This window comes from Talpa europaea, assembly GCF_964194135.1.
Source record: "Talpa europaea genome assembly, chromosome: 14".
NCBI classification, from domain to species: Eukaryota; Metazoa; Chordata; class Mammalia; order Eulipotyphla; family Talpidae; genus Talpa; species Talpa europaea.
Window position 1 is genome coordinate 4,530,760 of NC_140082.1, and position 133,740 is coordinate 4,664,499.

General features: G+C 46.4%; 4 protein-coding genes across 4 annotated transcripts; 1 reads left to right on the top strand and 3 right to left on the bottom strand.

Annotated features, from left to right (window-relative positions):
* Positions 1–355: 355 nt before the first annotated feature.
* LOC311183905 (P2X purinoceptor 4-like) lies at positions 356–10,028 on the bottom strand (the record flags this gene model as incomplete). The annotated part of the gene is made up of 9 exons (XM_084253592.1): positions 356–581; positions 2,503–2,639; positions 2,732–2,873; positions 2,961–3,041; positions 5,446–5,542; positions 5,974–6,046; positions 6,130–6,201; positions 7,074–7,221; positions 9,895–10,028. The coding sequence occupies 9 exons, from the start codon at positions 10,026–10,028 to the stop codon at positions 356–358; spliced, it is 1,110 nt and encodes a 369-aa protein (XP_084109718.1).
* An 11,470-nt stretch (positions 10,029–21,498) lies between these two features.
* On the bottom strand, positions 21,499–33,329 carry LOC311183512 (P2X purinoceptor 4-like; the record flags this gene model as incomplete). Its single annotated transcript, XM_084253014.1, has 9 exons — positions 33,087–33,329; positions 30,310–30,457; positions 27,897–27,968; positions 27,741–27,813; positions 27,183–27,279; positions 24,690–24,770; positions 24,457–24,598; positions 24,223–24,359; positions 21,499–21,724 (listed from the first exon to the last, which is right to left on the bottom strand). Exons 1-9 carry the CDS (start codon positions 33,218–33,220, stop codon positions 21,499–21,501), a joined length of 1,110 nt encoding a protein of 369 aa, XP_084109140.1. The 5' UTR covers positions 33,221–33,329.
* Positions 33,330–55,728: 22,399 nt separating this feature from the next.
* On the bottom strand, positions 55,729–112,106 carry P2RX7 (purinergic receptor P2X 7; the record flags this gene model as incomplete). The annotated part of the gene is made up of 13 exons (XM_084253183.1): positions 55,729–56,247; positions 68,388–68,489; positions 70,471–70,620; positions 71,026–71,091; positions 72,619–72,709; positions 80,124–80,257; positions 81,876–82,005; positions 82,615–82,695; positions 87,174–87,273; positions 88,305–88,377; positions 90,889–90,957; positions 92,054–92,219; positions 111,982–112,106. The coding sequence occupies 13 exons, from the start codon at positions 112,104–112,106 to the stop codon at positions 55,729–55,731; spliced, it is 1,806 nt and encodes a 601-aa protein (XP_084109309.1).
* Positions 112,107–129,996: 17,890 nt separating this feature from the next.
* Positions 129,997–130,702, top strand: LOC311183906 (ubiquitin-ribosomal protein eL40 fusion protein). Its single transcript, XM_084253593.1, has one exon. It carries the CDS (start codon positions 130,018–130,020, stop codon positions 130,402–130,404), a length of 387 nt encoding a protein of 128 aa, XP_084109719.1. The 5' UTR covers positions 129,997–130,017; the 3' UTR covers positions 130,405–130,702.
* The last annotated feature ends 3,038 nt before the right edge of the window (positions 130,703–133,740 follow it).

Consider the following 133,740-nt stretch of genomic DNA (forward strand, 5'->3'; position numbering starts at 1 on the left):
CCTACCTGCTCATAGTCCTCCACATATTTGTATTTCTTCTCCCGATAGTAGTACTTTTTCTTCATGCAGTAGAGGACGATGATGTCACACAGCACCGTCGCCTAAATTCAGCACAGGGGAGAAAAGGAGCAGGCTGTGTCCACCCCATCACCAGGGCCCTTCCGGGGAGCAGGCCAGGCCCCGAGGGCCGGGGTTTGGGGATGGAGGCCCAGGGAGACATGTGTAGAGGGTCGAGTCTAGAAAGTGTCACAGGGTGAACACCTCGCTGTGCTCCCCTCAGCCAGGGGGCCCCAAGTCACTCACCACCCCTAAGAGCGCCACGCCGGAGCCAATGTTGATCATGGTAGGGATGATGTCAAATTTCCCAGCCTGCAATGGCAGGAGAAAAGGAAAAAGAGCAGCAATGGCGGTGGCAGAAAGCAGATGGAGGAGGGTCCGGGGCCCCTGCCAGCCCAGAGGAGGGCCAGCGCGTCTGCGGCCGGGCTACCTTTCCAAACACGATGATGTCAAAGCGGATGCCGTAGGCCTTGGTGAGTGTGCGGTGCTCAGTGCCTGTCAGGTCCTTGTAGTACTTGGCAAACCTGGGGGCGGCACAGGGCAGAGTGAGCAGGGGCCGGGCCTCCCCTCAGGTCCTGTGCCAGGGGTGCTGGCGCAGAGCTCCAAGCTCCAAGGCTTGAGCAGAGTCGCACGGCTAAGCTCGGCCCTGCTTGCTGAGCAGATCACAGGAGCACCTGGGGGCCCTCTCTTTGCTGATGTGGGTGACAAAAGTGCAGGAAGGCTGGAGTGCTGGCAGCAGGGCCCAGGCAGAGCTGCCCCCTCACGGTCACCACCACCTGCACCTCTAATGTGGGAGCCACTTGCTCTGAAAGTCCTTCCTGACACGGCCCAGCCAGTTGCCTCCCAAAGAGACCCTGGCCACTAACAGAGAAAGTGGTGGCCAGCTGCTTGGGGTGCCGTGCCGGCCACAAGCCAGAGGCCACACTAGACAGAGAGCCGCAGTTCCGCCCAAATGAACAGACGAGTGTGGTGGAGCCGCCCGCGGGAAGGGTCCTGACCCTGAACGAGGTGGGCGCTGCCACCTGCTGCCACATGAAGGACCCCGAGTGGAAGAGGCCGGAGACCAAGGCCATGCACGGAGGATTCTGCTCACATGGCAGAGCAGGGACAGGTCCAAGGGACAGAAAGTGGGCTGGGGGTGGCTTAGGGCTGAGGGAGATGGGTGGGTGACAGCCAAGGGGCGGAGCCTGCAGTGACTGGTAACAACTAGGGTCAGGTTTCATGTTCTAGTTGGGAGCTGGAAGGGCAGAGAACCTTATCTCAGGAGCCACTGCCAAGGAAGGCTGGCCGGGAGGGGGCGGGAGGACCTCTAAGCCACTATACCACTAGGCCCATGTTTTTCGGGGGACCCACTAGAACCATAACCCTCACATCCCGGTCTGTCTGGCTGATGCTTTCCAAGCCAAGGGTGAACCTGGTGCTGGTGGAGGTGCAGGTGATTTGTGTTCTCCTGAGTGGCCCATCGGCTTTTCTGTGCTTGGGGGTTCCAATCAGGGGGCTCTCCAAGAACTACATAACAGCAGAGTGGAGCCACCACTGATTCCCTTCCTGGGAAAAGAATCCAAATACCTGCCCAGCTTCCTGCCTTAAGCCAGACGCAGAAATGGAGACATTTCCGCGGCACCCACGAGCCTTTGATTCCCCTCAGCACCACCAGAGGGAGACAAGCAACCAACAGCACAGGGGCTCAGTGGTGCCCACAGAGCCTGTGACAGTCACAGCAGTGGCACAGGAAAATGTTGTTGGCCACAGATTTGCGGCTTGTAGTAAGCAGGACATGTGACTCAGGACCCCTCTCATCAGACCAGCTGCAGTGGGCTAACTCCTCCTGGATGCCTGACTGATCCCCCACCTGTGTGACCCAAGGGTGTTTGCAGATGTGATTAATGAAGGTAAGATCCAGCTGGGGAGGATGGAGAGAGAGGACACAGGGAAGGCAAAGCAGAGACAAAGGGAGGGACTAGGGGGGACTCCTTGGAGCTCAGAACAGTGAAGATGCCTGCCGGGGCCACCAGAAGCCAGAAGGGGCCGAGAAAGGGCCTTGAAATCTGGGCTTCTGGCCTCTAGAACTGTGAGAGTAGATGGGAAATGAATTAACAGCACTTTCAGCTGGGGATACCAGTGACTGTACTTTCTGTGGCTGAAACTTGTACCCTAGTGCCCTGGAAATTCCTGGGCATATGCTCAGCCTTGGAGCACATGTTGGTCGGAGCCCAAGACAGGGGAACTGGAGGGTTACAGGTGAGCCGAGGTCCTGCTGAGGCTGGCTCTCCTGGGCTCTGCACAAGTCCAGCATGGCTCTCGGGCCAGAAGCCATGGTGCAAGGTCTTTCTGGGAGCACTAGGTGGAGGGAGGGTGAGAGAGGCCTCTGGTGGGCATGGATGCTCCCACACTGCAGGGACCTGTCACCCCCCCAACACCTGAGACACCCAAGCTCATACCCACCTGAAGTTGTAGCCGGGAGACACGTTGTGGCTGAGGTCCCGGGTGTCCAGGCGGCGGAAGGAGTACTGGGGCAGGCAGAGGGAGGCGGCTCGGTCCAGGTTGCAGGCCCAGTTGATCTGGATGCCAATGATGCCTCCCTGCAGGTGGCGGGCACAGACAGCAAGCTCCCTCAGCGCCTGCTCTGGGAGGAGAGGCGTAGGCAGGCCGGCTCGAGAAGGGGCGCGCCTACCTCCACGGCCATGTCCTGGAAGCTGTGGCCCGCAGACTCTACTATTTTGCCAAGGCGGAATATGGGGCAGAAGGGATCTGTAACCGCATCGTACGTGCACGACTTGAGGTAGGTGGTGGTGACGTTGGGCAGGATATTTCTCCTAAAATCGGGAGAAGAGAATTGGAGTGAGGAGAACGTCAAAGAGCAGTCAGACCTGGGGGTACATAAACGGCGGGTCACCACTTACTTGCTGAAATTAAACTTGGGGTACCAGATGTTGTTCTTAACCAAAATAGTGAAGTTTTCTGCAGCCTTGAGGAATGCAGGCCTGAAAAAAAATAACGCCAGTGTCCATGAAAACACAAAGCTATGCATACTCACTTAGGCCCGTAATATTTTTCAAAAGCATCCACACAAGTGTCATTTTGTCCAGAAAAAGTGAAATTTTTCTAGCATTTTCTACTCTCCTCTGTATAAATACTAGGTCAAGAAGGAGACTGCACAAGACTTCTGGTTTCTTCTTTCCTCGGAAGCCAGGGCCTCTGGCCCGCGGCAGTGGGAATTGAAGACCCTGAGTTGGGGTCTTGCTGGTGGCTTCCCTGGCTGCCTCTCAGCTGTGGGTTCAGGGGAAATGAGCAACAGATCTGGTTTTACAAGTCAAAGCAAAAGTGAATTCACCTCCTGGCTGGAGCCTGACCTCATCTCAAAAGTACACAAAAAGCACGTGTCTGCTGGCTCAGGGCCTGTTCTCCAAGAGCCACGTCAGCTGCTGGCTGAGAGTCTGCGCTGAATCTGTCTCCAAGGAGACCTCACTTCTTTGGTGGCTCTCAGCAGGACAATCCAGCACTGTCAGCTGAGCCCTCTGTTGGGGAGGCCTCCCCTGATCCTGGCTGATTCTCTGAAGTTATAAATAATAGCAATAGTCTCCCACCTGGAAGCGAGGCCAGTGACAAGGCCGCACAGTGAGGGCAGGGAGCTTATAAGGGCTTCACCTGTACTTCTCTCGGGGCTTCAGATTCTCTTAGCCCTGTCCCTGGGGCTTGCAAGCTTTTGTCATTCCCTGTACCAGAACCTGGAAAGGCTCCACATCTGTGAGTCTCATATCCAAGATTTTTAATATTAACTCACCTTAAAAAAATGAAGTGAAATTCACAGAACATGAAATGAGCCATTTTAAGGTGAACAATTCAGCAGTGTCCAGTACATTCACAAGTCTGCACCACTGTCACCTCTATCTATTTCTATCATAGTCTCATCCCTCCAAAAGGAAACTATAAACCAGTAAGCAGTTACTATCCTTCCTACTCTTCAGCTCTTGAAACCACTGATTTCCTTTGTTTCTATGAATTAGTTCTGGATATGTCATATGAGTGTATATCCATCATACAAAGTTGGCAATCATGCTATGTGGTCTATTGTTTTGCTTCTCTCACTCAGCATCATGTTTTCCAGATTCCTGCTTATTGCAGCCTGGATCAGAAGGTAATTAATTTTCATGGCTGAATAATATTCCCCAATCTGGAATTTTAGATATTAGATATATTGGGTGTACCACATACTTGTTTATCTGTCCCTCTGCCCAAGGACATTTGGGTTAATTCTACCTTTTTGGATCAACTTACATTTTTGACAACGCTTTTGAAGTGAAACTTTCCATTTCAACAATAAAAATGATCATTTGCACAAGTTAGAGGCCATTGTTCAAATCAGTACAGATCAAAACAATGATACCATAAGTGTGGTTAATGCTACTGTCTGTCCCATGTGCAAATGTGGGTATTTTCTTTGTGGAAAATGAAAATCAACAACTGATAAAAAGGTATTAAGGACACTTCAAACCAGGATTTCCTCTTTGGTATCAGTGAAGGGGTTGAATAGAACAACACGGGGAGTGTTTTTCTTAGCATGTGACTGGATGCCATTTTGGGTTTATAAACCAAGATCATCTTACACAGAATTAGATCAGCAGCAGCCAATGAAAACATATCGTGAGACACAAGCCAAACTGTAAGTTTTCTAGTGACCACATTAGCAAATAAGAACACACTGGTGAATCATACTTTTGTCTAACTCAGTATACCTAAAATATTACTTCAAAGTGTAAACAACAAAGTATTACTAATGAGTTAGTACATATTCTTTCCTGCATGATCAGCCTTTGGAATCTGGAGTGTATTTTGCACAGATTATTCTGGTTCCAGCCACATTCTGAGTGATGGACAGCCCCACACGTCCAGTGTCTCCTCTGCTGGAGAGCACATTTCTAGAACATTCACCCATAAGATGCTAGTGCCCTCAGTAACTAATAAATCACTGTTTCTCAGCCGTTTCTTCTGTCACTGTGCACCCAGCATGAGGTGGAGGCTAGGAGGTTGTCCTCTGGACCCCAGATCCAGCCATGGTGCCCACGTGCTGTGGTTAGTAGAACAAGAAATGGCCTGGATTCTGTGTATATGTGTGTGTGTGTACGCATGTATGTAAGGCACTGAGAACTGTTTCCTGTCAGTTATACTTACAATGGACAGAGTCCAAGCCTAGAAGTAAGTCATGTACACTCATATTATGAGGATGGACACTGAGGCCTCCCCTCCACTTGGTCAAGAACTGTCACCCCAGGGTAGCCTGATCCCAAAGACACCCAGCACACAGAACCAGCACATTTTGCCTTGACTGCCCTCTCCCCCTAAGCCCACCCACTTCACAGGCCTAAAACCAGAGTTTTTAGAGCTCACCTTGGCACCTCCAAGTAATCTTCAACCGGGCACCAGGCTGCTACCTCACATGTCTTCAGGGTTTTGTTGAACTGCACGCATCTGCCCGTCTGGACCCCTAAAGGGACAAGCGGGATCCTGATCCATGGTGGGGGTCTCTATTTTCTATTTTAACAGTTCGGAGCCCCACCTCAGATGAGGAATTTTTAGCTCTCCAAACTCTGAGATTTATGTCTGGAATTTGGAGTTCAAGGGAATGGTTGGCCTAGTCTAGCCTCATCTCTGCTTCGCCAGTTGCAGGAGCTAGAGTGATGCTACAGTGCAGCTGAAGATCTGGGGTGATATCCAGGGTGCAGAAGACAGGTGAATGTTGAGAAGGACCCTAATAAGGGCACCTGGCTCACTCAGAGTCAACTGAAGGCACTGGGGAGTTTGGGGACTTTTTCATCCTGGAATTTCTCTATGGAGGAGCCCCACCAGGGTGGTGATCTGGTATGGGGGTGCTCTCCCCAGGCTGTGTCTACTGTGCGGACACAGCTGTGCTCATACCGTTGCTGTGGGTGCCTGCAGAGCTGGCGGTACAGTTGGCATCTGATTCACACACAGTGGTCTTATCTGGAATCTGAGAATAGAAAAACGAGTGAAAAGTGCTCCAGTGGCCTGGGCCCCACACATGGGCGACAGGGGCGGATAGGGCGCGCCTACCTCAGGACAGAGGCCCTGGGTCTGGTTCGTGGTGATGATCATGTTGGTCATGATGAAGAGGGAGTTTTCCTCCTGCAGAGCAGGCAGAGAGGAGAGAGTGAGCTGCTGTGTTACCGTCAGAGGCATGGAGAGCTGGGCATTCACCTGAGAGGTCACTACCTTTCACTTCTCCCACACGCCATGCAGAAAACAATTAAAAAAACTGATCTGATGGTCTCCTGTTCTCTCTTGTGAGAGTCCATATCCTAATGGAAAACAGGGACTCAAACAAATACTTGTATACATGTGTTCACAGAAGCATTCTCCACAATAAACCAGAGATTTGCCTTGTGGATTTACAAAAATAACAAAATGTGGAAGTGTGAAATTCCCACTGGATTTTTTCCTTGGATTTGAGAATTGTGTTTTCACCATTCTGCTTGAGATGAAGATGTCCACATGGAACTACCTGTGGTTAAGCCAGCAGATTTTAGAGTTGAGGAAACAGTTGATTGAATGTTATCTGTTAGACCGTAAGCCACAAAAGGACCCATGAGCCTGGTTCTTGGCTAACGCCATTAGTCCAGGCACTGACGTTAGAATTGGATGTTAGTTAGGGCCTCCCTGGTGGCGCAGGTGGTCGAGCACCACACTGTAAAGCTGTGCGCAGCCTCTGCAGCGCAGGTTCGATCCAGGTGAGAATCCCACATGGCGCAGCAAACCTGTCCTGTCTCTCCCACTGCTCCCCTCAGCAGTGTATTTCAGTCTGCCTGTTCTGTTCCCTGCTCTGTCTCTGGTGAATCCTCTCTCCCTCCCGCGCATCCAGCCTGTACCCTGGTTCTTGTATAAATAAATAAATCTAAAAAAAAAAAAAAACTGGATGCTAGTTAACCAGGTGTGCAGTCAGCACTGGCAAGGAGCTCACCGTCCTCGGTGCTGGACGGAAGTCGTGGTGGGAGACGTACCTGAGCTGGAATCACATAATCGGCCACATCCCAGATCCGGAATCCCAGGGTAGAAGTGTTGGTGACAGCCACGCCCTTGGCTTTGGTAGTAACTGAGCTGACCACAGAGTCCGTTTCCTGGTAGCCTTTCTCCCACACAAACACCCACCTACAACATAAAACAGGCTGCTTACATTTCCTCTGGGATTCAGTGCCTCTGAATGGAGGCTGGGGAGCCTCTGAAGCCAGGGGCTGATAGGACCGTGTTTACTATTCTAATTATGTGACTTTGCGAAAGCTGCTTCATGCTCAGGGCTCCATTTCCACGGAAAAACAGAGATAATAGCACATAAACCGCAGTGTGTTGTGTAGGAAATGCAAGAGATGATGCCAGGAAAGTAGTGATTAGCATAAGGGAAATGTTCAACAAATACCATCATCAGTTTTAGATATTTGAGCACTTTCAATGCATTATGACCTGCAGAATCACCGAGAGATAATAAAAGTTATCTCTGCAGTGCTTATACATGGAAAGACTGATCTAAGCTCTTAGTAGTAAATAATTTAATCCATACCACTCTGTAAGGCAGTTGTTAGTCTCCATTTTACAGAGCAGGAAACAGAGACACAGAGAGGTGAAGTCACTTGCCCAAGATCACACAGCTCATGAGTGGAGACTCAGGACTTGAACTCAGGCCATTTCCCTCTAAGCCTCTGTGCTTGCCCTCTAGTCTACAATCTGTCTAGAAAGGAGAATCCTTGCCTTCAAGTGGCTTTTTAGGGCAGTTTCTTATCTTTCTCTGGGAATTCAGGTCACTTGTATGTTTCTCTGTGAAGTGGGGACCCTCCTGCCAGTCTGAATAATGAAAAATCTAAAGGCATTAGGGCACAGTGGTGAGGACATGGCGCCCAGACTGGAACCCAAGGAGTCCATGGAGACACGTCCATGTCTCATCTCCACCATGCACTGAGTAGTAGAAGCTCTGTCAAGTTGCTGACCTTCTCTGTGCCTCAGTTCCTTCCAGGACTTCACAGGATTGTGGTGAGGTTAAGTGAGTTAACACATGTCAAATGCTGAGAACAATGTTTGAAGTCGCCATCAGTAGGCTGAAATTGTCCATGATGGGAGTATTTATACTCTGGAAATTGACCAGCAGGATAAATCAGTAACTATTACTGTTCTTTCTTCTAGAATCAAGAAATATTGGCATCCCTGTCACCGCCTCATAAGCCCTAGATGTCGAGACTTCAGAATTTCACTGGTTTTGGTTACTTATGGATGGGCTCATCTGGCCTGAGCAGTCTCCAAGTCCACTGCCCATCTTAGGAAGCAACTGGGTTTTCCCTAAAAAAAGTCCTGTGTATTTAGAGTTTCTAGGAATTTAGCTGTGCTGTAGGCTTCCATCTAATTCTGGTGGAGGCACAGGAGCTTAGGGCAGGAATTTCTTTTAGAAACTCATTCCATGATCCAATTCATCTTAGTGAAATACGATGTTTTAGCATGGTGACCCACAGCACTCCTTCCTAAAAAAGAGACTCAACATGCAATTTTCTAATTCTGTTATCACTCACTTGATAATGGTCTTAACATTCAGGGGTGTATCACTGTATTTTGGGGGGAATTGGTGGTGCTGGTGGTACTTAATGAGACTTCGTGAGTATATATGTGGAAGGCCATTTCAGCCAATACTGTCAGTCCTTACTGCTGCTGGTTTGACAGGTGTTAGAAGACAAATCTGTGTGTTCATGCAAATCCCCTTGGGCAATGTTAAGTGACTGCAAATCGCACCCCAGGCTGGGAGATCTGTTACTTTTCAACAGTTCCTCTGTTGAGATGTTCAATAACATCTTGGTCCCCAAGGGAAACACTTGGTCCCCAAGCTTTGTTGCACACCTCAGTTTCCTGGGAAGATGATCAAACTCTATGAGTTAAGTCAGAAGGCCTGGGGAGGGAAGACAGCAACTGGTATTTTTGAAAGATTCCCAAAATGTTCTACTGTGTACTTTGGGGACCACACCATGACAGATAATATCTGTCACCTCAGTCACTGTAGACACCACTCCCCGTGTGGACCCTTGAAAGTGGAACCAGTGGGCATGGTAATTTCCCCATCTTCTCTCAAGTTTTATTCAAAATTAAAGGGTGTGTTAAGATGAAGCACTTGGTGAGACACAGCACTTGGTGAGGGCTGAAGGTGGCAGGGCACACAGAAGCCTAAGAGGGCATCATGAGGAATGATGAGGTCAAGGGTGGCTCCTATACAAACCCCCCAGAGCCCATCAAGAAAAAATGTGAACTTCAAATGGGTTTATGACCCTGTGACCTCTCTACTCTCTTGGGTTACCACATGGTGCTAAGGGACAGCAACAGAAGGATGCCAGAGTCTAAGAGACACCAAGCAGAAACCCCAAACCTCGGTTTCCGTGAGCCAATCATAATGGCAAGTGAAGAGCAAAGACTGAGATGTTTAGGGTAAAGCTCGTCCCCCAATCACCCAATTCAAAAGGCATTACAGAGCAATTCGGAAGGACAAGAAGCAGGACAGGCGAGGAGGCAGGGCCAGTGTTGACTTAAAACGGGTCAAAGCAGGCTGTGCCCCGGGGGCCTAGAGCGCAGCGAGGGGCGTGTCACCGCCTTACTGCCGCCTGGAAGGTGCCTGCAAGCTCACCTGTGACCCAGGTGGGTCACCTGCCTCACGCCGCGGTCCCCTCACCAGAGTGGAGGGCTCCCCGGGGCTGACCGTTGCCTTAGGCCAAAACGGGCAGGAGTTACGCCGGCCCCTGACCGCGTGGGGTCACCCTCGGCGCCGGGACCCCACGGGACGGCGCTGGCCGCGCTCACCCGATGACGTAGGCCAGGATGAGCAGCTGCACCGCGCGGTTCATCAGCCCCACTTTCCGGCTGCGGATGAGCACGATGCGCGGCGTGTCGTACTCGAACAGGAAGGCGCTCAGCGCCGCGCAGCAGCGCGCCATGGCCGCGTCCTCCCCAGTCGCCGCGGCCTCCACGCCCTGGGCGGTCCAGACGCCCCGCGGCCTGCGCCCGTCCCGGAGCCCCGCCCCGGAGGCGCGGCCAGCTCGCCCGCCGCCCTGTTGGCCCGGGCCGCCCACCCCGTAGCCTTGTTGCTCCGCAATCCCTGGACCCCCCCCGCCCCCACCACGCCGCCCCAGCTAGGCCCCGCCCCCAGAAAGCCCCGCGCCCACCCGAGGCCCCGTCGCTCACCGCCCCGCCCCGTCCCTGACCCCTTCCCTGGCCCGCCCCGCCCCACGCCGTAGCCCCGCCCGGCCCCGCCCCCGGCCCCCGGCCCGCGCGTCGCCCTCGGTCGGCGAGGGCTTGAGGCGGGCGGAGCTGCCCTCAGGGCCCGGGGCCGGCCCAGCGCGTGACCGCCCCCTCGGGTATGCGGGAAGCCTCGCGGGCGAGGTGCCGCGACAAGTTCCAAAGGGCCGGGGAGGAGGAGCTAGCCCCTCGGCGGGGTGCTCTGAGGGAAGCTTGCCGCCCCAAGGAGTGAGGGACCGACCCCTTCAGGAGGGCCGGGAGGAAGTGCGGTCCTCCTCAGAGAGGCGTGCGAGTGGCCCCCTCAGCGGGAGCACGGCCCAGGAGCGCCCCCCTCAGGTGGGCGAGTGAGCCTTCGGGGACCCGGGTCTCCCCAGCAGAGAGGCCCTCCCTGGGAATGAGCTGCCCGCTCGGGGAGGCCCAGGTCCCCTGGAGGGTCTCGGGGTCGCACTGACGGGGTCTCCTCAGAGCAGCCCCTCTGGAGTGGACACTTGTGCCGGCTCTGAGGGCACTGGCGGGGTGGACACCCGCCGCTTCTGTTTCTGCCACAAAAACTTAACTGTCCGGTCACCGGGGAGCCCCGGGCTGAAGCCTCACTCCCTCCACACCCCCTTGGAGCTGCCCAGGCCTCGGCCCTGCTCTGTTCGCGGGGTCGCTCCGTGGCAGGTTGGGGCGGCCGCAGCCAGGACCGGAGAGGGGCTTGTGTCCATCCCTTCCGCTGAGACCGTTTTTATCGCACCTTTAGGGAGCACTGGAGAGAGGAGGGAAAGTGGAGGAAACACCCAGTTCCACGACTTGAACATAATTTTCCACCTTTATTTACTCCCTTCAGGTATGTACAGAATTTTTCCTTGTCATTATTTCCTAAATAGTAAATACAGCATAACTAGTGACAGCATTTCAATTGCAGCAGGTATTAGAAATAGCCTGGAGATGACTTAAAGTGTATGGGGGATATGAGTAGGTTACATAGGTGAGGGGGCCGCGGCGTGAGGCAGGTGACCCACCTGGGTCACAGGTGAGCTTGCAGGCACCTTCCAGGCGGCAGTAAGGCGGTGACACGCCCCTCGCTGCACTCTAGGCCCCCAGGGCACAGCCTGCTTTGATCCGTTTTAAGTCAAAACTAGTCCTGCCTCCTCGCCTGTCCTGCTTCTTGTCCTTCCGAATTGCTCTGTAATGCCTTTTGAATTGGGTGATTGGGGGATGAGCTTTACCCTAAACATCTCAGTCTTTGCTCTTCACTTCCCATTATGATTGGCTCACGGGGATATGAGTAGGTTACATAGGTGACTACGTCATTATTTTTTTGAAGATTTATTTATTTATTTATACAAGCACTGGGTACAGTCAGAAGCGCGGGGGGTGAGAGAATTCACCAGAGTCAGAGCGGGGAGCAGAACAGGCAGACTGATGAAATACACTGCTGAGGGGAGCAGCAGGCAGCTGGAGAGGTTGCGTGACATGTGGGACCCTCACCCGGTGGCGGCTGGGGATCAAACCGGCGCTGCAGAGGCTGCGGGCAGCTTTGCAACCCAGTGCTCAATCACTGCGCCACTGGGGAGGTCCGACTACGTCATTTCTAAGAGGGAATTGAACATTGAGGATTTTGCTAATTTGTCGGGTAGTCTCGAACCAATCCCCTCAGGGCTACACATCGTGTTTTTGTTTTTGTTTTTTTTTTAGATTTATTTATTTATGCATACGAGAACTAGGGTACAGGCCAGAGGTGCTGGGAGTAAGACAATTCACCACAGACAGAGGGGGGAGCAGAACAGGCAGATCCACTGAAATATACTGTTGAGGGGAGCAGTGGGGAGACAGGAGAGGTCTGCTGTGCCCTGTGGGTCAGCTCCCTGGCCAGGATTGACTGGATTGACTCAGTGGCTGGACATAGCTTGATAGCTGTGTCTTTAACCTGTGTGCCACCAGGGAGGCCCAGGGCAACACAACTTAACTGTATTCAGTTGTGTATATATTGTTGTACCTTTGACCTAGTGTAGTCAGTTACTGAGCACGATTGGGAATTTAGTTTCCAATGAAAAAGGGTTTTCATGAACGCTGCCAAGACTATTCAATGAGTAAAAAGTAGTCTTTCCAACAAATGGTGTTGTGGCAACTGCATATCCACATGCAAAAGGATGCGTGCAGCTGGCCTCTGCCTCAATCAAACACCTAAATGTAAGATCTAAAACTACAAGACTCAGTTGCAAAATGCAGATGTAAATCTCTGTGACCTAGGGTTAGGTGATGGGTTTTTTAAGATCGAATGCTCCGGCTGTTAAAAAAATAGAAGGGCCTCCCTGGTGGCGCAAGGGGTTAAGACGCAACCTATGAAGTTATCTGCAGCCTCTGCAGCACAAGTTCGATCCCCGGCCAGCCAGGGAGCAACCCACATGGTGCAGCAGTTTGTTTTTTGTTTTTTGTCTCCTGACTTGCCCGCTGCTCACCAGTGTATTTCAGTCAATCCACCTATTCTGTTCCCTACTCTGGTGAATTCTCTCACCCCCCGCACCTCTGACCTGTACCCAGTTCTTGTATGCAGAAATAAATAAATCTTTTTTAAAAATAAAAATAAAATTAAAAAATAGAAAAAAATTGATTTTCTCAAAATTAAAAACTTTTGGGGTGTTACAGAGCAAGAGGAGCAGGGTAAGAGGGAGCTCTGTGTTCCTGGAGGTCTCTGAGACAGCATCTATGGAAAAAGAAGAGAAAGTGACTAGTCCAGAGAAAGCTGAAAAAAAACTGAAAAGCAGGGCATCCTCATCCGAGACAAAACCTCAGGTTCAGATTTCTGAAGAAAATCATTGCAGAAAAGGCAGAAATATTTTGCTGCAGGGTCTTACAACATGGCTAAAGCATAATGAAGAACAAGCAACTTCCTGCCGTGCCGCCCCCCCCATAAGACAGGGGTCCCTACCCACGTGAACTGCCACAGAAATCAATCCTTGTTGCTAGCAAGCTGACTGATTGATTAAAAAAGCCGAAATGCACAATCTTTCCATTCCTATTATTTCTCCTTAATATTTGTTTCTATTTTTTCACATTTATCAGTCATATGAGAGTGACATGAAGCGGTGGTGTTTGCTTCCACTGTAAGGGAATGTATACGTGTACGTTTTTGATTAGTGTGACAGTGCTCACAGAGGAACGTGTTGGGGCAACATAAAGCAAGCTACTTGAAAATAATTGTCAGTATTTCCTAACTCCTGCTATAGGATGGGTTCCAACAAGCAGGTTTCACAATTTTAATGTTTTGTCTTTTTTTTAATTCATCTCAACTAAAACTTTGTGTGCTACTCTTACTATAACTTCTATTGTATTGATTTCTTCAGTATTTTTCTTTTGGATTTTGTAAAACTGAAATTTAAGACCACAAGCTGGTTGAGAGCTCACATATTTCTGCTGAGTTTGTACTTCCTGGATCTGCTCCCTCGTTCACCTTTGCCCTTCAGATATAGCTATAATCTTAGCCTAGACAGTAATTTTCACCCTTAAGCTAGCAGGCTTCTGAAACTCGGAATTGAAAAGACTTTGGCTTTTATGCTCAGTTTCAAGAGATGACAAACATACTGTCACCCAGTAATGTTCACGTTAAAACAAATGTTTGTATGACCGTAGCAAATTAGAAAGAGGTAAGGGGCACAGCTGGAGGCCACAAATACTGAGAGCAGCAATAAACTAATTAATAGCCCATAAAAAAAAATATGTCCCTATGAAAAAGATGGTGGGAGGCAGAACCATGCCCAGTGCCCAAGAATAGCCACATCCTAGTTCCAGAAACTGTGTATATAATATTTTATAATGTACCGTACATATTAAAAAGGACCTCGCATATACAGTGAAGTAAAAGATTTTGAGATGAATGACTTGGAAGGGAAAGGATAGAGAATAAAAAGGCCACAGGTGACAGAAGCACAGGTCAGAATGAAGAGTTAATTGGTGGGAGGAGGGGCGATGTAAGCCAAGGAATGAAGCTAGAAAATACCCGCAGGAGGAACACAGTCCTGCCAACCCCTTGAATTTAGCAGTCAAGACCCCATTTGGATCTGATGTTCAGCACTATGAGATTAAAGAAAGGTGTTGTCTTAAACCACTGCTTGTGGCAAATCGTTACAGCAACAGGAAACAAATACCCTCACTGCATAGAAACATTATCGACATTAAATTGTTCATACAGATGAAGCTACTAAGAATATCATTTACTCTTTTTAGTTTTTAATTGTGGAACAGTTTATTTTTCTTGGTGTACATTTTTTTTTAAAAGATTTATGGGGGGGGGTGCAATTGTATGGGGAATATAACCAAAATGAAAATGCATACATTGTGCAAAGATGAATAATGATGCAAGAATTATATAAAATAAAATATTAAAAAAAGATTTATTTATGTATACATGAAATGCGGTTCAAGCCAGAGGTGTGGGGGGTGAGGGGATTCATCAGAGACAGAGTGGGAAACAGAACAGGCAGAGTGACTGAAATACACTGCTGAGGGGAGCAGCGGGTGAGACAGGAGAGGTCTGCTGGCCACTCTCCCCTGCCAGCCCCGGCATCATAGAACTCCTGTTGCAGAGGCAAGGCCTTCCTCATCCATTCATCTAGAAACTTCCAGACAGCTTCATAGGTTGCGTTTTAACCCCTTCTGCCACCAGGGAGGCCCTCAGTGTACATTCTTTAAAATACACAAAGATACAATTGAATTACAAATGTAGACTTAGCTACCTGGCAAGGGACTGGGATTTGTTGAAGGAGACCAGAGTGAGCTCCATTAGGTAAATGGTTATTCCTCCACAGAATAATTTTTACAAGCAGGGAAAATAAAATCTCACCCAAATAAAACAAGAGATATTTAAAAAGTTCAGGATCATTTATGTGAATTTACATTTACCCCATCAAAATAACATGGAAATTAAAGATTCTTAACAGAGTAGAAATGTTTGCCTCATTCGATTTTTTTAAAAAATTATTTATTTTTATTTATGCATATGAGAATTGAGTGCAGGCCAGATGTGCAGGGGATGAGAGATTCACCAGACAGAGTGGTGAACAGAACAGGTGGATCTACTGAAACACACTGCTGAGGGGAGCAGCGGACAAGAGAGTGGGGGTCTCGCCATGTGGGTCAGCTCCCTGGCCGGGGATTGAACTCATGCTGCAGTGGCTGCTGATAGCTTCATAGCACTGACTTTAACCCCTGTGCCACCAGGGAGGCCCTCATTTGATATTCTTAAGGACATTGTTTTGTGGTAGCCTGATGGGGATCTTGTTTAAAGGTAGAAAAACATGTGACTCTGATAAGTAATAGACCAGAGACCAAGGCTGCAAACTGGATGGTAATTACTTGGGTTTCTGCTTTCAGGGCCTTAGTGCCATGGGAAGTGTGTTCAAAAGGCAAATTTCCGGGCCTCATAGCCAATAGGTAGTTTCAGAAGGGCCTGAGATATTTCTGGAAGTCTGTTTTTCCAGGAAGGTACCAGGTAGTTCTGAGGCAGGGGTTAGTGGGCCACACTCTGAGAAATGCCAGGCCCTAAACAAGGATTTTTACACATTGAATAATCCCCTTTGCCGGGCCTCCCCTGGTGGTGCAGCAGTTGAGCGCTGGGTTGCGAGGCTGCCCACAGCCTCTGCCGCACCAATTCAATCCCCGGCCACCGGTGTGGGTCCCACCAAAAAAAAAAAAAAAAAAAATAGCACAAATAATCCCCTTTGCCCCCGACCAAGATACATCCAAGTGCCTACCCCTGTGCCTGTGAAAGTGACCTTGTTTGGAGGGAGGCTCTTTGCAGATGTGATTAAGGATCTCAAGATGAGCTCATCTGGATTGAGAGTGGACCTTAAATGCAAAATGCTGCGATGTGATCAACTTTTCTTCAACTTCCTGTATTTTAGTTTAATTTTTGATCCCTCCTTTAACCGGCAATCCTCTTCTCTTTTGTGTGGCTGTTTGAAATAACTTGTCCAACTACATGTCAGATCTCGACAATTTATTTTTTTTTTTAAATATTTATTTATTTATACAAGCACTGGATACAGTCAGAAGCGCAGGAGGGTGGGGAACAGAGCCAGAGCGGGGAACAGAACAGGCAGACGACAGAAATACACTGCTGAGGGGAGCAGCGGGCACGGCAAGAGAGGTCTGCACGCCATGTGGGACCCTCGCCAGCGGCCAGGGATCGAACCGGCGCTGCAGAGGCTGCAGGCAGCTTCGCAGCCCAGCGCTGAACCACTGCGCCACCAAGGGAGGCCCCTCGACAATTTATTTTTGGCCAAAGATTTCTTCTGGTGCTCGCTGCAGACAACAAATGCACTTTGTTCTAAAAGAATATCAACCTCAGTTCTCCTGAAAGTTCAGCTCTCTCCAGAAGTCATGTTCTTAGCTCAGCGATGCAGGGGACACTGGCTAAGACCCAGTTGGTACCTTACCCTGCTTCTGCTGATGCTGAAAAAGCAGCCTGCAAGGGTGCCCAGGGGAGCACTGATCTTGTCCTCTCTTATGCTGATGGCCATAAGCCTATTTGGTAGAGCAGCAGGGAATGATCAAAATGTTATAAACTGGGAGCTGATCTCAGGGCTCTGGGTGAAACTCCACTGACACAGAGGAGACAAAAAGCCTTTTATGTCTTGCCGTCAGCTGGCCTTTAGTCAAGGGTCTCAAACTCAGATGCCCGTAGAGGCCAGACAGAAATGAGTGGTACTAAGGTGTGGTGGGGACAGTGGCAAACAAACACAAAAACCCAAAGCACATGCCCTTTCTAAAGGGAACCCCTGGCACTGTAGCCCAGTGCTTCTGTGAGGGAGATAACCCAGAGCTGGCAAATGGTTTGGTTTTTTCCAAATGGATTTACAATCTTTTCATACAAAGTAGGAAATCCAGAATTTATGTAGATCTCAACTTTTGAAACATTATGCAGGCCAAAAACAAATAAAAATTAGAACCCAGTTGAGGGCTACCTGCTAATCTATGATGCTTCTTTAAATAACATTGAATGGACCTTGAGTAGACCTCTCTCTAGAAATTGGTATGAATGCTAGCTCTGTATGTGTGTGTGTGTGTGTGTGCATGGGCGCACCTGCCTTCTAATGTGCAGGGATTACATAGACACTTTATATTATTCATTTCTCCAGGAAACAAAGAACCCAAATGTAGCAACAAAATACAGTCAGGTAAAACATCTGAGAAGAAATGTAGTTGGGAGGCTGGATGATACAGTCTAGACCAGCACTTCTCAAAATGTAGTGTGTGTCTGAGTTTCTTGGGAATCTCATTAAGATACAGATTTTTATGCAGCCTGAGGTTCCACATCACAGCAAACTTCCTTCACATCATTTATTACCTGAAATGGCCTTGTTGGATTCATTATACAATATAAGAATATAATAACAGGCACAAGTCCTCAGAGTTCCCTTCAAAGAATTTAAACGAGTGCTCTATATGACCTTTACCTCATAAAGATCTAGAACATTCCATGATCTCAGAAAACTCTCTTGTGCTCCTTTCCAGTTAGTTCCTACTCTCCTCCCTGCCCCCACCTCCCTGCCCCCACCTCCCCGCCCAGCAGCCACTGTTCTCCTTTTCCACCACAGATAAGTGTTGCCTGTTCTTGCTCTTCACACACACAGCATCTCAATCTGTGCTGCTTTGGGTTGGCCTCTGCAGTCAGCATCCCATCCGTGGAACGCATCTATGTTGTTGCCTGTACCAGTATTCTGTCCCTTCTTTACCAACTAGGTCGTGGTTTAGTATATAACACCATTTATTTCTCCCTTCACCTATGGTTGCAGCCTGGGTGGTTTCCAGGGTTTGGCTTGTATGAATAGTGCTGCCTTAGCATCTGTGCACAAATCTGCATGTGGACATGTGTTTCCTTTCTCTAGGTCATGGGGTAGGTGTCTATTTAACTTGATGAGAAACTTCCAGACAGCTCTCAATGTGGTTGAACCACGGTGCCCTCCCATCAGGACAGTTCCAGTTGCTACCCTTCTTTTCCACATGCCAGTCTTGAAATTTCATTCTACTGGCTGTGTGGTGATACCTCACTGTAGCTTAAATCTGCATTTCTCTGATGACTAACAATATTGACTTGTCAAAGTTTTTTTTTTTCCATTTACTTAGAGGTTTGTCTTCTACATAGTACTTAAAGTACACTAACATTTTTGTCCTGCTAGAGTAAATGGTAAATAGTAACTTTTTCTATTTTTGTTTACCAGTATACCCACTGGCACCACAAATTTTTTTTTCTCAATATATAGTTGATGAATTAATGAGGAAGGCCAATATGAATTTCCTGCCAGCTTGATAGGCAAACTGCCTAACAATTATACTTGGGACCTACTTGGTGACTCTTTCTGAAAAGGGAACAGCATAAGCCTACTTGGTATCTGGAACCAAGTAGGTTCCAGACCTGCCATAACTACAGTCACAGAAACCTGCTTGGCTCCCACAGGCAATCATAGGTCTTAGAAGGGTCAAGTGTGTACTGGGCAGATATGTAGGAAAAGGTTGAGTAAATGATTCAGACATAAGACATACTGTGGAAACTGAGTTAGGATGGCACCACCAACAAGAGTCAGGAGCAGAGGAGTAAGATGTGCAGAGGTCAAAGCAAGAACAGATCAGTACCAAACCAGTAGCCACCAGCTTAAGAGTGAAAGCAAACCAGAATACTAGAGAATTCATAGGGTTGAAGTCAGAAGCCAGAAGCAAACACAAGGCATCACAAAGAACTTAAAAGCAAGACAAGATTGCAGGTGAGGAAGCAACAAGACTCAAGGCATCAGGGGTCTCTAAGAGGCTCTTGCCAAAAAGGACTTGCAATCAAGATGGCAGGCTGGGCTAGTCCAGGAAACCAACCACTTCCACCAGCACTGCCCACCCCGCACACAAAGGACTGCAAAATAAAACAAAAAGTTCAGTCAATGTATTACTGACTTCAAAACAAGGGAAGCATTTTCTAGGTGGTCAAGATGATTAATGAGTCAGGACTGAAGCCATGTGACTCCTAGGAGTGGCCAAACCAGATCTGTATCTGAGGAACTAGAGTTTGAACACAAACTCCCTTCTGGAGAAGGGAGCTGAGGCTGCAGAAGCCTGAAGTCACAAGGGAGCAGGGATGACTTAGGGAGTGAAGACTCCAGTGTCCAGGAATTAGACTAGACACTGGTTCCTAATTGGCTGACATCATACATTCCTGGCAGGCTATGATATTACATCACCTCACAGGGCTGTCTCCATCTCTCCTTTTGCACACCATTTGTACAAGACCATTTGGCTGAAGCCCCCTAACAGATATTCCAAAGTCCCACAAAGAGAAACTCCAAGTTACTATGGATACTAGGTTGGCATGAAAGGCCAGTAAAATGGTCAAAAGGAGTAGGGTCCATAGCTAAGAACAGACCTCACCAAAGCTATAGCACATGGGTTTGTACTCACATAGCTCAAGTCTGGTCAGCATTGGAGTTCCCCTGGCCAGCCCACTCACTGAGCCTAACTCCAGGCTTTCACAGATTGTCATAAGTTCTTGACTATTAGCCAGACTTTCCTTGCTCTCCTGTTGACAGCACTGAGGTAGGAAATGTTGGTGGCCTCCCAGGGTAAAGAACCCTGATGGAGGTGGTCTTGCTGCCCTGCTTGCTTTTTCTAACTAGTACTTTGCTTGCCCTCCTGCCCTTGCTTAAATGTTGGGCTCCACACCTCTGGGAGAAGATGGGTTTTGGTTACTTTGCAATAAGGACTTGCAGCAATTCAAGTCACTTGTCCTGAGTCATCGTCCCAGCCTGTCTGTGCAGACTCAGGCCTGGCCTAGGGGCTCCCCCAGGGAGGGTGTGCAGGTGGCTCCTCCTGTGTTTACACAACTACATCCAGCATTGTAGTTTTCCAAGCCCTAGACCTTCCACATGTGAGGTGCCACACAGGACCCAGGCTGTGGAGGCAGGTGGCTTGGTGGTGGCCCTCATTAGTGAATTTGTTTAACAAAGAAACACTAAGAAAGGTATGGAAAGAATCCCCATCCCCATGGAAAGTATAAGCTGAGGCAGTAATAACAAAAAGCATTGGAGCTACTGCTCTTCTAGCACATGAAGGACTGCACATTCTGAGGGGGCAGAGAGGGCAGCCAACCGGGAACGCTGGCCTGGAGAAAGCGTGGGCTCTGCAGCCACACAGCATCCCTGCCCTTGGGCCAGTCACCCCAAGTTGCAGGAATAGCAGAGGTAACCCACTGGGCCAGCCCGGTCTGCAAACCCACGAAATGGGCGGCGGGGCCACCTGGAAGCACAAGTGGAATGGAGTTGATCAGAATCTGGATCTTTGTCAGTGGTGACGTGGCTGCCCCGATTCCCTCTTGGCCGTGCTGGGGGGAGGGCCGTGGGGAGCCCGGCTGTGGGTGGGCATCACTGGTCCATCTGGTCACCAAGACCCTGCAAAGAACAAGTAGGTAAATGGATGGCCAAGGCCCCCTGCAGGCCAGCCAGGACAAGGTGGGGTGAGAGAGAGGCTGCCACTTGCCAGCCCCCTCCTGTGGGGGTCTCTGGTATGGTACACAGCCCCTCTGCTAGGTGAGGCCCATATGGGTCATTTGAGGGTGGGATTTTGGCAAAATACTGTAATAATGATCTGAGATGTGCCGATTAAAAAGAGAATAGGTTTAAAAGTGAATCCATTTGAAGAAAAGAGGCAAGTGAACAAGTGCAGGTGGCTGAGAAATGGGCAGAGGACAGGAATGGGCTGATGACCGCCCCAGTGAGGCCTCCCTGAGAAACCCTAGGGTCCCCAGCACTGGGTAAGGCACACGGACCTTCCTGCTGCTGGAGGTCTGGGGCGGCCTACCTGCTCATAGTCCTCCACATATTTGTATTTCTTCTCCCGATAGTAGTACTTTTTCCTCATGCAGTAGAGGACGATGATGTCACATAGCACCGTCGCCTAAATTCAGCACAGGGGAGAAAAGGAGCAGGCTGTGTCCATCCCATCACCAGGGCCCTTCCGGGGAGTAGGCCAGGCCCCGAGGGCTGGGGTTTGGGGATGGAGGCCCAGGGAGACATGTAGAGGGTCGAGTCTAGAAAGTGTCACAGGGCGAACACCTCGCTGTGCTCCCCTCAGCCAGGGGGCCCCAAGTCACTCACCACCCCTAAGAGCGCCACGCCGGAGCCAATGTTGATCATGGTAGGGATGATGTCAAATTTCCCAGCCTGCAATGGCAGGAGAAAAGGAAAAAGAGCAGCAATGGCGGTGGCAGAAAGCAGATGGAGGAGGGTCCGGGGCCCCTGCCAGCCCAGAGGAGGGCCAGCGCGTCTGCGGCCGGGCTACCTTTCCAAACACGATGATGTCAAAGCGGATGCCGTAGGCCTTGGTGAGTGTGCGGTGCTCAGTGCCTGTCAGGTCCTTGTAGTACTTGGCAAATCTGGGGGCGGCACAGGGCAGAGTGAGCGGGGGCCGGCCTCCCCTTGGGTCCTGTGCCAGGGGTGCTGGCGCAGAGCTCCAAGGCTCAAGCAGAGTCGCACGGCTAAGCTCGGCCCTGCTTGCTGAGCAGATCACAGGAGCACCTGGAGGCCCTCTCTTTGCTGATGTGGGTGACAAAAGCGCAGGAAGGCTGGAGTGCTGGCACTGCCCAAATGTGGGCAGCAGGGCCCAGGCAGAGCTGCCCCCTCACCGTCACCACCACCTGCACCTCTAATGTGGGAGCCACTTGCTCTGAAAGTCCTTCCTGATACGGCCCAGCCAGTTGCCTCCCAAAGAGACCCTGGCCACTAACAGAGAAAATGGCGGCCAGCTGCTTGGGGCGCTGTGCCGGCCACAAGCCAGAGGCCACACTGGACAGAGAGCTGCAGATCCGCCCGAATGAACAGACGAGTGTGGTGGAGCCGCCCGCGTGAAGGGTCCCGACCCTGAACGAGGTGGGCGCTGCCACCTGCCTCCACATGAAGGACCCCGAGTGGAAGAGGCCGGAGACCAAGGCCATGCACGGAGGATTCTGCTCACATGGCAGAGCAGGGACAGGTCCAAGGGATAGAAAGTGGGCTGGGGGCGGCTTAGGGCTGAGGGAGATGGGTGGGTGACAGCCAAGGGGCGGAGCCTGCAGTGACTGGTAACAACTAGGGTCAGGTTTCATGTTCTAGTTGGGAGCTGGAAGGGCAGAGAACCTTATCTCAGGAGCCACTGCCAAGGAAGGCTGGCCGGGAGGGGGCGGGAGGACCTCTAAGCCACTATACCACTAGGCCCATGTTTTTCGGGGGACCCACTAGAACCATAACCCTCACATCCCGGTCTGTCTGGCTGATGCTTTCCAAGCCAAGGGTGAACCTGGTGCTGGTGGAGGTGCAGGTGATTTGTGTTCTCCTGAGTGGCCCATCGGCTTTTCTGTGCTTGGGGGTTCCAATCAGGGGGCTCTCCAAGAACTACATAACAGCAGAGTGGAGCCACCACTGATTCCCTTCCTGGGAAAAGAATCCAAATACCTGCCCAGCTTCCCGCCTTGAGCCAGAGGGTGCCCAAGGATGGCAGAAATGGGACATTTCCGCGGCACCCATGAGCCTTTGATTCCCCTCAGCACCACCAGAGGGAGACAAGCAACCAACAGCACAGGGGCTCAGTGGTGCCCACAGGGCCTGTGACAGTCACAGCGGTGGGCACAGGAAAATGTTGGTGGCCACAGATTTTGCGGCTTGAAGAAAGTGGCTCCCTCTCATCAGATTTCCACTGCAGTGGGTTGAATGTTGCCTCCATAATGCCTGATTGCCCCCAACCTGTGAGCGTGACCCTAGGGTGTTTGCATATGTGACTAAAGAAGGGAAAGACCAATTGGTATCGGGGAGAGAGGAATAGGGAAGAAAGCCAGGCAGAGACTGAGGGAGGGACTAGCAGGGTCCCCTAGGGTCCTCGGAACAGCAAAGAATGCACTCCAGGGGCCACCAGAGGCAGGAAGGGACCCTGAAAGGGCCTTGAACTTTGGGCTTCTGGCTCCAGAGCTGTGAGAGTAGACAGGAAATGAAAAGTCAGCACGTTCAGCTGGGAATATTGTCATTTCTGTGCAGGTTTCTGGGCACAGGCTCAGCCTTCGAGCACATAACTGGTCAGTGCACAGAGGCGAGGAGACTGGAGGGTCACAGGTGGGCCGAGTCCTAGCTGAGGCTGGTTCTTCTGGGCTCTGCACACGTCTCCACATGTTTGTTAAAAGATTTTATTTATTTTTGGGGCCTCCCCAGTGGCGCAGCGGTTGAGAGCTGGGTTGTGAAGCTGCCCGCGGCCTCTGCGGCGCCGGTTCGATCCCTGGCTGCTCCCCGGCCACTAGAGGCGGGTCCCACATGGTGCGCAGATCTCTCCTGCCGCCCGCGGTCTGCCTGCCTGCTCTGCTCCCTGCTCTGGCTCTGGTGAATTCTCTCACCCTCCCTGGCTTCTGACTGTACCCAGTGCATGTATAAACAAACAAATAAATAAATAAATAAATACATGCCTCTTTAAAAAAAAAAAAAGATTTTATTTATTTTTGTGTAGAAGAGCTGGAGTGCATGCCAGAGGTGTGGGAGGATAAGAGGATTCACCAGGGACACAGTGGGGAGCAGAACAGGCAGACTGACTGAAGTATACTGCTGAGGGGAGCAGTGAGCTAGACAGGAGTGTTCTGCTGCACCATGTGGGTCACCTCCCTAGCCGGGGATTGGAGTCAGGTTGTCGTGGTGATAGTGCTGAAACTTAACCCCTCGGCCATCAAGGAGGTCCCCTTTACATGTTTCTTGAGGCAAGAGGGCCAGCAGGGCTCTCAGGCCAGAAGCCATGGTGCGAGGTCTTTCTGGGAACATTGGGTGAAAGGAGGGCGAGAGGGGCCTCTGGTGGGCATGGATGCTTCCACACTTCAGGGACCTGTCACTCCCCCACACCTGAGACACCCAAACTCACACTCACCTGAAGTTGTAGCCGGGAGACACGTTGTGGCTGAGGTCCCGGGTGTCCAGGCGGCGGAAGGAGTACTGGGGCAGGCAGAGGGAGGCGGCTCGGTCCAGGTTGCAGGCCCAGTTGATCTGGATGCCAATGATGCCTCCCTGCAGGTGGCGGGCACAGACAGCAAGCTCCCTCAGGGCCTGCTCTGGGAGGAGAGGCGTAGGCAGGCCGGCTCGGCTCAAGAAGGGGCGCGCCTACCTCCACGGCCATGTCCTGGAAGCTGTGGCCCGCAGACTCTACTATTTTGCCGAGGCGGAATATGGGGCAGAAAGGATCTGTAACCGCATCGTACGTGCACGACTTGAGGTAGGTGGTGGTGACGCTGGGCAGGATATTTCTCCTAAAATCGGGAGAAAGAAGAGAATTGGAGTGAGGAGAACGTCAAAGAGCAGTCAGACCTGGGGGTACATAAACGGCGGGTCACCACTTACTTGCTGAAATTAAACTTGGGGTACCAGATGTTGTTCTTAACCAAAACAGTGAAGTTTTCTGCAGCCTTGAGGAATGCAGGCCTGAAAAAAAATAACGCCAGTGTCCATGAAAACACAAAGCTATGCATACTCACTTAGGCCCGTAATATTTTTCAAAAGCATCCACACAGTGTCATTTTGTCCAGAAAAAGTGAAATGTTTCTAGCATTTTCTACTCTCCTCTACGTAAATACTAGGTCAAGAAGGAGACTGCACAAGACTTCTGGTTTCTTCTTTCCTCGGAAGCCAGGGCCTCTGGCCCGCGGCAGTGGGAATTGAAGACCCTGAGTTGGGGTCTTGCTGGTGGCTTCCCTAGCTGCCTCTCAGCTGTGGGTTCAGGGGAAATGAGCAACAGATCTGGTTTTACAAGTCAAAGCAAAAGTGAATTCACCTCCTGGCTGGAGCCTGACCTCATCTCAAAAGTACACAAAAAGCACGTGTCTGCTGGCTCAGGGCCTGTTCTCCAAGAGCCACGTCAGCTGCTGGCTGAGAGTCTGCGCTGAATCTGTCCCCAAGGAGACCTCACTTCTTTGGTGGCTCTCAGCAGGACAACCCAGCACTGTCAGCTGAGCCCTCTGTTGGGGAGGCCTCCCCTGATCCTGGCTGATTCTCTGAAGTTATAAATAATAGCAATAGTCTCCCACCCGGTGATGGAAGCGAGGCCAGTGACAAGGCCACACAGTGAGGGCAGGGAGCTTATAAGGGCTTCACCTGTACTTCTCTTGGGGCTTCAGATTCTCTTAGCCCTGTCCCTGGGGCTTGCAAGCTTTTGTCATTCCCTGTACCAGAACCTGGAAAGGCTCCACATCTATGAGTCTCATATCCAAGACTTTTAATATTAACTCACCTTAAAAAAATGAGGTGAAATTCACAGAGCATGTAATGAGCCATTTTAAAATGAACAATTCAGTTGTGTCCACTATATTCAAAAGGCTGTACCACCATTACCTGTAGTTCCATCATAGTCTCATCAGTCCAAAAGGAAGCTATGTAACCAGTAAGCAGGTACTATCCTTCCCACTCTTCAGTTCTTGAAACCACTGATTTGGTTTCTGTTTCTATGAATTAGTACTGGATATGTCACATGAATGTAATATTCATCATACAATGTTGGACATCATGTACTATGTGGCCTTTTGTGTCTGCTTTTTACTCAGCATCATGTTTTCCAGATTCCTGCATATTGTTGTTTGGGTCAGTACTGTATTCCTTTTCATGGCTGATAATATTCTCCAATATGGAATTTTAGATATTAGATATACTGGATGTACCACAATCTTGTTTATCTGTCCCTCTGCCCATGGACATTTGAGTTAATTCCGCCTTTTTGGATCAGCTCACTTTTTCATTGATGTCATTCTGAAATGAACTTTCTACCATGGCCATAAAAGTGATCATTTGCCATACATTGGGGGTCATTGTACATATCACTACAATGAGATCGAAACAATAATACTACAAGTTGTGGTTAATGTTATTGTCTGCCCCAAGTGTAAATCTGAGGCTTGTTGTTTGTGGAAAATGGAAATCAACAACTGATAAAAAGTTATTAAGGACACTTCAAACCAGGATTTCCCCCTTGGTATCAGTGAAGGGGTTGAACAGAATAGCACAGGGAGTGTCTTTCTCAGCATGTGACACAATGTCATTTCATATGTACTCCCTGCGATCATCTTACACTGGACTAGATCTAGAACAGCAGCAGCCAGTGAAAACATACTGTGAGACATAGCCATATCATAAAGTTTTCTCGTGGCCACATTGACAAGTGAAACATACTTTTTTCTAACTCAGCATACCTAAATATTACTTCAATGTTTAAACAGCGAAGTATTACTAATGAGCTAGTACATATACTTTCCCCCATGACCAGCCTTTGGAATCTGGAGTATATTTTGCACTGACAGCACAAATTGTTCAGTTCCCCACCACATTCTAAGTGATGGACAGCCACACATGGCCAGTGGATCCTTTTCTGGAGAGGACTGTTCTAGTATATTCTCTCAGCCATAAGACTCTAGGCCTTCAGCCATCACGAAATCAATTTCTTAGCCTTTTCTTCTATCACCGTGCACCCAGCATGAGGTGGAGGCTCGGAGGTTGTCCTCTGAACCCCAGATCCAGCCATGGTGCCCACATGCTGTGGTTAGTGGAACAAGGAACTGCCTGGATTCTGTGTGTATGTACGTGTGTACACATGTACGTAAGGCACTGAGAACTGTTTCTGTCAGTTATACTTAACGGTGGACAGAGTCCACCCAACCCTAGAAGTAAGTCCTGTACACTCATCATGAGGATGGACACTGAGGCCTCCCCTCCACTTGGTCAAGACCCATCACCCCAGGGCAGCCTGATCCCAGAGTACCCAGCACAGAGAACCAGTACATTTGGTCTTGACTGTCCCCTCCCCCTAAGCCTCCCTTCACAGGCCTAGAATCAGTTTTTGGGGCTCACCTTGGCACCTCTGAGTCATCCTCTATCGGGCACCAGGCTGCTACCTCGCATGTCTTCAGGGTTTTGTTGAACTGCACGCATCTGCCTGTCTGGACTCCTAAAGGATGAGGGAACCATGGAACATGGGGGCGGGTGTGTTAGATTTTCTACTTTGTGAGATAGAAATTCCCCTATCACAGCTGTCTAGGTCATTGATCTTGAGCTATCCCAACTTTGGGACTTAGAAATTTGTAGTTTGTAGACATTACAGCTGGAAGTGAATGGTTGGCCCAGTCTAGCCTCATCTCTGCTTTGCAAGTTGCACGGGTTAGGGTGATGCCAAGCCCCAGCATAGCTCAAGATCTGGGGTGACTTCCAGGGTACAGAAGACAGATGAATGTTGAGAGGGACCCTAATTTGGGCATCTGGCTCACTCAGAGTCAATTGAAGGCACAGGGGAGTTTGAGGACTTTTTCGTCCTGGAATTTCTCTATGGAAGGGCCCCACCAGGGTGGTGATCTGGTATGGGGGTGCTCTCCCCAGGCTGTGTCTACTGTGGGGTCACAGCTGTGCTCATACCGTTGCTGTGGGTGCCTGCAAACCCAGCGGTACAGTTGGCATCTGATTCACACACAGTGGTCTTATCTGGAATCTGGGAATAGAAGAATGAGTGAAAAGGGCTCCAGCGACCTGGGCCCCACACATGGGCGACAGGGGCGGACAGGGTGCGCCTACCTCAGGACAGAGGCCCTGGGTCTGGTTCGTGGTGATGATCATGTTGGTCATGATGAAGAGGGAGTTTTTCTCCTGCAGAGCAGGCAGAGAGGAGAGAGTGAGCTGCTGTGTTACCGTCAGAGGCATGGAGAGCTGGGCATTCACCTGAGAGGTCACTACCTTTCACTTCTCCCACACGCCATGCAGAAAACAATTAAAAAAACTGATCTGATGGTCTCCTGTTCTCTCTTGTGAGAGTCCATATCCTCATTGAGAACAAGGACTCACACAAATACTTGTATACATGTGTTCACAGCAGCATTCTCCACAACAAACTGGATATGGACACAACCCAAGAACCCACTGCTCAATGAATGAATACACGACATGTGGTCCATCCACACAATGGAATATGATGTAGCCATAAAACAGGAACGAGGGCCTCCCCTGGTGGCGCAGCGGTTGAGCGCTGGGTTGCGAAGCTGCAGCGCTGGTTCCATCCCCAGCCGCTGGTGGCGAGGGTCCCACATGGCCATGGCGCAGACCTCTCCTGCCACGCCCACTGCTCCCCTCAGCAGTGTACTTCAGTCCTTCTGCCTGTTCTGCTCCCCGCTCTAGCTCTGGTGAATTCTCTCACCCTCCCGCGCTTCTGACTGTACCCAGTGCTTGTATAAATAAATAAATAAATCTTTAAAAAAAACCAAAACGGGAACAAAGCACTGAATATGCTCCATCACTGATGAAGCTCGAGAACATGCTGCTGGGTGAGGGAGCCAGCCACACAGAGGCCGCCCGAGTGTGAGCCCAGGGATGTGGAATGCCCAGAAGGGCAAGCCCACAGGGACAGAAAGCAGGTTAGTGGTTGCCAGGAAGTGAGTCAGAAAGGGAGTTAGTGCTAAAAATGGCCTCGCAAAATAAGGAGTGAAAGACAGATCCCCAGAAGATTTTAGATGGATCTCCCCATCACTGGCACTGGCATTCTCAAATAGGGTGCTTGAAGTTTTCTTTCAACAGGTCACACTTCTAGGAAGAGTGGGGTCATTGCATGGAACCATCTGGAGGATCAGGATCACCCAAGGACTAGAGTCCCTATCCACCCTTGGTCTTGACAGGTGGCAGGAGCTGTGGGGATAGCTGCCATTCCAGAGTAGGCCCTGAGCAAACCCCGAGCCACAAGGATGGGGCACGATGCCGGAGGGTCTCTCCCAGCATCCGCCAGCTTTCCAGGTCTGTGTGAACAAACATGCTGTATTTACAGAGGCCTCTCTTGCCACGTTCCTGGGTTGGACTTGAGCAATTCAGTGTTGTCTACTTCCTGTTTCCTTTTTCTTATCTATTGTAAGTTTGGGGTCATATCAGGCTGGAGGCGAGCCACGTAGGTGCAGGGCCAACCGATGTTTGTGTCCCATATTTGGGGAAACTGAGGGATTTTGTGTAAGCTCATGAAGAGGATGGTATGGACTGTAAGCCCCCAGCCCAGCCCCTCAATGGAAGGCAGAATTGTGTGTGCCTCTGTACAAAAGGAGGGGCCCTGTCCCCCTCCTTGGTTACAGGAAACATACTATTATCATCTTCCCAGAGCTGACCTTCAGAGGAAGAGGGGTCTCTCTGTTGACATGCCAATAGGACCACCCACTTCCAGCCACAAACAGCCCCCCTTCCAGTTGACCTGTATAGCTCATCACCTCTCTGGGCATCCCATAAGGCCCTTCTTTTGAGAAGACAGTGGGGACATGAACACACAGAGGAAAGAGTCTCTGATGTCCTTGCTTCACTCACAAAGCTCTGAGCCAAGAGCAGGCAGCTTATCTGCCCTTGGCCACCCTGTCACCCCAGCACAAAAGCTACCTGGAGGGATATTCTGCGGCTTGCCTGTGTGGATCACAGTGGTTGCCATGGCTCCAGAGAGTCAATATTTAACTGGGAGGTTGTGGATGAACATATGGAGCTTGAGATGCTGCACTGAGCAATTCTTCCCTTCCCTGATGGTGTGCTGTGTGGGTATGTCTCTTTCTCCTTGGTTGGCTTTTAGCCTCTAATTGTTGTTGACATTTTCACATTATCTGAAAAGATTTGCCTTGTGGATTTACAAAAATAGAGCAAATAACAAAATGTGGAAGTGTGAAATTCCCACTGGATTCTTTCCCTGGATTTGAGAATTGTGTGTTTACCATTCTGCTTGAGATGAAGATGTCCACATGGAAAACTCCCTGTGGTTAAACCAGCAGATTTTAGGGTTGAGGAAACATAGGTGATTAAATATTATCTGTTAGACGGTAAGCCACAAAAGGACTGATGAGCCTGGTTCTTGGCTAAAGCCATTAGTCCAGGCACTGCCGTTAGAATTGGATGCTAGTTAACCAGGTGTGCAGTCGGCACGGGCAAGGAGCTCACCATCCTCGGTGCTGGACGGAAGTCGTGGTGGGAGACGTACCTGAGCTGGAATCACATAATCGGCCACATCCCAGATCCGGAATCCCAGGGTAGAAGTGTTGGTGACAGCCACGCCCTTGGCTTTGGTAGTAACTGAGCTGACCACAGAGTCCGTTTCCTGGTAGCTTTTCTCCCACACAAACACCCACCTACAACATAAAACAGGCTGCTTACATTTCCTCTGGGATTCAGTGCCTCTGAATGGAGGCTGGGGAGCCTCTGAAGCCAGGGGCTGATAGGACCGTGTTTACTATTCTAATTATGTGACTTTGCGAAAGCTGCTTCATGCTCAGGGCTCCATTTCCACGGAAAAACAGAGATAATAGCACATAAACCGCAGTGTGTTGTGTAGGAAATGCAAGAGATGATGCCAGGAAAGCAGTGATTAGCATAAGGGAAATGTTCAACAAATACCATCATCAGTTTTAGATATTTGAGCACTTTCAATGCATTATGACCTGCAGAATCACCGAGAGATAATAAAAGTTATCTCTGCAGTGCTTATACATGGAAAGACTGATCTAAGCTCTTAGTAGTAAATAATTTAATCCATACCACTCTGTAAGGCAGTTGTTAGTCTCCATTTTACAGAGCAGGAAACAGAGACACAGAGAGGTGAAGTCACTTGCCCAAGATCACACAGCTCATGAGTGGAGACTCAGGACTTGAACTCAGGCCATTTCCCTCTCAGCCTCTGTGCTTGCCCTCTAGTCTACAATCTGTCTAGAAAGGAGAATCCCTGCCTTCAAGTGGCTTTTTAGGGCAGTTTCTTATCTTTCTCTGGGAATTCAGGTCACTTGTATGTTTCTCTGTGAAGTGGGGACCCTCCTGCCAGTCTGAAGAATGAAAAATCTAAAGGCATTAGGGCACAGTGGTGAGGACATGGCGCCCAGACTGGAACCCAAGGAGTCCATGGAGACACGTCCATGTCTCATCTCCACCATGCACTGAGTAGTAGAAGCTCTGTCAAGTTGCTGACCTTCTCTGTGCCTCAGTTCCTTCCAGGACTTCACAGGATTGTGGTGAGGTTAAGTGAGTTAACACATGTCAAGTGCTGAGAACAATGTTTGAAGTCGCCATCAGTAGGCTGAAATTGTCCATGATGGAGTATTTACACTCTGGAAATTGACCAGCAGGATAAATCAGTAACTATTACTGTTCTTCTAGAATCAAGAAATATTGGCATCCCTGTCACCGCCTCATAAGCCCTAGATGTCAAGACTTCAGAATTTCACTGGTTTTGGTTACTTATGGGTGGGCTCATCTGGCCTGAGCAGTCTCCAAGTCCACTGCCCATCTTAGGAAGCAACTGGGTTTTCCCTAAAAAGTCCTGTGTATTTAGAGTTTCTAGGAATTTAGCTGTGCTGTAGGCTTCCATCTAATTCTGGTGGAGGCACAGGAGCTTAGGGCAGGAATGTTCTTTTAGAATCTCATTTCCATGATCCAATTCATCTTAGTGAAATGTGATCTCTTTTAGCATGGTGACCCACAGCACTCCTTCCTCAAAAAGAGACTCAACATGTGATCTCAGTTATCGAATTCTATTATCAGTCACATGAAAATGGTCTCAACGTTCAAGTATCACGTAACTGGAGGGGTGGGGTTGGTGTTACGGGTGGTACTTAATGAGACTTTGTGAGTACACACCTGGAAAGCCATTTCAGTCACTACGGTCAGTACCTACTGCTGCTGGGTTGACTGGTGTTAGAAACCAAACCTGTGAGTTCATGCAAATCCCCTTGGGCAATGTTAAGTGATTCCAAACCCCATGCCTGGATCTCATTTGAGAGGTGCATGAAGAGCTCAGTTTGGGAAACACTTGATCCCCAAGCTTTGTTGCACACCTGAGTTACTTGGGAAGATGATCAAACTCTATGAGTAATTTAGAAGGTCTGGGCGACAAGGGAAGACAGCAACTGGTATTTCTGAAAGATTCTCAAATTATTTTACTGTGTACTTTGGGGACCACACCATGACAGATTATCTCTGTCACCTCAGTCACTGTAGACACCGCTTCCCGTGAGGACCATTGAAAGTGGAGCCACTTGGCACGGTAATTTTCCCATCTTCTCTCAAGTTTTACTTAAAATTAAAGGGTGTGTTTAGTTAAAATGAAGCACTTGGTGATGGTTGAAGGTGGCAGGAAACACAGAAGCCTAAGAGGGCATCATGAGGAATGATGAGGCCAAGGTTGGCTCCTAGACAAACCCCCTTCCCCCCATAAAGATGTGAACTTCAAATGGGTTTATGACCCTGTGACCTCTCTACTCTCTTGGGTTACCACATGGTGCTAAGGGACAGCAACAGAAGGATGCCAGAGTCTAAGAGACACCAAGCAGAAACCCCAAACCTCGGTTTCCGTGAGCCAATCATAATGGCAAGTGAAGAGCAAAGACTGAGATGTTTAGGGTAAAGCTCGTCCCCCAATCACCCAATTCAAAAGGCATTACAGAGCAATTCGGAAGGACAAGAAGCAGGACAGGCGAGGAGGCAGGGCCAGTGTTGACTTAAAACGGGTCAAAGCAGGCTGTGCCCCGGGGGCCTAGAGCGCAGCGAGGGGCGTGTCACCGCCTTACTGCCGCCTGGAAGGTGCCTGCAAGCTCACCTGTGACCCAGGTGGGTCACCTGCCTCACGCCGCGGTCCCCTCACCAGAGTGGAGGGCTCCCCGGGGCTGACCGTTGCCTTAGGCCAAAACGGGCAGGAGTTACGCCGGCCCCTGACCGCGTGGGGTCACCCTCGGCGCCGGGACCCCACGGGACGGCGCTGGCCGCGCTCACCCGATGACGTAGGCCAGGATGAGCAGCTGCACCGCGCGGTTCATCAGCCCCACTTTCCGGCTGCGGATGAGCACGATGCGCGGCGTGTCGTACTCGAACAGGAAGGCGCTCAGCGCCGCCCCGCAGCCCGCCATGGCCGCGCCTGCCTCCGCTGCCAACGCCTGCTGCGCGCCCTGGGCCGCCCGCCCGGCTCCCTGGAGCCCCGGGGCCCCGCCCCAAGCCCACCCCAGGCCCCGCCCCAAGCCCACCCCAGGCCCCGCCCAAGACCACCCCTGGCCCCGCCCAAGACCACCCCTGGCCCCGCCCCAAGACCACCCTGGCCCCGCCCCGTGGCCCCAGAGCCCCGCCCCATCCCGAAGCCCCGCCCCCGCCCCAAGCTCCGCCCGCCCGCGCGCCCGAGGTCTGCGAGGGCGGGGAAGGGGGCGTGCGGCCTGCCGGCTCCGTCAGGCGGAGTCGTGACCGCCCCTTCGGGTACGCGGCAGGAACTTGGGCCCTGGGCAGCAAAAGCCATCTTCCCGACGCGGGCGGGGAGCGGGGACCCTTTCGGGGGGCGAGGTTGGGAGGCGGAGCCACCTCCTCAAGGAGGGTGTGTTCTCAGGAAAGGGGGCGCCGCCCCTGAGGGACCGCGTGACTCCTGTCTGGAGGGCAGCGGAGGCGGCCTGGGCCCCCTCAGAGGGACCAGAGAGAGGCGTGCGAGTGGCCCCCTCAGCGGGAGCACGGCCCAGGAGCGCCCCCCTCAGGTGGGCGAGTGAGCCTTCGGGGACCCGGGTCTCCCCAGCAGAGAGGCCCTCCCTGGGAATGAGCTGCCCGCTCGGGGAGGCCCAGGTCCCCTGGAGGGTCTCGGGGTCGCACTGACGGGGTCTCCTCAGAGCAGCCCCTCTGGAGTGGACACTTGTGCCGGCTCTGAGGGCACTGGCGGGGTGGACACCCGCCGCTTCTGTTTCTGCCACAAAAACTTAACTGTCCGGTCACCGGGGAGCCCCGGGCTGAAGCCTCACCCCCTCCACACCCCCTTGGAGCTGCCCAGGCCTCGGCCCTGCTCTGTTCGCGGGGTCGCTCCGTGGCAGGTTGGGGCGGCCGCAGCCAGGACCGGAGAGGGGCTTGTGTCCATCCCTTCCGCTGAGACCGTTTTTATCGCACCTTTAGGGAGCACTGGAGAGAGGAGGGAAAGTGGAGGAAACACCCAGTTCCACGACTTGAACATAATTTTCCACCTTTATTCGCTCTCTTCAGGTATGTTTTCCTAGATATGTTTTATGTCTTATTAATTTATTCAACAAGTGTTAAGCACCCACACCTACCAGGCACTGTCCACTGGACAGAACAGACCGAAGCATTTGCCTTGCAGCGTGGACATGCTGGCAGGTCATCGTGTGTACTGTTTTAGTTTGTCATCATAGGCAGAGTGGAGCTTTTTATTTCCTGATTCTCACTTCTCTGGTGGTCCTGCAGAGGATTATAATGGTCATTTTTAATCTGTAGACTAATTCTTCCAGGGAGTCTGCCATCATTTCCCTCACTGCTCTCATCTGGGACCTTGTGGTATGTGGATCCTGGGCGTAATCTCTGATACGTAATCTCTGATACGAGGATGAAATTCTTAAACCATATCACTTTGTTTTTCCAAATAGAAAAAGGTGAACAATAAGAAAATGAGCAGAAAACAGATAGCCTCTGCCTCCAGAGTGGGAGTTGCTGAGTTAGAATAAGGTGCTACCTGCCTCAGTCCAAAATGGCCGTAGGAAAAGGTGGTGACAAGTTGAAGTGGAATTTTGTTTATTTGACAGAGATTTACTGGGAACCTATAGCGTGCTTGGCAGTGTTTTTGGTGCTTAGGATATGAGGGTGGACAGAGAGATGATTTCTCTGCCATTATTGAGCTTGGTGCAGTTGGGAGCATTTAAATTCTATGTAGAAGAAGAAAACCCAGTTGCTAAATTCTCACTGGGAGGCAATTTTAAAATGTTTTTTCTTCAGAGTGAAACTTTTTTTAAAAAGATTTATTTATTTATTTATGCATACAAGAGCTGGAGCACAGGCCAGAGATGCGAGGGGGGGGGGGGTGAGAGGATGGACCCACCAGAGACAGAGTAGGAAGAGAACAGGCAGACTAACTGAAATGCACTGCTGAGGGGAGCAGCGGATGAGACAGGAGATATCTGCCTAGCCATGTGGGTTGCTCCCTGGCCAGCCCGGGATCAGACTCACGCTGTTGAGGCTGCAGAGATTGCTTCATAGTGTGGTGCTTTAACCCCTTGCGCCACCAGGGAGGCCCTTCAGAGTGAAACACATCCAGTTCTTGTTAATACTTCTCCCTTTGCCTTTTTTAAGGTATAAGTGATGTACAATTAACTGCAAATGTTTAAAATGTAAAGTTTGGCGTATATACACCCCTGGCATGTGTACACCACATAATAATGAGTTGGTCCCTGCCTTATAAATCTTGAATTTTAATTGTTGGTTTGTATTTTTCAATAGTCAGTTAAGAGAAGTGTTGAAACATAAATTTTCCTAACTTACTAGTTGGTGTAAATCTTTCAGCCCAGCAAGAGAAGCTGATCCTGAAAAATGATTAGTAAAAGAATCTTTACACTCTTGCCCTTGGTTTATTTCTTTAAAAAAAAAAAAAACACACTTTTTTTCTTAAGGTATAATTGACATACAATAAACTGCAAATATTTAAAATGTAAAGTTTAGTATATATACACCCCTGAAATTATCTCCACAATCAAGATAGTGAATATATCCAACATACCGGCTATAATGATCAGTTTGCATAAAGTGACAGCTGGTAACAGTTGGTACTATTCACATATAATCAGCGCCTCATATCTGCTGGTTCCTTATCTGCATTCAACCAACCTCAGGTAGAAAAGCCTTACTATGTAGATCATGGTTGCATCTATACTGAACACAAGCAGGTTTTTTTCCTTTGTCATTTCCTTAACAATAAATAAAGTATAGAACTATTTACACAGCATTTCAATTGTGGTAGGTATTAGAAGTGGCCTAGAGATGATTTAAAGTGTATGGGGGCTGTGAGTAGGTTACATAGGCAACTACGTCATTTTCTACCAAGGACTTGAGCATCCAGGATTTTGCTGTCCCTGGGGGTGCTTCCTGGATCTACTCCTTCAATCACATTCAGTTGTGTATTTATTGTTGTACCCTTGGCCAGGTGTAGTCAGTTGCTGAGTACCACTAGGAATTTAGTTTTAAAAGAAACAAGATTTTCATGAACGCTGCCAAGACTACTCAATGAGGAAAAAGTAGTCTTTCCAACAAATTGTTCTGGGACAACTGCATAGCCACACGCAAAAGGATGCATGCATTGGGCCTCTGCCTTTCACCACACATAAAAGAACTCAAAATGTACGGGAACCCTAAATGTAAGATCTAAAATGACAAGACTCAGTTGAAAATGCAGATGTAAATCTTTGTGACCTTGGATTAGGTGATTTTTTTTTTTTTTTAAGATCAATGCCCAGCACACACACACACACACACACACACACGGTAGAAAAAATGAACTTCCTCAAAATTTAAAATTTTGGGGGTGTTATAGAATTGGACGGGCCGTTTTAGAGGGAACCTTTTGTTCCCTAGAGGTTTCTGAGACAGCCTGGTGGAAATAGAAGAGAAAGTGACTAGTCCAGAGAAAGCTGAAAAAAAATTAAAAGCAGGGCATCCTCATCTGGGCCAAAAACCTCGAGGTTCAGATTTCTTAAGGAAACCATTGCTGAAAAGGCAGAAATATTTTGATTCAGGGGCTTACAACATGGCTAAACAAAAATGAAGAACAAGCAACTTCTTGCTGTGGCCACCCCCATAAGACAGCGGTCCTGCGCCCATGTCCCCACCATTGACCTTCAACAGCAATCAGTCCTTGTTGCTAGCAAGCTGATTGATTTATTAAAAAAGGCAAAATGGGGCTTCCCCGGTGGCGCAGCGGTTGAGTGCTGGGCTGCGAAGCTGCCCGCAGCCTCTGCAGCGCCAGTTCGATCCCTGGCCACTGGCAAGGGTCCCACATGGTGCGCAGACCTCCCCTGCCGCGCCTGCTGCTCCCCCCAGCAGTGTGCTTCATCATTGTTCCTGCTCTGCTCCCCGCTCTGGCCCTGGTGAATTCTCTCACCCTCCCGCACTTCTACTGTACCCAGTGCTTGTATAAATAAATAAATAAATCTTTAAAAAAAAAAAAAAACTGAAATGCACAAACTTTCCAATTCCTATTATTTCTCCTTAATATTCTTTTTTATTTCCCCACATTTATCCGTCATCTGAGAGTGACAGGAAGTGGTGGTATTTGCTTCCACTGTAAGGGAGTGAGCTTTTGATTAGTTTAATGGTGCTCACAGAGGAACGTATTGGGGCAACATAAAGCAAGCTACTTGAAAATAATTGTCTGTATTCCCTAATTCCTGCTGTAGGATGGGTTCCAAAAAGCAAGTTTCACAATTTTAATGTTTTGGCTTTCTTTAATTCACCTCAACTAAAACTTTGTGTGCTACTCTTATTTACTGTAACTTCTATGGTACCAATGTCTTCAGTATTTCCTTTTGGATTTTGTAAAACTGAAATTTAAGACAATAAGCTGGATGAGAGCTTACATATTTCTACTGAGTTTGTACTTCCTGGATCTGCTCCCTTGTTCACCTTTGCCCTTCAGATATCGCTATAATCTTAGACTAGACAGTAATTTTCCCCCTTAAGCTAGTAGGCTTCTGAAACTCGGAATTGCAAAGACTTTGGCTTTGATGCTCGGTTTCAAGAGATGACAAACGTACTGTCACCCAGTAATGTTCACGTTAAAACAAATGTTAGTATGACTGTAGCAAATTAGAAAGAGGTAGGGGGCACAGCTGGAGGCCACCAATACTGAGAGCAGCAATAAACTATTTAATAGCCCATAAAAAGAAATATGTCCTTATAAAAAGCAGAGCCAAGAACGTCAAGAAACTCCTCGGTCTAGGATGGTTTAGCTGAGAGGCCAGCTGTGGCTAAGTGGGTGGGCCTTAAGGTGTCACTTGCCTGGTGAGAATGTTTGTCACATTGACTTTGCATCACAGGGCCAGTCAGCTAAAGCAGGTGCTTTGTTCAGGAGTGTCTTCAATGAGAGCATGTTTAAATACAATGTTCAGGCATTTAAAGATGTAACAGTCTCTTACCTGGTACACAGACACTGTGAAATCCATCATCATATAATAGTATAATGACACATACATGTGATCCAGTGTATAATTTGTAGGCCTCCAGAAGCAGCACATGCTGCTTTACATGCACACACATGTGAAGGGCAAGTTGGTAGCAGAGGTAAGGAATACATTTTTATAATGTTGCTGTTTCTTCTCCCTGAAACTCGAGGCTTAAGCTGTTGTGGAGCATGGAAGAAAGCAAAACCCTGACTCTCATCTGATAGGATGAGTGCTGGTCACAGATAGAACTGTGCTTTGTTAGTTAAGTGGATCCCAACTTGTCAACCCAATGATCCTCTAAAGAGAAATGTTTTGTAATACTCTTTCATAGCCCTGAAATAATATGGAATATAATCTCCCTGGACTCAAATAAGTGTGTGTGTGTCTCCTTGGTTTTTATTTTCATAATGATTAATGATGTCAAGCTTCTTTTTATACACTCAAGGGCCATTTGCACATCTTTGAAGAAATGTCAGTTCAGATCCTTTTGCAAATTTTTAAATTGGCTTATTTTCTTCTTTATGTTTTCAGAATTCATTTTATATCCTAGGTACAATTCTTTATCGGATATATGACCTACAAATGTTTTCTCCCATTCAGTGGTCATTCACAGATTATTGGATTGGAGAAAATGGGGAGTAGGATAGTCTTGCAGATGAACTGGACCTGTTTTTATAATTGTGTCTTGAAATTCCACTTGAATGGACATTCAGTCTTTAGGCTGTAAGACGACTTTGGAGATGAGCAGTAGAAAACAGAGGTTGGAGCGAAACAACTCTGAATGCAAGAAGTACTAGAGCCTGCAGAGATTGTCTTAGATTACTGAAAACGAAGATGTTCAGGAGTGGATGCCCCCAGGCCATGGCAGATGTTTTATATGTATAATTGTTTTCTAGTTGTACATCCTTATCAAGCTGTTTGCTTCCAGTGCTTCTTTATATGTGAAGTAGGAAACTGGTGTTGTGTCAAGTATGCTGCATCTATGGTAATAGCAAAAACAGCTAAGACACTGCTCAGTGCTTTGTGGGCTCTGTTTCCCTGGGTTTCACATAAGCCATGAGGTAGGCACTGAGAAGTAAAACTGAGACTTAAATCATACAAGGGGGCTGAGCCAGGATTTGAGTCCATGACTGTCTGATTCCAGAATCTTTGCTCTTAACAATTTCATTGTGTAACTTAAAATGATAGGACATTGTTTTGTTCACTCGACATCATTGCTTACTGCTCTGTGGGATTATTTTTATGGTGCCATTAATTGGTGTATACTAAGGCTGTGTGACAGTGAGGATTGTGGTATCCCCTTGAAAGAGGGGAAATCTTGTTTGTGGAGTTGTTGGATTTATTCATTTTAGTGTGTTCCCTGACATTATCAGCATATGATGTAATCCAATAGCATTTGAAATTTACTCAGAAACTATTAGATACCTTAATATTTGAAAGGATTGCTGTAGTGGCAGGATGGGCACAGGGCAGGTTCTTTATGATTCAAGCAGACCAGATGGGGTAAAGGAGAGTCCTGGAGCTCTTGGTGGCTTTCTCAGGCCTTTATTGAGCTTTACATGTAGTGCAGCAACCAGGTACATGGCTGGCAGGGGGGCCAGGAGGCCAGCAGGCCTCCAAGCCCCCAGAAAGTCTTCACTCTGGGCTGGGTTCTCTGGTGTTCTTTTCCCCCTTCCTTTTCTGCCTTTCTTTCTTTTTTTTTTTTTATAGAGGCATGTTTTATTTATTTGTTTGTTTGTTTGTTTGTTTATACAAGCACTGGGTACAGAAGCGTGGGAGGGTGAGAGAGTTCACCAGAGCCAGAGTGGGGAGCAGAGCAGGCAGAAGGACCGAAGTACACTGCTGAGGGGAGCAGCGGGCGGCAGGAGAGGTCTGCACGCCATGTGGGACCCTCCTCCTCTGGTGGTCGGGGAGCAGCCGGGGATTGAACCGGCGTCGCAGAGGCTGCGGGCAGCCTCGCAACCCAGCGCTCAACCGCGGCGCCATCGGGGAGGCCCCTTTCTCTGCCTTTCTTGGCAAATATCTCGATACTGAACCATGGCCCACAGAAGTAAACAGCACAGGGCCTCCCGGTGGCACTGCAGTTGAGCGCTGGGTTGCGAGGCTGCCCGTAGCCTCTGCAGTGCGGGTTTCGTCCCCGACCACCGCGTTAGGGTCCCACATGGCGCTGCCCGCTGCTCCCCTCAGCAGTGTACTTGGGTCCTTCTGCCTGTTCTGCTCCCCGCTCTGGCTCTAGTGAATTCTCTCACCCTCCCGTGCTTCTGACTGTACCCAGTGCTTGTATAAATAAATAAATCAATCTTTAAAAAAACAAAAAAGTAAACAACACAGCTTACAACAATGTAATAACTGCAGGTGCCCCATCAGGCAGGGCAATCCTAATGGTGGGAGGGCAGAAAAGCCTGAAAACCATTTACCCTACAATTGCCCAATAGAGTCAGGAAAATAAAACCCAAAGATTCCTTCCCACTAGGGTCAAGTCTGATAACTCTCAAAGATGGTGGAAGGCAGAACCATGCCCATCACCCAAGGATAGCCACATCCCAGTTCCAGAAACTGTGAATATAATACTTTATATATTAAAAATGATCTCACAGATACAATTGTAGAGTAAATGGTTTCAGGCTTTTCTGCCCTCCCTTCATTAGGATTGCCCTGCCTGGTGGGGCACTTGCAGTTTGTTACATTGTTATAGTTACAATGTTTACTTCTGTGGGCTATGAGAGCAGTCTTGCGAAAGATCTGGCCACCTGGAGATACCCATCTCCTGGGGTGTATAAACCATACCATCTTCTCGAGTCCCCAAAACAACATTATCCTGCCAAAGTTCCTCCTTCCTTCTGGCGGGATTGTCAGTCCAAGTCCACCTGTCAGCTTTTTTCCCTGCATCAGCACTGGCGAGCTCCGAATCGTGGTCCTTTCTTCCCCAATTCTGCTGCCTCAGGGGTCTTTGGCTGGTCCTCTTGGGCCACCTCCTCCTCCACTTGAGGTCTCGTCCTGTAGTTCCTGGAGCTTGTCCACGTCCTGTGCTGCCATGACACCTCCAGCATTGTCACATGCGCAGTCTGCTATTCCTCAGTCCCTCCTGAGCTCTTTGGAGGGCTTCATACCCATCTACTTCAAATTATCTTGCCCACTTAATGCCAATTGTAAGGGCTTCTTTCTCCTCTTCTCTCTCCTTCTCTGGCCTGTGGTGGAGCCCACAGCCGAAGAGGCAACCCAAAAGAGGCCGCATGTAGAGCTTGCATCCACGGATCCCTTACCCAAGTGCTTGTGCAGGGGTCTGCGTGTAGCATTGGTGGCTATGAAAGCCAAGTATTGGAGCAATTGCAGACAGAAAACCCTGAGGGTTGGCGATTACCCCCAAAGAATAAAGAATCACCAATCCAAGAGTGAGTGCATCCTGGGGGTGGGTGCTGTGTGTGGCTTGTGGCCAAGACCACAGCCTGAGAAGGCCAGGAAGCCTGAAGGCTCCTGGTGTGTGACGGCAGATGCTTGAGTGGTTCCCCACCTTGCATGAGCAGTGCCTTTGGCAGCAGAAGTGGTAGATCATCTGCTGGTGCCAATAATCATCTTTTGACACTAGGTTGGTGCCCTGCCTGGACTCATTTGTGTTCTGTTGTATTGTTTATTTTCCTTTGTGGGCTATGGCTGCAGTGTTTATGCTTGTTAAGAGAAAACTATATATAACATATATAGACTGTATAGCAGAAAACCCTGAGGGGGTGGATTGTAGGGTAAATAGTTTTCAGGCTTTTCTGCCCTCCCACCATTAGGAGTGCCCTGCCTGATGGGGCAGGTACAGTTGTTACATTGTTACAGTTACATTGTTTACTTCTGTGGGCCATGAGTGCAGTATTGAGATTGCTGCCAAGAGAAGCAGCAGCAGAAGGGGCAGGAGAAGCTAACAGGAGATGTTACAGGGCAGGGTGAGGGGCATCTCAGAACCCCCCCAACCTGCCTGCTCTAAATAGGTTCTGCCATGCGCTGCATGAACACAAAACATGAGACTTTATTTTTTAAAGATTTATGTATGCATACAGGAGCTGGGGTACAGGCCAGAGATGCGGGGGGTGAGAGGATTCGCCAGAGACAGTGGGGAACAAACAGCAGACTGGCTGAAATACACTGTTGAGGGGAGCAGCAGGTGCCATGCTGCGCCATGTGGGCTGCTCCCTGGCCTGCCGGGTGATCAAACTCATGCTGCAGAGGCTGCAATTGCTTCATAGTGCGGTGTTTTAACTCCTTGTGCCAACAGGGAGGCCCCATATGGGACTTAAGTGGAAAGAAACTTTAATACAATTAGTAAACAATACAGGAAAGGCAAAGAATATAGTTTCTAAATCAAGCACCCAAGGTTACCTGTCCCCTTGTGGGTGAAAGTCTACCCAAATGGGATTGGCCCAGAGCAAGGCCCCAAAACTGCCACAAGTCTAAATCATCTCCCAGACAAGTCTGGGAGAAAAAGAGCAAAATCAAAATCAAAACAAAACCGCCATTGTCACCTCCCCACGCATCTCACCCTCATCTGTGTCACCCAGTCCACGACCACAAGGAGGCGCATTTCTTCATGTGTCTCTCGGCTCCACGTGCCTCCTCCAGGTCTCCTGGCTCCATCCTGCTTCCTGCCTTCCTCAGTCTCTGCAGCTTCTCTCTCTGCTCGGCTCCACTCTCCTTTTGGGTGGGGCAGGAAACCTGGAACCTCCCCCTTTCATCGGGACCACCCGCTTACAGAGAGAAGCCCAGAGTGAAGACTTGCCGGACATGTATCTGTTTGCCACACTACATGTAAAAGCTCAATAAAAGCCTGAGAAAGCCACCGAGGGCTCCAGGACCGCTCTTTTTCCGGGTCTGCTTGAATCATAGAAAACCTGCTCTGTGCTTGTCCTGCCACTACACAATGAAGTTAAAGATTTTGAGATAAAAGTCTAGAGATTCAGAGTAAAAAGACCACAGGTGACAGAAGCACAGGTCAGAATGAGGAGATTGTTTAGGGCTGGGGTGCGGGGGAGGGGGGCAGCGGCAGTGGTGGTGAGCCATGAAATGAAGCTAGAAAATTCCTGCAGAAGTAACACGGTCCTGCCAACCCCTTGAATTTAACTGACAAGACCCCTTTTGGATCTGATGTTCAGTACTATGAGATTAAAGAATTGTGTTGTCTTAAACCACTGCTTGTTGCAAATCGTTAAAGCAACCGGGAACAAATCCCCTCGCTGCATGGAAACCTTACCAACATTAGATGCTTTATGCAGATGAAGGGACAAAGAATTCCATTTACTCTTTTTAGTCCTTGTAGGGTAAAGAAAATATCAGGCTTTTCTGCTCTTCCGCCATCAGGATAGATGATGGATCCTTGTCCTGAATGCATGCCTGATGGCGGGCACCTGGAATAGGGTGTGGGCATAGGTAGATGGGATTCAGCTGAGCTAAGACTGTGCTTTTAAGGGCGGCGTCACAGGGAGACGCCAGCAGCCCCAGCCAGCCAGCAGCAGAACCTGAAGGAGAAGCCGAAGCAGAAGCAGAGAACGCCAGAGAGCCCAGATAGAGTGAAGACTTGCTGGGGGCTGGGAGGCCTGCCAGCCTCCCAGCCCCCCAGCCAGCACCCCTGCCTGCCATATGCCTGGTGAACCCCAAATAAAAAACCTGCAAAACCATTGAGGACTCTGACTCCTCCTTTACCCGGTCTGCATGGGATCAGAAAACCTGCACTGTGCCCAGTCCTGCCCTTACAATTGGCGTAAGTCGGCAAGATCCATGCGGACGGGTATTGGAGCCCTCCGAAGACCTGGAGGGACTAAGGAGAACAAACTGTTTGCCTGTGATGACACTGGAGGCACCATGGCGGCACAGAAGGTGGATACGGTCCGGAGTTGTGGGACGAGACCTCACATGGAGGAGACGCCCGAGAGGACCAGCCAATGACACCGGAAAGGACCAGCCAATGACACCGGAAAGGACCAGCCAATGACCCCTGAGGCAGCAGGCCGTTGCTGAAGCAGGGAGAGGCCAATGGACTTGGACTGATGGACTGACGGTCCCGCCAAAGGCGGAGGACATGCAGGTTGATATGTTTTGGGACCCTGGGGGTGGAACAGTTTTGTTTGTAAACCCCAGGAGATGGGAATCTGGGGGTGGCCAGTGGGCCTAGATGGCCAAAAGCAGCCTGTGTATGCCCAGCAGCCAGGTGGAGGAGAAAAGCCAACTAAGAAAGCAAAAGCTGGTACTGATGATAAGTTGAGAAGCCCTGAGCGGCTGTTAAGCAGCCTTGGTATGCTGAAGAACTTTGAGTCTCATAAAATCACCTGTGGGTGATGCCCTGCTCATTCTCGAGCGAGGGTGAGGAGCTGAGGAACCTGTCCTTGGGGGAGGGGTGGGGAATGTGGCTTGGGGTGGAGCCCAAGCGGAATGCAGAGTTTGGATCCCCGACCCATGTGATTGTGCAGTGGGTTGGCTTGAGTGCAGGGGTCTGCGAGTCGCATTGGTGGCCGTGAAGGCCGAGTGTTGGAGCGACTGCAGACAGAAACCCTGAGGGTTGGCGATTACCCCCAACAGAATAAAATTGCCAATCCCAGAGCTAGTGCATCCTGGGGGTGGATGCTGTGTGTGCCTTGTAGCCGAGACTACAGCCAGAGAAGGCCAGGAAGCCTGACGGCTCCTGGTGTGATATAGTAGATGCCGTGAGTGATTCCCCTCCCTCGTATGAGCAGTGCCTTCGGCAGCAGATTTGGTGGCTTATCTGCTAGTACCAATAATTGTCTTTTGCACTAGGTTGGTGCCCTGCCTGGACTTATTTGTGTTCTGTTGTATTTTGTTATATTGTGTTTTGTTATATTTGATGTATTTGCTTTTGTGGGCCATGGCTGCATTGTTTGCTTAGAAAATTGTATATATATGTATAGACTATATGGCAGAAAACCCTGAGGGGGTGGACTGTAGGGTAAAGAAAATATCAGGCTTTTCTGCTCTTCCGCCATCAGGATAGATGATGGATCCTTGTCCTGAATGCATGCCTGATGGCGGGCACCTGGAATAGGGTGTGGGCATAGGTAGATGGGATTCAGCTGAGCTAAGACTGTGCTTTTTAAGGGCGGCGTCACAGGGAGACGCCAGCAGCCCCAGCCAGCCAGCAGCAGAACCTGAAGGAGAAGCCGAAGCAGAAGCAGAGAACGCCAGAGAGCCCAGATAGAGTGAAGACTTGCTGGGGGCTGGGAGGCCTGCCAGCCTCCCAGCCCCCCAGCCAGCACCCCTGCCTGCCATATGCCTGGTGAACCCCAAATAAAAAACCTGCAAAACCATTGAGGACTCTGACTCCTCCTTTACCCGGTCTGCATGGGATCAGAAAACCTGCACTGTGCCCAGTCCTGCCCTTACAGTCCTTAACAATTTAGTGGAGCGGTTATTTTTTTCTCAGTGTACATTCTTTAAAATACACAAAAATACAATTGAATTACAAATATATTCTAGCTACCTGGCAAGGGACTGAGACTTGAGGAAGGAACAAAGGAAACTTCACTAGGTAAATGGTTATTCCAGGACAGAGTGATTTTTTTTTTTTTTTAACTGTCAAGGAAAATCTCTCACCCGTACAAAACCTGACCTTAAAAAAAGTTCAAGACCATTTTTGTAACTTCTGATCCCCCCCAAATAAAAGTGGAAAAATAAAGATTTTTAACATAGAGTGGAAATATTTGCCTCATTCTATGTTCTTAAGGACATTTTTGTGGTAACCTGATGGAGATCCTGTTCAAAGTTAGATAAACACTGAGGTTTTGACAGGTAATAGACCAGAGACAAAGGCTGTAAAGGACATAGATTTAACTCGAAAAGCTCCTCATCCCAAAAGGGATGGCTTTGTATATGTGTAGGGTAAGGAAAAATGTCAGGCTTTTCTGCCCTCCCGTCATCAGGATAGATGATGGATCCTTGCGGTTCTGAATGCATGTCTGGTGGCGGGCACCTGCAATAGGGTGTGGGCATAGGTAGATGTGATTCACCTGGGCTAAGACTGTGCTTTTAAGGGCGGCGTCACGGGGACGCCAATAGAGCCAAGAAGCAGTAGAAGCCGAGCAGCAGTATGAAGCCAAGAAGCAGTAGAAGCCGAGTAGAAGCCGAAGAGAAGCCAAGAGAGAAGAAAAGAAGCAGAAGCAGAAGCAGAGAACGAGAGCCCAGAGAGAGTGCGGGTTTGCTGCGGGCTGGGAGGACTGCCAGCTTCCCGGCCCCCCAGCACCCCTGCTTGCCGTGTACCTGGTAATCCCAATAAAAGCCTGCAAAACCACTGAGGACTCTGATTCCTCCTTTACCCGGTCTGCATGGGATCAGAAAACCTGCACTGTGGCCATTCCTGCCACTACAATATGGTACAGCTTCATGTATAAGAAGTTGGTCCTCAGGTGATCAACCATCATGGTTTGCACACAACTGCCCCAGGATGCGGGACTTTCCTTCTAAAATTTGGATGGTTCTTGGCAAACAGGGCGAGTGGGACATTGCCTAGCTTCTGGAAGTCTCAAGGTAGCTTGGATTCTGGGATGCTTGTCCTAATCCCTTTGTCTACCCCAAGCTTCACTCGGGAGACTGGAGCTGGTTATACTTGGACTGGATCAGTTAGGCGAGAAGAAGCTATTGCAAGATGCATGGAGGCTTCCCAAAAAGGGAAGCTCTAAACCATACTCCTCATCTTATAGCAGACAACTTCAAGCTGACTTTGGAAGATTGAATACCAAGAAAAGAAAACAAAAATCATCGAAGATGTACCCTTTATGTGACTTACCTCGTCCATTTTTTTCTCTGGTGAAGACAGTTTTCTGGGCTACACAGTGCTCGTGTTCACATCTTTCCCACCCCTACAATTATTGTTTTATCAGCCTCATAAAATCTTGAGCAGATCTAAAGCCAACACAACAGGAATTTGGGTTTCTTTGACTCTGGCAACAGTTTCTGTTTGGAAAACCCCTTTCACATGAATGATGCTCAGAATTCTGTTTCAGTTGAGTAAAAGCTCAACCTCATTAGTGTTTGACAAAACATTTTGGAGATTTCCTGACTTTTTCTAGTTACTATGCTGCCCTGGGCCCATCCTAAGAGATTTCTATCCATGACAGCTGGTGGCTAAGGGAGAAGGAAGGCCTTATCAGGGTCTCAAACCACCCACCTGCTGACGGCAACATTTTACATTTTTAGGTGAATGACTGGATGCAAATAGAATAGCCTTTTGTGGCCCTCGTGAGCCCCAGGGTCCATTATGAAGTTCAGTCCCTTTGTGGCTTCTGACCAGAGCAAGAATCGTAAAAGGCACATCAATGTGCCTTCCCACATTCGTAGGAAGATCATGTCTTCCCCTCTTCCCATAGAGCTGAGGCAGGAGGACAGTGTCCGATCCATGCCCATCCAATGCATGAGTAAGTTCAGTTTTTTCGAGGACACTATAAAGGGCAGCAAATTGGCAAAGTATCCAGGTTTACAGGAAGAAATATTTCATCCATGTGCAGCAGGAGCAGGTGAGTGGCATGGCTGTTCGTGTGGGCATTCACCCCCGCAAGGTGGGTATCACGAGACTAAAACTGGACAAAGACTGCAAAAAGTTCCTAGAACACAGTGCTTAACTTCACCCAGTAGGAGAGGAAACGGCAAATACAAGGAATTAACAGTTGAGAAGACTTGGAATAAAGTACTCTTATATACAACTTTCATTAGAAACTGCTAAATGGGTGGGGGGGAGATAGCTTCTAAGTTCAGGGAAGCAAATCACAAGGTACTCTTGGGGTTTTCCCAGTCCGAATAGACTCAGACTTTGAAGTGTGATGTGAGCAGGGCCGAGATGCCGATGCCGGATGCCATAAAATTACAGGTCAGCACAACCAGCAGGAAGTGTTGGTGGAGGGTAGCATCCTGTCTCTTCACTTCCCTTTTTCCGTTTCTCTGTCAGGAGGATATTCCATGGGAAGTGGGGTGACAAACTGCAGTCACTTCCTTTGGGTCAGTTGAGGGTAAAGCTTGCCTCTTTCCTACCTTGGGAATTAGCCAGAATCCTCATAGCCTCCTGCTTCCTGCCTCTGACCTCTTTACTGGGGGGTGAAACACAGTGTGAGGGTTCAGCCTTCTATTTGGTTCTGGGTTTGGGTTTGGTCTCAGCCTTTGGGCCAGGTAGTCCGATGCTGACTTCAATGTCAGTTCTGATGTCTCTGGTTTGTAAGTCACCCATGACTTTATGTCTAATCGGAGTATGAATGTCAGGAATAAGAATGAGGCCAGGGGCCTCCCCTGGTGGCGTAGCGGTTGAGTGCTGGGTTGCGAAGCTGCCCGCAGCCTCTGCAGCGCCAGTTCGATCCCCAGCTGCTGGGCGAGGGTCCCACATGGCGCGCAGACCTCTCCTGCCGCCCGCTGCTCCCCTCAGCAGTGTACTTCGGTCCTTCTGCCTGCTCTGCTCCCCGCTCTGGCTCTGGTGAATTCTCTCACCCTCCCGCGCTTCTGACTGTACCCAGTGCATGTATAAACAAACAAACAAATAAATAAAAAAAATGCCTCTATAAATCTCAATTGGATCAACTTAAAAAAAAAAAAAAAGAAAGAAGGCCAGTGTGAGTGCAGCTTTGTGGGTGAGGAAGAGAGTGGGTGAGCTAAGGCCCTGAGGTAGTATTATCTACCTCTTCTAGATAAGTCAGGTAGGGACTTAGACGATATGGTGTGTGGACTTTTGATTTTCACTAACATAATACATTCATTGACCACTTAGCAGATGGTATGCTCAGCACTTTATATGAGCTTAATGTCAAGTACAAATTAACCTTATTTTATATTTTACATTATGGACATAGCATTATAAGATTAAAAGTACCTTAGAAATCGTATGTAGCCCAATCCTTTCTTTTTGCAAATAAGAAAACTAGGTGAGCTCTAAGGGGTCTCACAGCTAGTCATGAGAAACCCTGCTCTGGCCATATCCGCTCTTTCTTTGCTAGATAAGCTTCTAGAAAGGACTCATTTTATGTCATTTCATCCAGATATTATTGAAAGGAAGCTTATCTTGTCATGAATCCCTTTGGAAAGCGTAAATCATTCTCACCCTATTGACATCTTATTTATACTATTAGTCTGGTTACTCCTTTTGGAAATCTAGATTTTTATAGATGGAGTTTACTTAAAGTAAGTTCCCCACAGGGACTTCTTCCTCTCCAAAAATGTTCTACTCACTCAAATTTTACCCCCTTTCTGCTTTATTTAAAATTTGCATCTTGTCTGTGAGGCAGCAGCTTCAACCTGACTAGTATTCTCCTGGGTGCCACCTTCAATTGGGCCATCTGTTCCAGCGCTTTTTGGATGAGGCCACTGTGATACCTTCAAACCCTCCACATTGCAAAGAAACCACAGACACCCACAATAATTATCACTGGCACCCCCTGGCTGCATTCAGGTTTTCCCACCTCAACCACTGCGGAAGCTGAACCACCTTGCTCTCCCAGTGACAACAGAGCAAAAACGGATGAACCCGGAGCTAACAAATGCTGATTCCAGCCGCTGCATCATTCAGTCCTCAGACCTCTCAGGCCTGCCTGCTTCTGGACCTGCTCAGCACTGGGGTCATCAGCACTTTTGTGGACTTTTTCCCCAAGTGCTCCCAAGCTGAAGGTAAATTCATTCCTGTGGGAGTGTAGACACTTCTTTCCTGATGGTGGTCGACAAAGTCAGCCTTTCGACCCTAAGAAAGTCAAATTTATATCCTCCAAACACTCCCTTATACCTTCTTCCTTGCACAGCCTCACAGATCTTGTTCTCCTGACTTGCTGGCCAATGCTAGGGATCTCCAGAAGAATGTTTTCTTGACAAGACACATTCATATGCATTTGAAGGATGCAAGGAAATGTGGACAGCAAGCTTACACAAGCCCTCAACTGAGCCTCAGACCAAAAGAATGTCCAGACTTTGCAAAAACAAACCCAGTATATGTATTTCATAACATAAAGAGATTTCTGCAAAATATAAATAACCCTACAGTTGTGTAAGCATTACTTCTTTTTTGGTAATTTAAAAATTGTGGTAAATATATATACTACCACTTAACCATTTTTAAAGGACATAACCAGTAGCATTATTTATTTCCAGAATTTTTTCACCCCCAATAGAAACTCTGTGCCCTTTAAACACGACTCCATCTCCTTCTTCCTCCAGCCTCTGGTGGCCTTTACTTTCGCTCTCTATGAATTTGACTAATCTAGGTAGTTTGGCTCTCTCTTGACTTTGTAATTACTTCAGCCTTCCCTCTCTGCCCCTTTCATTCCCCCAGATCAGTCTCTTTTTAGTTTTTATCTACTTTCTTCCCAATCTAGGGTGCCAGCCAAGTCTGCTTGTAATCTCTGCCCGTACCATACTCATTTCTCTCTGGACCTGGCTCGTGGCCTCTTCTCATCCCACTGATTGTTCCCCGTCTTCATCAGGTGAGGGCCTGCCCACGTCTCAAGGGCTTCATAAAGCCCCCCATCCCTCCATGATTATTGTTGCCTATGTGGATCATATTTTGCCTTTCTTTAAGCTTCTGTGCCACCGAGATGGGACTGCCCAGTTTATGAAGCAGTGAGAAAGTAAGCAAGCCTGTGTCCTCCCCGGACAGATTTAAATGGTAGGAACCATGTTGGAGTGTCCTAGTCACACCAGCCATCTGACAGTTCTTGGAACACACTCATTTCTTCCCCACTTTGGTGCTTTGCACTCGCTGTCCCTCTGCCTGGAATACCCTTCCACCATCTGTCACCACCAGCTCCTTCTTGACATTCAGATCAGTGGCATAGCTTAAATGTCATTGCCTTGGCGAGAGTATCCCTGACCTCTATCAGAAGTGCTCATTGTCTCTGGCATAGGATGCTGCTGGTTGCTTTCAGATCCTTCCCCCCACAAACTGTCCTTACCTCATTTCTTTACCTACCACCCTACGCTTCTGGGAAAGCCCATCCTGACCATTTGTTTGTCTGCAAAGTGCCAAGCTGCAAGTGCCTAGCGCTCAGTAAATGTTTGCTGACTGAGTGGATGAGATAGGATGGGGTGGGGAGGAGACAGGAAATGTCAAATCTGTCTCTGGCATTTCTGGCTTGGAAAATTGGGCTGATGGCAGGTGGTGCTACCTCCTAGCTCCGGAATGCTGGAAGAGCACCTGTGGGTGGGATGGAGGGAGCGGAGACTGTGATTTCTCTTCTGTGACTTTTTGAATTGCCGCCAAACTATTGAAATAGAATGTCCAGAGGTGGTTAAATACATAAGCCTGGAGTTCAGGAGTGATGCTCAGGCACCATCCAAAAATAGTAATAGCATCGTTAGACATAATAGTAATGGCTAATAATAATGGCTAATACTTGTTGAGTGCTTCTTCAGGTCATGTGCCAAATGCTTTACCTACATTTACGCATATGTGACATTTAAGACTCAAAGCAACATTTGAACACAAAGATACAGCTGAGGTTTCTAAGGCCTGGGTAACCTGGATAAGACATCCACTCAGCTAGTTTGTGGGCAAGCCAGGATTGTCCCTAGTGGTGTGTTTCCAGTGTGCCAGCTCTTCCACTATGCTGGACTAAGCATGTAAGGGCCACAAAGCCAAGAGGAGCTCTTTGCCTTTGAGTGGCTTACTTGCTTACATGGTGAACATAAGACAGACACTCATCACTCACTGTCCTCCTCCTGAGACCTCCTTGCACAAGACCATTATCCAACCCTGTCTAATAGGAATGGCGATTCTTTGGTTAAGATGGTCAGTCAATGTTGGCCACCTCCTCCTCTGATTTCTGAAAACTCAGACTCATGTGATCATGATATTTCATTCACTAAGAGAAACTACAGATGCTGGAATTGCAAAATCTTCTCCATAGATCACCACTTATTTTGGACACATGATTCATAACTGCCGGGAACTGGAAAAGAGGAAATTGAAAGATCACAGTGAAGTGGAAAGAAGATAGTGGTATCAAAATCTACTCAAAAGAGAGCAGGAGTTGAGTTGGGGGGCCCATGGAGTTCCTGAAAAGCTGACTGTACACGGTAGGGGCTGAGCAACCCGCAGGCAGCAGAACATGAACCCACATTTTCATGGGCCACTGAGCACAAGAGGCCCATTGGAATAAATGGGGAGGTGGGCCCTGGGCCTCTGGGGGCAGGGCTCAGAGCAGACAGTGACTGCACAGAAGCAGTCTGATGAGGACTGAGTTATTTGATTAATGTCCGTGTCCTCATATCTCCATGAGAACAGCAGCTTTGGCTCTCATCAGCCTCCAGGGAATACCTAAAGGGACCTCATATACTCAACTCATTACACTTTTGACAATCGGCTGGGTAGCCTTCAATTTGGTCTATGACATGAACTACCTGGAGTTAGCACAGACTCCACAGGTTAAGGACTCAGTTCCACAAGACTGTCTACCACACCAGAGGCCAATCACAAGTCCCAGGTTGTCACCTGTGCCTCTGACCAACTGCCTATATCTTTTGAGAGTTCCCATAACACCTGCCTCTAGTTCACCAATTTGCTACAGTGGCTGATAGAACCCAAGGAAACAGTTACATTCAACAGTTTATAATAAAGGATAGAATAAAAGATATAGGTGACAAATCAGATGAAGAGGTACCAAGGGCAAGGTCTGGAAGGGTTGTAAGCACAGAAACTTCTATCCTTATATGGAATTTGGGTGTACCTCCCTCCTGGCACATGAATGTGTTCCTATCCCACAGTTTAGGGGTATTCATTTCATTTATTCATTCATGTATTTATTTATAGTTTATGGATGTTTTATGGATTTTTATTCATCATGTAGCCATGATCAGTTATTAACTGTTTCCCATCCCATCCTACTCTGGATAACCAGGGTGTGGCAGAAAATTCCAAGCTTCTAATTGTGGTTTGGTCTTTGTGGTGACCAGCCTCATCTTGAAGCCATCCAGCAGCCACCAAAAGTCCCCTCATTAGACCACAAGACACTCCACTCACCCAGGAATTTCTTTTTTTTTTAAAGATTTATTTATTTATATAAGAACTGGGGTACAGTCAGAGGCACGGGAGGGTAAGAGAATTCACTAGAGACAGAGCGGGGAGCAGAACAGGCAGACGGACCAAAGACACTGCTGAGGGGAGCAGCGGGTGAGGCAGGAGAGATCTTCCTTGCCATGTGGTTTTCTCCCTGACCGGCCAGGAATGTTCCACAGGGAGGCCCTTACCCAAGAATTTCTAAGGGGTTTGGGAGCTGTGTCAGGAGCTAGGGGCATAGACCAAGCATGTATCTTATTCTGTCATAGCACCTCAGTTCATTCATAGGGTGAATGAAAATGTCAGTGTATGAGCTGTGATTTGAGGATCTTCTGAGAAAAGGAACACTTCAATAAATATGAATTATGACATTAGTTTTTAATGAGCAAAACAGTCTAGTTACCAAGCTAGAGTTAGGAAGGGTTTATAAAATGGTCCCCTCTAAAGAGAAGTGCAGGCCCATGACCTGTTACAAGAAAGCAGATCGCTGGCACAAAGAAGCAGCAAATGCCCCGCAATTATCAGAACAGAAGAAAACGGATCCTACAAAATGCGGGTCTCCTTGTGACGCCTTTGGCAATGACATTATTTTAAGCAGTAGGCTAAAAATAAGAGTACAAATAGGAAGTGCACTGTCATAGGAGGTGTCAGACATTTTACACGCAGTTTATGTAACACATCACCCTCTCACCTCCAGGCCTCTGGGGAAAGTGAAGGAGAACAGTAGGTGGATTCAGTGTTATTTGTCATTCTCAATTCTTGATTCCATCTGGGGCCTCCCTAAGGTGATAGAAACAAGCTGGGAATAAGGAACCAAATTAAAAAAAAAAAAAAAGAAGGTAGAAAGACTGAGAAGACATCAGAAATGGAAATCTGTACTAATTACATAGAATTCTTGGAGTAAAAAATGTGCGTTCTAAGGAAGTCACATGTAATTCACTTTTCAAAAATATCTCTGAAAGGTAGTAAAAATGAAAGTCCGGTCTGGTCTAGTTAACTTGATTCCTGAGTTTAAAGCCAGATAAAATTCTAGGACAAGAAAAGAAGGATTTTGTTGTCATTTTACATTAATACGGTAGGAGGTGGATGGTTTTATTCAGTGTCAAGATGGTAAAAATTAGAGTATGTATCAAAAATGTCACAGATCCTACTTCATCATCACAGTGTTGGAGAGTGGTCTCCATTCTTTAAAAGAGTTGTAATTGTTGTTGGAAATAGTCTATTCTAGCGCCAAAATCAGGAAAAGGAAATCCCGCGAGAGGATCCTAAAGCCTGCCACTGTCCATTTCCATATTCTTAGCAGGTGATGTATAGAAATTGTAACGGCCTGCTTGGGTTGCTTCAAATAACATTCAGAGTGTGTCCAGTCTGGTTGGCTGCAAAATATAGGATGTTAAAGGCATAAAAATGACTTTTTCTGGTTGTTAGCAGTCATTATTTCCCATCATAGAACTGTGACGCAGATTGGAATGTATCAAGCAGCTCAACGGTTAGCTTTGATGGACTTAGGGCTGGGCTGATGAGTTACCAGATTTGGCTCCGCAGCCCTCCTGGCAATGCTGAGTAAAAACCTAAGCACCCGAGGGGCTCCAGGGATGGTGCAGCCTCCCTTAGAACCGTAGCATGGAAGCTTCTTAAAATAATGAGTTAGGCTTAAAATAATGATTCATTCTGTGGGTTCAGTGAACAGCAATCACTTGGGATGTCTTGGAAGTTGCAGTGTTATAGAATCACCTGAAGACTTCTTCTCTCCCATGTCTGGTGTAGACTTGGATGGCTTGAAAGCTGGGGTCAGGTCGGGCATCTGTTCTCCACATGGCTGCTTGAGCTCCCTCAAAGCAGGGAGGTCTCAAGATAGGCAGGATCTTACCTGGGCACTGGCTTCCTTCACAGCATGGGTGCCAAGAGCAGGAAGTGAAAGCTGCCAAATTCTTAAGATCAAGGCCCTGAAGCTGACCCAACAACACTTCCTCTCTGCATAAAGTGATCAGAGCTGCCCAGATGCAAGAGGAGACGAAACCCTCAAGTCCTGAGTGAGGGACAAGTACCAGAGAGCTTGTGGCTACTTTTAACCCTCTACATTCTCCAACTAGTATCCAACGGGTTTGTTCATAGTTGGACATCATTCTAGTCTGACGTCATGAGCTGCTTTGCATTCATACAGCTCTTTATGCATTACCAAGAAAGTTCATATACAGGTTGCAATTGGTCCTTCCAGAACTGACATAAATCTGGCTCAATTGAAATAGTTCTCAAAGAATTGCGACATAAATCCATACCTCTTGACTCTTTGTCCATGCGGAGGATTGTAATTTGGTGTTTTGCCCAGGTCCCACAGCTCTCTGACACATATAGAGCTATAGGAGAGGAAAGCACTTTTCCCTTCGACTGAAAATTTGGCCATAGCCCTTTGCAGGTGAAGCTCAAGGTGTAAGCAAAGGCAACGATGCTATGACTGCTGAGCCCCGCATCCGTAGGGACTCTTGAAGCCGCTGTACTTGCCATCACTCTTAGGAAATTCCTTCCGGATCCTCCAGCGGCAGCAGCTGGGCAGGATGGCAAAGTTAGCCAGGTCCTGGGAACCAAAGCGCCAGGTGGTATAGCACCTGTAGGCGCAGTGCCGCAGCTCCCTGTTGGGAGAATCAGCATCTGGCTCCGGCAAGGGCTTCTCATAGAGCAGGAAGAACTGCAGGGTGCTTCTGGACAGGATGAGCTTCCTGAATGCCTCTGAGGTAGTGATGCATTGCCCCTTCCCTTTCCTACAGCACAGCTCCTCCAGGTACCTGTGGCTCTCAGGAAGCTTGGATGGGAGACAATTTCCACACTGGCACCAGTCCGGGCTGCCATGGGAAGTAGAGGTCACCTCTTCACTAAGCAGCTCTATCTCCTCTGGTTGTCCAGGCTTGGGGGGTGAGGGGTGGACTGACAGGGCCAACCTGGACAAATCTCTAAATTCCATCAAGGGTCTCTGAAAAAGTCAAGTTTCCAAACTCATCAATAATGACAAACCCTAGGTTCTAGGGAAAATATATAGCAATACAAGCTCACATCAAGAAACAAGAAAGAACCCAAAGAAACAACCTAATCTCACATCTCAAAGAACTAGAAAAAGAACAACAAAAAACCCTAAAACAAGTGTAAGAAAGGAAATAATAAAAATCAAAGCAGAAATACATTAAATAGAAACTAAAAAAACAATCCAAAAGATCAATGAAATAAAAAATTGGTTCTTTGAAAAAATAAATAAAATAGACAAACCCCTAGCCAGGCTCACAAAGGAAAAACGGGAGAAAGCACAAATAAATAGGATCACAAATGAAAGGGAAGAAATCACAACAGACACAGCAGAAATCAAAAAGAATAATCAGAAACTACTATGAACAATTATATGCAAACAAGTTCAACAGTCTAGAAGAGATGGACAAATTCTCACAACTTTACAATCACCCAAAGCAAGATAAAGAATAGAACACCTAAACCGACCAATTACCAAACGCATTCTATGAAGCCAATTTGCACTAATACCAAAACAGAACAAGGACAACACACAAAAAGGAAACTACAGGCCAATCTCTCTAATCAACACTGTTGCAAAACTTCTCAATAAAATTTTAGCTAACAGAATCCAACAATGTATCCATAAGATAATTCACCACAACCAAGCAGGACTTATTCCAGAGACACAAGGATGGTTTAGCACTCGAAAATCAATCAGTGTAATTCAACACATCAACAAAAAGAAATATAAAAACCATATGATAATATCAATAGATGCCAAGAAAGCTTTTGACAAAGTGCAACACCCATTCATGATCATGGCCCTTTAAATTCTCGGGATACAAGGAACATACCTCAACATCATAAAGGCCATATATGACAAGGCCATATATGACAAGCCCATAGCCAGTATCAATCTCAATGGTGAAATGTTAAAAGCATTTCCATTAAGATCTGGAACAATGGGCCTCCCCTGATGGAGCAGTGGTTGAGTGCTGAGCTGCGAAGCTGCCCACAGCTTCTGCAATGCCAGTTTGATCCCTGGCCGCCGGCAAGGGTCCCACATGGCGCACAGACCTCTCCTGCCGAGCCCGCTGCTCCCCTCAGCAGTGTACTTCGTTAGTCTGCCTGTTCTGTTCCCTGCTCTGGCTCTGGTGAATTCTCTCACCCTCCCACACTTCTGACTATACCCTGGTTCTTATAAATAAATAAATAAACAAACAAACAAACAAACAAACATCTTTAAAAAAAAAAGATCTGGAACAAGACAAGGATGTCCACTCACCACTGCTTTTCAATATAATACTGGAAGTCCTAGCCAGAGCAATAAGACAAAAAAAAGACATAAAAGGAATCCAAATAGGGAAGGAAGAAGTTAAACTATCACTATTTGCAGATGATGTGATAATACACATAGAGAACCCCAAAAATTCCACAGAAAAACTAATTAAACTAATCAATCAGTTTAGTAAAGTGGCAGGATACAAAATCAACACACAAAAATTAGTAGCCTTCCTATACACAAACTATAAGTCTGAAGAAGAAGAAATCAAGAAAACCATCCCTTTCATTATTGAAACAAAAAAAAAAATCAAATACTTGGGAATAAACATAACAAAAGAGGTAAAGGACATATACAAAGAAAACTATAAAACACTGTTAAAAGAAATAGAAGAAGACACAAAGAATTGGAAAGACAGCCCTGCTCATCGATTGGAAGAATTAACATTATCAAAATGGCCATCCTACCAAAAGCAATTTACAGATTTAATGCTATTCCAATAAAAATTTCAAAGATATTCTTTAAGGAAATAGAACAAATATTGAAGAAATTCATTTGGAGCCACCAAAAACCCCAAATAGCCAAAGCTCTCCTGAAAAAAAAAGAAGGGAATGGTGGCATCACACTCCCAGACTTCAAACTATACAAAACCATAATCATCAAAACTGCATGGTATTGGAACAAGAACAGACACACGGACAAATGGAGCCGAATATAAATCCAGAAATAAACCCACAGATTTACGGTCAACTTATCTTTGACAAAGGAACAAATAATATGCACTGGAGCAAAGAAAGTTTGTTCAATAAATGGTGCTGGGAAAACTGGGTTGCTACATGCAAAAGAATGAAGCTTGACTACTGCTTCACACCATGCACAAAAACCAACTCAAAATGGATTAAAGAACTAGACATAAGACCTGAAACCATAAAATATATAGAAGGAAATATAGGCGCAACACTATATGACATACACCTCAGTAACATCTTTAAAGACACATCACCCAAAGCAGTGATAGTGAAGGCAAGAGTAAACAGCTGGGACTTCATCAAATTAAAGAGCTTCTGTACAGCAAAAGAAATAGTAACCAAAACAAAGAGAAACCCCACTGACTGGGAGAAAATTTTTGCACACAACACTAATGATAAAGGACTGATCACAAAAATCTATAAATTGCTGATGAGACTCAACAAAAACAAAGTAAATAATTCAGTCAAAAAATGGGTGGAAGAGCTAAAAAGAAACTTCTCCAAAGAAGAAGTACAATTGTCCAACAGGCATATGAAAAATGTTCAACATCACTTGTAATCAGGAAAATGCAAATCAAAACTACAATGAGATAACATCTTACACCACTGAGAGTGATACATATTAAAAAACCTAGCAACAACAAATGTTGGTGAGGGTGTGGAGAAAAAGGAACTCTCCTGCTAGTGGCAGTATAAACTGGTCCAACCACTATGGAGAGCCGTGTGGAGATTCCTCAACCTGCTAAAGAAGGAGCTTCCATATGATCCAGCAATTCCACTGCTAGGTATTTACACAAAAGACACAGACACATTAATTCCAAAGGGCACCTGCACCCCTATGTTTATAGCAGCGCTATTTACAATAGCTAAGCTATAGAAACAACCCAAATGCCCAAAAATAGATGACTGGATCAAGAAGATGTGGTACATATACACAATGGAATATTATTCAGCAATCAAAAAAGATAAGCTCATGCAATTTGTAGCCACATGGATGGAGCTGGAAGAGATCATGCTCAGTGAAATAAGCCAGAAAGAAAAAGAAAAATACCAGATGGTTTCACTCAAAGCAGGGAATTAGAAAGCCTAAATAAGGGACTAGGAAAAAGACTAATTACAATAAAGTAAAAATCAAAATCAACAAGCGACTAGATTTTAGAATAGGGACCTTTCTTCAGTAAAACTGCTTGAAGCCGGCAGAAGGCTCCCAGAGGAGTCAGAGGTGAGCTGGGAAGTTTGCCCAAGCCAAGCCCCTTCTGACCAGCAGTCTGAGCCCAGAGGGGGAGCGGGCACCCACAGCCGGGGCAGATCCAGCGTGTGGGAGAGTGTGCCTATCTCCGAATCGCCATTTTAGAATAGGGACCTTTCTTCAATAAAGACTGCTTGAAACTGGCAGAAGTCTCCCGGAGGAGCCAGAGGTGAGCTGGGAAGTTTGTCCATTCCAGGCCCCTTCAGGCCAGCAGTCCGAATCCAGAGGGGGAGTGGGCATCCACGGCCAGGGCACACTGGGTGCACAGAAGAGTGTGCTGTCTCCAAAGCGCCATTTTAGAACAGGGACCTTTCTTCAATAAAGACTGCTTGAATCTGGCAGAAGGCTCCCCGTGGAGCCAAAGGGAGAAGATTCCCTGCACAGTTAGAGGTGAGCTGAAGGCCCCCACAAGCCCGGTCCCACCTGGCAGGAAGTCAGAGCCCAGAGGAGGATCCAGAGATTTGGAGCCCAAAGTGCAATCCAGCTGCCCCACCTCCAGGGAAGTCTGTGGGACTTCAAGACACACATTTGTAACTAAACACAGAAGGAGGAGAGATTCTGTGACAGTGACCATTAATATACTCAAAGTACCATTGCCTCACTAGACTTCTGGCATAACAGTTTTTGACTCGTATGGATTGCCAGTTTCTGAAACTCCTGAAAGAACATACCAAAAAGATGCCAGACAGTACCAGCGGCACAGTGTCCCAATGCATAAGGCAAATTAGAAGACAGGCAGCAGGGAAAAGAAAAACTACAAGCAAACTAGCAATGCCTCAGAAAAAAGACACACCACAAAACAAAACAAAACAAAACAAAACAAACAAACAAACAAACAAACAAAAAAAACACCCACCAGCTTGCAACTACGGTGACTTGGAAGAACTTCTGAGCCTTCCAGAAAAAGAATTTAAAATTGCCATGATGAGGAAAACAATGCTCAGAAGAATGAAATTGAGTCCCTAAAGAGGGAAGTAAAAGAAATGCAGGAGATCAAAGAATTAATGGAGGTGCTAAAGAACTCTTGGAAAAGCAATGAAAGCAGAATAGATGAAATGGAAGAATGAATAAGTACTCTTGAAGACACAGAAATAAAAAGAACCAAAACAGAAAAGGAAAGAGAAGTATGAAGGAAAAAGACCAAAGACAGACTTCGGGAACTATCTGACTCCACGAGGAAAGGAAATATAAGAGTTATAGGAATCCCAGAAGGAGAGGAGAGAGATGTAGGAACAGAGAAAATATTCAAGGAAATAATTGAAGAGAACTTCCCAAACGTGAAGAAGGAGCTGAAAATTGATATACAAGAAACAAGAAGAACACCAAACTTCCATGACGAAAGGAAAAACACAGCAAGACACATAATTGTAAAGCTCCCAAGAATCCAAGACAAGGAAAAAATAATGAAGCTGACAAGAGGGAAGAAACAGATAACATTCAAAGGAAAACCAATCAGACTGACATCAGACTTCTCCAAAGAAACACCATGGGCAAGGAGAGAGTGGAGGGACATAGTCAACAGACTCCAAGAAAACAGATGCCAACCAAGAATACTCTATCCCACAAAGCTCTCCTTTCTCTATGACGAAAGAATAAGGACTTTCCCAGACAAAGAGAAACTCCGGAATTTCATTACGACTAAACCCCCACTCCAAAAAATCCTAAAAGGAGTCCTAAAGCCAGAACATCAGAGGGACGAATAACAATGAAAGAAGGCCAAAAAAAAAAGTTATTAAAAGAATAAATAATAAAATCAAAGGAAAGTCAAACTCAATGGCAAATACAGATGCTGACATATCAATATTAACTCTAAATGTAAGTGGACTAAACTCTTCAATAAAAACACACAGAATCGCAGGCTGGATTAAGAAACAAAACCCAACCTTTTGCTGTTTCCAGGAAACACATTTAGCTATAAAAGATAAAAATAGACTCAAAGTTAAAGGATGGAAAACAATCCTACAAGCAAATGGACCAAAATAGAAAGCAGGAACAGCTATACTTATATCAGATAAAACAGATTTCAAACTTAAAAAGGTAAAAAGAGACCCCAACGGTCACTACATTATGATCAAGGGGACAATACTTCAAGAAGTAACACTCATTCACATATATTCACCAAACGAAGGAGCACCAAAATATATCAGACAACTATGATCATCTTTGAAAACAGACATCAGAGAAAACACATACGTAGTGGGAGACTTCAAGACACCACTATCAACAATGGATAGATCAACGAGACAAAAAATAAGTAAAGACACTAAAGCTCTATATAAGGATCTAGAGTGCTTGGGCTTAACAGACATCCATAGAACACTAAACCCAAAAAAATCTGAGTACACATTTTTCTCAAGTGCACATGGATCATTCTCCAGGATCGATCACATACTGGGACCCAAGACAAACATCAACAGATACACCAAGACTGTAATCATGCCAACCATCTTTTCTGACCATAAAGGCATCAAACTAGAAATAAACCATAAAAAGAAGGCAAGGAACTCTCCTACCTCATGGAGATTGAAAACCACACTACTGGAAGACCACTGGACTAATGAGGAGATCAAAGAAGAAATTAAAAAATTCTTTGAATTGAATGACAAGGAGGACACCAATTTCCTAATGTATGGGATACAGCAAAAGCAGTAATAAGAGGAAAATATATAGCAATAGAGGCTCACATCAAGAAACAAGAAAGAACTCAAAGAAACAACCTAATCTCGAAGCTCAAAGATCTAGAAAAGAACAACAAAAACCCCACAACCAGTAGAATAAAAGAAATAATAAAAACCAAAGCAGAAATAAATGAAATTGAAAATAAAAAACAATGCAAAAGATCAATGAAACCAAGAGCTGGTTCTTTGAAAAAATCAATAAAATAGACAAACCCCTAGCCAGGCTCACAAAGGAAAAAAGGGAGAAAGCACAAATAAACAGGATCATAAATGAAAGAGGAGAAATCACAATAGACACAGCAGAAACCAAAAGAATAATCAGAAACTACTATGAACAGTTATATGGAAACAAGTTCAACAATCTAGAGGAGAAGGACAAATTCCTACAACTCTACAATTACCCAAAGCTAGATAAAGAAGAAATAGAACACCTAAACATACCATTTACAAGCAGCGAAATTGAAATGGTAATCAAAAACCTCCCTAAAAACAAAAGCCCAGGACCTGATGGATTTACAGATGAATTCTACCAAACGTTCAGAAACGAATTAGTGCCTATCCTTCACAAACTCTTCCAAAAAATTGAGAAGGAAGGGACAATACCAAACACGTTCTATGAAGCCAACATTACACTAATACCAAAACTGAACAAGGACAACACAAAAAAAGAAAACTACAGGCCAATCTCCCTAATGAACACTGATGCAAAAATCCTCAGTAAAATTTTAGCTATCAGAATCCAACAATGTATCCATAAGATAATTCACCACGACCAAGTAGGATTCATTCCAGGGACACAAGGATAGGTCAACATGCGAAAATCAATCAACGTTATCCAACACATCAGCAAAAAGAAACATAAAAACCATATGATAATATCAATCGATGCTGAGAAAGCTTTCGACAAAGTGCAACATCCATTGATGATAAAAGCCCTTGAAATTCTTGGGATACAAGGAACATACCTCAACATCATAAAGGCCATATATGACAAGCCAACAGCCAGTATCATTCTCAATGGTGAAAAGCTGAAAGCATTTCCATTAAGATCTGGAACAAGACAAGGATGTCCACTCTCACCACTGCTTTTCAATAAAATACTGGAAGTCCTAGCCAGAGCAATAAGACAAGAGAAAGACATACAAGGAATCCAAATAGGAAAAGAAGTAGTCAAACTATCACTATTTGCAGATGATATTTTAATATACATAGAGAACCCCAAAAACTCCACAGAAAAACTAATTCAACTCATCAGTCAGTTCAGTAAAGTGGCAGGATACAAAATCAACACGCAAAAATCAGTAGCCTTCCTATACACAAACAATAAATCTGAAGAAGAAATAAAAAAACCCATCCCTTTTATTATCGAAACAAAAAAAATCAAATAGTTGGGAATAAACATAACAAAAGAGTTAAAGGACCTATACAAAGAAAACTATAAAACACTGTTAAAAGAAATAGAAGACACAAAGAAATGGAAAGACATCCCCTGCTCATGGATTGGAAGAATAAACATTATTAAAATGACCACCATACCAAAAGCAATATACAGATTCAGTGCTATTCTAATAAAAATTTTAATGTCATTCTTCAAAGAAATAGAATAATTATTGATGAAATTCATATGGAATCACCAAAAACCCCGAATAGCAAAAGCTCTCCTGAAAAAAAAAAAAAAAGAAGGGAATGGAGGCATCACACTCCCAGACTTCAAACTATACTACAAAGCCATAATCATCAAAACTGTGTGGTATTGGAACAAGAACAGACACACAGACCAATGGAATTGAATAGAAAATCCAGAAATAAACCCATAGATTTATGGTCAACTAATCTTTGGCAAAGGAGCAAAGAATATGCATTGGAGCAAAGAAAGTTTGTTCAATAAATGGTGCTGGGAAAACTGGGTCACTACATGCAAAAGAATAAAGCTTGACTACTGCTTCACACCATGCACAAAAACCAACTCAAAATGGATTAAAGAACTAGACATAAGACCTGAAACCATAAAATATATAGAAGGAAATATAGGCGAACACTACATGATATGCACCTCAAAGACATCTTTATAGACACATCAACCAAAGCAGTGATAGTGAAGGCAAAGATAAACAGCTGGGACTACATCAAATTAAAGAGCTTCTGCACAGCAAAAGAGACAATAACCAAAACAAAGGGAAACCTCACCAACTGGGAGAACATTTTTGCATACAACACTAATGATAAAGGACTGATCACAAAAATCTACAAAGAGCTGATGAGACTCAACAAAAACAAAGAAAATAATCCAGTCAAAAAATGGGCAGAAGAGCTAAAAAGAAACTTCTCTGTAGTGGAAATACAAATGGCCAACAGGCATATGAAAAAATATTCAACATCACTTGTAATCAGGGAAATGAAAATCAAAACTACAATGAGATACCATCTTACAGTGAGAATGGCACATATTAAAAAAACTAGCAACAACAAATGTTGGCGAGGTTGTGGAGAAAAAGGAACTCTCCTGCACTGCTGGTGGGAGTGCAAACTGGTCCAACCACTATGGAGAGCTGTGTGGAGATTTCTTGACCTACTAAACATAGAGCTTCCATATGATACAGCAATTCCACTCCTAGGTATTTACCCAAAGGACACAGAAACATCAATTCCAAAGAGCACCTGCACCCCTATGTTTATAGCAGCACTATTTACAATAGCTAAGCTTTGGAAACAACCCAAGTGCCCAAAAATAGATGACTGGATCAAGAAGATGTGGTCCATATACACCATGGAATATTACTCAGCATTCCAAAAAAGATAAACACATGCAGTTTGCAGCAACATGGGTGGAACTGGAAGGGATCATGCTCAGCGAAATAAGCCAGAAAGAAAAAGAAAAATACCAGATGGTCTCACTCATAGCAGGAATCTAGAAAACTTAAATAAGGGACCAGGAAAAAGAATAACTATAAGAAAGAAAATATCAAAATCAACAAACAACTATGAACCAGAGATACTCTGTGGGGGGTGGGGGGGCGGGGAAAGGAGGGATTGGGGTCAAAATCAGGGGGTTGTAATTGTAAGGGGAATATAAAAATAAAATTTAAATTAAGAAAAAAACAAACAAACAAAAAAAAAAACAAGCAACTATAAACCAGAGACACACTACAGGGGTGGGGGGAGAAGGGATTAGGATCAAAACAAGGCAGGTGGGAATTGTATGGGGTCTATAACCAATATGAAAATATATACATTGTGCAAAAATGAAAAATTATGTAAAAAATACATAAAATAAAAAATAAATAATAAAATGGTTAAACGAGCAAATTTTATGTTACGTGTATTTTACTACACACACAACACACACACACACAAGTTCACTTTATACACAAGCCTGATAAGGACATGACAAGAATGGAAAAATTTGGGTTAGTATAACTCAAACGATGTAAAAATATTGAATCCAGTAGTAAATATGAGGAATAATACATTGCATTGAAATTGATTTCATTGGAGGAATGCAAGCTTGGCTTATATTTTTGGAAATCCATCAGGATACGTTATGACATAACAGAAGAAAACTCACTGATCATTTAAAAAAAAACTGTGGCGGCTCCTGAGAGCAATGTGACTTTTGCCACAAATTCTCATTAAAACAGAGTGGCTGTGTTGTTATGGTACATAAGTCCCTCTTCCCCTGTGTGCTGGACTGGACAGTCAATGACGGGTAAGATCAGAAAGGAGTTTCTGACAACCTAAGACAGACGCAGTCCCCAAGGGGATTTTAATGGTTCCCACCTTTCACTTATGGAAAATAACTAGGAAAACAGGCCTGGAAGATGTTGAGGCACAACCAAGTCATGTTGTTAATCATTACTAGGCAGTAGTTTCACAATAAAGGAATGCAATCATGGCCAAGGAAACTGGTTCTATTGTTTTCAGTAAACGTGTAACCAAGTAGAATTATAGGAATAATAAGTAGAAATGGGAGCTATAAAAGTAAGATTATGATAGGTATATATAATCATAACAGTGAATCGCAAGACCTAGAACAGACCTCCACTGAGGGGGGTAATATATGAAATGTTCTTGATTTGTTCCTGATTTCTTGGTAAATAATAAACAAGATGTTATGTTGTTCATGTTTCACTGCATTTACGAACAATCTGATAAATAATTAACCACATACTGTGAAAAACATAATGAAGTAATCACTGTGAAAATGTATAAAAAGAGATGGCTGATCTTAATAAATTGCACTCAGATTTTCACTCTCCCTTGAGTGTGTCTGTGTGTCATTCTTGTCCCTCGCCCTAATTCCTTCGACCACCCTTTGCTCATTCTAGCTCAAACCCTGAGATTGTCTCAATCTCCCGCCGCCGCTGGGCTGGTCCGTGGCAAAAAACAAGACATTATTTTAAAATTCAATGTCCATTCATGGTAAAAATTCTTAGCAAATTAGGAACAGAAGAGAATGATCTTAATCTGAAAGCCCATTCTTGAAAAACCTACAACAAATACCCCAGTAAAGAGTGAAATATAAAAAGCTTTCTTTTTTTTTTTTTAATAATAACTTTTTTTTTTTAGAGGCATGTTTATTTATTTATTTATTATATTTGTTTTTTTTTTTTTTTTAAAGATTTATTTATTTATACAAGCACTGGGTACAGTCAGAAGCGCAGGAGGGTGAGAGAATTCACCAGAGCCAGAGCGGGGAGCAGAGCAGGCAGAAGGACCGAGGTACACTGCTGAGGGGAGCAGCGGGCGGCAGGAGAGGTCTGCGCGCCATGTGGGACCCTCCTCTGGTGGCCGGGGAGCAGCCGGGAATCGAACTGGCGCTGCAGAGGCTGCGGGCAGCTTCGCAACCCAGTGCTCAACCGCTGCGCCACCGGGGAGGCCCTGTTTGTTTTGTTTATACATGCACTGGGTACAGTCAGAAGCGCGGGAGGGTGAGAGAATTCACCAGAGCCAGAGTGGGGAGCAGAGCAGGCAGAAGGACTGAAGTACACTGCTGAGGGGAGCAGCGGGTGGCAGGAGAGGTCTGCGCACCATGTGGGATCCTCCTCCGGTGGCCGGGGAGCAGCCGGGGATCAAACCGGCGCAGCAGAGGCCGCGGGCAGCTTCGCAACCCAGCGCTCAACCGCTGCGCCACCGGGGAGGCCCTAAAAAGCTTTCTTCCTGAGCTAGGGAATGAGAGAAAGATGCCTGTTCTTACCACTTCTGTTCAGTATTGTACCGAAGGACCTATCAGGTGTGCGAAACCCTGGGCCTGGAAGAGATAAGGAAGGATCCTCCCAAGGCCCTTCAGAGGGAGCACAGACCTGCCAACACCTTGATTTCAAACCTCGTCTTCAGAACTATGACAGAGCACATTTCTGTTGTTTCGAGCTACCTAGTCTGTGGTAATTTAGTGTGGTAACTGTGGGAAACTATCACAGTTAGTGAAGATTGAAAGTTCAGCAAAGCAGCCTGGAGGAGTGTGACTGAGAACTCCCCCTGTGAGAACTGTTTGGGAGTATCTACTAAAGCTGAACACAAGTCTTGTGACTGAGCAGTTCCACTCGTGGGTGCCATGTTTGCCATAGCCACACCATGGGGCTCACTTGGTATGAGCCCCAAGCCAGAAACTCCCCAAATGTCCATCCACAGCCGCATGGAGAGCTTGGATGTTTGTGATATGGAAATTAGGCAACAATTGTCACACAAATATGAACTTTTGCTATCTGTGACAGCTTGAATGACACAAAATAACATCAACTGAAAGAAGCCACTCACTCAACTATTCACTATATACTCTGTTGAGTGAGTGGCTTCTTTCAGTTGACGTTATTTTGTGTTATTCAAGCTGTCACAGATAGCAAAAGTTCTATTTATAGTGAATATATATATATATTGAATATATATGATCAAATCAAATTTTATAAAGTTTTAGAAGAGATAACACTAAACTTTGGATACAGGATAAGGACTCCTTTTAAGTGAAGGATTGGGTGAATGATTGGGTGGAGGCATGAAAGACACTTCTGCTAGTAATTCTTTGTAAATCTGGTGGCTGGTTATATGTTTGCTTTGCTTGAATTCATCAGTTATGTAAATTGAGTCAATCTGTATGAATGTCTAGATATATTTATACTTAAGTTTTCTTAAAAAAATAGGTTAAATGTCTTCACTTACTGGAACTTTTTCACCTTTGACATCTTGCAGACTTGTCCCAAGTAGCTGCTGGTCCACCATCCTAATGTCGGTTTCATCCACAAAGGACACATACTTTAATGTCTAGGAAAATAAAATTGAAAAATGTATGCATTTTATACAAAATTATCAAGAAATTAAATATCTGGGGCCTCCCTGGTGGCGCAAGGGGTTAAGATGCAACCTATGAAGCTCTCTGCAGCCACTGCAGCATGAGTTCGATCCCCAGCCAGGGAGATACCCACAAGGCGCAGCAGACCTCTCCTGACTTACTTGCCCGCTGCTCCCCTTAGCAGTGTATTTCAATAGATCCGCCTATTCTGTTCCCCACTCTGTCTCTGGTGAATCCTCCTGCCCCCCCACACCTCTGGCCTGTACCTCAGTTCTTGTATGCATAAATAAATAAATCTTTAAAAAAAAAGAAATTAAATATCTGAACATACCTAAAAGCAACTGTTACTCCCATTTGCCAGATGACAAACTGTTAAGTTAATCTAGCTTAACATTTAAGCTAAATCTTGCTAACCAAGAATGAATGATGCTGAGACTAAAGGTAAATCAGAAGTAGGATCCAGGACTCAGATTTAATTGCAGATACAGCTGTCTGCCTAATATTTTTAGGACTCCTGGGTGTTATGTAAAATTCCTTTGTTCTTCTCACTTTCACTTAACCCTAGATTGATTATATCCAGAAAGTTATAATCTTGCAACTTAAATTACTTATATTTTCATTAAATTTAATCCCATCTTGGGCCAAGAAATGGTAATTATTTTCAGGTGCAAAGATGGACTTTTGTTTTAAATTGCAAACATGCATGCAGTGAATTGTGCATTCAGCTGCTGGAAAAGGATGGTGATGTCCTTGGAGGAGGGAAAGACAAATGCTCTTTATTACTTTCAAATAGCAGAGACTTCTTTTTGATTGGGGGAAAATGAGGGAGTCAAGTTTTAAGGACCTTCTTAGTAAAGTTCAAATGAATTAAGTCAAAGCCATACAAATGAGTTAAAATTTTCTTTACTATTCCCCCATTCTATGGTTCTTTCCAGAAGCAATCACTGTTACCACTTTTTTGTGTGTCCAGTACATTTCTGTATATATATCTCCCCCATGTGTCTGTGATATATGTAGAAAATGCATAAAATATATAAGTATCTAAGACATGGAATCTACATCTGCATGTGTGAGTGTATAATATGTAGAAAATACACAGAACTAGTTTATGTCTGTGCTTCTTTTTTAACCTATGTATTATACCATCTGTAGTTTACTTTTTTCCTCTCAACAAATGTCTCGGATATTGGCTTGTGATTATGAACAGAGATTCTGAAACCAGCTTGCCTAGTGTGAATTTCAGCTCTGCCACTTACTGGCTATAGGACTTTGGTCAAACCTTAATTTCTCATCTAGAGACAGAGATAACAGTAGCATCTGTCTATGGGGCTACTAATACTCACATGGGGTTGCTGTGAAGATTCAGTGAGTTACTATACATAAAACACTTCAAAGTGTGTGGTGTAAACATTTGCGATTACTATCTACCTCAATTCCTACACTGGTGCCAGGCATTTTCACTGTGGATTTATCCTAGTTTATTTCACTGTTCACTTTCGGATGTTTGGGTGGGTGCTCTTGCCTCACAGCTAGTCAGCACTGCGATGGGCACCTGGTACACACGTACCACTTACCTACACATGTGACCATGTCTCTAGGGCAGGGATGGAGAAGTGGACAGGCCAGGCTGTGAAGTATATCCTGATTCATTAGATACTGCCAAATTGTTCTCCAGAGTCAGTACCGTCATTTCTGGCTGTACCAATCTGTTACATCTGACAAAAATGAAAAATCCTAGAACATAAAAGTTTGCTGTCTTTCTATATTGCTTCTCCATTTTGTTTTTACTCTTCTCTAACACCAAAGGATTCCTCTGAGAGGTGGCAGGTTAGGGTAGAGTCCAGAGGTGTGTCCACATCGACTTGGCCCTGGGATTTGGAACTCACCTGCATACATTTCTCAGTGATGTCAGGGACTAAAGTGCTGGCATCTCACAGACCCCATGAACCTTACCGACTTGGGCGCCACAATGTACTCAAACTTCTTCTTGTGGTAGTATTCGTTGACAGCACAGGGCTCGCAGCACTTGTGAAAGGGATGCTCTTGAGATCGACAGCATTTACTTGAGTAAGTGCTGATGAGAAAGTCAATGAAGAGAGTGGCCTGGGAAAAACCCAGATAAGCCCCAAGTCAGTGAAACTACTTCCGGCCAAATCATTTGCTGTTTTCTTTCTTCTGGAGGTCACATTGGTTTACGTGGTTGCCTGTACAGTATTAGATGTTCAGGCTCCTCCCCCCTCGGGTGTTGTTACCACACTGCACGCACAGCCTAGACACCCACAGTCCACTGCTGTAGCCCGTCGTGCTCCATCCCCACCTTGCCTTTGCCCCTGCCCCACCTCGCCTTGCACCCCGTCCCCTCTGAAGCCTTGGTTCTATAGTCAGCTTTTTAGGCTTAGTTCTTAGTTTGGCTTTATTTGACGCTTTGGTTTCTTGATATTCAGCATGTAAGCGACACATCCAGTAGCCAAATCATTTTCATAAAGGTGAGGGCACAGAACCTCTTACCAAGCCAAAGTAGGAGAGGGTTGAGCCGATGTACACGACCAGCTGGATGATGTCAAATTTACCCCCCTGAAAACAAAGAGGGAAAGGTTACGGGGGGACAATTTAGAGATATGCCTCTGCCCTAACACATAGCTGTTGTTCCAGCAGAGCGGGGAGCCCTCATGCTATGACCCTTAGAGGCGGCCAAGGTATTTAAGCAACAGGCTCTGGAGAGTTGACAAGATGGCTCCGGTTCTTCCTGGCTCTTCCCTTCAGGATACATTTGAAAGCATAAATCCTAGACAAAGGAGCACTTGGGCCACGCACTGAGAGGAGAACCACTGAAGGTCTGTTGGTTTTCCATCCAAAGTAAGAGTTTCAGAAGAGCTATCCCTGGAAGGGGTTTGAGATGGCTTTGGAAGGAGTGTCCACATAAACTCTTCCCTTAGGTGTCCTTGTGGTTTTTCTTCTCAGTGGTCAGTCTTTCTATCTTTTCCATGACTTCTCATTGTGTTGCTTGTCACCATGTTACATAAATAACAAGCTGTCAAACAAGGCCTTGTGGGCATCTATTGATTTTTTTGTTTACGAAGCATTCCCTCCTTCCTTCTTCTGGAGACAGTACTCCAGTTTTCTTTTGGAAAGCTATCTCTGTCCATATATGGTCCATGTAGTTGGGGGAAAAAGGGTTGATTTTAGGACTGGTCCAAGGTCAGCCATGAGAGTATGGCATGATCCTCAGTCATTTGTTCAACAATGACCATGTGGCCCATGTTAAACTATCCCAAGTCCATGGCCACCATCTGAGGCTTCTGGCTGAACTGCTGAGCTGATGAGACGTAAGGAGACACCTGATCACGTCATGTAGAGATGGTCAGCTGAAGATGACATCAAAACAGGGAGAATATATGTAACAGATGGAGGGAGACAGGTTTCTGATGATATTGTTGAAACATCTGGATCCAGGGCATCCCTGGTGGCGCAGCCGTTGAGCGTGGGTTGCAAAGCTGCCTGCAGCCTCTGCAGCACCGGTTCGATCCCCGGCCACTGGGCGAGGGTCCCACATGGCACACAGACCTCTCCTGCTGCCCGCTGCTCCCCTCAGCAGTGTACTTTGGTCCTTCTGCCTGTTTTGCTCCCCGCTCTGGCTCTGGTGAATTCTCTCACCCTCCCATGATTCTGACTGTACCCAGTGCTTGTATAAATAAAAATAAATAAATCTTAAAAAAAAAGTCTGGATCCAGCCATGCCTGAAACCTGAAATTGTCCCTGGATTTTTCATCTATGTGAACTTAAAAAAACTTTCTTCCTAAGCCAAGTTGACATGGATTCTGTTACCTACAAACTATGTTGAAGAGGAATATCTTTTACTCTCTTGAAACATCAGAGAATTTTTAAAGTTAAATTTTAGCTTTCTACCCCCCTCCCACCCTGCTCATATACACATCAGATGAGCTGTTCATGGACAGGATTCCACGGACATTTCTCCCCCCTCTCTCATACCAGTGCCAGCTAGTGGCTATGACCGAAGCATTCACCCCTTGACACCCTACAGCAATAATTAGGACACAGCCTCAGGAACAGAGGTGCTGGTGGCTGGGAGTAGACACTTACGGTGCCAAAAACCAAGATGTCAAAACGGATCCCAAAGACTTTAATCAGAGTTCTTTTTTCCACATTGTTTTCCTTATAGTATTTGGCATATCTGTGGGAGAAAAAGAATCTGTTTATAAACGGATCTGAAACTGCTGGTCTTTGATGAAAAGACAAAGTTCCAAACAGCAGCTGACCTCATCTTCCTCGTCCAGATGGACAGTGGGCAGATGGAGAAACACAACCCAAACCCGCAAATCCAACCACAGAGAGCCAAGTGCTCTCACCGCCTGGAAGCAAAGCGCCACAAACCCATATTACCTCCATTCCACCACCAGTGATGGGAAATGAGCTTTTAGAGGAAAGTGAACAATTTTAAACCAGTACAGGATTAACAACAAGAGAAAAAACAAAACTTTCAAGCAAATGGATTATTCCTAAAGAGAAAAAAATAGGCTGGCTTCTAGAACAATGGCAGGGGTGTGAATCCTAGGTACTAATGACTGGACTGGGGACAGCTGCACCTCAGCAGTCTGTTCTAACTTTTTTTCCTTAAGATTCTACATATGTCTCTCCAGCATCCACTATCACAAGCCAAAAAAACCAGCCAAAGTTGTTTATACCTCCTATGTGATCTAGCTTATGCAAGGATAGAAAAAAATATAGTTCTGTGAGTCCCTATCCCCACCTACTCCTTCATCTGACTCTCACACAGCAGCATGTATTCCTGCCCCAAATCACCTCGGACCAGAGAGTAGACCCCAGAGACAAGCCTTTGAGTCCAGAGCTCCCTGAGCCCTGCTTGCCTTTCCCAGAGAAAACACAGGCAGGGTCTGGGCCTTGCTCCCCGTCACTGCTCCTGACCAAACCTGATGCTTCTCCTGGGTGCCATGGTGAGCCCCTCCTCTTGGGAAGTGGACTAGACATCTTCAGTGGCACTGACCGCTGGATGTCATCATTTTGTCACCTTTATAAGCCAAGACCTGAGTACAAGTCACAATCCTCCCAAATATGCAACTGTCCCCAGAGCCATAAGCTGGTATGTTTTGTTCTTCCTGAATAATTAGGAAGCCAAAGCCACCTACCTCCTCAAACTTTTAAATCTGCCCCCCTCCCTTTTTAGGTACGGATATATATTTTCTTTCTGAGTTATTAATTCACAGTCTATTTACAGGTGTGTGGTGAGAAGAAAACAGAAAACAGATGCTCTGCCAGAATGTAGTCAGGGAACAGCTGAAACTTGTTTTTAACTCCCAGTCTGATGTCGGGATCAGTGAGCTATTCTCGGTGCTTTACTGCCTGTGTCTGGTCAGAGGGGTTTCTATTCCTTTGCATCTGATTGTTCTCACCCCATGACCGTTTTCTCATCTGCTCTATTGAGTAGTTTGGTTTTAGCACACGCGGCAAATGTGCATGCCCGCTCCCCACCCCGGGGTGCATCCTCTCTACCTACATAGGTTTGTCTGGGAGGTAAACACCAGACAGTAAATACTTGGGTTTCTGCTTTCAGGGCCTTGGTGCCATGGTTTTCAAATGGAGGGCAAGAATCATCTGGGAAGTGAGTTCAAAAGGCAAATTTCCGGGTCTCACAGCCAATAGGTAGTTTCAGAAGGTCTGAGATGTTTCTAGAAGCCTGTATTTCCGGTAAGGTACCAGGGACTTCTAAGGCAGGGGTCAGTGGGCCATGCTGAGAAAAGCCAGGCCCTACACAAGGATGATTTTTACAAATTGAATAATTCCTCCTTTGTCCCCTGCCAAGATACACCCACGTGCCTACCCCTGTGCCTGTGAAAGTGACCTTGTTTGGAGGAAGGGGGGCTCTTTGCAGATGTGATTAAGGATCTCAAGATGAGCTCATCTGGATTGAGAGTGGACCTTAAATGCAACGACTGTCCTCATAAGAGAACGGAAAGGGAAAATTGAAACAGAAACACCAGGAGAAGGACTTATAAATCGAAGGCACAGGAAAGAAGCACACACACAGACCCACTCAGAACCAGGGGTGCAGTGACCCCCGCCTCGTGGGTCTGCTCCATGTTCCATGGGTCATCAAAACACCAAATCACTCATTCACCCAAGAAGGAATGTTGCTCATAGATCTTGTGGCACAGGGCAAAATGCTGCGATGTGATCAACTTTTCTTCAACTTCCTGTATTTTAGTTTAATTTTTGATCCCTCTTTTAACCTGTAATCCTCTTCTCTTTTGTGTGGCTGTTTGAAATAACTTGTCCAACTACATGTCAGATCTCGACAATTTATTTTTGGCCAAAGATTTCTTCTGGTGCTCGCTGCAGACAACAAATGCACTTTGTTCTAAAAGAATTTCAACCTCAGTTCTCCTGAAAGCTCAGCTCTCTCCAGGAGTCATGTTCTTAGCTCAGCGATGCAGGGGACACTGGCTAAGGCCCAGTTGGTACCTTACCCTGCTTCTGCTGATGCTGAAAAAGCAGCCTGCAAGGGTGCCCAGGGGAGCACTGATCCTGTCCTCTCTTATGCTGATGGCCTATAAGTCTATTCGGCAGAGCAGCAGGGAATGATCAAAATGTTACAAACTGGGAGCTGATCTCAGGGCTCTGGGTGAAACTCCACTGACACAGAGGAGACAAAAAGCCTTTTATGTCTTGCCGTCGGCTGGCCTTTAGTCAAGGGTCTCAAACGCAGATGCCCGTAGGCCAGACAGAAATGAGTGGTACAATAAGGAGTTGTGGGGACAGTGGCAAACAAACAAACACAAAAACCCAAAACACATGCCCTTTCTAAAGGGAACCCCTGGCACTGTAGCCCAGTGCTACTGTGAGGGAGATAACCCAGAGCTGGCAAATGGTTTTTTTTTTCCAAATGGATTTACAATCTTTTTATAAAAAGTAGGAAATCCAGAATTTATGTAGAAGGTCTCAACTTTTGAAACATTATACAGGCCAAAAACAAATAAAAATTAGAACCCAGTTGAGGGCTACCTGCTAATTTATGATGCTTCTTTAAATAACATTGAATAGGGCCTCCCCTGGTGGCGCAGTGTTTGAGCACTGGGTTGTGAAGCTGCCTGCAGCCTCTGCAGCACCAGTTAGATCCCCGGCCACCAGTGAGGGTCCCACATGGCGCACAGACCTCTCCTGCTGCTTCCGCTGCTCCCCTCAGCAGTGTATTTCGTCAGTCTGCCTGTTCTGTTCCCTGTTCTGGCTCTGGTGAATTCTCTCATCCTCCCTTGCTTCTGACTGTACCCAGTGCTTGTATAAATAAATAAATAAATCTTTAAAAAAAAAATAACATTGAATAGACCCAGTTGCTTGAGTAGACCTCTCTAGAAATCGGTAAGTATGCTAGCTCTGTGTGTGTGGGGTGTGAGTGTGTGTGTGTGTGTGTGTGCCTGCCTTCTAATGCACTCGTATGCAGGGATTACATAGACACTTTATATTATTCATTTCTCTTTTTTTTTTTAATAGAGGCATGTTTTTATTTGTTTGTTTGTTTGTTTGTTTTGTTTATATGCCCCCAGAGGCTGCGGGCAGCTTCGCAACCCAGCGCTCAACCGCTACGCCACCGGGGAGGCCCTATATTATTCATTTCTCCAGGAAACAAAGAACCCAATTGTAGCGACAAAATACAGTCAGGTGAAACATCTGAGAAGAAATGTGGTTGGGACGCTGGATGATACAGTCTAGACCAGCACTTCTCAAAGTGTGATGTGTGTCTGAGTTTCCTGGGAATCTCATTAAGATACAGATTTTGATGCAGCCTGAGGTTCCACATCATAGCAAACTTCCAGATGAGGCCCAGGCTGCTGGTTCCAGGCCCCTTGGAGGATGGAGGGTCTAGATCAGCGATTCTTTTTTTTTTTTTTTTTTATAGAGGCATGCTTTATTTATTTTTTTGCTGGTTTGTTTGTTTGTTTTTGTTTATACATGCACTGGGTACAGTCAGAAGTGCGGGAGGGTGAGAGAATTCACCAGAGCCAGAGCGGGGAGCAGAGCAGGCAGAAGGACCGAAGTACACTGCTGAGGGGAGCAGCGGGCGGCAGGAGAGGTCTGCACGCCATGTGGGACCCTCCTCCGGTGGCCGGGGAGCAGCCGGGGATCGAACCGGCGCCGCAGAGGCTGCGGGCAGCTTCGCAACCCAGCGCTCAACCGTTGCGCCACCGGGGAGGCCCCTAGATCAGCAATTCTTAAAGGTGAGCATGCACCAGAATAACCTGGAGGACTTATGAAGACAATCCCAGACTGTGTGACTCAGTAGGCAGAGCCTGAGAATTTGCATCTCTACCAAGTTCTTACACTTTGAGAACTATTGGTCTGGTCTATTAATACTAAAGCTATTCAGAGATATTAAAATTATTTGTAAATGGATTCTCTTAACATGGGCTGCTATATGCTCAGTTTCTCTTCCTCTTAATTAGAAAAGTACAATCCTCAGGAAAGTATATGCCTCCAGGCGTCCCACCCTGAGCCTAGAGAGGCTTTTTCTGGTTGCCTACCCCCCCACCACACTAGCCTGTTTGATTTCCTTCACATCATTAATTATTATCTGAAATTGTCTTGTTTGATTTATTATACAATATAAGAATATAATAAGAGGCACAAGTCCTCAGGATTCTGTTCAAGTTTTGACGAGTATCCTATATGACCTTTACCCCATTAATATCTAAAAACATTCCATGATCTCAGAAAACTTTCTTGTGCTCCTTTCTAATTAGTCCTTCCTCTCCTCCCCGCCCCTACGTCCCGGCCCAGCAGCACTGTTCTTTCCCACCACAGATAAGCGTTGCCTGTTCTTGCTCTTCACACACACAGCATCTCAGCCTGTGCTACTTTGGGTTGGGCTCTGCAATCAGCATCCTGTCTGTGGAACGCATCTATGTTGTTGCCTGTGCCAGTACTTTGTCCCTTCTTTAACCTAAGTTGTGTTTTAGTATATAAATATACCACCATTTATTTCTCCCTTCACTTATGGTTGCAGTCTGGGTGGTTTCCAGAGTTTGGCTTATGTGGATAGTGCTGCTGTGACATCCGTGCACAAATCTGCATGTGGACATGTGTTTCCTTTCTCTAGGTCATGGGGTAGATGTCTATTTAACTTGATGAGAAACTTCCAGACAGCTTTCAGTGTTGTTGAACCACAGAGCCCTCCCATTAGGACAGTTCCAGTTGCTACCCTTCCTTTCCATATTTGGAATTGCCAGTCTTGAAATTTCATTCTACTGACTGTGTGATGATACCTCACTGTGGTTTAAATCTGCATTTCTCTGATGAGTAATGATGCTGACTTGTCAAAGTTTTTTTTTTTTCCATTTACTTAGAAGTTTGTCTTCTACATAGTACTTAAAATATATTAACATTTATGTCCTGCTAGAATATAAGGTATCCTATATACTTTATAGAATGGTAACTTTTTCTGTTTTTGTTTACCAGTATAACCACTGGCACCACAAATAATTTTTCCCTCAATATATAGTTGATGAATGGATGAGGAAGGCCAGTATGAATGTCCTGCCAGCTTCATATGCAAATTGCGTAACAATTATACTTGGGTCCTACTTGGCAACTCTTTCTGAAAGGGGACAGCATAAGCCTACTTGGTTTCTGGAACCAGAGCACAACATGACCTACCATAACCACAGTCACAGAAACCTGCCTGGCTCCCAAGGCAATTATAGGCCTTGGAAGTGTTAAGTTCGTGCTGGGACAGAATTGTAGGAGCAGGCTGAGTAAATGATTCAGGTGTAGGAGGTACTGTGGAAACTGAGTTAGGATGGCACCACCTGACAAAAGTCTGGAGCAGAGGAGTAAGCTGTGCAGAGGTCAAAGCAAGAACAGATCAGCACCAAACCAGTAGCCGCCAGCTTAAGAGTGAAAGCAAACCAGGATACCAGAGAATTCATAGGGTTGAAGTCAGAAGCCAGACGCAAACATGAAGCATCACAGAGAACTTAAAAAGCAAGGCAAGACTGCAGGTGAGGAAGCAATGAGACCCAAGGGGTCAGGGGTCTCTAAGAGGCTCTTGCCAAAAAGGACTTGCAATCAAGATGGCAGCCTGAGCTAGTCCAGGTAACCAACCACTTCCACCAGCACTGCCCACCCCGCACACAAAGGACTGCAAAATAAACAAAAAGTTCAGTCAATGTATTACTGACTCCAAAAAAAGGGAAGCATTTTCTAGGTGGTCAAGATGGTTAATGAGTCAGGACTGAAGCCATGTGACTCCTAGGAGTGGCCGAACCAGGTCTGTATCTGAGGAACTAGAGTTTGAACACAAACTCCCTTCTGGAGAAGGGAGCTGAGGCTACAGAAGCCTGAAGTCACAAGGGAACCGGGATGACTTAGGGAGTGAAGACTCCAGTGTCCAGGAATTAGACTAGACACTGGTTCCTAATTGCTTAATGTCATACATTTCTGGCAGGCTGCAGTATTACATCATCACCCCACAGAACTGTCTCCATCTCTTCCAGAATACACAGTCTTTGCACAAGACCATTTGTGCTGAAGCCCCCAACAGATATTCCAAAGTCCCACAAGGAGAAACTCCCAAGTTACCATGGATACCAGGCCAGCATGGATACAGTAAAATGGACAAAAGGAGTCATGTACATAGCTAAGAACAGACGTCACCAAAGCTATAGCACATGTGTTTGAAAAAGAATCAAATATAAATCCCAGAAATGAAAAGCACAGACTTTTTTAAAACCCAAAATCATATGATAAAATGCTCATCATCTTTGCTCCAATAATTCTACTTGTAGAATTTTATCCTCAGGAAGCACTCTGGTATTCAAACCAAGATTTATGTATAGAGATATACACTGCAGGGTTATGTATAATAGAAACATTGGCAACACCCCAAATGTCCAATCACGGGGGAAGAAGTGAGAAAATCACAATCTGGGGTGGGGTCAGTGTGGCCTAGCTTGGAGTAATGGTAATTTTACTAATTTAAGGGTCTTGGGAAAATTATTTCACCTTTCTCAGCTTTAGCTGGTACGCTAGAGCCCACCCTCCAGAGCTGTGAGGTTTAGAGGTGGTGGTAAAGAGTACATGGGATCTAGAAGACTCCCTGAAGTATAGCTTTATTTTCATTACACTCACACAAATGAATATTATGATTATTAACATAGTGGTCACAAAGAATTTTGAGTGTCACCAGGTATGTAAAAAAACCCACAGTTGCCATGTTGTGAGTATGATATGATCTCACATAAGCCTATGAAAGAGGCTTTGAAGGAAAATGTGCCAGAGGGGTTTTCCTCGTTGATGTCTTGTGAGAGGAATTATGGGGACTTTTTATCATCTCTCTGCTTCTTCCTGTTGCCCAAGTTTTGTTTTTGTCTTATACACAGTGTGCCTCTCTAATAACGAAAAAGGAAGAAATTCATACAATTTGGTCACCGCCTTGCTCTTAAAGGGAGCCTTTCACCGTCAGCTTGCTGTGTAGGGAAATGCAGCAAGTCTTACTGGCTGCTGGAAATGCAGTTTAGCTGGGTCTGAAAGGTCCCTGGAACGCTTAGGGTGGCCAGGCCAATGCCAAGCGCTGTTACCTGAAGTTGTAGCCAGGGTACAAGGACTCACTGCTCTTGTTGTCAAGGCGACGGAAGCTGTATTTTGGACTGCAGTGATGAAACCACCTGTCCAGGTTGCAGTCCCAGTAGATCTCAATGCCCATGATTCCTCCCTGGGAAAGACACACAGAGACGAGCTGTAACCTGCCGTATGTGGCCACACGGCCACGGACATCTCCCTGCCTGGCACTGATCACTGTGGGAGACAAAACTTGTTTTAACAAAACCACAACCAGAATCAAACACTCTTCATGACCAACCCCCCCCCCCCCTTTTAAAGATAAAATTAAACTTGTAACTCTGGAATTCTTACAAATTTTCAGAATTTCTTTTTTTAAGATTTATTTATTTATACAAAAACCGGGATACAGGTCAGATGTGCGGGAGGGTGAGAAGATTCACCAGAGACAGAGCGGGGAACAGAGCAGGCAGACTGACGAAATACACTGCTGAGGGGAGCAATGGGCAAGACAGGAGAGGTCTGCAGCACCATGTTGGTAACTCTGTGGCTAGCAGGGATTGGACCCGCACTGCAGAGGCTGATGGACAGCTTCACAGTGCTGCACTCAACTGCCTGCGCCACCAGGGAGGCCCAGTTCTCACAATTCTTACAAGGGTTCTTTTACATGTCTTTTCTGCTTTCTGTCCCAGCCCTCCCCTAGAGAAGGTTCTCAAGCCAAACTGTCTACACATCTTCCTAAACACATTTTGCTTGTTTATCTCTTTTTTTTTTGTTCCAACAGCTTTAGTGAGATGTAGTTCACACACGGTTTGCCCACTTTAAAGTGTGCAATTCAAGAGTTCTTAGCATATTTGTGGATATGCGTAATCATCACCACAGTTAATTTTATATTTTCATCACCTTCATCCCTTTTTATCTGCTCTCTCAGCCCTAGGCAGCCATCAATCTACTTTTGGTCTCTACAGATTCCTTAGTCTGAACTTTCACACTCAAGCCAGTTGAGTTTGGTTTCTGTTATTTGCTCCCAGTGTTCTTTTTTTAAATCTATTTTACTACATCATTTGAGTTGGATTTCTATAACTTTCAACTAGGAGAATCTTGATCAATTCAAGAGTGGTCATCTGAGTAATGCCCCCCAAAGATACTCCTATTCCCTGGATCTCCAAACGTGTTACCTTTTATGGCAAGAGGTTAAGGTTTAAGGCCCTTGTGATAGAGGGATTACCCTGGTTTGTCTGCCAGGGCCCTAAATGCTCTCTCTTCTAAAGACTCTGGCAGAGGGAAATTTGACATGGGATAAGAAACCAGATGCCATGCTGCTGGCTTCCAGGCTGGAAGAGGGGCTGCGAGCCAAGAAACGCAAGGAGGGCAACTCTTGAAGGTGGAAAGGCAAGAAAATGGATTCTCCCCTAGATCCTTGGGAGGGAGCACGACCCTGCAATGTCTTGATTTTGAACTTCTGTCCTCCAGAAAGATTAAAAAAAAAGTGTTGTTTTAAGCTATTGAGTCTGTGGCCATTTGTTACAGCAACCACAGGAAACAGATCCACCTAGCATCTTGCCCTTAGGGTGGCTGTGGTACTGCATCAGGGAAGACAGGGAAAGTCCTTGGCACCGTGCATGGATTTACTTCATGTTCCATAACTGCAGGTCAGATGCTTAAGACCCAGTGGCCCAGCCTCTTGGCAATTCACCATCCTCTACCTCTTGACACCTCTACCCCACCCCCACTGCTCACCCCAACCACCACATCCCAAAGGAATCACCAACCGTAATGGCCACATCTGAAAAATTATCGCCTGTTTCTTGGAAGATATCTCCTAGTCGGAAAAAGGGACACAGTGGATCCCGAGTCTTGTGAAAAGTGCAAGTGGTGTTTAGACCTGGAAAGATGTTTCTCCTGCACATAATGGAAAACAAACAAATAAATCTCTTGAAAAGTGGGCTCCACCTCTTTCACAGGAGTGGGCCATTGTGGTAGCTGAGCTCCACAGAGGCCCCCATGATATTTGCCTCCTGGGATTCACACCTTCGTGTAGTCCCCTCCAGAACTGTATAGTTGGTCTGTGTGACCAGTGGCATATGGCAGAAGTGATGGTGTGTCATGTCCAAGATGGGGATTAAAAGACTGTCACTTCCATCTTGGTTACTTGCTTGGTCTCTGTCTCTCTGGGGCACTCACTCTGCAGAAACCAGCCATCATGTACTATAGATCCTCAAAGCAGCCCTAGGGAGAGAGGTCTACATGGAGAGGAACTGAACCCTCCTGCAGACAACTTGGAAGAGCTTGGAAGAAGATTCTCCAGCCCCAACCAAGCCCAGATGTGAGTGCAGTCCCTGCTGACAGCCTGACTACAACCTGACACCCTTACCCAGAACCATCCAGATTTCTCACCCACAAATGCTGTGTGAGATACTACATGTCTGTTGTTTTAAGCTTCTAAGTGCTGGGATGATTTGTTCCACAGAAGTTGATAAACTAATATGGCCAGATAATGTGGGCACTTACGTGGTATAGTTGTGGCCAGGGAAGTCGATATTATTCTTGATGAACACAGTGAAGTTTTCAGCACTGTTCAAGAGTGCGGGCCTGAGAGAGAATGCAAGATGGAGAGCCGTGACCACGGGGACCACAGGAATAGTGAGCAGATGGGACCAGAGGCTCTGGTTTCACACGTGGCTCATTTGAAAAGTGAAGAGAAATGTACTCTAGTGGGCAAAACCTTTCCAAATTCTCTAGCTTGTGCAGAAAGAATTTCTCCCTCCTTGAGACCCTGCATCACTTACACTAACACCTCTGGCATGATAATTTGAGGTGCATGCAGTGGTATGCTGGTAAATGTTTAACAACCAGATCTCCAGGAAAATAAAAGCCCTGGTAGGTGACATTTATGATTATTGTGGTATAAATTATTGTGGTGACATTTATCATTATTGTGGTATAAATTCTCCCACCATAGCTGATTCCAGGCTACCAGTGGGACATCACTGAACTTGGGGTTGGAACAGGATGAACATAATTGCCTCAGAGTGCATACCAGCTCCGGCACTCCCATTTGCGTCTTTCCCAATAGGCTTGGCATTCCTAGAGGGCTGGGACAATCATTTTCTTCTCTCGTACCCAAATGGGCACAGTGAAGGAAGGTCTACCCATCCGTCTATCCATTCATTCATCCACCCATCCATCTATATTCATCTGTCCACCTGCCCATCATTCTAGCCATTCATTCAACACATATTTATTGTCCTGGGCATGGGGCTGGGCATTGGGGGTATAGGGAGCAAGATGAGCAAGATGAGGATTTGTGCTAATACAGTTGACAGCCTGTGAAAGATGGAGAGAACCGGCTCCATAAAATACGGCTGGTAACCTGATGCCTGGCATGCCTGAGTAGGTGGCAGATATATATTGGTAGAGTGCATTTGGAAGGGGCGTCAAGAATGACGGAAAGCTGACACCCTCCCCCAGAACCACCCAGATTTCTGACCCATAGATGCTGTGTAAGATACTACAGGAGGTGATTCCAGCATTTCCAGAGTCCAACTTTCACTCTAGTTGGGCTATAACTATAGAAAACATTGCAAGTTTTGCCTGAGCAGCATCCATTTCCCTCTGACAGTAGCATTTCTCCCCTTGGCGAAGTCAGGTCTCTTGCTCTCAGCTCACAGGCTTGGGTGGGGAGGAGTCCATCTCATGCCCATCCTTAGAGCTCTCAGGGTGGGCAAGGGACCCAGGCAGGGCTGGCTAACCGGTCTTTCCCGTCCCCCTCGATCACAGTGATTGGTCCATAGATTAGCACATGATTTAGGCCACTGAGAACATTCCAGGGCTTTTCTAGGAACTACTAGGAAAGAAAAACTCATTTTCTCTAGTTAGGACAGTGCAACCCTAGAGTTCCCTGGCCCGAGGTGTGAGGAGAGCCAATGTGGAAGAAAGAATAGCTAGAGCTGGGATTGGGGGGTAGGGGAAGAGGAAGGACCTGCTTTGTTCTATGTCTCTTTGTGTTTACATAAGATCTAGCATAGTCTCTTGTGTATGGTTCCATGTGAAATAAGGAGCTCATACCTACTACTTGCTCATGGCTGTGTTGGATGAACTGTTCAGTGAGCCATCTTAGTAATCCCTTCATATAACATATGAAGGTGAAGTTCAGGGAGCTGCTTGCCCAAGGTCATATAGAATGGGTGTAGGACCATCTCTGGAGACAGTGTTTATCCAACAAATGCATTGGCAGAACCAGGACTGAAAAGCGCAGGTAATCAAGAGCTCCCTTCCCTTGAACCAGGGGCTACTTGAGTATAGGTTGACGTCCCACCCAGGCCCTGGACAGTTTCTTCTGTGACAAAGAAACTTCCCAGACCTAGAAATGAGCCTGGCAACCTGGGTCTCTCCAGACCAGCTAACACTGCCTCATGCTTCCATGCTGACATTTGGGGACCTTTGCCTGAATCTTCTAAAACATCAGTTGGGCACGTCTGCTCTTTGTCAATGGTATAATCTTGAGTCACACTCACCTAGAGCTGCACCGGCCAATACAGTCCAACATCCCCTAGGCATGGGTGGTATTAAAATTAAGATCATATTAAATTAAAAATTTGTGTTCAACTACAGTAGCCACTTCAAAGTGCTCAATGGCCACATGTAACTAGTGGCTCCCACATTGGTCAGTGCAAGTACAGAGCATTTCCATCATTATGGAAAGTTCCGCTGGACAGCGCTGGTCTAGAACCACCACACTGCTCGGGACAGATTGTGTGTGTGTGTGTGTGTGTGTGTGTAAATAATAAAAATCCTAATAAGTTAATTTGAAAGATCTAATTTACTTTACTAAATAGTTTGTGAGTTGGGCAGCATCCCATCTAGCAAGCAGAAAAGTGTTCTGGAGAGCTATACAAAAATGAAAGGGTTTTTTTTTTTTTTTAAAGATATATTTATTTATGCATACAAGAACTGGGGTATAGGCCAGAGGTGTGGGGGGTGCGAGGATTCACCAGAGACAGAGTGGGGAGCAGAACAGGTGGATCTACTGAAATACACTGCTGAGGGGAGCAGTGGGGAGACTGGAGAGGTCTACTGCACCATGTGGGTAGCTCCCTGGCAGGGGATCGAGCTTGTACTTCAGTGGCTGCCAATAGCTTCATAGTGCTGAGACAACCTTTTGCGGCACCAGGGAGGCCCAAAAATGAAAGGTTTTTATAGTCAAAAGGTGTACAAAATAGGAAAGAGGAATTATTTCAGGCTTAGATAACCTATCTGTGGTGTACAGATAAAGGTCCTCTATCAGATTATCTCCTCTTTCCTTGGGGGATGGAAAATATGACCAATTACTACTACTAGGGAGAGGGCAGAGACTTAAACTATGGTCAGGTTAGGTGTTGAGGTCTTGGTGGGACCTAGAACAAGCACCTCCATTTGGGGAAGGTTATTTTGTTTTTAACAGTTATCAAGCACTTACTACATGGCAGGCATGAAGTTACCCTGCAGTCACTCTACAAGTAACACCTCACTTAATTCTCACAACAGCCCAGTGAGGTGGGTGCTATTATTATCCTTATTTTAAAGGTGAGGAGACTTAAGCTCAGAGAGAGAGGTTAACCCATTTGCTCAAGGTCACACAGCAAGGAAATATCAGAGCCAGGATTTGAATCCAGGTCTCTGTTTTCTGCTGAAATGCTAAAATGGACTGGTCCTTGCTGCACCTCCCCCTGCAGTGACCTTTAGGGCTAATGGCTTGCGCCACAGTCCCTAGGTCCGGCTGGGCAAGGAACCAGCACGCAGGGGGAGAACAGCAAAACTCCCTGAAGCAAGGGGAGAACAGCAAAACCCCCTGAAGACATAGATAAGACGAAGGCTGTTGAAAGATAACGACCACCAGGAGCCACTACAGGAATGCTGTCCTCGCTCGGAAACTTATCTCACCTTCTCAAGACCCACAAACTTTATTCTACTACAACTGTCTTTCTAAAATCTTTTCTCTTTCTAAAATCTTTTCTCTTTCTCTGTCTAAAAAGGTCATTGGTTGCCGATTAAAAAAGAACATACGAAATCTAATAACTAGGCTAATTCAAATGAAACGTTACTAAACTCTGTGTATTAATAGAACTGTTAGCTTAATAATTTCTCTGTTGTATGCTTAGCCTTGTTAGCATTAATCTTAATGATAAAAATATTACATTGTGAAAAGTAAAACTCACCCGTGCTAATTAATAGTAATTTAGTGGTAGTGAGTAGTTTAAACAAAAAAGTAATCACATTAAAAAAAAATTAATAGCCTAACTACTTAGGAATGCGCCTGGGTCCAGATGTAAATCACTGCCCTGTCAATGATAAGCTAAACCTATAAGCAAGCTGATTTCTTCACTGATGTTTGCCATTCCTATGCTTTTAGAAACCATATATATACTGGTCACCAACTCAAATTAAATTACATTCAGATTTTCACTCTTGAAGTGTGTCTGTTTGTCATTTCTTTAGCCGAATCCCTAACCACCCTGCGCAGTCTCTCAACCCTGAGATGGCCTCATCGTTCACTGCTGTGCTGGTCTGCGGCAGGTCCTTGTAGTTTCTGGGATTTAACATCAGGTTCTGCCCTCTGGCCTTGTCTTGCGTGTTAGCGGGACTAAGCAATATAGGGACCACCACATCTCTGTCACTGTGACCATTTAAGAAAACTTCCCATTCCTTCCTCCTTTCCAGTGCTTCCCCTTCCTTTTCCTTCTCTCCCCACCCCCCACCTCCTCATCCTTAATTACTCAGTATGGACCCTTCTCTAGCGCTTGAGGAGGGGTCTGGAGGTGCCCTGGAAAGTGCTGAGATAGCAGGGGACAGGGACACCCATGGGTGCTCAAGGTAGTGGCTGTTTACCAGCTGGTAGAGAATTGTTTCACTCTTTTAACAACTAGCCTGGCCCTCCCCGAGACCATCAGTGTGCCTGGCACAAGGGTCGCCACGCCAGTCAGACCCAGGGCTTGTGGGGCTGCTGGAAGAAGGGAAGAGGAAGCGAGCAGCACCTGGCCAACCTCATCTGCTCACTTCCCCGGCCATCCTGTCCCCACCCTGCCACTCACTTGGGGGCTTCTTCCGCTGTCTCGATGGGACACCAGGCGGCGACTTCACAGGTTTTATTCGTAGTGTTATAATATTTCACGCACTTTCCCGTCTGGATTCCTGTGGAGGTCAAGGGGTTGCAGGAGCATAGGTGTGAAAGACAAGGGGAGGAATCACCCCAGAAGGTACATCCTTAACCCAAGCCAGAGGCCATGATGCTTTTCAACCCAACCCATGTTATTTCCCATGTCATTTCCATGAAACCCATGTGAACCACAAGTTTACAGAAGGCAAACCAGCAAGAAGCACATCAAATAGTAAGCTTTTTTAAAAAAAGCATCAGAGACTTTGAAGTCAGGAAGATCCTGGAGGCTGTTGGCTCCTCTGGATTCTCTGCAAGAAAAGATGCCTGAGAGGAGAGCCAAGCAGGGTATATTCTCTCACCTGGCATAAGTGGACTAGACCTTGGCTTCTAAAAGACCACTTGAGTCCCTCTCAAGGTACATGGCGCATGCCTGGGATGTGCATACCACGGAATGCACATGGCACATCATCTTCCTGGAGCACCAGGGTCACTACCAGACTTAAAGGGGAGCGTTCATAGTAATTAACCTTGAAATGATCTGGACAAAACTCCAGCACACACAGAGTACGGAATAGAATGTAACATTCACATGCCTTTGTTGTCTGTGTATGTTAGAACCACTAACTAGTTTTCTTATAGAGGTGGTAATGTTTTTTTTTTTTTATCATTATGTGCCTTTTTCAGTTAAAACAAGAGATAATGGAAATTCTGCTGGTTAACACAGGTATTGCTGTAGGTACCCTGGGGGTACAAGCTCAGTTCCTCAACCTGGGGAGAGTCAGGCTTTTAGACTACTAGGATGAGGCTATGGACTCTTCGATTTTCTATCAGTGAGAACCTGCAGGCACTCTGCAAGTTTTCAGGAGCTGACCTCACTGTGAATGAATCACATTCACTGTTGGCAGCTGATTTTCTAGAGACAGAGCCCAGGAGACACAGGCCTAGGGCCTGATGAAGGTGGATGTAGGCAGCAGAGCCAGGGACTAAAGACATGAGTGCTGCATTGTGACTGTCGCCAAGATCCCAGACCAGCCACCTGGGTGTCAGGGAAAGAGACAGAACATACCATTGCTCTTTGGGCTCATCCGCCCCTTTTCACAGTTGCTGTCAGAGGAACAGATCGTCCTGCGGGTGGGGTACTGTGGGAGAAGGACAGGATAGTGAGGAGTAAGCATCATGTGACCCTGTGACAGAGAAAAGTGCATGCCTATGTCCACGCAAAAACTTGCATGCATATGTTCATAACAGCACGATTCGCAATAGGTGAAATATGGAAACAGCCCAGATGTCCATCAAAGGATGCACGGAAAAATAAAATGCAGTACCTTCATGCAGTGGAATATTATTCAGCCATAAAAAGGAATGGACTACTGATACCTTCTCCGAGGTGGCTGAAACTTGAAGACATGATGCTAATTGAAAGAAATCGGACACATAAGGTCATATATTATGTGATTATATGACATGTATACTTTATGTCCAGAATAGGCAGATCCATGGAGACAAAGAGTAGGTCAGTGGTCTCCAGGGGGTGGGGGTGAGGGGAATGGGAGTGACTACTAGTGGGTACCAGGTTTCTTTTGGGGGTGATAAGGACATTCTGACAGCGATGATGGTTGCACAGCTCTGTGAATAGACTAAAGCCCAATGAACTGTTCATTTTATAATGATGAATTATATGGTATGTGAATTCTAACTTGATAAAAAATAAAAATAAAATATAAAAAGGGATGTCAAGGCAGCCAGGGACCACTTTCAAGGATGGTCCTTGGGGTGGAGAGCAGGTGGCCTGGTTCAGGCTTCCCTGTGCTGCCCAACCAACCCAAGGAGACAGCTCCAAAGCTTAGCAGGAAGTGTGGAACTAAGGGATGCCAGCCAGCACTTTCTCCTGGCCCAAGGAATTAGGTCAGCCAATCTCAGGGCTGAAGGCAGAATAAGGCAGCGAGAAACACGATGACTGGGTTTTCCAGGGAGCAGTAATGGCCAGTCAGGAAAACCAGAACATGATTTGAGTGTAAAAATGGCTGTTTCTATGCAATTGGTGACTGTTAGCAAGATTTGGGGGAGGATCCAGGCTTGAACCCTGGGTTTATTGAAAGGGGCACTATTTTCTAGGTGAGCAACTCGGCCATGTCACTTCATCTCTCTGAGCCTCCTTTGCCTCCCCTGTAAGAGGAGGAACAGGATTTGTCTTTTGTGGTGTTGAAATGAAATGTGTTATGAAAAGAAAGGGCTTTGCACGTAGCCCCTCCTCAGTAGCTTGTAGTTCTCACTCTCTCCGAGTTCTCTTTTCTTCCCCAGTGGCTTCTTTCTTCCTGTCACTCAGCACATCCCCCAGCTGGACTGGGTCATAGCTTCGTAGCCCAAGTGCCTGACACAAAGTGGGGCTTGATAAAAGGTGTGTGTGTGTGTGTGTGTGTGTGTGTGTGTGACTGCTCGTTCCCTGTGGCTCCTGGAAACCTTTGCTGTTTTATCAACTGGAAGGAAATCTCAGGAATGAAGTTAGACCAAATCTAACTTGCACTCCAGAAGAAACCCTGAAATTTTTTTTTAAAGACTAGTTTTCATTGTCTCTCTTGGTGGTGGTTGTGTGGGGTAAGTCTGGCCACAAATTCCTTGTTACTTGCTTTTGGGAGGTGAAGTGTTTCTCCACCATGGTGCTGTGACTAAAAAGCCAATAGAAAAGCAGTGGGATAATACTATCCAGCTCTAGGCCTAAGCTTGGGAGATCTAGAAGCTTCTTTTGGTTTGGGGAAACCTGAGCTGTTAGGAAATTTGAAAAGATGATATGGAGAGACTCTGCAAGCTCTCAGAAACTCCCAGATCTGGTCCTGCCACCAGAGTGGGCTCACGAGCCACGTCTGCAGGTAAGGCTCCCCAAGGTGGGGGACCCAGATTGAGATGGCTGCAACGCTGTACCCCTGCATGTTGGGACTAGTCCTTGGCAAAGTTTTCCAGGAAGAGGTTGGGGAAGGTCAGGAGATGGAAAGAGCAAAACCCAGCGGGGGAAAACTACATGGCAGGGGAAGTGAGGTCAGATGGAGGCACGTCACTGACATAGAGGCTGAAACTCTAAGAAGGGGGATGAAAGGCAAACTTGAGCCACCTGACAAAGCTTCCCAGGACTGGTCCTGCAGTTTACAGCAGACCGGGGTAGAACCTGGGAATGAGGACACCTGGGTTCCTAGCCTGGCTCTGCCTCTGGCAAGCTGGGTGACCTTGGGGAAGTCACGTAACCTCTCTGATCTGTGTTGTGACCTGCCAAATGGGGCAGGGAACGCAATTGCCCTCTTACAGTCACTGTGAGGCTTCAGTGAAATGTAAAATGCAGCTCGTGTGCCAAGGGCCACTGTGGCATGAGCTGTACTGGGAGCAAGTGACAGAGAGAGCAGGGCTGTAGCCTGCAAGGCTCCTTGTGTGGGAATTGGAGACCCAGGGGTGAGGCAACCATCTGGAGGCTGCAGAGAGAGACATGCCATGTCTTCTCACCCTTCTATCCAGCCCAGACCTACAGCCACACAAAAGAGGCGGGTACTCAGAAGTTGTCTGTGGGTTCAACTACACCCTGGGTTTCAATGCCCACATCCTCCAACCTGTGCCTCCTCCAGGATCTCTAACACCCATCCAGCCACTCCAGGGCCCCTCCTTACCTCAGGACATAACCCCTGCTCTTGGCCTTCAGTCTTGCGAAAGTTTGTCATCACAAAGAAAGAGTTCCCCTGTGGAGAAAAAGAAGAGAGGGCAAACACAAAGCCTCAGAGAACAGAACTACTTAATTATAATAATCCAGCTTGCTAAGTGCCTGGGGGCGAAGCTTTAGTCTAGAAATCTGGGTCCAGGGAGCAGCTCGGACTATGCAGAAGGCTTAATATCAAAGCTGGATGAGCCGCCCTGCTGAGCCGAGGGGGAACACGGGAGCTTTCGCACTGATTGAGTATTCACTTTCCATTTCAGCCTCAAAAGCAGCCTTTTCATTTTTTGGACACAGTAAAATCCCATTAAATTGAAACTCAGGAGACCAGGGGAGGTGGAGGTGGGGGTGTCAGCTTCATCAGAAAGCTGTTTAGATTATCCAGGACTTTAATTAAAGGGCAATAGGACATCTCACCACCTGGGAAGTAGCTGGAGGTTTTAATGACCCACTGTCAGAAACAAACAGCCAGCACCTTGGGGGTTATGTTTTGCAAAGCTTCCCAGCTCCCACAATCTGCAAATGCGCCCTCTTGTCCCTCCCGCCTCCCAGCTGTTCATTGGTGTTCTCAGCCCCGCTTCGATTTCTCCTTTTAGAGATATCACTTTCATTTTCTCTTCTTGCAGATTTACATCATCTCATGCCCTTTCTATGTGATCCTTTATTTGCCATCTCTATCTTCCTTTGTGCAAAAGGCACACCCTAGAATGTCTTCCTGGAGACATATTTGTTGATAAAATACTGCACAAACAGCACGGAAGGGCTGGTCCTCACTAGGGAGCCATTTCTTTGCCTTTCTGTATCTAGGCAGACCTTGCTGGCTTGGTGGTCCCACGCCTGAAAAACTTTATAAATCAAGTGTGAGCAAACCAAATCCTGTTTAAACTGCACCAGGACATGCTGCTATTTTGAGAAACCCTGTAGGACTTGATAAAGCAAAGAATCGTCTCCTTTGAGCATCTGGATCTGACCCAATTTTGCAATTTTTAGGTTTTCTCAGTTGGGATTTTCAGGCGCTTTTAAAATAGAGTCAGTGTTTTTCTGGAGTGAGGCTCTAGGCCCCAGGAGCGGGGGTGGTGAGGCCCTGGTGACAGTGACCAGGGAGGATGCTGTCAAGGGCTCACCTGCACGGGGAAGGTATAATCCGCAGTGTCGAAGATACTCCGGACTGTCTCCTTCATCCCCTTCTCCAGAGTCTCCTTCACCTCCGCTATTCCTTTTACCTTGGTGTGCACGGAGCTGATAACAGGCTCTTTCTGTTGATACAGCTTGTCTTTCACCAAAGCAAAGCTAAATGGTAGACACAGAAAAGCACATCAGTGGCTTGTTCAGGGAGGTGTAGGGCATGACCACCCCCCTGCAAATTCTTGGCCAGGTGACTGGGGTAACCAACTTGGCCTCTCTGTGACTCATTTTCATTTTCTGTTAATTGGGAAGGGTAGTCGTACCTACTTCATGGGGTGGTTGTGTGAGAATGAAATGAGACGTGCATGCACACTCCTTAGTACCATATTTGGCACACAGGCAGGCTCTGAACTATTGCCCCCAATGCCAGCCTCTCAGATTGCCTAATCGAGACCCAAGTGTAAAGGACAATCCCAGGTCGGCCCAGCAGGCCAACCTAAGAAGATGTGCCCTGCAGGCCAGTCACCTTTTTTCCACAAACACCCACCTGGTTTATAACCTTGATTATATCGGCTACCCTCTGTGGAACACTGGATGTGTCAAGTGCTCTGCAGGCACCATCTCCTTTTGTCCTACCAAGGGAGACAGTTACTATAATTGTCACCCTTAGGTAGATGAGGGAATAGGCTGAGAGGAGCAAAGGAATGTGTCCTAGATGACACAGAATCAGTGGCAGGACAAAGGTCACCCACGGGTCTGCCTTTGAGCCCAGAGCCTGGTGCCAGCTGGCTCTACTTCTGCCCTTTGTCCAGCTCATTATTTGTTAGTATCTTCTTTAGAATGTGAACCTAAGTGGCTGCCTCTGTAAGCTGACCGTGGGGAAGCAGGCCAGTGTGGAGCAAGATGTGGTCCTAGCCATTGTCAACATTGGCTGTGCTGTCAACACCCACAGAGTATTCAGAATCGCAGCGCCTTAGCCCCATCCTCAGAAGCTCGGATTCAGTAGGTCGGGGAGTTATCCAGGTACCTATTTATATTTTTTAAATTCCTGAGGTGATTCTTTTTAAAAGATTTATTTTATTTATGCATACAAGAACTTGGGTATAGGCCAGAGGTGCAAGGGGTGATGGTAAGATGATTCACCAGAGACAGAGTGAAGAGCGGAACTGGTGGATTGACTGAAATCCACTGCTGAGGGGAGCACGGGGAGACAGGAGAGGTCTGCTGCGCCATGTGGGTCAGCTTCCTGGGTGGGGATCGAACTCATGCCTCAGTGGCTGGTGATCGTTTCGTAGTGCTGAGACTTAACCCCTTGCGCCACCAGAGAGGTCCTCCCGAGGTGATTCTAATGCCTACCTACAATGTTAAACCCCTGGAGCCTCATGAAAGGAAGGTTCATCTATGGCAATATCACATGCATTTTAAAAGTGCATTCTGCATGACCCAGCCATTCCACTCTTAGTTTTATGCTCCAGAGAAACCCTCATACACATGTCCATGGAATTATGTGCACAAATGTTTGCAGCAGCGCTATTCGTGAGAGGGCAAGCTAGAAATAACCTAACCGTGCTTGAAGAGTGAGGGATGAATAAATTGTCAGAGTCATACAACTGTATGCTCCACAGCAGTGAAAATGAATTGACGAGAACTACCTGTATCGTCATGGAAATGATGTTGAGCAATTCGTAGTGTGACATAAAGCTTAAAGAAATCCAAACATCATAGACTCAAGAAAGGAGCTGCTCGTGCCTGTGTATAGCAGCACTGTTCACAAAAGCCAGAAGGTAAAAACCACCCAAATGTCCCTCACTGGATAAAGAGATCAAGTGTGGACTATCCATTTGGTGGAATATTATTCAGCCATAAAAAATACTGAAGAAGTGAGATATGCTACACTGTGAATTTTAAAGATTTATTTTATTTATTTATGCATACAAGAACTGGGGTATAGGCCAGAGGTGCGAGGGGTGGTGGTGAGAGGATTCACCAGAGACAGAGTGGGGAGCAGAACTGGTGGATTAACTGAAATACTCTGCTGAGGGGAGCAGCGGGGAGACAGGAGAGGTCTTCTGCACCATGTGAGTCTGCTCCTTGGGTGGGAATTGAACTTTTGCCTCAGTGGCTGGCGATAGCTTCATAGTGCTGAGACTTAACACCTTGTGCCACCAGGGAGGCCCTCCCGGGGTGATTCTAAAGAGAGCCAAGCTTCCAAGGATGGGGCTAAGGTACTGCGATTCTGAATGCTCTGTTGGTGGTGGCAGCACAGCCAATTTGAAAATACAGAGTAAAAGAAGCCAGACACAAAAGGTAACAGACACAGATTGTATGATCCCATTTATATGATATATCTGGAATAGGTAAATCAACAGAGACAGAGAATAGGCAGATGGTGGCCAGGGGCTGAGGGAAGGGGGAAGGGGGAGTGACTGCATAATGGATTTGGGGTTTCCTTTTGGGATGATGAAAGTTTCTGGACGTGACTAGAGGTGGTGGTTACACACTTTCACTAAACACCACTGAACTGTTCACCTTAAGTACAGTCACGTGCCCCTTCATGACATTTTGATCAACAGACTACATATACCACAGGGGTCCTGATTAGGCTCTTCCATCTAGCCTGGGTGCTGCAGGCTGCACCATTGCTGTTGTGCAGTCACCCTGCATGATGCTCCCTGTGTGTGGAGTAGATCCTCAATGGGGCACCACCCAGCTATTAAACTGCCTAACGACACATTTCTCAGAACTCATCCCCATTGTTAAGCAGTGGCTGTCTGTAGTTAATTTTGTCATATGAATTTCACCTCCATAAAAAGGGAAAAAATTAGATACTTTTCTAGATAGACATATGTTGTAGACAATATTAAAACAAACCTAAAGGACAGACACCAAATTTAGGATGATATATAAAAGGGGAGAGGAAGTGGATAGAGGTTGGGTGTGCAGAGAACCTAAACTAGATTATAATGTCTTATTCCTTAAATAGGCTGGTGGTACGTGGGTGCTTATTACATCATTCTCAATATATTTTAGTGTTCTGTCACATTCATTAAAAAAGAAAATTCTTCAAGAAAGACATTGGGGTTAGAGATCCAGATTTGGGGTCCAGTCAGCACACAGGAGGCAGAGCTAATAAATACCACCCCATACACTAAGAGGAAGGTAGGGGCTCAACTGTTTCAGCCTGGCACCCCCATGCATACACAGCACTGCAGTGTATTTACGTGTTGGATATTGCGATATTCTTCCAGAACAACTGGCCTACCTTTTGAGAAGCTCAATTCTGATCTCTCATATTCATTCTAGAAAGTGACAGATGCTGATCATGAAATCCAACCCTGCATAAGTCAGAACACTTGTCTCTGCACCATAATGAATATACTTTAAGAATTGCATTGCTTCAGACATGGAATGCCCATTGACAGACAACTGGATAAAGAAATTGTGGAATATATTTACTCAACAGGCTACACCTCAACTATTTGAAAAGATGAAATAGTGCCTGTTGGGATGATAAGGATGGAACTGGAGGCAATGATACGTGAAATGAGTGTGTGAAAGTGAAAGACAATTGGACGGTTTCACTCATTGGTGGAATATAACTAAAGAAAACACTGACAAACCACAAAAATAACTCTTAGACTGAAAAATATGGTGTCTGAAGGGACGAGGACAGGAGGGGGGATATGGGGCAGGGCATGGGCACAGGAGCTCCAGTGGAGGGGGAACCATATGCTCGTTGGAGGGGTGAAGCTGGACTCCCCAAGTTATAGGTGTGTAAATGAATGAAAAATCAATACAATTTGCTTCAAAGGAAAAAAGAAGACAAAGTTCTCAGCGTATCCTGTCTTTCGGAAGGAGGTCCTGACCGGGCCCAGTGACTCTCCCAAATGGTTGGGCGACTCAGGCAAGCCGGTCACCTCTCCAGACTGTGGATTTATTTAGTCCCTAAGTGAGCCAGGTAACTGCCTGGCTCCCTATTCCTATGACCTTCTGGCTGCGTACAACGCCATGCATTCTGAAGATAGCCAAACCACTAGTCCCTGGAGTGAGCAGAGCCCCCAAGATGCTGGGCATCTGGCCAGCTTTGCAGGATGGGTAGATGGGGATGGGGGATAGGAAGACTGAAGTGAATCTGGTAGGGGAAAAAACAGCCAGTGTGAGGGAAGCAGGGTACTGATAGGCTGATGTGGCTAAAGCGGTGGGCTGTGGAGAGGTCAGGGGAGGAAACGAAGAGGAAGGATAGAATAGGAACCCTCAGCTGGGTTCACCCCACTCACCAGATGTAGATGATGATGCCCACCATGAAAAAGTTCTTCAGAGTCCCAAGCCACGTGCCTTGAACTTGAACCTCTTTCACTGTCGTGTAGCTGCACCTCAGGTGCTGGCCACATGCTGGCATGTTGGGGAGATGCTCAAAGGCCCCGGGGGAAGAAGCACCTTTCAGCAAAGCCTGACTCTCCCTCCTGCTGCCTGGATGTGCTGAGCACAGAACTCTGAAGTGAAAGGGTGTGGCCTGCGCTATCTAGTTAATGATCAGCAGACATTTAACTGGCGGTGGCTTCAGGAGCTGTGAGGCCGACCCTCCATGCGCCACCTGCAACCCCTGCTTCTTGTCTTTAAAATCCCAACAGAGGAATCTGATGCGCTCTGTTCTGGGACCGCTCGGCTGTGGAGGGAGGCCAGCCAGGGGCCGAGGGCAGCAAGACCTGCCCTGAGAAGGAAGTAGGGGAGAGCCTGCACCTTGCACCCAAAAGTTGTTTGCCAATTGTATTAACTCCTTGTGGCTGCTTGACATGATTGACATGATTTTAGTGGTTTAAAACAGCACAAATTTATTCTTACAATTCGGGGGGCAGATGCCTAATCCCTTACAGAGCTAAAATCAAGGGGCCAGCAGGGCTGGTTCCCTTTGGAGTCTCCACAAGTGAGCCTCTAGTTTCCAGTAGTGGCCTTGCCTATGTTGCGCTACCTGTCTGTTTCTAACTCCAGCCCTCTGGCCTCCTTCTCTTTTTTTTTTTAATATTTTATTTTATATAATTCTTCCATCATTTTTCATTTTTGCACAATGCATGCATTTTCATTTTGGTTATATTCCCCATACAATTGCATCCCCCTTATTTTGACCCTAATCCTTCCTCTCCCTGCCCCACCCCTCCCGCCACAGTGTGTCTCTGGTCCATAGTTGCTTGTTGATTTTGGTTTTTACTTTGTATTAATTAGTCTTTTTCCTGGTCCCTTATTTAGGTTTTCTAAATTCCTGCTATGAGTGAGACCATCCGGTATTTTTCTTTTTACTTCTGGCTTATTTCACTGAGCATGATCCCTTCTAGCTCCATCCATGTTGCTGCAAACTGCATGTGTTTATTTTTTTGATTGCTGAGTAATATTCCATGGTGTATATGGACCACATCTTCTTGATCCAGTCATCTATTTTTGGGCATTTGGGTTGTTTCCATAGCTTAGCTATTGTAAATAGTGCTGCTATAAACATAGGGGTGCAGGTGCCCTTTGGAATTAGTGTTTCTGTGTCTTTTGGGTAAATACCTAGGAGTGGAATTACTGGATCATATGGAAGCTCTCCATCTTTAGCAGGTTGAGGAACCTCCACACAGCTCTCCATAGTGGCTGGACCAGTTTGCACTGTGTAGGGTAAAGAAAAATGTCAGGCTTTTCTGCCCTCCCACCATCAGGATAGATGATGGATCCTTGCGGTCCTGAATGCATGCCTGATGGCGGGCACCTGGAGTAGGGTGTGGGCGTAGGTAGATGGGATTCACCTGGGCTAAGACTGTGCTTTTAAGGGCGGCGTCACTGGGATGCCAGTAGAAGCCAAGAGAGAAGCAGAAGACGCCGTAAGAGAAGCTGAGAAGCAGCAGAGAACGCCAGAGAGCCCAGATAGAGTGAAGACTTGCTGGGGGCTGTGAGGACTGCCAGCCTCCAGGCCCCCCAGCACCCCTGCCTGCCATATGCCTGATGAACCCCAATAAAAGACCTGCAAAAGCCACTAAGGACTCTGACTCCTCCTTTACCCGGTCTGCATGGGATCAGAAAACCTGCACCGTGTCCATTCCTGCCTTTACACACTGCCACTAGCAGGAGAGTTCCTTTTTCTCCACATCCTCGCCAACATTTGTTGTTACTAGTTTTTTTTAATATGTGCCATTCTCACTGGTGTAAGATGGTATCTCATTGTAATTTTGACTTGCATTTCCCTGATTACAAGTGATGTTGAACATTTTTTCATATGCCTGTTGGCCATTTGCATTTCCTCTTCAGAGAAGTTTCTTTTTAGCTCTTCCGCCCATTTTTTGACTGGATTATTTTTTTTGTTTTTGTTGAGTCTCATCAGCTCTTTGCAGATTTTTGTGATCAGTCCTTTATCATTAGTGTTGTGTGCAAAAATTTTCTCCCAGTTGGTGGGGTTTCTCTTTGTTTTGGTTATTGTCTCTTTTGCTGTGCAGAAGCTCTTTAATTTGATGTAGTCCCAGCTGTTTATCTTTGCCTTCACTATCACTGCTTTGGGTGATGTGTCTGTAAAGATATCTTTGAGGTGCATGTCATGTAGTGTTTTGCCTATATTTCCTTCTATATATTTTACGGTTTCAGGTCTTATGTCTAGTTCTTTAATCCATTTTGAGTTGGTTTTTGTGCATGGTGTGAGGTAGTAATCAAGCTTCATTCTTTTGCATGTAGTGACCCAGTTTTCCCAGCACCATTTATTGAACAAACTTTCTTTGCTCCAATGCATAGTCTTTGCTCCTTTGTCAAAGATTAGTTGACCATAAATCTGTGGGTTTATTTCTGGATTTTCTATTCAGTTCCATTGGTTGGTGTATCTGTTCTTGTTCCAATACCATGCAGTTTTGATGATTATGGCTTTATATAGTTTGAAGTCTGGGAGTGTGATGCCACCATTCCCTTCTTTATTTTTCAGGAGAGCTTTAGCTATTCGGGGTTTTTGGTGATTCCATATGAATTTCATCAATAATTGTTCTATTTCCCTGAAGAATGTCATTGAAATTTTTATTGGAATAGCATTGAATCTGTAAATTGCTTTTGGTAGGATGGCCATTTTGATAATGTTAATTCTTCCAATCCATGAGCAGGGATATCTTTCCATTTCTTTGTGTCTTCTTCTATTTCTTTTAACAGTGTTTTATAGTTTTCTTTGTATAGGTCCTTTACCTCTTTTGTCAGGTTTATTCCCAAGTATTTGATTTTTTTTTTGTTTCAATAATAAAAGGGATGACTTTTTTTATTTCTTCTTCAGATTTATTGTTTGTGTATAGGAAGGCTACTGATTTTTGCATGTTGATTTTGTATCCTGCCACTTTACTAAACTGATTGATTGATTAGTTTAATTAGTTTTTCTGTGGAGTTTTTGGGGTTCTCTAGGTATGTTATCACATCATCTGCGAATAGTGATAGTTTAACTTCTTCCTTCCCTATTTGGATTCCTTGTGTCTTTCTCTTGTCTTATTGCTCTGGCTAGGACTTGCAGTATTATATTGAAAAGCAGTGGTGAGTGGACATCCTTGTCTTGTTCCAGATCTTAATGGAAATGCTTTCAGTTTTTCCCCATTTTGAATGATACTGACTATGGACTTGCCATATATGGCCTTTATGATATTGAGGTATGTTCCTTGTATCCCGAGAATTTCAAGGGCCTTTATCATAAATGGGTGTTGTACTTTGTCGAAAGCATTCTCAGCATCTATTGATATTATCATATGGTTTTTATATTTCTTTTTGTTGATGTGTTGGATAACATTGATTTTTCAGATATTGAACCATCCTTGTGTCCCTGGAATAAATTCTACTTGGTCATGGTGAATTATCTTATGGATACATTGTTGGATTCTGATAGCTAAAATTTTATTGAGGATTTTTGCATCCATGTTCATTAGAGAGATTGGCCTGTAGTTTTCTTTTTTGTGTGTTGTCCTTGTTCGGTTTTGGTATTAGGGTAATGTTGGCTTCATAGAATGTGTTTGGTATTATCCTTTCCTTCTCAATTTTTTGAAAGAGTTTGTAAAGGATAGGCACTAATTCGCTTCTGAATGTTTGGTAGAATTCATTTGTAAATCCATCAGGTCCTGGGCTTTTGTTTTGGGGGAGGTTTTTGATTACCGTTTCAATTTCACTGCTTGTAATTGGTCTGTTTAGGTGTTCTATTTCTTCTTTATCTAGCTTTGGGTGATTGTAGAGTTGTAGGAATTTGTCCATCTCTTCTAGATTGTTGAACTTTTTTGCATATGGCCTCCTTCTCCTAAAGGCTTTTGGATTACGCCACAGCTGCTCAGACAAGGACAGATAATCTCGTCTCAAAATCTTGAATATTATCAGAACTCCTTCTGCCAAGTCAGGTAACATGGTCACAAGTTCTGGAGATTGGGACATGGAGATTTGGTGGTGGTGGGGGGGGATGCTGTTACGTAGCCTTCCACCACATAGTAAGGCCTGTTGTAGCTTCTTGAGGGCTGCCCATTCTACTAGCCCCTCCGTTCCCTGAGCTCGCTGGATGGGGGTGGGGGAGCCACAGCTTGACTACGTCCATCTTCACTTCTAATGTCCCAGGGCCCTCAGCCTGCTTCTCCATCAGCTGCACATCTGGAAAGCCCTCCCTTTGTACATTTTTCAAATAACCTCCCCCTCTCCTGCTGCAGAGGACAGTATTCTATACACCTTCTACTAAATGGAAAGCCGAAAGAGGGAGTCCTAATCTATTGGTTAGTGTTTACCAGTTAGAGGAAACAGAATGGATGTGTGTAAGATCCTTGCCTGAATCTCAGCAACCAGGTGGGCAAAGTCAAGCCATGGCCCTGATTAGAGCGCAGGAGCCCTTGTTCAGGTTTTATGAGACACTTCTTAAAATAGCGGCAGCATTTTTTATTGTGGTAGCAGTTACTTGATTTAGGGGAAGGGGCCCACACCCTTTCAGATGCTCGTTACCGCACCACGCTCAAGGCCAAAGCACCAGTAACCTCCACCTGCATCCATGGGGCTCCCTTCCCAATTTGCTTCGACCCCTCCCCCCACCCTCTGGTAGCCTCAGTTACAAAGCCAGAAGCATTTACATGCCAAAGACACATGAGCAGACAATGAAACACATCTTTAAAGAAAATCCCCTTTGTCATTGTCAAAGGGTAAATTTCACAAGAAAACATGGAAAGCTTTCTCCCTTCCATAGGTTCTCACTGTTGAAACTTTGAGAGCACCTTCCAGAAAACTCTTTATGCCCACACCTAGACATACAAACATGGCTACACTCTACATACTGTTTTATAATTTGTTATTTTTTTCAACAGGTGTGTTAGAACTTCTTTCCGTGACAATAGTGACCAATGTATGATAAAGATACACCATATCACATCATATGTGTGATAAAGACACACATAATCCTTTTATCGGTTACAGAGTATCCTAGTGTTTAGATAGGAACAATTGGCCCACTGTGTAGACCAAACAGGTGCCTGTGGGCAAATCCATGTGGTTCATCCCAGGAGGTGAGTCGTGAATTTGCCACTGTAGGGTAAGGTAAGTATCAGTCTTTTCTGCCTTCCCGCAATTAGGATAGATGACGGAAACCTGTGGTCCTGAATGCATGCCTGATGGCGGGCACCGGGAGTAGGGTGTGGGCATACGTAGATGGGATTCACCTGGGCTAAGGCTGGACTTTTAAGGGCGGTGTCACGGGGATGCCAGCAGAAGAAGAAACATAGAAGCAGAGAAACTACGAGATTTTGCGAAAGAACGCTGGAGAGCCCAGATAGAGTGAACACTTGCTGGGGGCTGGGAGGCCTACCAGTCTCCCGGCCCTCCAGCACCCCTGCCTGCCGTGTGCCTGGTAATCCCAATAAAAGCCTGCAAAAGCCACTGAGGGCTCCAGGTCTCACTCTCTCCTTTATCCGGTCTGCTGGATCAGAAAACCTGCTCAGTGCCCATTCCTGCCTTTACAGCCAGCCGGTCTCTTATTGATGGGTTTTTTTTATTTTTTATTTTTTTTAAAGATTTATTTATTTTTATACAAGAACTGGGGTACAGGCCAGATGCGCAGGAGGGTGAGAGGATTCACCGGAGACAGAGTGGGGAACAGAACAGGCAGACTGGCTGAAATACACTGCTGAGGGGAGCAGTGGGCGAGACAAGAGAGGTCTGCTGTGCCATGTGGGGTTCTTGCCATCCGGCCGGGATCGAACCCACGCTGCAGAGGCTGTGGGCAGCTTCACAGTGTGGCACTCAACCGCCTGCGCCACCAAGGAGGTCCTTGATGGGTTTTTAACTGGAATTTTCATCCCATCTGTCCAATGATAAACATTTGTTTGGTTAACCCTGATGTAGCTCTTACCATGTGCCAGGCATTCTTCTAAGCCTATTTTTTTTTTTCCTACTAAGCCTATTTTAATAACATATTAACTCTTTCAATCCTCACCTCCTACAAAACGACCCTGTAAGGAAGGGTCACCTTATAGGTGAACAAAATGGCACAGAGAGAAAGCCTCGTGTCAAAGACTGCCATGGAGCCTCCAAAATCCACAGATTGAAATCTGACCCCAGGGGTGATGATGGTGTTAGGATGTGAGGCCTTCAAGGTGATTAGGTCAGCAAGGTGGAGCCCTCATCAATGGGGTTCATGTCCTGATAAGACCTCCCTTGCCCTTTCACCCTGGGGAGCCACGGCGGCAGAAAGTCTGCTCCCGTGTGAACCAGGAAGTGGGTTCTGACCAGACACTAAAACTGCTGGCGCCTTGATCTTGAACTTTGCGTTAGTCTCCAGAACTGCAGTAAGAAATGGTCTGTGGTTTCGAAATGCCTCCGAAACTTTGGTATTTTGCTAAAGCAACCAAAATAGACTAAGATGTGTCATAAGTAGCAACACAGGCTCCACAACTTCAAGCTCTTCTGATGCTACTATGAATGGAATTGATGTCTTAATTTCTTTTTTACATTGCTTCTTTAAAAAAAAAAAAAATGTTCATGGAAGGTGGGGAAGGAGCTCGGGACCCAAGTCACCCGACTCTTCTCTCTTCCTCTTGGTGCCATCTGTGTCTTCACCTCTCAAAGCCTGCACCTTCTAATGTCATTACCCTTCTTGGTGAACTCAAAGCCATACTTGTCCTAGTGGGGCAGCTATATGGCCCTTGCTGTGAGGGGCAAAGCTGCACACCTCCTGGATCACATCCCACTGACTTGGAGTGCTTAGTGAGGCACCTATAGCCACAGCTGTGCCTGGACTGACTCCTGTTCTTGGTCACCTTGTTGAGGCCCACCTCTATGGGGAAACTTGGGGCCATGGCTGCTCCGGCAAAGCTGGATTGCTACTTGCTAGTGTAGAAACTGATTTTTGTGGGCTGATTCTGTTGTGGATTGCACCTTTACTGAACGGGTCTATTAACTTTAATAATTCTATTGTGAATTCATTGTGATTCTCCCTATAGAGGATCGTATCATCCAAGTATAAAGATTTCCTTCTTGCTTTCCAACATGAATGTCTTTTCTCTCTTTTTCTTGTCTTAGTGCTCTGGCCAGAACTTCTAGTACAATGTTGAGTAGCAGCAGTGAAAGCTGGCATCCTCCTCTCCTTCCTGGACCTCAGGGAAGGCAGTCATTTCCCAGGAAGATGGCTCAGTCTGTTCACTAAGCTTCACTGCCTCACCACCCGCCTCTCTTATGTTGCTGGATATGTACTTAAACAAGAATCTCCTCAAACCTCAGGAGTTAAACGCTTTGGATAAGGTTTCTGGGTGAAAGGATTTGTGCATTTTTATTTTTTTTCAATTTTTTTTAAAAAAGGTTTTATTTATTTATACAAGAACCTGGGTACAGGCCAGATGCGCGGGAGGGTGAGAGCATTCACAGGAGACAGAGCAGGGAACAGAACAGACAGACCAACGAAATACACTGCTGAGGGGAGCTGCGGGTGCGACAGGTGAGGTCTGCCGCACCATGTGGGACCCTCGCCGGCCGGCCAGGATTGAACCAGCGCTGCAGAGGCTGCGGACAGCTTCACAGCGCGGCACGTAACCACCTGCGTGCCACCAGGGGAGGCCCAGGATGTGTGCATTTTTAAAAAATCCTTTTGTTTTGTGGGGTTGAGCTATTTCATGATTCCACCTGCAAAGCACGAGTGCATGCGCCATCTTTTAAGAGGTCCTGGACAGCAGGTGATTGTGTGGGATTGGCTGATATGGTAAAGGGTCTGGTCACCGTGCTGGGGACACACAGCCAAAGGACTGGGGGCCATTATTTTGAAGAAGAGGAGAGAGACATTAGCAGGGTGCAGCCATGTGAAGAGTGTCAGGTCGAGGGGCACCCGGGACAGATCCCTAACTGAAGGTGGAAACCACAGGGAGATATGTAAGGAGCAAGCGCCTACCCATCAGAGGGGTGCCAGTACAGAACAGCTTTCCTGTGGTTGCTAGCTGGGGACAGTGATGATGATGGTGATAATTTCCATCTATCCCTTCTTGTCTCTCTCCCCGGTCTCCTCTCTACCTGCATTTAAACATCATTTGCCATCATAAAAATAAACCCACCCTCGACCCCCCACCTTCTCCTACCACCACGTGATGCCTCTCTCCTCCTTTGTAGCCAAGTCCCTTGAAAGAGTGAGTCACTGCATCCATTTCCGCATCCCCATTCACTCTTCCACCCACTCCAGTCTGGCTCCCGCCCCCACCACTCTCTAAAGCTTCTCTCGCCAAGTAAACAACAACGTCATTGTCACTAAATCCAATAGACACGTCAGAGACCTCATCTTCCTGGAACTCTCAGCAGCATTTGACACCATTGACCGTGCTCCACCTTCTTCCTCTTCTCCCCTTAGCATCCCGGGATCAGCATTCTCCCAACTTTTCTTTGAGCTTTTAGCCACCCTGCCTGAGAATTCTTTAGGGACCTCTGTGCTCCCCATCATTCTGCAGGGTTCTATTCTAAGCCCCCTCATGGTTTCATCTCTGTCTTCTCTTGCTGGTCAGTGGCTGCTGCTTTCATGGTTCTAGTTGGATCGCTGAGCTGGGGATGCAGACATCACTAACACAGCTCCAGCGCCAATGATCCAGTTACCACTGAGTGTCTCCACTTCTATGCCACACGGACATGCCAAATGCAGTGCCGTCACTTCTGGATTTGTGTCCACCCCACATGGGGTTTTCTCCTGCAGACCTACCCCAGCAAGTTCTCCCACCATCCATCTGGTACCCAAGCCAGAAACACGGTGCGCTTCTTAGCTCATCCTTGCCCTCATTCCCCTTCACCGACTCAGTCGCCCAAGCTTACCCTTTTTTCTTATTATTCAAATCTGTCTGCTTCTCTCCTCTACCATTTTCACCTCCTGATCCAAATCACCATCAGCTCTCACCTGGATGACCCATTGTTATCCTAAAGGGTCCCACTTTCTCCTTTGACCCTCTCACGTCCTCCACTCTCTGCATTACTTTAGTGAGAGAATCAACTATTACCTACTATCTGGATCCTGCTGGTTACTCCAGTCCCACTTTTGCTTCCCCCTTCTCTGGAATTTTGCACACCAGCCCAGTGACATGCATGCAGGCCTGTGCATAACCCATATAATCTGCCTTTCCTCTTCCCAGCACCTTGCTAAGGCCCCACAAGGGCTGGCTCCTAGGTGGGAGACTGGCCTGGAGCGGTGGTGCCTAGATGCCAGTGGGTGCATGAGAAACCTCCACCAGGTCACAGAGTAATGGGAGTTGTAGGATAAGGAGGCAGGCTCTTCCGAAAACTGGATGTATCCATCTGAAAGGACGACACTTATTTTTGTTTGTTTGTTTGTGATGACTTGTTTCTAGCTTCTAGAATGCCTTGGTGTTAAACATTCATGGAGGGTCGCTGGTAGAGGCCATGCTTGCGGTATTGCCCTAGCTTGCCTGCCATCACGAATATCGCTGCGTCAGTGGGCGAACTTGCCCTCCTTCTTCCTCACATCAGTAAGAGGCATTGCAGTCCACCCAGCAGGCTAGGAATCTCTCATCTTTTATCATGTGAGCTCTACCTCCAAATCCTACCCCAACTTTGCCCACTTCTCCCCTGCTACACCACCCCCCATTCTAGTCCAAATCACCATCTTCTCTCATCTGGCTAAGTCCAACCTTCTCACTGGCCACGCCTGATAGTCTACATCCTGCACAGTGGCTTGAGAGCGCTTTCAGAGACATGAATGGTTTTGCTGCCCTGTAAAATTACAAAAATAAACCCACCCTCGACCTCAGTGGCTTCCTGCAGCTCAGAGAATGAACTCCCAACGCTTCATGTGGACTGGCCCCTGCCTACCTCTCTATTTTAGCTCTTGCTTCTCCCACCTGTCTCACCTAGTTCTGTTATAGGACAGGGAGAGGGGCAGCCCAAACCCCGCAAACCTGCCTATTCTAAATGGGTTCTGCCATCCGCCGCATCAACACGAAACATAGGAGACTTTAATGGGAAGGAACTTTAATAAAACTAGGAAAAAATACAGGTAAGGCAAAGAGTCTAGTTTCTAAATGAAGCACCCAAAGTTACCCGTCCCCTCGCGGGTAAAACTCCATCCAAATGGGATCGGCCCAGAGCAAGGCCCCAAAGCCTGCCACAAGTCTGAAGCACCTTCCAGTGGGGACCCACAGAAAAGGGTCAGAAACAACCAGACAAGCCTGGAAGGAAAAGAGCAAAATCAACATCAAGATAAAAGCTGCCATTGTCACCTCCCCATGGGTCTCACCCACATCTGTGTCACCCAGTCCACGACCAAAAGACAAGCGCAGTTTCTTCATGTGTCTCCTGGCTCCATCCTGCTTCCTTCCTCAGTCTCTTCTGCAGCTTCTCCTTTTCCAGCTCAGCTCCACCCTCCCTTGGGTGGGGCAGGGAACCTCCCCCTTTCCTGGGGACCACCCTGTTACAGTTCTGGAACATTCTGTCTTCTGGTTGTTCCTCTGTTTTTCTTCCAGACATTTGCATTTCCTGTTCTCTTGGTCCTGTGTGTCACCTGACTGGATTCTTCTCCTCCTGAAGTGGGTCTTCTTTGGGCTCCCTCCCCCATCTCTATCACATCACCCAGGGTTCCAGGGTGGAATGAGAATGTGGTGACTCTCTTCACATTTTTCTTCCTCTTAACTGACAGTGGTCATAGGGCCTGCGTTGGATCTGCCCCTCCTCAGCCACTGTGCCTCTGCCGACCTCCGTGGGCAACTTACTTCCACTCAAGTGGAGGATTGTGACCAGCTTCTGGTGAAACAGGCAGCTAGCCAGGAGCACATTTTAACAGCCCAGACTGCCCAACAGCACTGTCTCCACGGTGCTGTACTTGCTGTTGACTGGGTGCAGGTTGCTGGGTGAGGGGAAAGAAGTAATTTAAGTGGAATTTGTTCTGCTTTTCTCTCAACTGTTTCTAGACTTCCATATTCATTAGAAAAGTTTCTAAGGGGACTTCTGTCCAGGGAAATCTTCTTAATAGGATGCAAGTATCTCTTCTGTGCTTAAAATGCTCCAGTGGCTTCTCAACTCACTTGGAATAAAAACCAAGGAACTGAGAGTGGCCTCCAGGGCCCTCCCTCCCCCATCCATGTTACCTCTCCCACTCACCTACTACCTCTCCTCACTGCCTCTTCATTCTCCTACAGCCACACCAGCCTCCTTCCTTTTCCTGGGGTGCCCCACTGAGTTCCTGCCTCAGGGCCTTTGCACTTGCTGTTCCCTCCACCAGAAACACCCCTCTCCCAGACAGTTCATGGCTTGTCCCCATTCTTTATACAGAGCACTTATCACCACCAGACCTTTCATTATGTCTCTCCATTTTTGTGTCATGTCTCTCTCCTCCTTTGGTATATAACCCAACAAGGGCAGGAACTTTTGTTTCACTGGCACCATTGAACAGGGCTTCATGCATAACAAATGCTCAAATGTATTTGGGCAATGAGTAAATAATGGACAAGGGCAAGCTGAGGGTAGCCACTTTGAAACGGGTGGAGAGGGCCACAAGTGAGGCCACAGGGCAGGAGGCTGGATGGAAGAAACAGCCACCACCCGCCCAGGCTCTGAGACCAGAGAGTCACTAAAAGCCCCAAAAGGCCAAAAGGCCAGAAACCAAAACCAAGATCTATAGACTCTAAGAAAGGACAGTGCCCGAGAAAAGGACTGGTCACTGTCTGTGGGCTCTCACCCGCCCACACAATTGCAAGAGACCTTAGACTCCAGGAATAACAACCATGGGGTTTATTTTACAAACAGGGGAAACAAAGAACTCACTGTATCACCAAGTGGCGGCTTTCTCAGCCAGGTACCATCAGTGATGGTCGCCACCGGTCACCGGGAGTGCTAGACAGCTCTGGCCAGTAGTGATGGCCACTCCTGGTCCCGCAGAGGCGGTGCCAGAGACACCCAGTGTTCACAGCTCTGTGTGAGTTGTTGGATTGTACCAACAGCTCTTTGAGACGCCAGGCCCAGGGCCTCTCAGGCAATGTCAGAGACAGGACTGAGGCGCAGTCCGTGACCTAGTCCTTTGCTTCCTCTTCCCTCCTTGGAGGGGGGCTTCTGGATGCTTCTTTTCTTCTTTCTTGGGTGGCTGGAACCGCCTTCTTTTCTTCAGGGGCAAGCATTGTCAGTCCTTCTTCTTCAGGGGCCCCCTCTCCTCTTCTCTCAGGGCGCCCCTCAGCTCCCTCCAGCCCTGGCTTAGCTCCTCTTTCACCCACAAGTCTGATTGGACTGTTTAGCACCAATCAGCTCACAGCTCACACCTGATTGATCCATTACAAACGGCAGTTATGAGCTCTGAGGCGCACCTGCCACCACTGAGCTGTGGTGGAGCAGCGGGTGAGAGGACACCGCTGGCCCTGCCGCTCCCACGCTGAGGCGGCTGGTTCCGGCAACAACCCCAGTGGTATGGCTTATGGGTGAGGAGCAGTGGCTTAGGGTTTGAATGTCTTTCACAACCTACTTTCTGACTGGATGGCCTTTTTGAATGTAACTCCGACTTTCAATAGCTTCTGTTTCCTTATCTGTGAAACAGTGAAGAACAAAGAAGACCCAAGGCCGGGTGGACACGATGAGATGATGTAAATAACGCCAACAACAAAACACAGTTATTTTTAAGTCACTCAGGCTTTTACATCTCACTTTTCCTGGGAAAATAACCATCATTAATCCAGGTCTTCCATCTCATTGAATTGAGAGGACAGGGCAGAATCATGGGTTGGAATACTTTGGAATTCCAGGCACTGGCTCTGTTGAGAATGCCCGGGGCCTGTTCTTGGCAATGACGTTGGGCAGAGTCGCCACAGCCCAGGAGCAGTGCTGATAGAAGCCAGGGCTGGAGCCGCAGCCTTCAGGAGTCCCTGGAATGTCTGGCTCTGTAAAGGCCTTTTTTTTTTTTTTTTAAAAGATTTATTTATTTGTTTGTTTGTTTATACAAGCACTGGGTACAGTCAGAAGCACGGGAGGGTGAGAGAATTCACCAGAGCCAGAGCGGGGAGCAGAGCAGGCAGAAGGACCGAAGTACACTGCTGAGGGGAGCAGCGGGCGGCAGGAGAGGTCTGCACGCCATGTGGGACCCTCCTCCGGGGGCCGGGGAGCAGCCGGGGATCGAACCGGCGCCGCAGAGGCTGCGGGCAGCTTCGCAACCCAGTGCTCAACCGCTGCGCCACTGGGGAGGCCCTGTAAAGCCCTTTTTAAATGGATGTTTGTTTTTGTCTGACCCCCTTCCCCACCTCCATCCTTTTCACATTTCTTCTGGCAACAGAATGCTTTTTGTCTAAAGAAAAGCCACTGGATGTGATTCAGGTCAGGCTCATTCAGTTCTACCAACCTCTCCCTACCTTCCGCCAGAGGAGCAAGCATGGGACCCAGGGCTGACCAGTGGGGTGACACCACACCCCCAAGGCAGCCACTGGTCCAGAGACGGAACTTACATTCAGACCTGACCAGAGTCTTGGGACTCTGCTGCCAGATCTGTCAGAAAAGACTTTGGTTCTTCTGGAGACATTAAGAAGGCTGTGAGGATATGAGTGTGTCATCTTATGACACGGAGAACCTATTCAAGAAGAAAGACAAGTAGAGCCAAGATATAGGGAATGAGCCCAGTCCCGACCTTTACAGCCAGTCCTCTCTGAGGACAGCCCCATCTCTCACGCTGCCCGCTGATGTGGCAGTTACCCCTCCCCATCCAGTGTGGCAGGGGAGCGAACTGGCATTAGGTTCCTGTTACTTCCTCTCCAAACAACTGTAGCGCAGACCTACTCAGCATCCTGTCCACACATTTACGGAAGCTGGAAGCTGGGGCCACTTGACCTTTGCGGCAACTGCAGTCCTACCTCGAGTCCAGGTTTGAACTTGGTGGTGAGGGACTATGAGTTGCTGACCGGCCACTTGTCTTATTTCCTCAGTTTCCAGCCCCTGCCTTGTCCTGAGTGCAGTAACTGAGGCCCTGTCTGTCTTCAGTCTCTGAGTCCATGCCAGTCCTGTGTGATGTGACCTGCCTCCCCCAGTCCCTACACACCTGGACCACCCCATTCACCGAAGGCTGAGTTGCAGTTGTAATACCTGAGGCCTCAGAGTACGATTAAAACATCATTTCCCAAGCTGTGTTCTCGGGGACCCCATTCAGTGAGGTGTAAATAGGTGTTCTATGAAATGGCAGAGAAAAGTGAAATCAACAATATTTTGTCTTTAATTTTATATTTCAAAATATAAACAGTGGAGAAACATTTTACATGGAAGTTATGTTACCTCCTAGCATCAGCACTTAAGTTCAAAATTGTGTTTCCTCAAAATTGGGATCATGCTCAGCGAAATAAGCCAAAAAGAAAAAGAAAAATACCGGATGGTCTCACTCATAGCAGGAATCTAGAAAACTTAAATAAGGGACCAGGAAAATGAATATAAGAAAGTGAAAATCAAAATCAACAAAAAACTATGAACCAGAGACACTTTTAGGGGGGCGGGGGCGGGAGGGGAGGGATTGGGGTCAGAATGGGGGGGCTGCAATTGTATGGGGAATATAACAATAAAATTTATAAAAAAACAACAACAAAAAAAAAAAACAAAATTGTGTCTCCTCAAAATTGCCTCTGCTAGACCTTTAAATTGTCCACAAAGCATAGTGAACAGACCTCCCCCGACTCCTACCCCGTGAAAAGGAACACAGTAGAGAAACATGCCCTATCAGAGAGCAACCTTGAAAACAAGCTGAGTGGAATAAGTCAGTCACAACGGGCCACGTTATGTGATTTTCCATTCATATGAAATATCCAGAATAGGCAAATCCATAGAGACAGAGAGTAGATCAGAGGGTTCCTGGAGCTACAGGGGAGCAGGGGGCTGGGAGTGATGGCCAACGGATGTGGGGTTTCTTTTTGAAGTGATGAAAATATTCCAAAATGGATTGTGGAGATGATTACCCAACTCTGTGAATATACTAAATACCATGAATTTATAGACTTTAAAGGGGTGAGTTGTATATGTAAATTATACCTCAGTAAGCTGTTAAAAAAAGGAGAGAGAGACAGAGAGAGAGAGAACAGTTGGAGAGAATGCTGAAGAGGACGTAGTTACATTTACAAGTCTGGTCTTATTCCTTTCCCTAAGGGGTGATGACTCAGAGGCCTGCCCTGTCTCCAGGTGTGGTCCAAATCCCTGCCTCCTCGCTAGAAATCTCCTGAGCTTTCCCACTGTCCCCAGGTATGCCCTCCCTGGCTTCCAGGCAGAACCCAAAGTGTCACACTGGCCTCCCGCGGCTTCTTTCTTAGCAGACTGCCACTGTTCCTTGCCAGCTGCTTCTTCCTCCCCCCACTACTTTTCCCGAGACCTGCCCAACCCACCACAGTTTACAGTATGATTGTCAGACCACGTGGACTTCAGAATGTGCACCAGCAGCTGCACCTTGGTGTGTTCTGTGCTATCAACCACTACAGAGATTTGGGGTCATTCCCAACACCCTGCTTACCTCACATAGGAGAAGACAAGCATGTGAAGGAACCACTTGATGGTGCCATAGTTTGCGCTCTGGATTCGGATAACTTTATATGTCTCGTACTGGAAAACATCGCCACAGCTGCAGCAGGCTGGCATGGTCAGAGGCTCACTCTGCAGGAGGCTGGATCAGACCCCCAAACTCCCGGACCAGCTGCGGCAGGCCCACCAGTAATAGGAAAAAGAAACCTGATTCTTAGCAGTGCCCTTACATTAGAGCTCCTCCAATGACAGCAGGGTGGGGGCGGGCCCTGGCAGCTGTCCCAGCTGTGGTTGGTAATAAACAAGAGAAGCCTACAGGCCTGACTGGCAGATGACCCAGCCCTAACCAGCCTCCCCCAGATGCCTGCACAAAGATGGTGTTCAAAGGAAGGGCATTTTTAGAATTCTCCCTTTCCCCCTTTTCTCTCCCTTTTCCTTTTTCTTGACTCATTTCAGTTGGGGTAAGGGGCAGCCTTTCAAATGTCAGGAGACCCAGTGCTTCCATTGTGCTTTAGTAAAGGGCCTAGATCTTTCCCTGGCCTCCAGCCCTATTCAGAGACTGACTGATTTCATTTCTACAACCCTTTTGCCAGCCCCAGATGTATCTGAACAAAGTTTCCCCGCTCTGGTCTGTAGTGGTGGGAGGAATCTGATTTGCTGGGGAGTGGTGTGGGGAAGGGTGCTGGATGTTTCTCACCGGATCCTCTAGATCCACTCTCTGCCTAGCTCCGACCCCCAAGAGGTGGGCCATGAGCTAGCTAGCCTAATCAGCCGACCACCAGGGATGAACTTGCCTGCCAACAAAATTCAGCTTAGTTTACGGACCCATCCAGAGAGGTAGAGCGTGTGCTGGAGGGGCCAAGGGTACCACCTAACAAAAGGTGAGCGCTATACACATTCTGGGACGGTGGCGTTTAGAGGAAATTTAAGTGAAATCAGGTTTTGATAGGCATAAAGCAAAGCAAGTGTGTATGAAACAGTTGACTTCAGATCTGAATTGCAAAGTGGACCCCGGGTCCTTTTTCCTTGCATGTAATAAAGATAAGGTTGATGTCGAAGGTGTCCAGAAACCCTTAATCTGAAGCTCCGCTCCTGAGGGGCAAATTGAGGCTGTCTCAAGGTGATTTGCCCCCTCCAGGCAAAAGTGGGATACTTCATTCTTGCTGCTGCAATTCCAAATAGCAGTGTTTCTGAGAGTCTGTGTTTTAGCGACTAAGAAAACCAGCGCGCCGCAAAAATGGAGGGCGGGGCTTCCACTTACCAGTGAGAGAAAGATTGCTTCCTCTTGAGAAGATTCTTTCTCTTTGCTGTTGACTTCTGCACTTCTCTTCCAGTCTGCAGAATGGCCAGGCAGAGTTTTTCTTAGCTGGACCTCCAGTGGTACAATCGGTTAGTGTGTGGCACTTATACAGAGATTTTCTTTTCCAGTCTGAGCTAACCTGTGCTTCCTCAACCGCGGGAGCTGCATGGACCTTCCTCACCCTGCTGTTCCCAGTTTAGGAGTCTGGGCAGCACAAGGGCTGTGAGGTTGGATGTGAATTTTTCTGGCTCATCTCCTCGCAGTTGTGCAGGGCTTCTGGGTACCACTCCCTCCTTACCCCTTAAGGTGTAGGAGTGGTAAGGCTCCCCCACTTTGCCAGCTTTTTCTTAGTTCTGCTGACCCTTTTTTTTTAAGTTTTATTTATTTTTAAAAATTTATTTATTTTATTTATACAAGCACTGGGTACAGTCAGAAGCGCGGGAGGGCGAGAGAATTCACCAGAGTCAGAGCGGAGAGCAGAGCAGGAAGACTGACGAAGTACAATGCTGAGGGGAGCAGCGGGTGGCAGGAGAGGTCTGCGCACTCTGTGGGACCCTCACCCGGCGGACGGGGATCGAACCGGTGCTGCAGAGGCTGCGGGCAGCTTCGCAGCCCAGCGCTCGACCGCTGCGCCACCAGGGAGCCCCCTCTGCTGACTCCTTTAAACAGTTCCATCACTAGTTGCCTTATTAGAGTGCACTGTCGCTTGCCGACACACTCGGCAGTTATCTTCCTCCGGAAGGAGATCCACAAGACTCCTGTTAGGGCAGTGAGCCTGATGGTTAGAACACAGACACTGAGGGATTAGCTGTCTGGCTTTCAATCCTGTAGTAGTTGTGAGTGATTACAAATTCCAAAGCTCTTTGAACCACTTGGCAAGACCTGGTGGGCCTCTGGGTGTGGAGGTGGGAAGTTGGAGTTGATCCTGGAGGTGTCACATGTTAACCATCTTTTCAATCTCGAACAGTGCTGTGCGTGTTAGTCATTCATTCGTTCCTGAGCCATTACAGGTAAGCAGATAGTCCATATGTCCACCAACAGATGAATGGATAAACAAAATGTGGTCCATCCACAAAATGGAATATTAGTCTGTCATAAAGAGAACGAAGCACTGATACCTGCTACAACTTGATGAACCCTGAAAACGTGATGTCAGGTGAAAGAGGCCAGTCACACAATGAGCGTATATCATAAGATTCCATTTATGTGAAATGTCCACTGTAGGCGCACCTGCAGACAGAGAGAGCAGAGCAGTGGTCCACTGTGGTGATTTTTCCTTCTCAGTTTGTCCACACAGTTTCTCATGAGTGTCCTCTCCAGCCCTCTCTTCCTTCCTTCTCATCACCTCACTCAGAATCCTTATGATAAATTTGCTAAGACTTTACTCCTTAAGGGTGTCACAGAGTTAGGAGAAATCTCAGTGTTCTGATCTTCAAATATGTCTTTGGTTTACACTAACGGGTGCTGTCTGAGAGGGTGGCACTAGCCAGAGGTGGTGATTTTAAGTTAAATCAATTAAAATGAAATGAAATGAAATTTAAAATTCAGCTCTTCAGTCATCCTTGCCATGTTTCCAGTGCCCAGGACCCCAGGCGGCTAGTGGCTACTTGGAGCAGCCAGGGAAGGTGTGGGACTTTCCATCAGTGCAGGGAGTTCTGTTGGACTGTGCTACTGCCTAAATCCGTGGATAGAGGAAAGGTGAGCCCAGTGGCAGGTAAGTGAGCGAGGTGCGGGCACTCCCATTCAGGTGACATCTGTCTCCTGGGTGAAATAGGAGGCAGATTTGTCTGATGAGAAAGAAAGGGAAGGCAGAAGGGGAGGAGATTTGATGAGAATGGAAAAGATTCAAAGCAGTTGCCATGGTGAACAAGAAAAGCGAGCCAATGGGGCAAACGGGAATCCTGGATTGGTGTGGAGTCTGTTACTGCAACAGTCCAGTGACTGAGATTATGACAGGTGCCTGGGCCTCCCCGCCCAAAGGATCCAGCGTCCACCTCCAAACCCAGGGACCTACCAGGTCTTGCCAGGCAGTCCAAAGAGTTTTAGAATTCGTAATCATCAGTATCTACCTCATGTATTGTGGCTCTCTACATTTGTTCCTGAAATGGTGTGAAAAGATCTCTGCCCCTACCTCCCTATGAATCACCCTTCTCTGGAACTTGAATCTCTTGCCAGCCCCAGATCTTGCCAGATCTCTTGTATATCCTTGCAGGACAAGAAGTTCTTCTTTGTCTTCTAAATCAACCTGGATAATAGGAATGACCTGGATCAATTTATCCTGAGTGTGATTGCTCTGTCCTTCTTACAGGTGCTAGATTTCCTTTAATCCCAAGATTTCCTCTTCACTCCACCCAAGCCCAGTACATATGCTCCCCTTGGGAAATTTGAACTGTTTTTAGACTATTTCTAGTCAAGACAACTGGCTACAGGGGATAACAGTCTTCTGCAATCCCTGGGATGGGAGGGAAAACTGGGGTTCTAGTGGTAGATGGTAGGAAGACATCTGGTTTTTGGCGGACCAGCGACTTACTCTTTATTCCATCCAGTCATCAGTAGGACAGATGTAAAAACAGGACAGAAGATTATTTATATCAGGTCTGAGCTTTCACTGGCATTTGAGAGTTATGTAATTTAGGGTGCTTTTGTTGGAAAGTAAAAGAGTTGGAAAGTAAAAGAAATTCTCTTATATTAAGCCATTTAGAAGGAGGACAAACTTCAGAGGGGGTTGCTTTAGTGGCTTGACAACATTAAGGATCCAGATTTCTTTATGTCTGCACCACCACCATTGTTGGTGTCATCCTCGGAAAGAAAGATCCTCATTTCTTTGTCTCTTTTATGGGGAACTCTTACTCAGAGATGCCCTCTCTCTCTACCCTACCCTACTATCTAGTGCTAGACATCAGCCACACACCTGGGGGAGAGAGCTCAGAATCTGCTAAAATAAAAAAAATTTTTTAAAAAAAGAGCCCAGTCCCGAAAATTCCCTAAGCAGACGAACCAGTTTAGTTATAGAGACAACACTCAACTTAGCTTATTTGTCAGACTTATCTGACCTACCTAGATAATTTCCTGATTTTTGTGTCTGAAACCAAACTTCTCAAGATAAGTTTCAGTTTTCAGAAACTCAGGCATTTATGGGAAATCAGCCTCTCTGCCCCACCAGTTATTAAGTTTTTGTTTCTCTGAGGACACGGCACGAGCTTTTTCCATTCTATATCCTCTCATTCCACTTCAGATTGAAATTCTTTCACACAAGAATTGATCTTTCTCATGGGACATGCTCAGGATGGTGAGCAGAACCATGGAAAGAACTTGCTGGAACCACTGAGGTAACTAACCCAGGAACCACCCTAGTTGGGGCTTTGTAAAATTTTTATTTTAATATACTGTTTAAGATATTTCAATCAGACTTTCTTTTACTCATTGGCAAAGCATTCTGACCCTAGAAGCCTTGCTGGGCAGCTCTTATAAAGTTCATTGAGAGGCTGGCAGAACAGATGGGGAAGCAGAAACTGTGCACAGCATCCTGAAGTACAGAGATAGCACAGACCTGACTGCCCGGGGGCACCCTGGCAAGCCACTTCCTCTGTTGTGTTCTCCTCAGAGTCTGGGATATGGTATCAAAATAGGGCTCAGGTGTCTGTTACCTGGTCTTTCCAAAGCCTTCAATTCCCTTCCCTCTTCTCACTCCCTGTGAGAGTTCTTTAGGCCAAGTGACACAAGAGATGCTGTCCCTGTAATGAAGGATAGGTTGACTGCCCCTAACTTTCCAAAAACTGGAAGCATTCTTTATAGCGTGTAAAAGACACATAATAAATGCTACCACTTTAAGTGCACAGTGCAGAGGCATTTAGTACATTCACACTGTGTGTGGCCACTACCCCCTCCCTCCCCAGAACTTTTTCATCCTCAAGTGAAACTCTGTCCCCATGCAATCCTCCACTCTCCCCTTCCCAGCCACCCCCCACCCCAGACACAGCCACCGTCTGTTTCTGTGAGCTTCACTGCCCTGGGGACCTCATAAATGCAGAATCTTACATGTGTCTTTCGTGACTGGCTTATTTCACTTGGCATAATGTCCTCTGGGTTCATCCACCTGGTACCATATGACAGAATTTCATTCCTTTTTAAGGCTGAATAAAATGATAGATCATGCTTGGTTTATCTGTTCATGTGCTTCTGGGCCTTTGGGTTGTTCCACCTTTTTGGCTACTGTGAATAATAACTGTGGGAACACAGTTATACAGATGTGTACCAGGTACTGATTTCTGCTCATCTGCCTGCTTTCAGTTATTTGGGTTATACAGTTAGTAGTATACTTGCTGGATCCTTTGCTAATTCTGTGTTTAATTTTTTTGAAGAACCAAGAATTTTGTTTTTGTTTGTTTGTTTACCTGCCAGGATATCCACAAGTGCTCAATAGCTCCTTCTTCAACCACAGGCTGAATAAATCACCCTGGGGCAGGGAGACACCTTCCTGGAGTCTTCTTATTAAAGCCAAGATGAAAACCATCCCTTTGATTCCCACAGGGTGTGCTGCCACAGGGGTAGGGGGAAAGCATAGAGGGAGGCTAAATAGATAGAAATTTGGGGCACAAAAAATGGAGAGAAAGAAGTCAGGGTAGGACTGAGAGTGGGGCTGTGGCGGCAAGACCCGAAGGTCACCCTAGCAGAGAATCCCTGACTCAGCTCTCCTTGTGGTGGTATTTTTTATTTTTTAAAGAATTTTTTAAAGATTTATTTATTTATGCATACAAGAGCTGAGCTGCAGGCCAGAGGTGCGGGGCGTGAGAGGATTCACCAGAGACAGAGTGGGGAACAGAACAGGCAGATGTATTGAAACACACTGCTGAGAGGAACAGCAGGCGAGTCAGGAGAGGTCTGCTGTGCCATGTGGGTAGCTCCCTGGCTGAGGATCAAACTCATGCTGCAGAGGCTGCGGATAGCTTCAGAGGTTGCATCTTTTTTTTTTTTTTAATAGAGGCATGTTTATTTATTTATTTATTTGTTTGTTTGTTCTGTTTACACATGCACTGGGTACAGTCAGAAGCACGGGAGGGTGAGAGAATTCACCAGAGCCAGAGCGGGGAGCAGAGCAGGCAGAAGGACCGAAGTACACTGCTGAGGGGAGCAGCGGGCGGCAGGAGAGGTCTGCGCGCCATGTGGGACCCTCCTGCGGTGGCCGGGGAGCAGCCGGGGATCGAACTGGCGCTAGGGCAGCTTCACAACCCAGCGCTCAACCGCTGCGCCACCGGGGAGGCCCTTCAGAGGTTGCATCTTAACCCTAGCGCCACCAGGGAGGCCCATGGCCGTGTTTTTTAATCATGAAATCCAAGCTTCCCTGTTCCTCTCTGAGCACAAGCACGCAAGCCCTGGTGTCACTTCCGACTCCAACATGTGGGTCTTCCAAACCAAGCAGTTCCCAAGCTCTCAGATCACCGACTGGGTGTCTCACTCATTATCTTCCTGGAGTCTCCCTCGAGGCTGTCCCCCACTTCAGAACACCCATCACAAATTACAGGTCCAGGTGTGCAATTTGGCTACAGATCAGGGATTTCCACGGCCCTCTCTTTAGGTTCAATAATTTGTTCTTTTTTTTTTTAATAATAAATTTTATTTTTATATTCCCCATACAATTGCAAATGCCCCATTCTGACCCAATCCCTCCCCTCCCGGCCCCCACCCCCCAAAAAGTGTCTCTGGTTCATAGTTTTTTGTTGATTTTGATTTTCACTTTCTTATAGTTATTCATTTTCCTGGTCCCTTATTTAAGTTTTCTAGATTCCTGCTATGAGTGAGACCATCCGGTATTTTTCCTTTTCTTTTTGGCTTATTTCGCTGAGCATGATCCCTTCCAGCGCCATCCATGTTGCTGCAAATTGCATGTGTTTATCTTTTTTGAATGCTGAGTAATATTCCATGGTATATATGGACCACATCTTCTTGATCCAATCATCTATTTTTGGGCATTTGGGCTGTTTCCAAAGCTTAGCTATTGTAAACAGTGCTGCTATAAACATAGGGGTGCAGGTGTTCTTTGGAATTGATGTTTCTGTGTCCTTTGGGTAAATACCTAGGAGTGGAATTGCTGGATCCTATGGAAGCTCTATGTTTAGTAGGTCCAGAAATCTCCACACAGCTCTCCATAGTGGTTGGACCAGTTTGCACTCCCACCAACAGTGTAAAAGAGTTCCTTTTTCTCCACAACTTCGCCAACATTTGTTGTTGCTAGTTTTTTTAATATGTGCCATTCTCACTGGTGTAAGATGGTATCTCATGGTAGTTTTGATTTGCATTTCCCTGATGACAAGTGATGTTGAACATTTTTTCATATGTCTGTTGGCCATTTGCATTTCTTCTTCAGAGAAGTTTCTTTTTAGCTCTTCTGCCCATTTTTTGACTGGGTTATTTTCTTTGTTGTTGCTGAGTCTCATCAGCTCTTTGCAGATTTTTGTGATCAGTCCTTTATCATTAGTGTTGGGTGCAAAAATGTTCTCCCAGTTGGTGGGGTTTCTCTTTGTTTTTGTTATTGTCTCTTTTGCTGTGCAGAAGCTCTTTAATTTGATGTAGTCCCAGCTGTTGATCTTTGCCTTCACTATCACTGCTTTGGGTGATGTGTCTGTAAAGATCTTTGATATGCAAATCACATAGTGTTTCGCCTATATTTCCTTCTATGTATTTTATGGTTTCAGGTCTTATGTCTAGTTCTTTAATCCATTTTGAGTTGATTTTTGTGTATGGTGTGAGGTAGTGGTCAAGCTTCATTCTTTTGCATGTAGCAACCCAGTTTTCCCAGCACCATTTATTGAACAAACTTTCTTTGCTCCAGTGCATAGTCTTTCCTCCTTTGTCAAAGATTAGTTGACCATAAATCTGTGGGTTTATTTCTGGATTTTCTATTCGATTCCATTGGTCTGTATGTCTGTTCTTATTCCAATACCATGCAGTTTTGATGATTATGGCTTTGTAGTATAGTTTGAAGTCTGGGAGTGTGATGCCTCCATTCCCTTCTTTTTTTTTCAGTAGAGCTTTGGCTATTTGGGGTTTTTGGTGATTCCATATGAATTTCATCAATAATTGTTCTATTTCTTTGAAGAATGACATTGAAATTTTGATTGGAATAGCATTGAATCTGTAGATTGCTTTTGGTAGGATGGCCATTTTAATAATGTTTATTCTTCCAATCCATGAGCAGGGGATGTCTTTCCATTTCTTTGTGTCTTCTTCTATTTCTTTTAACAGTGTTTTATAGTTTTCTTTGTATAGGTCCTTTACCTCTTTTGTTAGATTTATTCCCAAATATTTGATTTTTTTTTGTTTCGATAATAAAAGGGATGGTTTTTTTTATTTCTTCTTCAGATTTATTGTTTGTGTATAGGAAGGCTACTGACTTTTGTGTGTTGATTTTGTATCCTGCCACTTTACTGAATAGATTGATGAGTTGAATTAGTTTTTCTGTGGAGTTTTTGGGGTTCTCTATGTATATTATGATATCATCTGCAAATAGTGATAGTTTGACTTCTTCTTTTCCTATTTGGATTCCTTGGATGTCTTTCTCTTGTCTTATTGCTCTGGCTAGGACTTCCAGTATTATATTGAAAAGCAGTGGTGAGAGTGGACATCCTTGTCTTGTTCCTGATCTTAATGGAATTGCTTTCAGCTTTTCACCATTGAGGATGATACTGGCTGTTGGCTTGTCATATATGGCCTTTATGATGTTGAGGTATGTTCCTTGTATCCCAAGAATTTCAAGGGCTTTTATCATGAATGGGTGTTGCACTTTGTCGAAAGCTTTCTCAGCATCTATTGATATTATCATATGGTTTTTATATTTCTTTTTGTTGATGTGTTGGATAACGTTGATTGATTTTCGGATGTTAAACCATCCTTGTGTCCCTGGAATGAATCCTACTTGGTCGTGGTGAATTATCTTATGGATACATTGTTGGATTCTGATAGCTAAAATTTTATTGAGGATTTTTGCATCAGTGTTCATTAGGGAGATTGGCCTGTAGTTTTCCTTTTTTGTGTTGTCCTTATTCGGTTTTGGTATTAGTGTAATGTTGGCTTCATAGAACGTGTTTGGTATTGTCCCTTCCTTCTCAATTTTTTGGAAGAGTTTGTGAAGGATAGGCACTAATTCGTCTCTGAATGTTTGGTAGAATTCATTTGTAAATCCATCAGGTCCTGGGCTTTTGTTTTTGGGAAGGTTTTTGATTACCATTTCAATTTCGCTGCTTGTAATTGGTCTGTTTAGGTGTTCTATTTCTTCTTTACCTAGCTTTAGGTGATTGTAGAGTTGTAGGAATTTGTCCATCTCCTCTAGATTGTTGAACTTGTTTCCATATAACTGTTCATAGTAGTTACTGATTATTCTTTTGATTTCTGTGTCCGTTGTGATTTCTCCTCTTTCATTTATGATCCTGTTTATTTGTGCTTTCTCCCTTTTTTCCTTTGTGAGCCTGGCTAGGGGTTTGTCTATTTTATTGATTTTTTCAAAGAACCAGCTCTTGGTTTCATTGATCTTTTGGATTGTTTTTTTAGTTTCAATTTCATTTATTTCTGCTTTGGTTTTTATTATTTCTTTTCTTCTACTGGTTTTGGGTTTTTTTTGTTGTTCTTTTTCTAGATCTCTGAGCTTCGAGATTAGGTTGTTTCTTTGGGTTCTTTCTTGTTTTTTGATGTGAGCTTCTATTGCTATATATTTTCCTCTTATTACTGCTTTTGCTGCATCCCATACATTTAGGATATTGGTGTCCTCCTTGTCATTCAATTCAAAGAATTTTTTAATTTCTTCTTTGATCTCCTCGTTAGTCCAGTGGTCTTCTAGTAGTGTGGTTTTAAATCTCCAAGAGGTAGGATATTCCTTGCCTTCTTTTTATGGTTTATTTCTAGTTTGATGCCTTCATGGTCAGAAAAGATGGTTGGTATGATTTCAGTCTTGGTGTATCTGTTGATGTTTGTCTTGTGCCCCAGTATGTGATCGATCCTGGAGAATGATCCATGTGCACTTGAGAAAAATGTGTACTCCGTTTTTTTTGGGTTTAGTGTTCTATAGATATCTGTTAAGCCCAAATGCTCTAGGTCCTTATTTAGAGCTTTAGTTTCTTTACTTATTTTTTGTCCTGTTGATCTATCCATTGTTGATAGTGGTGTGTTGAAGTCTCCCACTACGTATGTGTTTTCTCTGATGTCTGTTTTCAGAGAGGACAACAGTTGTCTATTTTGGTGCTCCTTCGTTTGGTGAGTATATGTTAATGAGTGTTATTTCTTCTTGAAGGATTGTCCCCTTGATCATAATGTAGTGACCATTGGGGTCTCTTTTTATTTTTTTGAGTTTGAAGTCTGTTTTATCTGATGTAAGTATAGCTGTTGCTGCTTTCTTTTTTGGTCCATTTGCTTGTAGGATTGTTTTCCATCCCTTAACTTTGAGCCTATTTTTATCTTTTGTAGCTAAATGTGTTTCCTGGAGACAGCAAAAGGTTGGATTTTGTTTCTTAATCCAGGCTGCAACTCTGTGTCTTTTTATTGAAGAGTTTAGTCCATTTACATTTAGAGTTAATATTGATATATTAGCATCTGTATTTGCCATTGTGTTTGTCTTTCCTTTGATTTTATTCATTTATTCTTTTAATAACTTTTTTTTTTTTTGGTCTTCTTTCGTTGTTATTCGTCCCTCTGAGGTTCTGGCTTTAGGATTCCTTGTAGTATTTTTTGGAGTGGGGGTTTAGTCGTAATGAAATTCCGGAGTTTCTCTTTGTCTGGGAAGATCCTTATTCTATCTTCATAGAGGAAGGAGAGCTTTGCGGGATAGAGTATTCTTGGTTGGCATCTGTTTTCTTGGAGTCTGTTGACTATGTCCCTCCACTCTCTCCTTGCCCGTAGTGTTTCTTCAGAGAAGTCTGATGTCAGCCTAATTGGTTTTCCTTTGAATGTTATCTTTTTCTTCCCTCTTGTCAGCTTCATTATTTTTTCCTTGTCCTGGATTCTTGGGAGCTTTACTATTATGTGTCTTGCTGTGTTTTTCCTTTCGTCATGGAAGTTTGGTGTTCTTCTTGCTTCTTGTATATCAATTTTCAGCTCCTTCTTCGCATTTGGGAAGTTCTCTTCAATTATCTCCTGGAATATTTTCTCTCTTCCTACATCTCTCTCCTCTCCTTCTGGGATTCCTATAACTCTTATATTTCCTTTCCTCATGGAGTCAGATAGTTCCCGAAGTCTTTCTTCATTCTTTTTCCTTCGTACTTCTCTTTCCTTTTCTGTTTTGGTTCTTTTTATTTCTGTGTCTTCAAGAGTACTTATTCGTTCTTCCCTTTCATCTATTCTGCTTCATTGCTTTTCCCAGAGTTCTTTAGTTCCATTAATTCTTTGATCTCTTGCATTTCTTTTACTTCCCTCTTTAGGGACTCAATTTCATTCTTCTGACCATTGTTTTCCCTCTTTAGGGACTCAATTTCCTTCTTCTGATCATTGTTTTCCTTTATGACTTCTGTCACTTTTTTAATCATGGCAATTTTAAATTCTCTTTCTGGAAGTCTCAGAAGTTCTTCCAAGTTACTGTCGTTGCAATCTGGAGGGTGGTTTTCTTTTTGTGGTGTGCTTCTTTCCTGAGGAGTTGTTAGGTTGCGTGTGGTTCTTCTACTCCCTACTGTCTGTTTTCTAATTTGTCGTATGCATTGGGACACTGTGTTGCTTGGACTGGCCGGCATCTTGGGTGAACTTCTCCGCTCCCCTCTGGCTCCTCCAGGAACCGTCTCTGGCTTCTTGGGGAGCTTTCTGCTGGTTTTAGGCAGTCTTTACTGAAGAAATGTCCCTGTTCTAAAATGGCGAAGTGGGACACAGTCCCTGCGCATCCGGTCGCAGGCACACTCTTCTGCGTGCCCGGTCTGCCCCGGACGTGGGTGCCTGCTCCCTCTGTGGGCTCATACTGCTGGTCGGAAGGGGCCTGGCGTGGGCTAACTTCCCAGCTGGCCACTGGATCCTCCAGAAGCCTTCCGCCCTTTTCAAGAAGTCTTTTCTTAAGAAATTTCCCTGTTCTATGGGGTGTTAGTGACTTTTTTTCTGGTCGCTAGGTGGCGCCAGAGATGTCTCCTATTGTCCTTGGGGGGCTGTTTTTCAACCCCCCCACCCCCGTGGGACAGGGAACAGAGCGAGAATGGTAGGGTAAACCTCAACGGCTTTGGGGTGCTGTGTCTGCCTTGTGCCCCACCATCGTGGAGAACCCACGCCCCGAATTTCGTGCCCCGGGTCTCAGTTCCAAAGCCCTCAGGTCCAGGACGCGGGCTGTAGCCCAGTTCAGTGCCGCAGCAACGGTGCCTTTTGCACCCCGCTCCCGTGCCTGGTTCCTGCTTACTCAGTGAGGAACTTTCACCTCAGTGAGGGCCTCCGTGCGTCTCCCCGCAAGCCTAGGTCGCAGGCGCGGGGACCTGGGCAGCTGCGATCCCGATCCGCGTTTGCTTTTCAAGCACGCCAAGCGCACCGCTTTTCGGTGCAAGATTACCGGCAGCCTGGGCTGTGTGCAGGTCTCCCAGGGTCTTTGTTCTTCTCTAATGGCGCCCGGAGCCGTTCGCTCACCGCTGCGGCGAATCCTGCAGGGTTCTCCACAGCTCCCGTTCACGGGGTGTGGTGGCTGCAATAGTTCCTTTCCACTCACAGTCCCGCTTGCTGCGTAGTTTGTTCTTGTTGGTCGTTTTAGTTTGTTGTTTTCCTCCTCTCTGCCGGTCGGAGAGTGCCGACTTTGTGGGTGGGGGAGGGGAGCAGAGTTCTGCGCTTTCCTCCCTTCTGGTCCTCTTTTATGGCCACTTTCTTCTTCGGGCAGTTTGCTGGAGTCGTCTGTTTATCTTCCGTGTCCCACTTCTCACTGGGACCTGCCGCTTTTCCTCCCTATTAACTTTTTTTAATGGGAGATCTTACTCGCAGCGTCTCCTCGCCGCCATGTTGCTCCGCCCCCCCCTCAATAATTTGTTCTTGAGCCTCCCAAAGCTCAGGAGAAAATGTCAACTGGTTTATTATAAAAGATAATAAAAGATACAGATGAAGTATATCTGGCTGGAAGGGTCCAGAGCAGGAGCTTCTGTCTCCATGGAGACCTGCCTCCCGGCACTAGGATGTGTTCACCAACCTGAAGCTCTCCAAGCTCCACAGTTTAGTGATGTTTGTGGAGGGTGGAGCAGGACTGAAAACTCCAAGCTTCCAATCATGACTTGGTCTTTCTGACCAGCCCCCAGCCTGGAGCTGTCCGGGAGCCTCTTTGGACTAAAAGATGCCCTTATCACCCAGAAAATTCCAAGGGATTTAGGGATTCTGTGTCAGGAAGCAGGATCACAGACCCAATCTTAGGATAAAAGATGCCCATAGCACCCCCATCAGGAAATGACAAGGTTTTGGAGCTCTGTTTCAGTAACTGGCGCCAGAGACCAAATATATGTTGACTTGCCTTGGCCACTCCTGGTGAGCCAGCAAAGTGGCATCTCTCAGAGCACTCTTAATCCACAGTAGTCTCAGAACCCCAAACCAAATGGAAATGCCAGCAGAATGGGTAGGAGCTGGGGTCGGGTCACCAGGCTGGGGCTAGAAGCATGGAGATGGTGGCATGGGACCCAGCAGGTGAGCACCAGGCCAAGGGGCAGGCCAGGAGACTGAGCTCAGGGTCTCTGGGAGGCCCCAGGGAGAAGGGGGAGGGAGGGCACCCTAGTTCTGCTCACCTGCTAGAAGTGGGGAGAGGATGATGGCAAAGTCCATGATTGGAAGAGCTCAGTGCTTGTCCCTGCCCATTTTATTGCGCTTATCAGAACTCTCACTGGCCATTTTATGCAGTGAAACCAGTTTTCCCGTGGTGCTCTCTCTCTCTCTCTCTCTTTTTCATTCCCACCCCCATCTCCCTTATGCCTAGAACAGTCTCCCACTTAGCATCTGCCTGCCCAGTTCCTTGCCTTCCTTTACAACACCACCTACCACTAAGTTTCTCTGATTAAGTGAAAGTTAAATCATTATATTTCTTTCCCCAAAGCATACCTCTTAAATCCCAACTTCCCCTGGTTACCAGACATGATGAAAGGTAACAGAGCAACTGATATTTTTTTAAGGGAATAAATGAGACTATTCCTTAAAGGCACCAAGTCTGGTACCTAGTAATGTTCAGTGAATTGCAACTATTAATTAATTATGATATGCTATTAATAATAGTGACAGTAATAATAAGAGAATATAATTTCTTAGAAGACAAGGGCAATGGTACTTTATGCCCAGGTTCAGTAGCCCAATGTTTAAATATTTAATTATGGCAGAGATCAATACATTTTTCTGCCACGCCTAACTTCTAGTTCAACCTCAAATGAGTAGGATTTCAGATCTCTAACTGTGGCTGATTGGGCCAGGATTGGCATTTGCCCCAGAGAGTCAGGCTATTGCTGGCCAGTGGTCAGTCAGGATCTCTCTGTCAAGAATATGAATTAAGGGCCTCCCCCGTGATGCAGCGATTGAGCGCTGGGTTGCGAAGCTGCACACGGCCTCTGCGGTGCCGGTTCGATCCCCGGCTGCTCCCCGGCCACCAGAGGAGGGTCCTACAAGGCGCGCAGACCTCTCCTGCGCCCGCTGCTCCCCTCAGCAGTGTATTTCGTCAGTCTGCCTGCTCTGCTCTCTGCTCTGGCTCTGGTGAATTCTCTCACCCTCCCGCACTTCTGACTGTACCCAGTGCATGTATAAACAAACAAATAAATAAATAAATAAATGCCTCTATTAAAAAAAAATTAAAAAAAAAATCTCTTCCTAAAAAAAAAGAATATGAATTAAGAGACAAGATTCTAGAATCAGATAAAAAGAGCATTAGAGTGAAAGTCCTCAAATCTAACCGATGTGGTCCCTGGAACTGGACCTGACTCTTGCCCTTCCCAGGGCTATAGCTTTTCTAGAAAATTCCATGACAGCTATGTCTTTATCATGAAAATTATTTTCTAATTTTTTGAGTAAATGCTAATTTGAGTAAGTGGTTCTGAGCTCATATCACAACTCTGCTACTTTTATGTAACTTGGGGAGGATTGTTTAACTCTTCTTGAGCCTCACTTTCCCCATCTGTAAAAGGGGGTGGTAATACCTACCTTCTGGGGTGTGGCCATTAGTGAGGTAATGCACTCATGCTAGCATTTAGTGAGGTATCTTTATTTCTCTCCCTTCTCTTACATAAGGACACTGGAAATGTTGAGATTCAGACATCTATCAGTCTAGATATGAGGTCAGCTGCATAGAGCCAACACGCCAAACAACAGGGTTCTAAATAAGTCACAAATGATTTTATTTCTCATATTCAATTGGGATGATGATGGTCCAAGGCTGAGCAATGAATTCATCCAGGAACCCAGCGATCTCTAGGGTGTTAGCCTCACCTGCCTGGTGCCTACCACGATCAAATCCCACACAGAAGCATGCAAGGAGAGGAGGAAAAAAAAAAGGGCATGTTCCTCCCTTCAAGGGCATCACCTGCCATTGCCTCTAGCAGCTCATTGGTCAGAGTTTGGTCATATGACATACTACCTGTAATGGAAGGTGGGAAACGTAGTCCATAGTGTGTTCAACCACCTTCCTTGCTTAAAAAGGGGGTTTTCTCTATTTTATGGAGACGAGAGAGTGGGTATTGAAGGACAACCAAGAGGTGCTGCCACTGGTACCAAGGAAATGGCCCTCTGATCTGGAGTGGAGTGAGCCTTCTATTTCACACGTGTGGGAGGAATCTTTGTGTTTATGAGAACCTGGACAATTCTAAAGGATCTAACAGTCCAGTCAGGGAACAGTTGCATAGAAAAAAAATTCTTTGCTCAAGTCAAATCACCTGTTGATGTTTTCACAAAGGAGATGGGCCGGTACAGCTTGGCATGTCCCGCGCGCACCGTCTTAGGTGTGGAGTTTGGTGTTGCCTGGTTCCCAGATGAGGCCCCCTGGAAATGTCCCGGATCCCTGAGGTGATCTCAGAGGTCACTGACTTCATGAAATCCACAAAGCCTTCCCTGACCTGCCAGTTGGAAGAGGTGACTCTCTCTTTTGAGCCTCGTCTTACCCTGAGTAAATAGCTTGGGTTTTGCCTTTCCTGATGACATCATTTGAACAGCTTGATAAAGTCACGACTGGAGCCTTGACTGTATTGAGGAGTCAATAATTTCTTTTTTGGCTTAAGCCACGTGAAGCGGATGTGCCCATCACTTTCAGCCAAGAGTCTCAGCTCGCACAGTCTCTCAGCCACCATCCTCGTGGCCCGTCTGAATCTGATGTGATGGTGGCTGTTGAACACAGCTTATGTTTCCTGCTTGACTGTGAGACCGTGAAACCAGAATCCCTCCCGCACCAGGCAAGACCAGGTGTTGGGGGGATGCTTGGTGAACAGGGCTTGATCAACAGGTGGATGAATAATGGAGAGAAGTAAAATACTGCATGTCCCTTCTGAACATCAGACCCCAAAGGAGCAGCCTCTACTTCCCCAAGCCTTTCTCATGCTCCTTCCTCGTGCTCTTGCTCATTCTCAGACAACAATATTTACAGAGTACCTACTAAGTGCCAGGCTCTGGCTGAGGAGCTAGGAATCCCAGCGTGGTGGTGAAGCTCTCACACTCCTGAGTGAGACAGACCTGATTGGAGCCCTTGACTCTCGGTGTGACCTGGGACAAGTGGCTTAACATCACCCAGCCTGCTCCTTCAGCTGTGAGTAGGCACTGATGCGCCCTCTTTATAGGGGCATAATCGAGACAAAGTTTTGAACATGGTGCTGACTCACAATGATTATTATTACAATTCAGATTAACACTATGTACCCTTTACAAACGTTAGCTGCTGTTGTGATTGCCTGGTTCAATGTAAGAGGCAAGAGAAAGATAGGTTTATATGCCCACCCGCCCATCCACCTGCCTGCCTTCTCTCTCTCTCTCTCTCTCTCTCTCACACACACACACACACACACACACACACATCTATGGAGAAACTGAGATAGAGGAAAGATCACACAACAATAAATTTAAATGAGTTTTCTTTATCTCATAGTTGTGGTTCTAACTCGGTGTGAAGAGAGACCAGTGGTTCTCTGTGTGACCCCGGGACGGTCAACAATATCTAGAGACATTTTAGTTGTCATGATTGAGAGGGTGCTCCTGGCTTCTAGTGGCCAGGGATGCTGCCAGACTTCCTACAGTACACAGCTCAGCTCCCCAGGACAGAGAACTGTGTACCAAGGACAGAGATCTGGTCCAAATGGCTGTAGTGCTGAGGCCAAGAAGCCCTGGTCTAGGCTGTGTTGGCAGCTAGGCCATAAACTCATGATCAACTGTGAGTTCTAGGGCCACAGTCAAGGGCAGCATCTGGCATATGGTAGATGATCAATAAATGTTTGATATTCAAATGAATGAATGGAATTTGGAGCCTTGTGCAGAGCTCTGGCAGAGTGGCTGTTCAGTAAAAGGTTACTGACTCATTGCTGTAAATGTCCCCTCTGAGGAGCCACACCTGAGGCGTCTAAGAATGAGGTTCTCCCAGCTGGGAGACAGGATGGCTTTGTAGCTACAGTTTGGGGTGACCCTAAATGACTGTGGGAAGCCACAGAGCAGCCAAGGAGACAATCCTTCCCACAATGGGATGGATTCATTGTCTTCTCCTGCTCTTGTCAGACTCTGAACAAAGATGTGTTCAAAGAGTTGAACTGGCGCCGCCCTCTTTCTCTTCAACGAGGCGGCCGCGCGGCAGTTGCAGAAATGCAGATCTTTGTGAAGACCCTGACGGGCAAGACCATCACCCTCGAGGTCGAGCCTAGTGACACCATTGAAAATGTCAAAGCCAAAATCCAAGACAAGGAGGGCATCCCACCTGACCAGCAGCGTCTGATTTTTGCTGGCAAACAGCTGGAAGATGGTCGCACTCTCTCAGACTACAATATTCAGAAAGAATCTACCCTGCACCTGGTACTGCGCCTTCGGGGTGGCATCATTGAACCTTCCCTCCGCCAGCTGGCCCAGAAATATAACTGCGACAAGATGATCTGCCGCAAGTGTTATGCTCGCCTGCACCCCCGTGCTGTCAACTGCCGCAAGAAGAAGTGTGGCCATACCAACAACCTGCGCCCCAAGAAGAAGGTCAAATAAGACCCTTCCTTCCTTTGCCTGCAGGCAACTCCTGCCCAAGCCCCTTGACGCTGGGCCCTCAATAAAGTTTCCCTTTCATTGACTGAAAAAAAAAAAAAAAAGAGTTGAACTGAATGAGAACCCGTGGATTTAGCTCTATTGGAAAAGGGAAAGAAGTAAGCCCAGGCTGAGGATTATTTTTAATGTGCTTGAGGATCAGGAGCCCCTGAGAATTAGAGATGGGGAGGGAGTGAGCTCTGCTCCCCAACACGCTCTTTCTCATTTTTTTATTCAAGAAACATTGACTGAGGGCCAGGCACTCTTTGGGAATCTGTAAGTTAACAACGAAACCAAAACCCCAAAGCAGAAAGCAGGATAGAGAAGAGATGTCAGATATATGGGGTGTGAGGGCCATCTGCATGTGATAAACATCACATGCAAGAAGGAAAGTAAGATGTGATTAGGGTTGAATTTTTTTGAAATGGAGGTGAAATCCACATAACGTAAAATTAACCATTTGAAATGAACATTCAGGGGCTCCCTGGTGGTGCAGGGGTTAAAGTCTCAGCACAGTCAAGCTATCAGCAGCCGCTGCGGCCTGAGTTCAATCCCCGGCCAGGGAGCTGACCCACATGGCACGGCAGACCTCTCCTGTCTCACCCACTGCTCCCCTCAGCAGTGTATTTCAGTAGATCTGCCTGTTCTGTTCCCCACTCTGTCTCTGGTGAATCCTCTCACCATCCCCCTGCACCTCTGCCCTACACCCCAGTTCTTGTATGCATAAATAAAAATAAATCTTTAAAAAATGAACAATTCAGGGGCACTCAGCACAAGATCAGGAGACTTCCCGAGACCTCCAGGGAGGAAATGGTTTACAGGAGCTCCTAAGTAGTTTTGTGGCAAGGAGTCCTGTGGCCAGCCTGACATGGCAACCATATTCTTTCTTCTTTTTATGTCTTTAACGGGCATAATTTATTTATCTCCTAACATCAAGCAGGGGGTTAGATTCGGCATTCCTGCTTTCACCAAGTGACCTTGAGCAAAGATTAGCAATTTGAACCCAGTTTCCTCCAGTCTACCTCAGTCTACCTTCAGGGTGTAGACAGGGTTCAAGGTCACAAATTTACCAACAGGAGAATTAAACAATACATGAATGTCGCTAGCATGTGGTGGGTGCTCCACAAGGTCCCCCTCATGGATTCACCACGTGTCTGCTCAGCACTTGCCGTTCTGGACATTCAACAAACACAGAGTTGCCACTAGTCATGTCTTCAACACCAGCCGCCATGTTTTGCTTCACTTTGGTGTTTTGATGGCACTTTGGGTTTTGATGTGGGCTTTGGGGTCTCGTGAGCTTTCAGAGCCCAGCTCCTGTGCTTACATTGGGTAACCTCTCTGAGCTTTAGTTTCCTGGCTCAACTTACAAAGGAATTGAAAAGATCTGAGACCATTTTTGTAAAGAACCTAGCACTAGGGAGGACTCGGGGCCTCAGGACTCACAGTGGCCACCTTGGTGTAAAGGAAAGAATGCAAGTCCATCCAGTTTGAGTGGCTAAGGAAGACCAAGAGAGGAAATTTCAGACTATGTAGAAGGTCATGAGGGCCTAGCAACACAATGGTTGAGCTTCTGTCCTCGTTTTTTTCCCCTCTGAAAAGAGTTAAGAGATTGGAACCCCAGATTGGAGACTCTGCTCTGTCCATGGCTGGCCCTATACCCTGGGGCAGGTTCCTTCCCTCTCTGCCTCAGATTCCCAGGGGTTCCTCTCCAAGGACCCTCTCCTCTCTATAACCATCTGTGGCACCACTACTGACCAGCAGAGGGCAGTGATGCACCAATATTTGCTATTGAGTTGGTGCCTTCAAGGTCAGGCTTGGAGTGTTCCCCATTGTCTGAGCCTGGACAAGACAATTGTGAAATAATAATAGTGGTATCTGTTTCTCTTTTTCAAAGATCCTTATTGTATAGATGAGGTCTTGCCACAGCATACAGATGAGGAAGCAGAGCTTTGGAAACATAAGAGACTTAATGTCTCATATAAACAATTCTTGGCAATTTTAGTCAGACCACATCCTAAGTTTAGACCATTCAGTGGTAGGAGACCATTCAGTGCATTACTGTGTGTCTGGGTGCTTAGCCTCGATAATCCTCACAAAGCACTTTCTGATCCTCTATATGAGAATTGTTTCCCAGCTTACAGATGAGCAAACTGAGGCTCCTACAAGGTCATGGCCCTTGACTTCACATTTCCTTGATCAGCTCCATCTTAGAGGATGTTTGGTGGACCTCCCCCTAAAAAAATATTCTCTTAAAAACTACAGAAGTTGGTGTTTTGCACCAGTTTCACTGCAAGGGTAAGTAGGAAGTTCTAGTCCAAATTTTGCTTTTTTTTTTTTAAACAAAAGAAAGTATGCCCTTCTTTGTGTCTCAGCATCTGCACAGATGATTAGCATTTCTATATAGAACTGGAACAGCTTAGAGCAGTGCTGATATTCAAAAGGTACTCCCCAAATGATGCCTGTCTCCAACTCCGGATTCTGACGTACATCCCTAGTCACCAAAAAATCATTGGTTTAGGTGGTCTTTTTATCTGTGTGTGTGCAATAGGGAGTAGTGGAGACTGTGGCAAACTAGAAAGTACATGTCCTCTCTGAAGGCAGCCTCTTCTCAGCTCCAGCCAATCTACCACACACAATAGCCAGATTTCCTGAATTTTCAAGGGAACACAGAAATCCAGGTCATCTAGCAGGGAGATGTCAGCCTACTACAAAATCAAGGGCTGAGCAGAAAGCTTATGCAGGAGGACCTCCTAAAAAGCAAGTCCATAAACTCATATACATTCTCTCGATCTCCATGTCAAACCTATGAGATAACTTCATTATGCAGATGCAAAAATTGAGGCTCTGCGAGTGCCACATCCACAGACTATTAATACAAAGCAGCCCTTGAGAATGTACTTCTTTCCTTCTTGCTGGAAAATTGAAAGCTGACTTTGAATATCTTGAAGATCAAGAGCTTGAAAGAAAATGTACCCTTTGCTTAAAGCTTGCCAGCCTGGCTCTGTTCCCTGCTGTGTTGCTGGTGCCTTTTATCTCCTTGCCTTAAGATAAATGTAAGTACTGGGCAGCACTTCTCTGATGAAGCGGCAGCCTCAGGCTACAAACCTCAGGACTCCTTCAAGAGAGTCTACTCTGGAGAGGATGGCTGACAGTCCTAGCTCCCGCCAAGGCTGTATTTCCTCTGGCTGCTCCCAGCCAGTGTCTGAGTACAGTGGGAGTGCTCCTGTAGCCCCACTGCTACCCAACCTGAGAGTCCCCTTACAGGTGACTTTGACCTAGGAACTCCCATCAAAATGGCTG

Excerpts from the sequence above, each read along its gene's own strand:
- LOC311183906 (XM_084253593.1), top strand. The coding sequence starts at position 130,018 with ATGCAGATCTTTGTGAAGACCCTGACGGGCAAGACCATCACCCTCGAG.